This window comes from Rhinichthys klamathensis, unplaced genomic scaffold (assembly GCF_029890125.1).
Source record: "Rhinichthys klamathensis goyatoka isolate OS25496 unplaced genomic scaffold, OSU_Roscu_1.1 h1tg000391l_1, whole genome shotgun sequence".
NCBI classification, from domain to species: domain Eukaryota; kingdom Metazoa; phylum Chordata; class Actinopteri; order Cypriniformes; family Leuciscidae; genus Rhinichthys; species Rhinichthys klamathensis.
The window spans coordinates 2,547,887-2,689,580 of record NW_026606894.1 but is presented as its reverse complement, the minus strand read 5'-3'; the positions used below and the strand labels follow the sequence as shown (position 1 = coordinate 2,689,580).

The 141,694-nt window shown below is 39.6% G+C and overlaps 6 protein-coding genes across 16 annotated transcripts in view; 3 read left to right on the top strand and 3 right to left on the bottom strand.

Moving 5' to 3' along the window:
• mmp23bb (matrix metallopeptidase 23bb) overlaps positions 1-4,665 on the top strand; it is an 8,726-nt gene extending 4,061 nt beyond the window's left edge. For 3 of the 4 annotated variants that reach the window (XM_056234183.1, XM_056234182.1, XM_056234184.1), the window contains 3 exons: positions 2,769-2,879; positions 3,031-3,157; positions 4,117-4,664. In XM_056234183.1, the coding sequence (XP_056090158.1) occupies positions 2,769-2,879; positions 3,031-3,157; positions 4,117-4,312 (434 nt within the window). In that variant the 3' untranslated portion in view covers positions 4,313-4,664. Of the gene's footprint in view, positions 1-2,768; positions 2,880-3,030; positions 3,158-4,116 lie in introns of all 4 variants that reach the window. The other variant, XM_056234185.1, reaches the window with a different exon arrangement.
• A 2,508-nt stretch (positions 4,666-7,173) lies between these two features.
• On the bottom strand, positions 7,174-15,573 carry pcyt1ab (phosphate cytidylyltransferase 1A, choline b). The gene is made up of 9 exons (XM_056234269.1): positions 15,369-15,573; positions 13,538-13,644; positions 13,370-13,466; positions 13,175-13,291; positions 12,651-12,802; positions 9,982-10,060; positions 9,743-9,885; positions 9,447-9,635; positions 7,174-7,359 (listed from the first exon to the last, which is right to left on the bottom strand). Exons 2-9 carry the CDS (start codon positions 13,640-13,642, stop codon positions 7,174-7,176), a joined length of 1,068 nt encoding a protein of 355 aa, XP_056090244.1. The 5' UTR covers positions 13,643-13,644; positions 15,369-15,573.
• Positions 15,574-20,320: 4,747 nt separating this feature from the next.
• Positions 20,321-120,243, bottom strand: LOC130069951 (spectrin beta chain, non-erythrocytic 4-like). 8 transcript variants are annotated; one of them, XM_056234154.1, is made up of 37 exons: positions 119,882-120,243; positions 104,492-104,659; positions 103,233-103,384; positions 100,694-100,867; positions 93,275-93,366; positions 93,073-93,153; positions 92,835-92,950; positions 90,751-90,863; positions 90,462-90,649; positions 89,384-89,501; positions 87,768-87,926; positions 87,386-87,688; positions 85,056-85,206; positions 82,954-83,824; positions 82,206-82,343; positions 76,570-77,326; positions 71,564-71,766; positions 69,356-69,446; positions 62,908-63,054; positions 42,163-42,426; positions 40,255-40,479; positions 40,071-40,160; positions 37,129-37,407; positions 34,559-34,689; positions 34,104-34,308; positions 33,184-33,429; positions 31,058-31,192; positions 30,677-30,921; positions 28,406-28,592; positions 26,208-26,292; positions 25,910-26,106; positions 23,806-24,599; positions 23,225-23,285; positions 22,889-23,148; positions 21,832-22,002; positions 21,691-21,733; positions 20,321-21,240 (listed from the first exon to the last, which is right to left on the bottom strand). In XM_056234154.1, the coding sequence occupies exons 2-37, from the start codon at positions 104,634-104,636 to the stop codon at positions 21,007-21,009; spliced, it is 7,851 nt and encodes a 2,616-aa protein (XP_056090129.1). In that variant the 5' UTR covers positions 104,637-104,659; positions 119,882-120,243; the 3' UTR covers positions 20,321-21,006. The 8 variants fall into 8 exon arrangements, 5 of the variants coding, with proteins under 5 accessions (XP_056090129.1, XP_056090130.1, XP_056090131.1 ...); XM_056234155.1 differs by having other exon boundaries at positions 21,832-21,999; XM_056234156.1 differs by having other exon boundaries at positions 28,406-28,544.
• A 7,223-nt stretch (positions 120,244-127,466) lies between these two features.
• On the top strand, positions 127,467-132,121 carry blvrb (biliverdin reductase B). Its single transcript, XM_056234187.1, has 5 exons — positions 127,467-127,667; positions 128,433-128,596; positions 129,568-129,655; positions 129,753-129,884; positions 131,576-132,121. The coding sequence occupies exons 1-5, from the start codon at positions 127,583-127,585 to the stop codon at positions 131,728-131,730; spliced, it is 624 nt and encodes a 207-aa protein (XP_056090162.1). The 5' UTR covers positions 127,467-127,582; the 3' UTR covers positions 131,731-132,121.
• A 90-nt stretch (positions 132,122-132,211) lies between these two features.
• Positions 132,212-135,249, top strand: sertad3 (SERTA domain containing 3). The gene is made up of 2 exons (XM_056234186.1): positions 132,212-132,425; positions 134,358-135,249. Exon 2 carries the CDS (start codon positions 134,366-134,368, stop codon positions 135,179-135,181), a length of 816 nt encoding a protein of 271 aa, XP_056090161.1. The 5' UTR covers positions 132,212-132,425; positions 134,358-134,365; the 3' UTR covers positions 135,182-135,249.
• A 4,148-nt stretch (positions 135,250-139,397) lies between these two features.
• kcnk6 (potassium channel, subfamily K, member 6) overlaps positions 139,398-141,694 on the bottom strand; it is a 5,336-nt gene continuing 3,039 nt past the window's right edge. Inside the window, exons 2-3 of the mRNA XM_056234188.1 lie at positions 141,445-141,694; positions 139,398-139,914 (exon numbers count right to left, since the gene is read on the bottom strand). The exon at positions 141,445-141,694 is cut by the window's right edge and continues 146 nt beyond it. Of these exons, the coding sequence (XP_056090163.1) occupies positions 139,679-139,914; positions 141,445-141,694 (486 nt within the window). The 3' untranslated portion in view covers positions 139,398-139,678. The remainder of the gene's footprint in view (positions 139,915-141,444) is intronic.

Sequence of the window (141,694 nt, the reverse complement as noted above, 5' to 3'; positions counted from 1 at the left end):
AAGTAGACTTGGTTCTATGCATCAGCTGTTGCATCAGCTGACAACACCAGGGGGTGGTGATGGCGCAGTGGATAAGACACATGCCTTTGGTGTGAGAGACCCGGGTTCGAATCCACAGTGAGACACCAATGTGTCCCTGAGCAAGACACTTAACCCCTAGTTGCTCCAGAGGCGTGCGACCTCTGACATATATAGCAATTGTAAGTCGCTTTGGATAAAAGCGTCAGCTAAATGAATAAATGTAAATGTAAAATGTAAATGATTGGTGAAGACACTGGAGACGTGACAGTGAGGACTGACTTACACCCAGGTACAAAGCATTGCATTAATCAAGAGAAAGAAGAAATAAAAGCATGATTACTTTCTACAGATCACTGAAAGATACGACAGATTTAAATGTAGCAATATTTCACAGTTGAAAGAAACTATTCTTCACAACTAAATTGATTTGTCTGTCAAACTTTAACTCTTTAACTCTCCCAGATTCTTGACATAAGTATGCAGATTGGATGACAGAGGACCTAGACTCGTTGCTATATCCTACTAGGGCCAAATATAATAATTTCTGTCTTTTTCTTATTAAACTGGAGAAAGATATTATTCATCCACATTTTACATCTTTTAGACATTCAAAAAGTGATGTAATGGATGCATTATCTCCAGACTTTATAGGCAAATACATCTGGGTGTCAGCAGCATAAAAATGATAAGAAATACTATATTTCTTAAAAACAGAACTAAGAGGAAGCAAATATAATGAAAATAACACTGGTCCCAAAATAGAACCTTGAGAGACCCCACAGGAAATAGAAGCTATAGATGACGAGAACTTTTCAATTTTAACAGAAAAAGTTTTGCCTATGTAGATTCATGATGTCTAAAACATCCAGGTAATAAAATGTTCAAACTAATTATTTATTAAAAGTCACTGGACTGCATAAAAACAAGTTAGCAAGACGTCTCGATGTTTTTCCAAACACCATCTTCAGTTGTAAAAACAGGAAGTAACAATGGCAAATACACTCACCTAAAGGATTATTAGGAACACCATACTAATACTGTGTTTGACCCCCTTTCGCCTTCAGAACTGCCTTAATTCTACATGGCATTGATTCAACAAGGTGCTGAAAGCATTCTTTAGAAATGTTGGCCCATATTGATAGGACAGCATCTTGCAGTTGATGGAGATTTGTGGGATGCACATCCAGGGCATGAAGCTCCCGTTCCACCACATCCCAAAGATGCTCTATTGGCTTGAGATCTGGTGACTGTGGGGGCCATTTTAGTACAGGGAACTCATTGTCATGTTCAAGAAACCAATTTGAAATGATTCGAGCTTTGTGACATGGTGCATTATCCTGCTGGAAGTAGCCATCAGAGGATGGGTACATGGTGGTCATAAAGGGATGGACATGGTCAGAAACAATGCTCAGGTAGGCCGTGGCATTTAAACGATGCCCAATTGGCACTAAGGGGCCTAAAGTGTGCCAAGAAAACATCCCCCACACCATTACACCACCACCACCAGCCTGCACAGTGGTAATAAGGCATGATGGATCCATGTTCTCATTCTGTTTACGCCAAATTCTGACTCTACCATCTGAATGTCTCAACAGAAATCGAGACTCATCAGACCAGGCAACATTTTTCCAGTCTTCAACTGTTCAATTTTGGTGAGCTCTTGCAAATTGTAGCCTCTTTTTCCTATTTGTAGTGGAGATGAGTGGTACCCGGTGGGGTCTTCTGCTGTTGTAGCCCATCCGCCTCAAGGTTGTGTGTGTTGTGGCTTCACAAATGCTTTGCTGCATACCTCGGTTGTAACGAGTGGTTATTTCAGTCAAAGTTGCTCTTCTATCAGCTTGAATCAGTCGGCCCATTCTCCTCTGACCTCTAGCATCAACAAGGCATTTTCGCCCACAGGACTGCCGCATACTGGAAGTTTTTCCCTTTGCACACCATTCTTTGTAAACCCTAGAAATGGTTGTGCGTGAAAATCCCAGTAACTGAGCAGATTGTGAAATACTCAGACCGGCCCGTCTGGCACCAACAACCATGCCACGCTCAAAATTGCTTAAATCACCTTTCTTTCCCATTCTGACATTCAGTTTGGAGTTCAGGAGATTGTCTTGACCAGGACCACACCCCTAAATGCATTGAAGCAACTGCCATGTGATTGGTTGATTAGATAATTGCATTAATGAGAAATTGAACAGGTGTTCCTAATATTCCTTTAGGTGAGTGTAGACACCTACTTGTGTAGTAGAAGTCACATGACTTAAGTTAAACAGGGCATGCTACAGTATATTAACCACATAGTATGCTTGCCATAGTGCCTTAGACGTTCAATAAGGATAAAAGGTATGGTAAATCGTGTCAAATGCTGCGCTAAGATCCAGCAAAACTACCAGAGTCAGTTTTCAATAAAATGTCATTAGCTACTCTAAAGAAGAGCTGATTCTGTGCTATGACCTGATCTAAAACTAGATTGTAATGTATCAAAAAACAAATTTTTTCATTAAAAATGAAGTTGATTAAAAACAATCTTTTCTAATATTTTAGATAAAAATGGTAGCTTAGATATAGGCCGAAACATTATTTGGATCTGTAGGATCTAAGCCGGCCTTTTTAAGAAGAGGCTGTGCAACCGCATGCTTGAGGCTCGAAGGAACACAACTTCTAGTCAGACTGCAATTTATAATAGAGAAAATGCTTGGTCCACAATGCTCAAATCTCTTCAAGCTGAAGCTTGTTTCTATCATCTGCCTCAGGATGCTTGGACAAGAAGCGTGTGTGTGATCCTTGGGCCCGGTTGGGTTTCTGTGAGAGGAGACGGAGCTTCATGAAGAAAAACTGCCCACAGCGGTGCGACCTGTGCTTCGGTGAGACACTCAAAACATCCTCCTCCAACATTAACTGCCCATCTATAGCCTTTCACTTACACACAATATTCTTCTTCATGCAGGTGGACAGACATTAGGTAGTGAATAATAGGAACTTACACACTCTTTAAAGTGTTTGTTTGCTCCTCAGAGCCTCTGGATGCAGTGTCTACCCCGACCCCTCCGCCTGAAAATGTTAAGATCAAAATTGTGCCTCGTGGAAAAGTTGTGGGCTTCCGCTGTGGGACAAAAAATACCAGAGTGCCTCCAAAAGTCAGGTAGAGTATCCTTAACCCTATAAAGCCCACTGCATCATTCATATTTGATACGCACAATTTGTAGGCCTCTAAATGATCAACACAATCAAAACATTGCTGAAAAACCTGTTGCACACAATCTACTACATGCCTTCTGTTGTCTGATTATACTTTTTTTAGCAAGTAAAAGGCAGGGTTTGACATGAACACCCGCCTCCACTCACTCACTCGCTTCATTTGCTCTGGATGAAAATTGTTGGTGTTACAGGGTTTGAATTTCGGCATGGGATTGCGTGTATTGCTCATAATTTTACTCATTCCCACAGATTTTGTGATCACACCCAAAGTACGTGCATAGCTGCGTCTCAGTACTAAATTGAGTTATTTTTCGCTTATTGTGCTTAAACAGTCAAATACACACAAACTAATGTCAAAATGCCGGTCTTGGCACGTAATCACCGAAACACAGTCAGTTATGTTTTAAGTGAACGTAAACAGTTGAGAAAGAACAGTATAAAAGATGAATAGATCCATGCGTCAGGTCTTAAAGTGACAGCAGCCTAATATACCTTCTGCCAAATTAAGCGATAATATAAACAAAAGTCTAAATGGTATTTTCTCCCCATAGTATCGATGTCTCAATTGTGGCCAGTGAAAATGATGAGTGGCTAGTAACTTTGGAAAACTACTAGCCACAGTGGCTGATGAGCAAAAAAGTTAATGTCAAGCCCTGGCAAAAGGCCTTGTAGTAAAATAATTGCAAACAATTCAGGTTGTGGTTCACATGTCTTTTTTGCTGTAAAATCTTTGTGAAATATTTTAAGATGAACATTCACTGTTAAATCACCAAATAGGCACCATTCATGTGCACATGTAGTCTTATGTTTGATGTAACTTAAGTTATGTTAAGTTCCAAGTTATGGAATGCATCATTTTTGAAGCTTAGTTTCAGTCGGCTTCTCTGTTTCGTCTTTCGGCAGCTGGTATAAAGACGGAGAGCAGTTGCTGACATCCATTCCTGGCTATATCGCAATTAAAGATCGGGACCTGCGGCTCTTGGCCAATGAATTCAATGAAGGCACGTACACCTGCCGCATCCATCGGCGCGGTAACGTGGTCTCTGCCAACTCCTGGGCCATCCGGCTGAAGCCAGAGCAGTCCTCCAACAACAGCTGATGGAGTGACGGACGCTGGACGTATTGACCACTTGCTCTACCTCCAGGGCTCAAGACCACTCGGCAGCGCACACACCTCTGTTTGGAGGTCAGCGTCGTAATGGACGACCTGCACAAGCAGTGGATCCTGACCTTCGTAACTCTGAGGTCCCATGTTGTCCAAGACAATGTTTGTAAGGACCACCAACTGGATTTCCTGTTGCACGTCTGCTGCAGCGACGACAAAGGTGCTCGCTTTTTTAATTAACGTAAATGCCACTTCTGAGGTATAATAAATAGTTTCATAGATGCTTAAAATCTCTGAAGGTGCGAATCTGAATTTAAACATTATAAACAATGTAGACCAATTGAGGGGAAAACAAAATTTGTTTGAAAAGGTACAATTTAATTCTCTACAGTGAAAAAAGATCAGCGGTGCATGTGAAGTCACTGATTTTTTGTGGTTTTAAGGGCTGTTCACACCAAGGACTATAACATTAATGTTTTAATAATCATAATGTTAATGCTAATAATATGTTAATATCTTCAATCTTCGTTCACATTCAGCAGATTCTCAGCTAACAGGGAATGTGCTCAGAACTTTGGCTAATGTTTGGCAAGGTTCTCTGAAAGATATGAACTAACATGATTCCAGTAATGTTAATGTTCAGTGATCTCGTATTTGATAATGATATCAAAAAAACGTTAGCACAGAAACATTTATACATCGTTCATGGAATGGTTTTTTCAACCAAAAAAAAATTGTTGGATGTTCACCCAACATTTTTTAAATGATTGGACTTGTTTCAGAATGTTGAAAGAACATTCAAAAGTTCCAATATCAATTCCATAATATTTGCATTATGATCAAAATTATTATTTTTTTTTTAAACTGGACATTTTTGAATGTTCAGAGAAGATTCAGAAATAACATTTTCATAACTTAATGGAATGCTAGTAAAACGTTTTCAGAACATTTTTGTCAGAGCTGGGTGATAATATATTTTACATTTTACGATAAAGCAAGCAATCAATCAGCTGAGATTTGCTATATTATATATCGCCCTACGCGAGTACTGTGTATGTGGATAAAGTTAGATATAATAAAATCATTTATAACTTTGTACACAGGAACATTATTATTGGAATAACTTCAGAAAGATTTTTTCCCCCCAGCTGATGAACAATAAATCTTTGACAGCCAATCAGAATCCACCTGATTTTAAAGAGCTCGAGCAAACGGCAGATGACAAAACTGCAAGCACTTATAATAAACAGAATGATGGTGTGGAGGCCAATATAGTTATTATTCTTGGTGTGAATGGGCCTTTAGCCTTTTATTTGTTATAGTTTATTTAATTAAAACGAAATGAAGTTGTGTTGCGGCCCTTGTTGAAGTCCACTCACGACGTCTATGAATCGAAGCCCTTCAAGGCAGACGTGGATCTGTGACTGGCAGATATGAGAATAGCAGCTTATTAACCTTTCCTTCTATGTCATGGACTCATTATTGTCTTTCCCCCCAAGACATGAAATAAAAGATTTCAGACACGTGTCGTGAAGGGCATGTCATCTACGGTAGGAAATACAGCCTTGTTTACACGTGCTGCGTGATTCCTACTGTACACACAGGGCAACTGCTAGAACTAGTTATAGAATTTGGAAAGCAGAAATGTAACTTGAATTATCATGCATCTGTAACCGATGTTGGCTGTATCTGCTGTTATGCCTATTTAACTATTCAGAAATGACAGGTTAATGTTAGTTGTTTTTAATCATCTTTTTTTATCTTATATTATTGGACATTAAAGGTTCATGGTGTGTCTTTTGGTCCCCATGAATGAGTAACACGACACAAGACAAATGTATTATTCTTTTAATATGGTTTAGTGGTTCACTGGCATTGTTCACAGAGTTCTTTTGATTCCCAATGATCATCTAAAATGAATCAAGTCTTAATAATATTCCTGACCACAGGAAAGCCAAAGTCATCTTTTTGTCTGCTGGCAAACATGTAATCCTTCGGACTTCTTCCTGTCCTATGCAAACATGTAAACAAACAGGTCCTCGTAGTCTTTCGTGTTAACACTGTTCCTCACTGGGCTTGGGTAATGTAAACATTCAGCAGGCAAATCCTTTCCAAAAAGGCTGGGACCCGTGCCACAGAATAGCCCAGGGTTTAAATAGAGGTGCCAGACTCCGTCACTGCCAGGCCCCAAAATTATTACTTCACATTAGAGTCTGAAAGCGAGTTCATATGAGGAGAAACAACTAGTGAACTTCAGCAGAAACAAGAAGAGTCAGAAAGACAAATTAACGTTCCAAAAGTATGAGTGAAAAATAAAAGCAGACTTTAAATTCGAGTTATAAAGCAAGACTAAACACAGTAACTATACAGAGACGACTGATCCTGGGATCCCACCCTCATCCCGGAATAAGTCTCACATTTGGCCCCTGTTCAAGTATGAAAAGATCTAGACAATAAAGGCAGGTGAGGGTGAGTTATACGCACAACGAATGAGATTATGTGCAAGCAGACCGAAAAGAAAAAAAACGAGACACACTAAAAATGCATAATTATTCAAGGTCCGGGCTGAATACGAAATGTATCCGAGGAATAGGCCAACAATATGAAGCCTTTTGGTTTAGTGATGTGTGGCAAATCTCTCTGAAGCGAGAGGGAGAAGTGGGATCAAAACCTTTAGAAAGTACGGGTGGAATAATTCGGTCACTATTGTGCATTTTGTAAACGCTGGTTCAATACATTTTCCTCATTGAAATAAATCTTCATTTATATTCTTGGCTATTCACAGTCGCTTTAAGAAAGCATATAAAACACAAACGATGTGGGAAAACACCCACAGCAGCTCGTGAGCGTGATTTCTAGTCGTCCTCATCGTCGCTGTGATGATGAGGAGGAGGAGGAGAGAAGAATGGCGGAGTGGTGAAGAAGGGAAGACGGAAGGTGGGGGACGGAGAGCGCTCCTCGCGTACGGGACTGCTGTTGGGGCTTTGTCTGGGACTGATGGCCTGTAACATTCGTCCTTTTCCCTCCTTCAACATGTGCTTCTGTTAGACACACAATACATGATATTAGAGCATTTTATCTGCGGACAGGCACATATTTTAAGAAATCGTTGGAATGAAAATGTACTCCAATTTGCTAAAAAGCTTCCCCTCCACATATTTATTTTGCGTATATTCAAATAGAGTGTGTGATGTTGCACCAGATGTGATGCAATGACGGCAAATTAATTAGTTCTTGTGGATTATCAGTACACTTTCAGCTATCGATGACTACAGAAGACTTGTGGAACACTTTATGGTGCTTCTTTGTCCTGTTTGGAGTAGTAAATAGTGCATGACAGGGCTGCAAGATTAATCGAAATAAAACCGAAATCGTGATATGGCTCAAGTGTAATTATCAAAACGCAAAAGCTGCGATTTTAATTAAACATAAGCGCAGTGTATTTCAGAGTGAAGCGCAGCACTGTGTTCTTTAGACATGGGCAGCTCCGGTGTGTTCAGTCAAAGTCCTTTTAGGCAAGTCATGCCACTCGGCCGCCATCTTGGCAACGCCTCTGGGCAGCTATTTCGGACTAACAAGACCAGGCTCCTATCTAAATGAATGGGCAGAGGTCAGAACTGCACTTTCACTGGTCACCAGGACATAAAAACTGCTTGTATAGAAACAGCAGTAAATTATGATAAAAAATCGCTGAAAAAGTTTGATGACTTTGCCCCAAAATAAGGTTTAAATCGCCCTTTTCCCCACAGGTTATACTTTTACTACGCATGCGCAAGGGTTCTCAAGTCTCACGCATTGGCCGTGAGACACACGCAATTCAACCAGTTCACACGCCACACCATGTATTTCTCACGCTGAAAAGGCAATGCCAACCAAGTTGTCCTGCAAGCTTTATATAACGTTGTATACGAGGCGCATGCACACAAAGTGAAGTTTCCTGCCGCCAGCGCGTCCGTATCTCGGCCAGATTGCGTTCGTTACTAGGCAACATAGATGCGCGAACACACGGAAGTTGACGGAACATTCTCGGTCATCGCGCGAACGCATAGATGGCGCGAACGTATACGCACACACATTCTCGGCCACCGTACGTTCGTTACTAGGTAACCAACAATATCGCGCGAACACATGTCGTGATCATAGGTCGTGATGGAGAAGGTAAGTTGGAAGAAAGCTCGTCTAAAATTTTTAGGCTAGAACATTTCATATATAGCCAATCGTATACATTATTATTGATGCAGTCAAAAACTCTACAACTACTTTGCAACCAAGCCAGAAGCTTTTGCTAAGGTAAATGTTAGTGGGTATGGGAAGGAATGAAGTTTATTGAAGAATTGAATTTTATTTTAAATTATATATTATACTGTATTAATAGTCTTTCTAGTTACATTAAGGCTGCATGTATTAAGGCAGAGTGCTCTGGGTAATATTTTATATCCTGTCAAAACATACATTAATCATTGCCATTGTATTTGTATTTTTCAAGTCAGGAAAAAATGCAAAAAGATTTGTTTTTCCAAATTGTTTGGAGCAATTTGTTATATTTTAGTAATTTTGAAATACAACATTAAAGAGTATATTTGATGTGATGAATTGCTCTGTCATTTATCAGATTTACCAATTGTTATAATTTTAATTTGTGCTGGTTAATTATGAACAATGGGTAAAATTGGGGGGCGGGGCTCCACTGGGGCTCCTCCCCTTGGGCTCCTCCCCTAACCGCATGTGATCTCACTCCAATCTTTTGATAAAACTTGAGAACCCTGGGTTCTCGTCTCCGCTGTCACAAATATCAAATGTGCGCATGTGTCAGTGGAACCAGACGATAGGCTTAAATGTTTCCCGGCTTGACTGTTAAAAGCAGACGATTGGCTTTCCAGCGGGAGGGGTGGAGCATGTGCATACAACCGCCATCTTTGGTGTTACGGGTTTTCCCTATATAGTTGTATTGAGGATTTAGGAAGTGGCATGTCTCTATATAAATTGTCTCTGGTTCAGTGTCTCAGAGTGACTCGGGTTTGCAGTAAATGCAAGTGGACCTCGAGGGCCAGAGTTGAAAAGCCATGCTTTACCAACTAAACCATCAATCCCTGAGATGTAAGTAATAGCTGCACACATCCAGACTAACCAGCGCCCCATCAGGCCCGAACATCTGCAGGAAGTTCCCGATGAACTCGCGTGACTTCTCCTCCCATTTCTGAATGAGGTCGATACCCTTCTCCTCCACCTTCTGCACAAACTCTTTACTCTTTTCCTCCACATCTCGGACCTTCTGCTTCACCTTATCCACGCGCTCCTGAAGGTGGTACTTCTTCTCCTGGGAAAAAAGGGGAACAGTCTAGTTGCTTTCAAAGGAATATTTCCTTTTTAATGGCTTTGGTAAAAGATGGAAGTGTGTAGTCCAGCACACACACACACACACACATTGATGAAGCTGACGTTCAGCTCTTTCGCAGTGTAGCCTCTCTGTAGGTTGCGGCGCACATAAACGTCATAATCACGTACGATTCGTGTGATTACGTCGGATGTGGAGATGCCTTCTGTTCTCTGAGTCGGTGCGAACATACCTTAAAGAGAATTTCAAGAGCAAATCTGGTGACAAATAAAAACACATTTTTTGGGCTACCATAACTGTATTTTGCAGAAGTTTTTAATATTTCTACCTGCATCCTTTATATGTTTGTAAACATCATCACTTCCTGCTGAGATGTATGGAATGTCGTCATGGGCAACAAAGTCTATCTAGGGAGAACATGTCATCATATCAGTGTTTATTAAGACTATGGCTGCATCCAAAATCCTATACTTCCCTACTATATAGTAGACGAAAACAGTACGTGACATAAGTAGTATATTATAATTCACAGTACTCATACAAAAGTAGGAAACAAGTACTCTACTTCCAGTGAGATTCTGAAGTGTGCATATGATGGACACTTTACTATCCCATGAGGCCACAGGAGAGAATTTATGAATGGTGGTAATGTGACACAACTGATGCTGGTATGTCATTGGATAAGGGCAACATGGCGAATGTAGTACATCCAGATTACATACTATACAGAGCGTGATTTTTAGCAGTCACAAATATTAATTAATAAGTACCTCCTTAAGCGAGTAAGTGATTTCAGACGCAGCCGATCACTTCCACTGAGTGAGACGGCAATACTGAACCACATTCAGATTAGCACGAGTTCAAAATCTGAGAAGGTACCAATATTTATCTTTATGATTTGTTGTAAAGTTTTTTTTTATGTTGTTAAAGCATAAGGTAATACTATTGTACACTGTCCAGTGTCCATGTTACAAATTGCATGAACTTACTAATAGTAGTGGCAGTAAATTATGCATAATTACAAGCAACTAACCCTAAACCCAACCCTAACTCTACCCCATAGTATGTACATGTAGTTAAATAATATTACTAAGTAATTAATTTCTTATATGTAATCACACTGTAACAAGGATACCTTCAAATAGAGTTTAACCCAGGATAACATTCACCGAAACATGAAAATTGTCATTTATTCCCCCTGATGTTGTTCCAAACTTGTATTATTTTTTCCTGTGAAATTCACACTGATTCAAATAGGTCATATGGATCATTTTTGCAGCTTAACAGTGGGGATGGGCACTTTCAAAACCATTTAAATGTTTCGAACCATTGATTCGGATTGTGTATCGCACTGCCAAAGCTGTATGATTTCAGTAAACAAGGCTTCGTAATGTGAGAATGTTTTCCAATTTTAACTGTTTGCAGCAGGGGTCGATCTCATGAACCCACGAAGTAGTGTCTTTATGGTTTTTTACCTGACCTGGATCCATTTCATGAATTCGGCGGATGAATTTGTATAATAAAATGAAGAGTTGTAGTTAAAAGGCAATTATTGGCCTGATTAACCAAGCTTAACCCATATTATACAGACACTTAGTATTTAATGATAGTAGATGACTTGATAATTGCATTTAATAGATTACACTTTCAATAAAACATTTGGAATGGTTTGTAAGGTGTTTTTATGCATGTTTGGATTTGAGTATTTGCAGCATTTACACTGTTCTAACCAGCAGGCGTCACCAGCATTTCACACAGTGTATCATTTTGTTAATAAATTGGTGTAGTTGATTCAAACTTTCTCCCATCACTACTTAACAGACGTGTTCACTATGAATTGTCGTTGAACGGAAAAGAACTGCATAGAGATTCTTCATATGGTTGTGAAGTGGTGAGTAAATAAATAATACATTTTTCACTTTTGAGTGAACTTATCCCTTTAACCACAACATGTTAAAGGTGCATTGCGCTAGTCTCTGAGTTTTTGCCGAACTATGCCCCCTCTGGCGACAAGCGAAACTGCAACCAGAGGTGTGCGCGCTCATGGACCACACGCACACTTGCACGAGCTGTTCATAACCAAAGGAGCATCAGCCGCTCAAATCTTTTGTTTACAGTCATATTGTCTTCAAAGGTAATAAAGTTATAAATCTGCAAGTCATTTTAAATATATGAAAGGAAAGGCATTTGAGTAAATTACACACTTATGTGTGAGGGGAAAACGGGGGTAGTAGAAAACTTTGGTTTTTGTTTCCATCTATCTCCATGTTGAACTGTTTTATGCGTTTACTGTATCCACTTATGATTGTATTATTATAGAAACACGTTCATGAACCGTTTTATCAAGAAAAAAGCCAACTGAGGATCCCGTTTGAGACCAAGAGCAGACCGGATATCTCTACATTTGTTGAAAGGCTTCCCGATGTTGACTCTCGTCTTACTCCGACGCCTGTCTGACTCCAATTTGGCCCTTTTGGTGGCACTAGACAAAAGTTTTCTTTTCTTTGTCTTATGTGGAGTTTGCGTTGGGGTTTGAAATGAACTACAAGCCGGTCTCTTAGAATCCATCTTCTACTTTTGTCGAAAGTTGACTAAAGTTTTGTCGCTCGAGTTGTCTTCGCTGATACGGAGAATGGCGGCGCCGGCGAATACACACAAACCTGCCAGACATAGCCAGGTGAGCGTGAACGCGCATGACGTCACGCCCAGTCTCAAATTCCGTCCCGAATCCCTCTTATTTATTCGAGGGTGATCGCAGTGATCAGAGAAGGGCTTCAGGCACTTGTTTAAGCATGTATGGGTTAGAAAAACGGGTATTTTTAACATGAAATGTTGCGCAATGCACCTTTAACAGTTACACACCTAACAGTGTCATGTGGTAGCAACTGACAAGCTATACTTTTGATCAGTACATGCATTCCCTGGGAATCGAACCCATGACCTTGGCTTTGGTTGAGCTACAGGAATGAAATATGATATTGCCCTCTGGATACTCACTCTGTGCTCGGCCAGAAATCCAGGTGTCAGTGTCCATGGGGCGTTGCGGATCACCTCATCGACATACCGACAGTGACTCACAGCGTCGTAACGCTCATCCTCGTTCATGACAGTGAAACCCTTGAATTTATGCGTCAAATCATCGCTGCACACTGAAAGACAAACACACTACTGTAACACTTTACAGTTCTGTTAACATGAACTAACAATGAAAAATACTTCTAAAGCATTTAGCAATCTTAGCTAATGTTACCTTAACATTTACGATCACATTATTAAAATCAAAAGTAATACTATTTAAGGGACCCGATCTAACAACTGAACTACCAATGAAGAGTTGTATTTTTTTAACAAAGACTAATAAATACTGTAACAAATGTATTGATCATTACTGTTAATGTAATAAATAATGTTAACAAATGGAACTTTATTATAGTGTCACCCACATTAGAGCAGATTTCCCGGCTGAATCATGATGGGTTACACTATAGCAGGAATGCACGCGACAAAAGACGGAAACTCACCGCCCACAATGAGATGTGTGTTTGGGAAAAGGCACTTGGCCTGCATTAAAGCACGAGCGTGTCCGGAATGGAACATGTCAAAGATCCCGTCAGCATAGACGCGTACCGGACGGTCCTCTAAAGAGAGGAGGATTGAAGAAGGAGAGAATGTGTATATAATGAGGGTCAGTGTGGGTAAAATTGATATTTACGCACCTGGAGTGCCAAGACGGGCTTCTTCCATGCTAACGCGAATGTATGGTGTTTTTGAGGCCACCAGTTCATCAGAGAAGGGCGCAGGTTCACTCAACCCCTGAAACATACACACACACCTCAAGACAAGAGTGTTGACACAAGAAGTGCCGACTGAAAGCCACATCTCACCAAAGTTCTCCGTTGAATTTTCCGGAAACCCTCGGCCTCCCTCATCTCGCCATTTGACTCCTCTCTCTTCCTCTTCCTGCCGAGGCCTGACCGGTGCACTTCCATCCCTGCATAGAATTTTTTTTTTTTTTTATGTATTTGATTATATTTTTCATATGACTCATGTCATACAATAGCTTTGTGTGAGGAACAGACAAACTCAAGTATTTATTAACTGAAAATCTTCCCAGCTACTTTTGTTTTAATGGAGTGATACAATCGTAGTTTTCATCTGGAAACAAAAGTAATAAATATTGTTTTCCCATGAGACAAGTGAAATATCTGTAGAGTGTGAAAAAAAAAAAAAAGGGAATTATTATTATAATACATATGCACATACATAAATGATCACTTGAGCTAGCTAGCTAGCTATTTTTTGTCATGAAATATATGTACTACTAGTATTTAGTAAGATAATAAACGTTTCATTTTAATCAATAGAAATAATAAATGTGCATCATTAAATTATGGAGTGTTTATATTAGGGTAGTGTATTGACACAGATATCACAAATCGAATCAATTTTAATTCACAAGCGCTTGATTACATTTGATTCCGATTTCAGTTCAAATTGATAATTCATTTCGATATAAATCAGATAAAGTAGTATTTTAGATGTAAAATAAAGCTGTAAACTATACAGGGAATCCTGTCTGTTGGTACATTTCTATAATATTAAACGTTCAAATTAACAACAAGGTCTTAAGTTTTTCTTATTTAAAAACGTATTTTCTTTAGCTTTTGAATACGTTTTTTTTGTTGTATGATTTTAATGTTATCATTTATGTAAAGCACTTTGGGGCTACGTCTGTTGTTTGAAAATGTGCTATATAAATAAAGTTGCTTGCTAATTCAATTGCAATTTATTTTTAGATATAATAATCAACACTCAAATAAAAACTGATTTGTATACATTTTTAAATTGCACATAATAGTTATCCTCAACTTTTGAATAATATTGTTTCTATACCAATTCATTGTTGAAATATAAACAGTGAAGTTTATAACTTGAGGAACAAGTAATATTTTCTGTGGTTATGGACAGTACAGTATGTCACAGCTGTCAAAAGCCTTTAATGATGGATCAGTAGACACACATGAAGAGTGAAGTGCTCGCCACCCTGACCCAGATCATCTCAACATGATGATGATGATGATGATGATGATGTAGGACAGCCAGGGATGTGGCACTAGAGCGGAAAACAATGTTTTCATCCCCCCTTTTTTCCTTCTAAATTGCTCTATTGTTCACTAAAATGTCCTCAATGTGTTCAGCTATAAGCTAAGAGATGAATCCAGGGTTCCCATACCTCTGACCAATATATTGTCCAGTCGATTGTGGACCATGATGAATGTATTTTTTTAATTGAAAACTTTAAAAAAAAATCATTTAAAAATTAGTTGACTATTAATTAATTAGCTGCAAATTAATCATTCTAAAATGACATTTCCATGACTTTCTAGAGATGTTTTTTTTTTTTTTTTTTTTTTCTGGACCTTTCACTGCTCTTTTAACTATGATGTTCAACTAGCTATAAATTAATTACTTTATTTTAATAAAAACAACAAACGTAGCAGAGGCAACCAACTAACAGAACTATATTCAAACAGTGTTACTCGACAAACCATCAGTTTTTTTAAGCGTATCGCCGATGAAAAGGACTTTTACCTCAATGCAGAGGAGAACAAACACAACTAACAACAGCAAATAGCTGCTACATTTTTCTCAAAAGTAAAAAAAAAATGCATTTTATTTTAAAACATGATAAGAGATGTAAAGTAGCCTACTAACCTTAATTCGGAAGCTGGTTTCCTCCTTTCCTCAGGATCATGGGTTGAAGACTACACTTGGCTTATTAGAGTCTGAACAACACATTTTTGTTTGAAATACTTTCTAGAGATGATACTCCATATGCTGCTGATATGACAGCGCTGCCTTCTCACTACATTATCATTATCATCATCATCATCATCACTGCTCAGTAACAACACGCACACTTCCGCTCATAAGTCACACTTCCGCTTTGAAATCGCTCCATCTAACGTTAGCTGTCACTTCCTGCAACAACCGCTAATAAAATATGCAGAGTCGGACCGAATTAATTGCAGTGTGTACATGGCCTAATTGTCTCAGATATCAAAAGCGACTTTAATATATATCATTTTTAATATATTAAAATAGGTCTATTTTATTAAATATGCAATACGTTAAATAAATAATAAATACATAAAGTAAATAAATATATAACTACACATACGATTAATTATTATAGGCCTATGTATTGCTAGTTCCAGTAGTTAATTTAGTGAAAAAATTAAAGATCCACAAATACTTTGATCAATGGCTGTTTCTGAAGGGAAAAAGCCTTTTAAGCAATTCAGAGCATACACAAATAGGCTATATAAACATATATATATGTAATGTCACCACACCATCTGTGTGTCCTCTCAGTGTTTGTGATTCATACAGATTTATGCAGACTAAAATGAGTAAAGGTCCCTGAATTATTTATGGTGATATTTATGAAATATTTCTCTTACTGACCCCAAAACACAGTTATACATTAGTGCAGAAAACCTTGACATATTCAGAATCCATCAAACACACACAACCTTGTCAAACCATATTCAACAACAACAAACAACAAGACTCTAAGTCATCCTCTGTTATTGCAGCTGACCACAGAATATGATTCATGATTTTGTGAGATGCCCATGATCATTCAGGATGGGGAGGCTGAGACGCTGTTCAATGTCAATAAAACAGCATAAATGACAGATTAAACAACATCAGTCTTTCAATCAAACATCAGTGCACTACGAGCATCAGGGCTTTTCACGTCTATCCAAAATGCACTCTTTCAGTTATAGAAGCTAAAAAATAATATAATATAATATAATATTTGGAACTATTTTCTTTGGCAGAAAAAAAATACAATGTAGCAATATTGTCTAAAAGGTTTATCAAACTATTGTATATTGAGACAACATCGCTGTCTACTGGTCACATCCATAGACAAAGAAAGAAAGAACAAAATAAAAGAATGTCCACATTGACAAAAATTGAATTGGAGATTATGTGTGAAAACTGCTAAGGCTAACGAGACCTAATCAAATGTTTTTGCAGTAGCCTATATCTACACTTCAACATGTTCTAACATCATTGTGATGTAGCTCTACTTCGAGTTGAAAGTAGAAGACGTCAACATGTCTACGACTACACTGTAAAAAAAAATCGTTAAATTTACAGGAAAACCCTGGCAACTGTGGTTACCAGAGTTTTCCTGTTAAAAATACGGTAGCAACGTTTTTAGGTTTTACAGACTTTTAACCGTATATAATTTTACAGCAATAAACCGTGTTTCATTATCTGACAGAATGTTAATTTACTGACCTTTTGAAGTTTTAATATCTGTTTTTTTTTTTCCATTGTAATACTCTGACAGGCAACAATCACCGCAGTGATGAGAGTCAAATGGTAAACTGTAAATTTAACGGTATTTTACAGTAAAATTACATTAAATGTACCATTATATATATCACAGTTATTTACCGTAGGCTATAGTAAGGAAACTTTCTGTTAACCAATTAACAGTTTTTCACTGTAGCATTTTTACAGTCTTTTACCGTTAAAATCACGATCATTTTTTACAGTGTAGGCTACGTTTCTAGAAACATCTGAGGCCGTAAATTGTCAAGTGCTATGTATGAACCTATATTGCAAAACAATATTTCCCTATTATTAGCCTACACATTTCATATAGGCCTAGCCTATGTTCTGTTTTCTAGAACAGATTTACAGCTATATATGGCTGATAACAAATTAAAGACAATTAGCTACATGCACAGGCTAGTAGGCCTACTTGAGCAGTAGAGCTGCACAATAGTCTTTAAACATCGAGTTTTCGATTCAAACACTCGCACGATCTTATTCCTAAATTACAACGATTCCTCTGTCAATTAAACTTATGACAAGTAGGCCTACAATGAATCACAGCGAACATTCAGATATGTGCTCGTTCTGCAGCTGAGCCATATTAAAATTAACAAAGTTGTCATGTAGCCTAGGTGTCTACAGGTATAAAACACAGCTTCACAATCAGTGTTTTTTAAACCACACAGTATTTCTATGCCAATGATCACAGAAGTACTGTACTGTTTATAGTTCGGATATATGTCTACAGTATCGATCCAAATAGAGCAACTCAAATCACGTTTTGAAAGTATCTTGACTTCAAATAATGATTGTACCAATTGCATCGTTACACCATAGGTGCCGACAAGAAGTGACTGTTTGTCATTGAATCATTCATTCAAGAGATTCGTTCAAAAATGCTGATTCTTCCAGAAATTAAACATTTTTATGATTTTTATACCCTCTTTATGAGTCGTTGAATTACTTATTTAAACAGATTTAAAAAAAAATCTAATTCATTAGATATTTTCAATAGACTGCAGTAATTAACATTTTGTCAGAACCTTTAGTAAAGAATTTTTAGTCGTCTAATTGTGATCTTTAATAAACAAAAACATGATTCTCATTTTTCCATAATCGTGCAGCTCTAACTTGTAACAAGGTCTTTACAAGAACATGAGGATGCCAATAACAGAACAAACGAAAAATGAGACGTTTGACATATCACAAGCTGTATTTATCAAGGAATTAACTGTACAGAGTCAGTCAGGATCTGAATTATACAGCATTCATTCATTCACTGTTTCCATGTGTATTAGTGTCACCCTTGTACAGTGGTTGTGAGTGAGAATGACAGTGGTTTCATCATGCACAGCAGAACCATTACAGGGACAATGTTATTCATGCAACCTGAATTGCCCAGTTTCCTTTCAATTTCTTTCCTTTGAGCTTTGGAGAAATAACCCCACTGATATTCAAAACTGATATTAAAACCCATAAAATGTTCTTATATCACAGCGGGAAAAAAGTACAGACTATTTTTGTCAGTACAGAAGCAGTTACAATTTGTACAGGTCATCGAGCTGCTGAGCTAAAACCAGTGGTGCTTAAGGGTCTGACTGACACTATCCACAGGACACGGGGTTCAGCCGTACCCACACATTTAAAGAAGATACAAATATTACTATGAGGGTTCCCACATAACATTTGTGATACTTTATATATAAAAGTAATTAAAGCACTTTAAGAATATAGACATCACAATCAAGCCCTAAAATGATCAGAGCAGGAGCTGAAGAAGACAATATTTGCTGTTGGGGTTGTGCTTGTTGATTCAATGGATCAGATCCATCTGGGATTTAACAACATTTTAAAAACGTTTCCAATTACACACTCATGTCCATCAACACGTATGTGGTAGAAGCAGCGGGTATAAATGTGTGTGGTAAGCAGAAAGTGTGAGTCGGGGGCATTAGAGCCAAATTTTCTCAAGATTTCTGTTAATAAGTAGCTGAATTAATGCGTTTGAATGCTCGTCCCAGACCCTCAAGCACCAATCCTCTGCTCACAATAGCACTGTGCAATGGGGCAGTCATTTAGTGCAAAGGAAAAGTTGCATAAATTTTCTACTTGCAAGTGTATACATTATTTCCATTCGCCACCACGTTGGATACTTTAACTGCATACCCTCTGCCTGTATAAGTTATTCTATTGCATAAAAATAGGATTTTTTTTTTTGTTGTACCAAAAATTAGACTTGGAGACAAAACCAAGGGCGTCAAAGGAAGAGAAATTCAGACCCATACACAGAAAACTCTTTAGATATATACAGTATACAATACTTTGAGATTGTATAGAGAAATGAGAGCTGACAATTGTATATTTCAAAGCAGGGACATTACAAAAGCATTTGCATGATGCTGTGTTCAGATAAAGGAACAAACATGACCTTGCAGAGAGAAAACAACTTGTTGATTGAACAAAACTTACATGAACATCATCTCCTCCCTCTTAATGATTGGTTTAGATGTCTCTTTACAGAAAGAGGACCATTGCTTCTAACACGATTTAGCCGTTTTTACATTTAAAGGACTACAGCTGACAGACTTTAGGACAGTGAGGCACAAATATGATACCTGAAACCATTACGTTTGGTTTTAACACACTATGATGACATTTAGTTTCAACCCTGTACGTTGCATGGAAAATCGTCATTATGTAGTCAACTCATTTTCAACTGCAGTTTGTGCATGTATGTGGATGGATCTCAAAAGAACAAAATTAGATTTGTGTCATGATCATTTGCTGAGCTGTCTTACCGCTTTTCTTGCAATATACCTTGCATTTTTGCTAGCTATGGGCTTTCTATACTATTACCTGCAGAACTACACGATTCAAAGACGCATTTCACCCGGTTTCAGCCAATCACATAATAACATCTACATGGCATTCAGTTATCTTACAAACATACATCACCAGTTAAGTCAAACGCCTGCATCCATTCAATCCTCAGTGCAATGCTTGGAAATAAGGTCGAGAGAAACATCAAATGTAGTTGAAGAAAAAAAACAAGAGCTTCTGGAGTTCTGTGCTTGGAAGACTTTTTTGAGTATGAATAAAATGATGTAAACCCGATCTCGCGTTCAGAATAGCTTGATGACGTATGCAATGCGTACATGCATAACCACATACACAACTGATTTGGTCATTAAAAGAGCAAATGAACTCACCCTCAACACTTAATGCATAATATGAGATTAACGTTTGAGACGTTCCTGCACATTGGGAAAAAATAGCGTAGGAAACCAACCAACCCTAGAAATCAGATCTGAGAATACACACAGCAGATGAGCTGCTTCTTTTTATTTGAAACAAACCGTTTATACCGTTCTTCATTTGAAAGTTAAACCTTGTAGGCATGCTCTGATATGTCATATGGCGTTCAAACGTGGTCTACAAAGTGGCAAGACGAGAATCAAAATCGTGTGGAAGAGCCAATGAATACAAATCAACACATTAATAGTATAAAAGAGCAAAACAACTTACAAATAAACAGACAAAACATGCTCTTCAGAAAAAAGACCAACTTTGAGAAAGAATTTGGCATATTTCCATTCTCTTCAGCGTGAGACTGTATAGAACTGATGTCGAGACGTACAATATACAAAGAGAGAGAGAGACGGGTACACATACATATGGGTCATCTTTTTCACAGACGGATTAGAAAATAATCTTCATGAGCTACTTTACTATAACATCTTTCTCTTTTATCCTCCATTTGCCTATGCTATCATCAGCTCTTTGGCCCATATGGAGCTCCTGAATTGTCACAGTCCTCGGCAGAGGGCGCTCACTGACACATGAGCTCGTGCACCTCCGCGCGGCCGGATTCCACACTCAGCTGGACAGCAAGACATACAGGGAGTTCACAGTGACGCCTTCGTTTCCTGATTCCGTCAGAGCACTTTCCAGGATTTCCGAAGTCCTGGCTCCTGTCTCACTGTTTTTGGGTGTCTCATTTCTTCTTGCCTGTCTTTTTCTCAGGCTTTTCACCCTTGTCTGAACGCACCGATCCCACGTCGGCTCGGTCGGACTTTTCGCCTCTTTCCGAACCGCCTGCCCTGCTGCCCTCCCTGCGCGTCCCCTCGTCAGTAGATGAGGTAGTTGGATTGGTCTGCCCCTGTTTGTTAATCTCTTCATGCTCACTTATACTGGCGGTTATACTTGTGATCCAGATTTTCAGATCGTCCTGCAGGCCAAAGAGAGATTGAAGACTCAGAACACGTTTTCACACAAAAACAACAGTTACCAGTCAATGTAATGACTTGTACGCGGCAGAACCATGTTTCTTTATTAAATATTTTGTTGCATTTGATTAAGCTTTCAATAAGCTTGTAATCCCTCCTGGGAAATCTAAAAGAAAGCTGCTTAGGGTGGAAACTGGTTTCACATGGATTCCAACTGGTTACTCATAGTCATTATAGCTTTTCCAAGCTGGTCTAGATGGTTGGTCAACTGGACTACTGACTGCTGAACTGGCTTGGCCAAACTGGTTTAAGCTGGTAAACCACCTTAAAACAGCAACAGACCAGCTTCTACTGTATGCTTTATACTGTATGCTTATGCTTGTCTGCAGATCTACAGTAGGCCTGGTTATGACTTAAATACACAGATGTGAAACCAACTAGGAGCAACTCACCTCATCTTTAGCATGGAACAGAAACTCACTTCCATCCTTAGTTCTAAAATTATAAAGCAAAATGAATGTTATGAAAAGTGAACACTACACACGTAGCTAATGTTTTTGGAAAAGCTAATAAAAAAAAAGCTAGTGAAGTACTTGAGCGTGAAGACATTCTTCTTCTTTTTGTAACCATTGTTGATATCACAGGCACAACGGCTCAGGTTGAGAAGCGGCTCGTTGTTGTAAGGTGTGACGGTGTTCTTCGCGTCCTTATAGAAGCCCAGCTCACCTTTATTCAGCACACAGTACAGGTTCACCCAAGATCTGCTGTAATGTGGGAAAGAAAACAGAAGATTTGGCCATCAGGGCCCATCCGATACCATGTGCCGACTAGCTACTCACCTGCTGAGTCTGGGATGACCAGCCCTTATATGACTGAGCAAGACCAAACCGCTGCAGAGATCATTACAAGACCTTTAGACATAGATAGGCAGACCATAGCTTACCTTTGTAGAGAGGGAGAAGAACAGTCATTGGCAAAGAGAGCACAAAAAAGAAGAGAGATTTGGGTTAATGAGATACACCGCAGCGTAAATGCAAGTGCTAGCATAAAAATGGCTTCAGTTGACAGGCAAACTATGCGCACATACATGCTACAAAAGAACAGAGAGCCATTCTTTCGAGTTCCTTAAACTCAATGCGATGGATAGTTTTGTGACTTAGGCTGCCGAGGTGGCGTATCCGGTCTTGTACAAAATGGCTGAATAAAGCTGTGAAAGGCGAAGGCTTCATACCTTGCTAGCCATGGCTTCAGAAACCCAGCATCTGTTGGTCTTCTGACACAGCATCATCCACCAACCAGGCTGATTTTAGTGTTACCATGCAAGTGGCAAGCAGCTAGCTATTTTCTGCCATTGCTGGATATGAAACTTGTAATCAGTAATGACAGCTGCTCCTCAGTTTAACTTCAGGAACCCTTTTAACCTTGTAAAGCATTCAAGCATAACCCAGTTTGACTTGAAACTTGGTGAAAGAAAATAAGAGCCGCCTTGTGTTAACAAATGTTAATGCTCTAAGCATTAGTACACAATGCTAATAACAACATTAGCATAGCTTTGAATAACCAATCATACTGATTGGCGTTTTTTGATTTAGCCGTTTCCATGCTAATTCCATGCCATGTGCCCATCATTTTTAGACCACAAAACCCCACCTGTTTGAACTCTTCTTTTGGCCATCAATGTCTATTTTGCGGAAGAGGAACCCTTCGTGTTGGGCCGTGTGGGTGGGTGGCAGGGGTACTGCTGGGCTGCTCTGGGCTGGCGCAGACCTCGAGCGTCGCGTTTCGCCAGCTGTTGTCTCCTTGGGTCGCGGTCTTCTTCTCGGTTTGGGTCTGTCGCGAGCCCGTGGCCTGTCCGGTCGAGAAGACTTCTCAGGAACACCATTGGGTAGACGTGGAACCTCTCCTCGGGCCTGAAATACACAGTAATGTGCATGTGGCATAAAATGTAGTTTAAAACAAAGGATAAACATTCGATTGTTTACACACCTGTGCTGCCTCTCTTTCCTGAAGCTGCTCCACAATCTCAGCTAGCGTGGACCTTTTCTCACTGCCAACAAAAAAGGGAAATCTGAGACCTGGAAATGCCGTTTTGCATAAATAGAGAAAGTACTACTTCAAAGCTTTCAAGTCAATATGGGAAGACATTTACAATCCTTTTACTTGATGTGACAAAGGAAACACTCATGTACGAAATGAGGATTTTATCTATTGTGAATTGACTGGATTAAGTGAAAAGTTAACCTCTTTTTTTGAAGCTCTATTGCTGTGAACTGACTTGGTGATTGGCATGTGGACGCCTAAAGGTGAAGTTCACCATCAACATGTCACTATTATAACACTTTTGGAATTAACTCTTAGCAATATCACTGCTGTAACTTGCATTTCAATGAGGTAAACTGGAATCAAACGACTTCTTTTTAAAACTGGCAAGTTTTTGGAAAAGCCTAAGTAGCATAAATCAACTGTTTTGGTTTGGCTAATAATGGGTAACATTAAACGATAGTCAGCGCATCCAAGGTGACGCTGAAAAGGGACGTTTGTTTGGGGTCACAAACGCAGTCACTCACCCGCCACCAGAGCGTTTGTCCGACTGCTCCTTGGCCTCGTGCTCACTGCTCTCCTGCCTTTCCAGTCGATGTCGCTCCCTACGCCGCACCTCATGACCCTCCTGTTCACTAGATGTCTGTCTCTCCAGCCTCCTCTCTGCCCTCTCAGCTCGTTCCCTCCACACCTCCTGAGGCAGCTCGTCCCTCCGTGCTTGAATCAGCTGCTCGGTAGACAGTTGTCTCTCCAACCGCGACTCCCTCGGTGGGGGATGCTGCTCCACCACCAGCTCTGAGCGACTGCTCCCGCTCCCTCCCACCACGCTGTTTAGCCGCTCCCGTCCTCCGCCTGGCTCCTGAAGCACCACCTCTGCCATCACGTTCTCATGATACCGCTCCCTCTCTCTCTCCAGTAGGGGGTGGACCACCTCATGGATGTGCTCGATCTTCTGCTGTGGAGTTTGAGCCTTGAATTCAGCTCGCAATTGGGTGACCTTATGCTCCATAGCAGTGCCCAGTCCTGCTGCCACGCCAACAATCCCAGCATTCCTGGCTTCCTGAAGGCGAAACGTAGCAGCTCCATTCATGATGGGAGTGTAGTTGGCCACAGTAGAACCAAGCCTGCGAGCCACAGAAGAGGGAGAGGGCTGAGGGGTGATGCGCTCCAACCGGGCGTCACCCTGCTCATAAATGGTCTGTCTTATGATGGAGGAAGGGCTACTGCGAGCAGGAGAAGAGTCCTGAGGGTCCAAGAAAACTTTCCGTCCCAACAAAGGAGTTGGAGGAAGCTGACTCTGCTCTGCCTTTATCTTCTCTACCTAAACCATGAAACGAGAGAATTTGTTATATTTTATACACCCACAATTCCTCCCTGTAACATAATTTAAGAAAAGGACTTTTTTGAGTGTCAGTAGGCATTATAAATATATTTTTTATACTGTGTAAAGTGAGAAGGGTCATCGCACTTGCATATTGTTGTCCTACTGTTAGTTTAACTGCTTCTATTGTTCTCATTTGTAAGTCGCTTTGGATAAAAGCGTCTGCTAAATTAATAAATGTAAATGCACACTTTCTCTTCAATTTATTAGGTAGACTATAGATGCTTTTGAACAGTCGATGCGTTATAGATTCGTGAAATTATTAAAACGTGTTTGACTTGTAAAAGTTATTTAAGTTGAAAGCGCCAACTTCTCTTGCCTGACCATCAGAATATCATGTTAAAAAACAAAATGGCAGTCGCCACATCAGTCAAAGGTAGTTAGACACAATTGCTGCTTGATATTGGTACATTTTTCTGTCATTAACAACAGAGCCCTGTGGGCCTATTTTGTGATTATGACCAGGGATGTCCAATCCAGCTCCTGCAGGACCATTATTCTTGGGGTGCTTCTCATTTCTTATTTGTGCATCCTCGTTTCCTTTCCTCACTTCCTTTCCTCGCGTCTCCGCTCCACCCACCGTAGGATGCAAGGAAAGAAAATCTTATTTGTACATTGGAATATTCTTGATCACTAGCATCACTTCACAACGTCATCAGCTGTGCTCAAGGGATCTGCCCTTGTGCTGTTGAAGTTTGGTTATTTAAGAAATTCATAATAAATAATAATAAAGCAAGATGCCCTGTTGAAATATGTGAGATGTATGGTTTATTTTAACTGCAAAGGAAAAGCATACATTAAAATTATTGTTACAGATGTAAAGGGGGAGGAGAATTCAAAGTTGTGTCAGGTTTCTCGACAAGAAAGACTTCCGCATAGGATACACCTGTGTATCCTTGCTCATAGCTCCTCTGGAAGCTTCCTCACTCCTCGTTCCTCGCGGTGCAATTAGAGAATTGAGATGTCCTTCAAGATGGCCGAGTTCGATCGGTTTCCGGGTCACAGGCTGGAGGACGGAGGAGCGAGGAAACGAGGAAGCATCAATTTGAGTATTGAGAAGCACCCTTGGAGTTCAGCTCCAATCCTAATCAAAAACACCCAAACCAGCTAATCAAGGTCTTCAGGATTATTCAAAACTTCTAGGCAAGTGTGTTTGGCCAGATTGGAAGTAAAATCAGCAGCACACTGGCCCTCCAGGAGCAGAACTGGACACCCCTGCCCCTTGGGCTAATTTGGCTGATCGCTGTTACCGTGGTAAGACGGCGTAAAGAGCTGAAGCGCTCTTCCCATGTGGCAGCAGCTTTGCGGAAGGCTTCGTGTCTGCGAATCAGCTGCTCAACCTCATCCACACTGCCGCCAAGTTCATTACTACTTAGCAAGGGTTCCTGAGCAGTGAGCCAGGCCTCTGCTACCACTGCTTCCTGAGCAAACTGATGCACCTCCAACACTGAGAAGACACAGAATGAGCGTGAGATGTTGGGAAGACCATGACACTGATTATATCATTTATGCATAATGTTTGTTCTGTATTAGTCTCGTTTAACTAACTTTGCTGCAACTCTTCCCAGTGTTTGTCCCATTTCTCAGTCAGTTCGTGCTGCTTGGCCAAAACCTTCTCCAGCTTTTCTTTAATCTGAAACATTCAACAACTTCATCATCAGGTACTGACAGAACCGGCTTTACATATTATGTAGTCATTTATCATCTCTTAGGCCAGAAACATCCTTTACACAAGTACACAAACAAATAGTTGGCCAATGTACTACATACTCGACATGCTTTTTTTAAAATTGCTGTGGTAGTAACTAACGGCAATACTCAAGGGGGAATAAACTCATTCAGGATCAGGTAGTATGGAGGGATTATTGGGTCAGATTGAAAACTAAAAGTCTAAAACTAAAAGTCTTAAACGAAAACCAAAAGTCTAAGTTTGAAACTAAAAGTCTAAGTCGAAAACTAAAAGTCTAAGTCGAAAATGAATTTGGTATTTAGGATTGGGCATTTGGTATTTAGGATTGGGCATTTGGTATTTAGGATAGGGCACTTGGTATTTAGGATTGGGCATTTGGTCATTTAGCCATTTAGGATTTAGGATTGGGCATTTAGGGATTTAGGATTGGGCATTTAATCATTTAGCCATTTAGGATTGGGCATTTGAGGATTGAGGATTGAGGAGTGTATGCAAATAAGGAGGCGTGGCCCAAATACTGGAGGCTGGGTTTGAAATGGCTGGTGCAGATGCACCTTATGGACAGCAGAGGGAGCTCCAGTCAGTCCAGTGCTAAGGAGCACACTGTAATGAAACCAAACAGAGCGAGTGAGCAGGTCTGGAGCGAGGACTGTACTTTATAATGTGATAACTTCAACTTAATGATAGCGTTGTATAGGGGTACTGGAACGGTACATGTATTCCTATTGAACCGAAACGGTAGCCTACGGGCGTCACGGTTCGGTGCACGAATTTACACGGAGAATACACGGTATAAAAATAAATAAAACTCTAAATAGCGATACATTTCGCTCTATTCGCGTTTGTTGTGAACGCAGCATAATAAACAGGCTGCGACGTCAAGATTGCAATGTTGGAGTGTGTGCTGCAAAGTTCAAACTGCAAAGTGTGTATATTTGTGTACACTCGCAATAAAATACAACATTGTGCCTTTGCCCTTTGTCACACTCTAAAATCTTGTCAGACTGTAACCTACAACTGTCACCCAACCAAAATCACACACACACTCTCTCTCTCTCTCTCTCTCTCTCTCTCTCTCTCTCTCTCTCTCTCTCTCTCACACACACACACACACACACACACACACCTAGTTTGATCGCGCCCGCGCCTCCCCCGTCTCTCTCTCTCTCGCGCGCGCACACACACACACTCCAGCATTGCAATCTTGATATCGCAGCCTGTTTATTATGCTGCGTTCACACCAAACGCGAGTAGAGCGAAATGTATCGCTATTTAGAGTTTTATTTATTTTTATACCGTGTATTCTCCGTGTAAATTCGTGCACCGAACCGTGACGCCCGTAGGCTACCGTTTCGGTTCAATAGGAATACATGTACCGTTCCAGTACCCCTATACAACGCTGTCATTAAGTTGAAGTTATCACATTATAAAGTACAGTCCTCGCTCCTGCTCACTCGCTCTGTTTGGTTTCATTACAGTGTGCTCCTTAGCACTGGACTGACTGGAGCTCCCTCTGCTGTCCATAAGGTGCATCTGCACCAGCCATTTCAAACCCAGCCTCCAGTTTTTGGACCACGCCTCCTTATTTGCATACACTCCTCAATCCTCAAATGCCCAATCCTAAATGGCTAAATGATTAACTGCCCAATCCTAAATCCCTAAATGCCCAATCCTAAATGGCTAAATGACCAAATGCCCAATCCTAAATACGAAATGCCCTATCCTAAATACCAAATGCCCAATCCTAAATACCAAATTCATTTTTGACTTAGACTTTTAGTTTTCGACTTAGACTTTTAGTTTCAAACTTAGACTTTTGGTTTTCGTTTAAGACTTTTAGTTTTAGACTTTTAGTTTTCAATCTGACCCAATAATCCCTCCATAAGGTAGCTACTTAGTATCTCAACTTTAAATATTTAAAAGAGAACTGACTGACACATTTCGGATTGCAACAATGCGTGAAATTGAACATGCATAGAGTATGTTTTGGGCCTTGCAGTGATTTAAGCATCACAATAGTTCCTGAACAGGTTGTGCTGGCTGTTTTGAGCGTCACCTCTTCTGATGCAGGGTTACGGGCGGCCAGTAAAGTCTTGCCCATCTCGATACACTGTAGGACACTCTTGTTGCGGGCCTCCACTTCACTCTTGAGGCTCTGGTGATAGTTCATCAGGACCTCCACGGATGACACATCCCTGCAAGCACCAGAGAGCCCATATCCCATTAAAGCTCTGAGGAAAGAGCTGACAGTGAGAGGAGAGAGAGTTACTCCGGCCAGAATACATGGGCCAAGTCTGCCCAAAGAAAGAAACAGCAACAGAAGGCCATTTTGACACGATGAAAAGTGTCCATGATGGCTCCTGAAGTTTTCCAGTATTATAGGCTCTTTATTAAGACTTTATAAGCACAATAGCTGTGTTCCAAAACCTAGTGAGCTGTCTAACCAAGACAGCATTTTAACAGCAAAAGCTGTTTCAGTAGGAAGAAACATTATGCTGACTTCTAAGATAAAGTCTTTTGGCAAAATACCTTCTAAGGCCACAACGCATGCGCCCTTTGCATAGAAGGCCAACCTAGAATGCATTACAACAAACTCAGTGGTTGTAACGGTGGATGAGTCAAGAAAAATGTTATTAAATATAAATATTATTCATTAAATACTGAAAAGTATCAATAAAAAGTTATTTTTATCTAATTATTGTGCATGATGTGTTAGCTTAGCAACTTGCAAAGTCAGACTCTATTGAAATCAATAGTGCTTCGTGCATTTTACATGAAAAGTGCCACTTGAAAAGCATTTCAAATTCTCTTTGGTAAGGTTGTAGCCTAAGAAGGTAGTTGCCTATGTAGGCAGTAGGGTTGCAAATTTCTGGAAAATTTCCATGGGAAGTTAAGATGGGGAATTTTGGAAAATATTCCAAGTTGGAAACTTTATGGGAATTAATTGGAAATTTAAGGGTAATTTATACAATAAAAAATAACTGTATCTTATACAAACATAAATATAACATTTTGTTTGTTTGTCGTAAGCAGACATGCATGCAAACTAATACAAATGAAAAAAATTTTTTTTTTGACTGATTTATTTGTGAGTAGAACTTTAATCGATTATTTCACTGAACAACAGAAATGCATGAATGTTGAATAAAATAAGCATGTTTGCAAATGTCCACAGTCTTTCCTTCTACACTGGCTGAGGTGAAATGTATCCACACATCAGATGGCGCACGTGGCATTGTTCTGTAGAATAAGATTAGAAAAAAACCTTGTAAAAAAAAAAACACTAATGCAATGCCATGCACAGACATATAAATAGTTAGCTAAACTATAAAAATATTTTGGAAAGGTAAAAATATTTGACAGTTGATGCAGGACAAATGAATAGAAATGGGATAGGCAACGTCGATCCTGGAGTGCCGCTGTCCTGCAGAGTTTAGCTCCAACCCTGATATAAACTCGCATGCCTTTAGCATTAGGAATCCTGAAGACATTGATTAGCTTGCTCAGGTGTGTTTGATTAGGGTTGGAGCTAAACTCTGCAGGACAGTGGCACTCCAGGATCGACGTTGCCTATCCCTGGGCTAGATGAATAGATGAACAATCAGTATGCTAAATCAAACTATAACCTAGGTTCTAGATCAGATATGTTGACCCTAGTAATATCATCAAAACTTACATGACTGGATGTAGTCCTTGGGCTCAAATGCAGTTGTGTGGCTTCAGTCCTGCTGTAGTGTGCAGGATTCTAGAAATTATCTGTGCATGTGATGGAGGAATGCACAGTGCATGCAGGGGGTGTGGCCTCAAAAATTGTAAGTGCAGGGTAGAAATTTAAATGAATTTGCATTAAATCTGGTTGCTTTAACCAAGATAATGCTGCAAGATATCAACTACATTTCATTTCCCTGTTATAGGCAATCCTGCAATTTTGCAAATTTCCATTTCATTCCCATTGGTTCCTGTTAATTCCCATGGAAAGTTTCAAATTGAGAAAATTCCAGGAATTTTGCAACCCTATTAGGCAGCAGACAGCAAAGCAGCTCACTAAATTTTGTAACAGATCTATTGTGTTCTTAACAGAAATCCTGTACAGAACTCTTGATAGATACTATTACACTTGATTGTAATATGTGTAAATACTCTTGTGGTTCATGCACTTACCAACTTATCACTTATTTGTGCCCGTGGTATGATACCTATAGTACCCTCCAGCGGCCACAGTGGCTGCTCTCCAGCTGACCTGACGCAAACCTTCATGCATTATAATGTTAAAGCACCTTAATGATTTCCTATAAGCAGAGAGCAGGTGTCCCAGCATGTGTCTTACCTTGGTTTCTCCCCAGTTCCTATCTGACAGATGATGCTCTCCATCCACATCAGCTGATCACGCACCATCCCAAAGAAACGTAACTTGTCTGTTGCGGTGGTGATCTGCATTCGGCAGTCCTCGCAGGATATGAGCAGCTCTTTCCATGCCTGCATCACTTCGTGTTCCTGCATGGCGATGGCTTCTGCTTTCTCGCCGGCATAAACTGTTCGGAGCTGGGCTGCACTCTCTTGTAACTGTCTTACCTGAGGAAAACAACCTTTTTTAATAAAAATGTTGCCACTGACTGTCATGAAACTTCTTGTAGAGATCTATCCACAAACTTTACTTATAACTATTTAATTAGTTTTCCTTGCATTCGGATGTGTTGCATTAGTTCACCTGTGCAACAAGTAGCTGAATATCATGTTCAAAAGTCTGCATGAGTCTCTGTAGAGTGCTGGTATTTGAAGTGCCTCCTTGACATGCGCGAACCTCAGGTAACCTCCGCTGCTTATCCTCAATCTGTGCGAACACCTGAAACACATACACACACAGACTTGTGTTATTCCACACATGCAGACACATTGTGGCAGCATGATGCAGCACATACACCTGCTCTTAATTATCCTGTACACACAGAAAACACACTAACATACACAAACAGAGCTCAGTCTCCCCAACACCTGCAGTGGAAGGACAAACATACCTCAGCATTCTCCCACAAATCTCACTGTAATAACACAAAACATCCCAGGACATCAAGGAGAACTAGGACTGTTACTCAACCAGTAATATAAAGTACACTGCCCATGCACATGCTTGCTCCTGGAAAAGTTGGCACCACACTAGCTATGTTTCCATCCATCTACTTCTATGCAAATTTTGGGTTACCTCGTAAAAAGACGCTGTCATCAAAATGGTTGGGTATAATGACCTTCCAGAACGGTCTCACACGATCGCATTCCCAAACTTAATGCATCTAAACGCAAGATAACATGGCGCAAGTAATTTTAGGAGCCCAAGTTGCTCTCCGGATTGCAGCAACGTCCATTTTTATTACAGATATTTTGCGCCAATTTCCAAGCAAGTGATGGTTTTGTTCTCTTGAACACGTGGGATAGAAACAGTGCTTTATTCATAAATTATTTATGCGTTATTTTAAGTTTGCGCATAAGTGATTGATATGGGCATTGATATGGTGTTCTAAGTGTTTGTTAATGCAATGCTCTGTCAGTGCTAGGGTGTTCTGGATGGATGCATGTCCATAAGAAGTGGTGCAGGATGAGTTTAATAATCAGTCATTTGAAGGCAAGGCAAGTTTATTTATATAGCACATTTCATACACAATGGTAATTCAAAGTGCCTTACATAGAATAAATTAAAATAATCAAAAGAAATAAGAATAGTTCAATAAAATACAGTACAAACAGTCGGACGAACAGTGGCACAGTGCACATTCAGTAAATGCACAGCTAAACAGAAGTGTTTTGAGTCTGGATTTGAATGCGACTGTAGGAGCACATCTGATCTCTTCTGGAAGCTGGCTCCAGCATAGTAGCTAAAAGCAGACTCTCCGTGCTTAGAGTGAACCCTTGGTATTTCTAGCTGATGTGATCTTAATGTTCTGACTGATCTGTTTATATTCAGTGAGCATATCTACAATATATTGAGGTCCTAGCCCATTGAATGATTTATATACCAGTAATAATACTTTAAAATCAATCCTAAATGTTACTGGGAGCCAGTGTAAAGACCTGAGGACTGGTGTGATGTGTTCATATTTTCTGGTTCTGCTCAGAATCCTGGTCTTTATGGTCTTTTTGGGAAGGCCAGTGATGAGTCCATTACAATAATCCACCCTGCTGGTGATGAAAGCATGCACAAGTTTCTCTAAGTCTTGATTGGAAACAAAGCATCTAATTCTTGCAATATTTTTCAGAAGAGCCCCATGAGCAATGTCATAAGCCCCTTTCACACAGAGATTCCGGAAAATACACGGATAAAGTGACCCGGGATTTGACCCGGGTTCGTTTGATTTTGCTTCGTTCACACTGCCAGTGATTTGCCGGAATCAGAGAGCGCGTTCACACACAACCCGTGTATGTTCCGGAAAGACGCTGGATGTGACGGGTCTCTACTTCAGTCCAGTTTGCAGACATTTTTTCGTTCTTTCTTGTATCGATGACGAACACAAACTTTCTTCTAGAGTAACTGAGCCGCACGATAACTACGTCATTGCAAAGGCTCGTGAATCATCACTACGACACACCCCTTATACGGCATTGGTTCTGGCTTTTGTTCACACAGCGCGCGTTCCCGGTCTGAACACGGCAATGTTACTAGGTCCCCAACCCGGCATCGATCCCGGCATCAATCCCGGGTCGTGTTTGCGTTCACACAGAAGGCACTCTGGCAATTTGCCGGGTTCAAAGCGCTGTGTGAAAGGGACTATATAGTTATGATGTCCTTTGCAAACATCACTCATTTTAGATGCTTTAATTAAGATGGTCTGCATTTCTACATACCTCTCGAGAGTCAGAGAAGAACTTGTGTAACTGGTGTGAAGCAGCGAGCATCTGTCCCCGCGTCTCCATCAGCTCCAGCAGATCTGCCCAGGCCTCGTTCACCCCATCCTTCCATTCAGCGATGGTGGCTGCATCCGCGTGGCCGTAATCTATGAGCTCATCAACCATCTGGTTAACAGCTGTGACCCTCTCGTGCCCCAGGCTCCCTGTCTCCGCTGCAAACTCTGTAAATTTCTCCTGCAGAATCTGAGGATCAGGAAAAGTGTCATCATGACAGGACAGAAGTGTTAAAGTTCCACTGAAGTGCCAAACGCGCAGCATTATTCAATGTGTTGACGTAATTTCCACAAAAACAGAAGACAGGGCGGGATATATCGAACAGCTGATTATTGAAGTGATAATCTCCTCCATATCGCTTTGAAATGTAGCATTCTGTGCAGAATTCAAATGGGTCCGAAACGTTTTGTAGTCTGCTATTTTTATAGACTGCGAAGGTTCGTGTGACACTAACGTGAAACCAGACTTCATTCACCCCAATAGAAAGCATATTTACACTGTCTGAATCGTTCCCTATCCCCTAAATGTGCCATCCACCATGTAGAAAATAGTCAATTTTAGCCGCAGCTTCAGCTTCTATTAATAATGTAGGCGGCGAGATGCTTCAGATTCTAGAGAGCATTTGATTGGACAGAAAATCTGAAGTGCAGAGTGATGCCATCAGAATCTTTGATCCATATTGGCGAAAGTGAGAGACTAAGTTTTGAATGCTAATATCTTCTAAATGCGAATTTTGTCATTGTTTTGGAGCACACTAGCTTATAGATAACAGTAGGGCTAACATAGCCAAAGAAAACTACAATTTTGATTTCATGGGGACTTTAAGAAACAGAAGAGCTACAGTTGATCTGATAAATACTGACCGTGACGTGCTCAAAGTCCTGTCCGAGTTCAGTGGAGCTGGCGATGACCTCCCTCTCTGCTATCCACTGCTCAAGCTCATCCACCTCCCTGTTGAGCTGGAAGAGCCAGTACTGCTGCTCCAGACGAGACTTCCTCTCCTCCACCAGGTCCTTCAGAGACACGTACAGCCTGTCGATCTGAGACTGACGCTTACTGATCTGCTCACTGTGGCACAAGCATACACACACATACTTGGATTTCATTCAAAGGAAAAAAAAAATCAGTGAAATCTGTTACTCTTGAAAGCTTTGGAATACAAAGAAATGTTTGATGGTAATGACATTACTCAGAAGTGAAAAGCCTCAAGAGTGTTGTGTGTTTGTCTGTGTGAACTGGTCAGTTACAGTTTTCTTTACAGTGGCAGTAAAGAGATCTGTGCTGCTCTTTGACTGTAAGGCGATTGCTGAACATTTACCAGTCCGGATGTCCGAGCTCCAGAAGCTGTCTACACTGCTGAGACAGCAGTCCGATGGTCTCAGCATAGTCCTCTATGGTCTGCTCCAGCGCCAGCTGTTTCTTCAGCAACTGCAGAGTGCTGGCTTCATCCTTAACAGAGAGAGGACACAGCTCAGATACACTCATCCTCCTCCACTGTCAGCATCGATAACATCACAGCAGCCCAGAACACTATAATCTACTGCAGGTGTCCTTGCCAGAAACTAAAGGTTCCTGTAAAACTGCTGTCTAGTGTCTACACAGGTCTCAACAATGAGGATGTTTCTTTCTAATCACCCAGTTGGACGAGTAGTCAAACTTGTGTACTTATCCTGCCAACATTTTCACTGGTCCCACCACTATATATATATATTATATAGATGATTATTATTCATGTTTCCTATTCTAGCTTTCTAATAAACCTGGCATTATATACTATGAATACTGTATATTTAAAATGCAATATTAATTAATTATTATAATTATTTTTTCAACTTTGTTTTCAACACACACACGAGTTTATATACATTGCACATTGTCCTATATATACACCATGAATATTGTTGGCTCTGTGATGATTGCTATTTTCAAGTCGTTTTGGATAAAAGCATTTGATACATGTAAAATGTAATGTAACATTTCTATGAGAAATATATACTGAATATACCGTATATGATAACATATACACTCACCGGCCACTTTATTAGGTACACCTGTCCAACTGCTCGTTAACACTTAATTTCTAAGCAGCCAATCACATGGCGGCATGTGCATTTAGGCATGTAGACATGGTCAAGACAATCTCCTGCAGTTCAAACCGAGCATCAGTATGGGGAAGAAAGGTGATTTGAGTGACTTTGAACGTGGCATGATTGTTGGTGCCAGAAGGGCTGGTCTGAGTATTTCAGAAACTGCTAATCTACTGGGATTTTCACGCACAACCATCTCTAGGGTTTACAGAGAATGGTCCGAAAAAGAAAAAACATCCAGTGAGCGGCAGTTCTGTGGGCGGAAATGCCTTGTTGATGCCAGAGGTCAGAGGAGAATGGCCAGACTGGTTCGAGCTGATAGAAGGGCAACAGTGACTGAAATAACCACTCGTTACAACCGAGGTATGCAGCAAAGCATTTGTGAAGCCACAACACGCACAACCTTGAGGCGGATGGGCTACAACAGCAGAAGACTCCACCGGGTACCACTCATCTCCACTACAAATAGGAAAAAGAGGCTACAATTTGCAAGAGCTCACCAAAATTGAACAGTTGAAGACTGGAAAAATGTTGCCTGGTCTGATGAGTCTCGATTTCTGTTGAGACATTCAGATGTTAGAGTCAGAATTTGGCGTAAACAGAATGAGAACATGGAACCATCATGCCTTGTTACCACTGTGCAGGCTGGTGGTGGTGGTGGTGTAATGGTGTGGGGGATGTTTTCCTGGCACACTTTAGGCCCCTTAGTGCCAATTGGGCATCGTTTAAATGCCACGGCCTACCTGAGCATTGTTTCTGACCATGTCCATCCCTTTATGGCCACCATGTACCCATCCTCTGATGGCTACTTCCACCATGTCACAAAGCTCTAATCATTTCAAATTGGTTTCTTGAACATGACAATGAGTTCACTGTACTAAAATGGCCTCCACAGTCACCAGATCTCAACCCAATAGAGCATCTTTGGGATGTGGTGGAACGGGAGATTCGCATCATGGATGTGCAGCCGACAAATCTGCGGCAACTGTGTGATGCCATCATGTCAATATGGACCAAACTCCCTGAGGAATGCTTCCAGCACCTTGTTGAATCTATGCCACGAAGAATTGAGGCAGTTCTGAAGGCAAAAGGGGGTCCAACCCGTTACTAGCATGGGGCACCTAATAAAGTGGCCGGTGAGTGTATAACCTAGTATTAATATAATGCATATATAAATGTAAAGAAAAAAATTGACGAGCCAAATAGATAACACTTTATTTATTAGCATTATTTATGTATTTGATACGATTTAATTTGAACAATATTTGATCTTTTTAAAGCAACACCAAGTAACTTTTCCTCTGCGGTCGCCCTACAGGTTGGAAGCGGAATTGTTCATTACCGCTGTCGTAAATTATTTAGCCTAGCGCAGCCTACAGTCGCACGCACGCTCGCTGTTTATCCGGCACCGGCTTTGGAATGAACGATGTCCACAGACAAGCTAGAGTATGTTGCATGATTTCATGAAAGTATGATGAATTGCGACATCAGAAACGAAGAAAAACTAAATAATGACTATTTAAAGCAAGTCAAATTTGTAGTTTTCTTATGTCTCATTAGAACTACAGAAACGCGACCCGATCTGGCAATCTTACAAAGCGTGGTTATAGCAGATATAGGACCGCAAAGCCAATCCAGAAGTGCCTTTCAACCCTGTTACGACTTATTGAACCACTGAAACGATTTTGGAAACATTATTTTAAGGTAAAAAATCTTACTTAGTGTTGCTTTAAGAGTTACAGAAAGTATGGCTGTCTGGAGTTTCCCACCCCCACATGACCTCTCTGTTCTCCTCTCCTACCTTTCCCGTCTCCTCATTCATCATGTGCAGTTCCTGCTCGCTGAGCCAGGCTTCCACTTCTCCCACATCAAAGTAGTACTGCTGCGCCTGGTACATGGCATCCAGCACGAGCTGCCGGCGCTCCGTCTCGACCCACAGCACCTCCCACAGCTGATGGAGCTGCTCCATGCCGTCCCTGATGCTGTCTGCCTCTGGACTGCGGATGGACGCGATCACGCCTGCGCGCTCCAGGACATCCTCCACACGCGCACGGTGACCATGAAGCTCTTTCTGCAGACTCTGAGAGGAGATGACCAGGAGAAACAGATTCAGTGTAATACACATCTCTAGATTTTTCTGTCGAGTACTCAAAGAGGGAAAAATAACATGGGATGTTGGTGTCCCTAACAGGGGTTTTAACTCTTTCCCCGCCAACGTAAAAAAAAAAAAAAAAAAAAAAAAAGTTGCCAGCACCAGCTTTTTTGATCCTTTTCACAAAAGTTTCATGGCACCCAGAAAATGTTGTTGTATGAATATCTGAACATGCAATATATGCAAACATACGCAATTTTTTCAGCTTTTTGCTTAAAATATGAAACCTTTTTTTGCAAATCAGTGAAAACCTGGAAAGTCGGAAAATACAGTCAATGATGGGGAAATGGATGTCCTCATGGATTTCCTAACCACCAGGATATCATTGGTCAACCTGTTTCACTAGAAAGATTATGCTTATTGACTAAAGGCTGGAATATACTACACATCGGAACAGATTTGAAAACATACACCTGCCGACTTCATATATGGTTCAGAGAAAAACTATGCATCATAACACTAAACGACAGAGGATAACGCACTAGCAGACTTTCAAGAAGTTCCGAAGATAACAAAGGCCCTGTTTACACCTGACATTAAGATGCATTTTGGTTGATCTGATCACAAGTATGCGATCAAGTATGTAGATGTGTGCGTAATATGTGCATGAGAACAGTTTCACGCAAAGTGTGGGATCTACCAACTTGCACTTATACATAGGAATGTGTGTAAATATCAGCACAACTCTGAGCATGCTTACACAGAGAATCTAGTTGTAGAATGATGATCCTACAAAAAGAAAGTGCCGCCGCGTGTTTCTTGTGTCCTTTAATTACAAATACTCAATTAGTAATTTCATAGTTCAAGCTAGACATTTGCATAATTGGTGTACAAAGCTATAAAAGACAGTTGAGAAGACATTTGGAATATAGCTATAGTGTCATGGCTGATCTCGCTTTGCTGGAAGATTTGGCAAACGGTGTGATTTGTCCTCCTCCAGTAGCAGATTCTTTTTTTTTTGGCAGTGATTTTAATGTCAAACCCTTTCTTTTTTATTTCTGGCGTTGTTCTTTCCTCTGACCCAACAGAATTAACAGCAGCTGTTATTTTCTCCCATGTACAATTTTTTCTTTTGTTAGTTATGCCTCAAGTGAGTGACCCGAATAACACTTTGGTTTTCGTCCACTTGGCTCACCAGTACTTTCAGAGAAGTTTCTCGTTTTCGCCCTCTTTGCCATGATTTCAGTGAGGACATATACATTCATGTGATTTATAAAGGTGTTGTAACTATATATGGTTCATTGGCGGTGTTTTTGAATCCAAATGACCATGAACGTGAACGAGCGTGATGCTTAAGAGCATGTGGGATTTATCAAAAATGATTACTTACTGGTGCGCACGTTTGATAAATATGATTTTTTACAATATAAATTTCATTCGTAAGACTTAATATACTAAATATATCATTCGTAGGACTAAATATAGAATCTTTTAAGGCACTGTTGATGAGGGCCCTGGTGTTTTAATCCGTCTCTTTTGTCCACTTTCAACCACTTCTTTCCTGATTTCTTCGAGGGGAGGGTCTATGGGCAGGTAAATGTATGGACTTCTTCAGATCTCTGTTCTGACCAGCCGAACACTGTGAGTGTGTAGTAGAATGTGTTTTCATCTACCTCTGGAAGTGGTCTAAAGCAGTGGTTCCCAACGTTTTTTTGTCTGAGACCCCCTTTTTCCCAAGAAAATATTTTAGGGCCCCCCTTCACATTTAATGATATTATCGCTCTTGTAAGCTTGCAGCAAGGATGACGAAATATGTTTTCAAACAAACAGTATGTTTACTATAACCAGATATGTTTATTCACAAATAATAGCCTCTAATATTGAAAATACAATAACAAAAACATCAGTAGGCCCTTTGTAATTTAAAAACGTAAGCCTAGGAGAAGCCTATATATTGGCCCTATTTGAAATGTAAAAACAAAAATATTGCGAACAGTATTTATATCGTTTTTACCTCTTGTAACCACAGCCACGTCCAAGTGATCTGAGGGCGCGGGCGCTTCGGTCTGTGCGTTACAAGAGGTAAAAACGATATAAATACTGTTCGTTTTCTCACACAAACCGCTCGTTTCGTGTCTTAGGCCATCAATGTGTACTTACATTTACGAGTCATTAAATCATGTTTAATTTGGACTTCTCTGTGCATGCTCTTTGAGGTGGTGACCATAGACCTGCATTATATGACTGACAGACAAGAACGGTTTGACCTAAAAATATCAAAATTGAAACTACTGCGGAAACAAAGACACCTACATCTTGGATGCCCTTGAGGTAAGGTAAAACATATCAAAAATGTATTTCAAAGTGAACTATCCCTTTAAAATCACATCTCCTCCGACTGGATGGAATCATAGTTGGAAGCTAAAAAAATCAGTCTGTGGACATCATACACTATACGATTTTCTGTGAAATCTGCCAAAAAAACTGACTTTTGATAACTACTATTGAGACCAGACTGAAAATTGGGGCAACAATCTGGCCAAAAGTTATATAGTGTTTTCTAGCCTCAACCTCAAGTCAAGACCAGCACCAGACTAGCCCAAACCAGCATCATCTAAGCTGTTCTCAGTAAGATTTTGAGGTTGTCTTACTTGGTTCTTCTTCATGAGTTGCTGTACAGCTTGTAAACTTGTCCCATGTTCCTGAGAAGTGGCCATTGGAAGATGCTCTTGTATCCACAACTGCGGACAAACACGTACACAATATGTTGCGAGGCACATTAAAAATACCAAAATATATTAAAGCTAATGGTTGTAATGAGGTTGTTAAACTCACAATTTCATCCTCAAGGTCACGGCCAACTTGGTGCACTTCTTTAGAGGCCAGCAGGATACGACGTCTCTCTTTCAGAGGCTCAATCAGTCGAACGATTCGTGTTTCCACACCCACTTGTTTCTCGGACACCTTTTCCATCACCTCCCCCTGTTGAGGGATGGAAGCCGCATGGACCTGCAGGTCTCCAACCTCTTTATACCACTCCTCCATATGACACTCCATCGTCTGTAAGCAAGAGAGTGGTGGAAGTGGAGTGAACATGATGAACGAGCAACGGTTGAGGTGTAGAACAGGAGAGAAAGTCAGGAGAACATAGTGGACATCCAAGAGAGCGGGACAAAGAAATACACAGTTCAGCACAGTTATGACAATATAGATAGTGGGGAAAGAGGAGAGGAAGAACACCAGAAAGACAAGAGGAGACAGGAAGTGAGTTATGACATCATCATAAACCTTTCAAACTTCCAAAGAAAACGTGTCGGCTTATTAAAGTATAATACCAAAGATATCTTCAGCTCATATACTACCGTTCAAAGGTTTGGGTTCAGTATGTTTTCTTTTTCTGGGGATTCTTTTAAATAATTTTAATGGATTAAATTGATCAAACGTCACAGAAAAGACATTTATAATGTACCAAACGATTTCTATTTCAAATAAACGCTGTTCTTTTGTACCTTATAAAAAAAATGATCACGGTTTCCACAAAAATAATAAGCAGCACAACTGTTTTTAACATAATATTAATAAGAGCACCAAATTACCATATTGTAATAATTTCTGAAAGATCATGTGAAACTGAAGATTGGAGTAATGATGCTGAAAATTCAGCTTTACTTAAAAATGTATAAAAATAGTAATAATATTTGACAATATTACAGTTTTACTTCATTTTTGATCAAATAAATGCAGCCTTTGTGAGTATAAGACACTTCTTTTTTTAAAAACATTAACAAATCTTTCCAATTTCTAACTTCTGAGTGAGATCCACACGACCCATTCGGGTAAGATGTTACATAAAGTGAACTAGAGTAAATGACCAATCCAAACTTGTATATCAAGGGCAGTTCTCATAATTACAATAATGAGATTTAAACTTGTGACCTATTATTATGTCGTTCTGAAATGAGAAGCAGCAATTCATTGAGTTAAGCCACAGTTAACATCAAACTAAAAGAGACTATAACTGTAAGTTATTGCTAGCATTATAAAATATGCAACTGAAACTTAAAAAGAAAATAGAATTATAATGAGTTATACTCAAAATGTTTAATTCTGACCTGCACACCTAGTGTATATAGAGAGCAAACAAACTACAAGAGCTACATTTTTAATTACACGAAATGTTACTGAAGGCAAATGTTTCTTTAGTGACAATTTGAAATATGCTGATGTATAAAAGGATAGGAAATATAACCACACACTCCCATATACACATAGGACCCCATATGATGCACATATGATATATAATTATTCTGGTGAAGATTGATGGGAATTTAAAGAGAGTAAAAGCAAACTGAAAGAATGAGAGGGTGTGTGCAAATAAAGAAAGCGAAATGAAGATGCTACAATACCGCTGATGGTGATGTGGATGGAGTGACGTGGGGACAGAGCTGAAACTGAACTCAGATCAGCTGAGAGCCATGGCATGCTGTCAGAGAGGAGAGCCACACCAGCGACATGAAACACACTCATACGGTGGACAGTGATGAGGCTCATATTACCAGTAAATGCAGCAGTGGAAAATAAAATAAAAGTCTTCAGCACAGGAATCGGAAAGAAATAAAGAGCAAATTAAAGGCATGTTGGAAACCAGCAATCTGATCAAAGCAAGTTCTGGAGGAAACATCATCTTGACGCTAAACACTGAAAGCTGCTGACACGCGTGACTGTAGAAGAAAGAGTCTAGACCTGTAGTTTCTTCAGCTGCTTGTTGACAGTGGTGAGGTCCTGGCCGTAGTCCACGTGTGCCAGCTGTCCCTCGAGCTGCTGGAGTCGCTGGTCCAGACTGGAGTAGCTCTGCACCAGCAGGTCGGCCCGGTTGGCCTCAAACAGCTGCCGGGCTTTGGCTTGTGTGGTGCTCTCCAGGTCCTGCCAGCACTCACGGATCTCCTCCAGCTTCTTCTTCACCAGCGCGCTCAGCTCCGGCTTCTCCTGCATTAACCGCTGGCCCTCCTGAGAACACAGAGAGGAAGAGAGAACAGCATCAGTATTTAAGGGTTAAAAAACGGCCAATCTTCCAAACAAGATTCCCAAATACTACTGCCCTTGTGAAAAGAAGTGCACTCTTTTTGCATTCTTTTAAAACGGATATTACTTTAAATTAAAAGAATACAGTTGTGCAAAGTGAATATGTTTTCTGACACTTAATTGCATGTTATTTACAATTACATGAAAATTTATCAGTTTAAATGTATATTAAATGTAATGAGTGCTTTTTTGACCCACTTGAGTAGGATTTAAGTACATTTTTAATATGTAATTTTTACATAATTACTTTGAAATTTGAATGTACTGACAAGCATTTACAGTGAATTTAATGTCAATTCTATTAAAACTCGTATGGCATGTATTTAAATATATTTGTAAGGAAGTTGCGATTTAGTATATTTTAAATACACTAAAGTTAAAATTATAATCAAGTACTGTACTTTACATGTGCTTTAGTATCTTAGTCAGCACATCAAAATAAGTGTACTTCATTAAAGCACGACAAAAGATGATTTAAAATGTACTTTAAACATGTAATTTCACATTATTACAAAGTGCACTTTTTTAAAAGTGTACTTAAGTGTGTTAAGAAACAGTCATGATAATGTATACTCTTCTTAAGCACAATTAAGTGGCCTTTTATTTCATTAATATTTTATTATCTTCGAGTACAGATTTTTTAAAAATTTTATACAATTAAGCACACTTCTTTTTTACAAGGGTGTGGTCATTTTGCACTATAATAAAAACACTTGCACACATGATGACATCATTTTTGCAGAACTGCTTTATAGATGAAATGAACTAATTTAATAATTCATTATCTTTACAACGGAACCGAATCAAAACTGAACTGAACAACAGCCGAAATGCATAATTTTCCTGTTATCACTGTAAAGCTGCTTTGAAACAATCTGTATTGTATAATGCGTTATGTAATTAAAGGTGACTTGACTTGACACACCTTTATATTTATGGACATGTACAGTAAATTCGGTGAGTCATGAAGCAAATCAATGAATCATTTTTTAACCAGTTCAATTAAACTGAAAGATTCAAATCACTCGGCTCACAGCTTATGAAAGCCAACATGTTCTAACAAAGGAAACATCTGTAAAAAAAAAGAAAAAAGAAAGCACTGGCTAATTCTGAGAGATTAACTAGTCATTAGCACATCACAGTAATCACAGCTCAGTTCAACAGAGCGCTGAAGACTGTGATTCACACATGTACAGACAGCCAGGTCTGGACTTCATCCTATCTAAAAGAAAACTGCACCTGCGTCACTTCAGTTCAGCTCAGGACAGAGAGAGCCAATATAACACTGAGAGCAGATGCTCCATCACAGACACACACAGATTATAAAACTGCTGATATCATTTTGTTCTTAGACGCTCATCTGTGCTCCACATTTAGCTTTAAAAGTTAGAACTATACAAACAGATTAGAAAGACACATCTGGCATTATGGCCTGTTACTGCCACTATTACTACCCTTGTGAAAAAGAAGTGTGCTTCATTGTCTTGAATGTGCACTTATTGTGTGCTTAAAAAAGTTCAACTTTATTTTAAGGTGTCCTCGTTACAGTGTAATTATACATTTAAAGGGATACTTCACCTCTGGAGAGATGAATGTGTATTTAAAATGGGTCATTTATGTAGAAGAAATGTGAAATTATTTTTGAATTTGGAGCTTTCTAGACTGAGAAAAGACAAAAAATTTATTTTTGGCTTATGTGGATGAAAGACAACAACTCCCAGAATGCACTTGCTTCGCTGCCCTAGGAGGCCACGCCTACCGGTAACAGAGCGCAGTAGTTAAACAACAAGTCTAGGCTACTAGTGAGTCTCCGTGATGAGTCTGCCCGAAAATGTGTTTCGAGATCGCCCAAAATGTCCGGGATTCGGCTTTTGCGTTCTACAGTCGCCATTCATCATGTTTACTGTGGCGAGCAGGACGAGTGAGGGCCGCGGGAGAACGACACGAGTCATGTTTACTGAGGCGAGCAGGACGAGTGAGGGCCGCGGGAGAACGGCACGAGTCATGTTTACTGTGGCGAGCAGGACGAGTGAGGGCCGCGGGAGAACGACACGAGTCATGTTTACTGTGGCGAGCAGGACGAGTGAGGGCCGCGGGAGAACGACACGAGTCATGTTTACTGTGGCGAGCAGGACGAGTGAGGGCCGCGGGAGAACGACACGAGTCATGTTTACTGTGGCGAGCAGGACGAGTGAGGGCCGCGGGAGAACGACACGAGTCATGTTTACTGTGGCGAGCAGGACGAGTGAGGGCCGCGGGAGAACGACACGAGTCATGTTTACTGTGGCGAGCAGGACGAGTGAGGGCCGCGGGAGAACGACACGAGTCATGTTTACTGTGGCGAGCAGGACGAGTGAGGGCCGCGGGAGAACGGCACGAGTCATGTTTACTGTGGCGAGCAGGACGAGTGAGGGCCGCGGGAGAACGGCACGAGTCATGTTTACTGTGGCGAGCAGGACGAGTGAGGGCCGCGGGAGAACGGCACGAGTCATGTTTACTGTGGCGAGCAGGACGAGTGAGGGCCGCGGGAGAACGACACGAGTCATGTTTACTGTGGCGAGCAGGACGAGTGAGGGCCGCGGGAGAACGACACGAGTCATGTTTACTGTGGCGAGCAGGACGAGTGAGGGCCGCGGGAGAACGACACGAGTCATGTTTACTGTGGCGAGCAGGACGAGTGAGGGCCGCGGGAGAACGACACGAGTCATCTTTACTGTGGCGAGCAGGACGAGTGAGGGCCGCGGGAGAACGACACGAGTCATCTTTACTGTGGCGAGCAGGACGAGTGAGGGCCGCGGGAGAACGACACGAGTCATGTTTACTGTGGCGAGCAGGACGAGTGAGGGCCGCGGGAGAACGACACGAGTCATGTTTACTGTGGCGAGCAGGACGAGTGAGGGCCGCGGGAGAACGACACGAGTCATGTTTACTGTGGCGAGCAGGACGAGTGAGGGCCGCGGGAGAACGACACGAGTCATGTTTACTGTGGCGAGCAGGACGAGTGAGGGCCGCGGGAGAACGACACGAGTCATGTTTACTGTGGCGAGCAGGACGAGTGAGGGCCGCGGGAGAACGGCACGAGTCATGTTTACTGTGGCGAGCAGGACGAGTGAGGGCCGCGGGAGAACGGCACGAGTCATGTTTACTGTGGCGAGCAGGACGAGTGAGGGCCGCGGGAGAACGACACGAGTCATGTTTACTGTGGCGAGCAGGACGAGTGAGGGCCGCGGGAGAACGACACGAGTCATGTTTACTGTGGCGACCAGGACGAGTGAGGGCCGCGGGAGAACGACACGAGTCATGTTTACTGTGGCGAGCAGGACGAGTGAGGGCCGCGGGAGAACGACACGAGTCATGTTTACTGTGGCGAGCAGGACGAGTGAGGGCCGCGGGAGAACGACACGAGTCATGTTTACTGTGGCGAGCAGGACGAGTGAGGGCCGCGGGAGAACGACACGAGTCATGTTTACTGTGGCGAGCAGGACGAGTGAGGGCCGCGGGAGAACGACACGAGTCATGTTTACTGTGGCGAGCAGGACGAGTGAGGGCCGCGGGAGAACGACACGAGTCATGTTTACTGTGGCGAGCAGGACGAGTGAGGGCCGCGGGAGAATGGCACGAGTCATGTTTACTGTGGCGAGCAGGACGAGTGAGGGCCGCGGGAGAACGGCACGAGTCATGTTTACTGTGGCGAGCAGGACGAGTGAGGGCCGCGGGAGAACGGCACGAGTCATGTTTACTGTGGCGAGCAGGACGAGTGAGGGCCGCGGGAGAACGGCACGAGTCATGTTTACTGTGGCGAGCAGGACGAGTGAGGGCCGCGGGAGAACGACACGAGTCATGTTTACTGTGGCGAGCAGGACGAGTGAGGGCCGCGGGAGAACGGCACGAGTCATGTTTACTGTGGCGAGCAGGACGAGTGAGGGCCGCGGGAGAACGGCACGAGTCATGTTTACTGTGGCGAGCAGGACGAGTGAGGGCCGCGGGAGAACGGCGCGAGTCATGTTTACTGTGGCGAGCAGGACGAGTGAGGGCCGCGGGAGAACGACACAAGTCATGTTTACTGTGGCGAGCAGGAGGAGTGAGGGCCGCGGGAGAACGGCGCGAGTCATGTTTACTGTGGCGAGCAGGACGAGTGAGGGCCGCGGGAGAACGGCACGAGTCATGTTTACTGTGGCGAGCAGGACGAGTGAGGGCCGCGGGAGAACGGCGCGAGTCATGTTTACTGTGGCGAGCAGGACGAGTGAGGGCCGCGGGAGAACGACGCGAGTCATGTTTACTGTGGCGAGCAGGACGAGTGAGGGCCGCGGGAGAACGGCGCGAGTCATGTTTACTGTGGCGAGCAGGACGAGTGAGGGCCGCGGGAGAACGGCGCGAGTCATGTTTACTGTGGCGAGCAGGACGAGTGAGGGCCGCGGGAGAACGACACGAGTCATGTTTACTGTGGCGAGCAGGACGAGTGAGGGCCGCGGGAGAACGACGCGAGTCATGTTTACTGTGGCGAGCAGGACGAGTGAGGGCCGCGGGAGAACGACACGAGTCATGTTTACTGTGGCGAGCAGGACGAGTGAGGGCCGCGGGAGAACGACGCGAGTCATGTTTACTGTGGCGAGCAGGACGAGTGAGGGCCGCGGGAGAACGGCACGAGTCATGTTTACTGTGGCGAGCAGGACGAGTGAGGGCCGCGGGAGAACGGCACGAGTCATGTTTACTGTGGCGAGCAGGACGAGTGAGGGCCGCGGGAGAACGGCGCGAGTCATGTTTACTGTGGCGAGCAGGACGAGTGAGGGCCGCGGGAGAACGGCACGAGTCATGTTTACTGTGGCGAGCAGGACGAGTGAGGGCCGCGGGAGAACGGCGCGAGTCATGTTTACTGTGGCGAGCAGGACGAGTGAGGGCCGCGGGAGAACGACGCGAGTCATGTTTACTGTGGCGAGCAGGACGAGTGAGGGCCGCGGGAGAACGACGCGAGTCATGTTTACTGTGGCGAGCAGGACGAGTGAGGGCCGCGGGAGAACGACGCGAGTCATGTTTACTGTGGCGAGCAGGACGAGTGAGGGCCGCGGGAGAACGACACGAGTCATGTTTACTGTGGCGAGCAGGACGAGTGAGGGCCGCGGGAGAACGACATGAGTCATGTTTACTGTGGCGAGCAGGACGAGTGAGGGCCGCGGGAGAACGACACGAGTCATGTTTACTGTGGCGAGCAGGACGAGTGAGGGCCGCGGGAGAACGGCGCGAGTCATGTTTACTGTGGCGAGCAGGACGAGTGAGGGCCGCGGGAGAACGGCACGAGTCATGTTTACTGTGGCGAGCAGGACGAGTGAGGGCCGCGGGAGAACGGCACGAGTCATGTTTACTGTGGCGAGCAGGACGAGTGAGGGCCGCGGGAGAACGGCACGAGTCATGTTTACTGTGGCGAGCAGGACGAGTGAGGGCCGCGGGAGAACGACACGAGTCATGTTTACTGTGGCGAGCAGGACGAGTGAGGGCCGCGGGAGAACGGCGCGAGTCATGTTTACTGTGGCGAGCAGGACGAGTGAGGGCCGCGGGAGAACGGCGCGAGTCATGTTTACTGTGGCGAGCAGGACGAGTGAGGGCCGCGGGAGAACGACACGAGTCATGTTTACTGTGGCGAGCAGGACGAGTGAGGGCCGCGGGAGAACGGCACGAGTCATGTTTACTGTGGCGAGCAGGACGAGTGAGGGCCACGGGAGAACGACGCGAGTCATGTTTACTGTGGCGAGCAGGACGAGTGAGGGCCGTGGGAGAACGACACGAGTCATGTTTACTGTGGCGAGCAGGACGAGTGAGGGCCGCGGGAGAACGGCACGAGTCATGTTTACTGTGGCGAGCAGGACGAGTGAGGGCCGCGGGAGAACGGCACGAGTCATGTTTACTGTGGCGAGCAGGACGAGTGAGGGCCGCGGGAGAACGGCACGAGTCATGTTTACTGTGGCGAGCAGGACGAGTGAGGGCCGCGGGAGAACGACACGAGTCATGTTTACTGTGGCGAGCAGGACGAGTGAGGGCCGCGGGAGAACGGCACGAGTCATGTTTACTGTGGCGAGCAGGACGAGTGAGGGCCGCGGGAGAACGGCACGAGTCATGTTTACTGTGGCGAGCAGGACGAGTGAGGGCCGCGGGAGAACGGCGCGAGTCATGTTTACTGTGGCGAGCAGGACGAGTGAGGGCCGCGGGAGAACGACACAAGTCATGTTTACTGTGGCGAGCAGGAGGAGTGAGGGCCGCGGGAGAACGGCGCGAGTCATGTTTACTGTGGCGAGCAGGACGAGTGAGGGCCGCGGGAGAACGGCACGAGTCATGTTTACTGTGGCGAGCAGGACGAGTGAGGGCCGCGGGAGAACGGCACGAGTCATGTTTACTGTGGCGAGCAGGACGAGTGAGGGCCGCGGGAGAACGACACGAGTCATGTTTACTGTGGCGAGCAGGAGGAGTGAGGGCCGCGGGAGAACGGCGCGAGTCATGTTTACTGTGGCGAGCAGGACGAGTGAGGGCCGCGGGAGAACGGCACGAGTCATGTTTACTGTGGCGAGCAGGACGAGTGAGGGCCGCGGGAGAACGGCGCGAGTCATGTTTACTGTGGCGAGCAGGACGAGTGAGGGCCGCGGGAGAACGACGCGAGTCATGTTTACTGTGGCGAGCAGGACGAGTGAGGGCCGCGGGAGAACGACGCGAGTCATGTTTACTGTGGCGAGCAGGACGAGTGAGGGCCGCGGGAGAACGACGCGAGTCATGTTTACTGTGGCGAGCAGGACGAGTGAGGGCCGCGGGAGAACGACACGAGTCATGTTTACTGTGGCGAGCAGGACGAGTGAGGGCCGCGGGAGAACGACATGAGTCATGTTTACTGTGGCGAGCAGGACGAGTGAGGGCCGCGGGAGAACGACACGAGTCATGTTTACTGTGGCGAGCAGGACGAGTGAGGGCCGCGGGAGAACGGCGCGAGTCATGTTTACTGTGGCGAGCAGGACGAGTGAGGGCCGCGGGAGAACGGCACGAGTCATGTTTACTGTGGCGAGCAGGACGAGTGAGGGCCGCGGGAGAACGGCACGAGTCATGTTTACTGTGGCGAGCAGGACGAGTGAGGGCCGCGGGAGAACGGCACGAGTCATGTTTACTGTGGCGAGCAGGACGAGTGAGGGCCGCGGGAGAACGGCGCGAGTCATGTTTACTGTGGCGAGCAGGACGAGTGAGGGCCGCGGGAGAACGACACGAGTCATGTTTACTGTGGCGAGCAGGACGAGTGAGGGCCGCGGGAGAACGGCACGAGTCATGTTTACTGTGGCGAGCAGGACGAGTGAGGGCCACGGGAGAACGACGCGAGTCATGTTTACTGTGGCGAGCAGGACGAGTGAGGGCCGTGGGAGAACGACACGAGTCATGTTTACTGTGGCGAGCAGGACGAGTGAGGGCCGCGGGAGAACGGCGCGAGTCATGTTTACTGTGGCGAGCAGGACGAGTGAGGGCCGCGGGAGAACGACACGAGTCATGTTTACTGTGGCGAGCAGGACGAGTGAGGGCCACGGGAGAACGACACGAGTCATGTTTACTGTGGCGAGCAGGACGAGTGAGGGCCGCGGGAGAACGACACAAGTCATGTTTACTGTGGCGAGCAGGAGGAGTGAGGGCCGCGGGAGAACGGCGCGAGTCATGTTTACTGTGGCGAGCAGGACGAGTGAGGGCCGCGGGAGAACGACACGAGTCATGTTTACTGTGGCGAGCAGGACGAGTGAGGGCCGCGGGAGAACGGCGCGAGTCATGTTTACTGTGGCGAGCAGGACGAGTGAGGGCCGCGGGAGAACGACACAAGTCATGTTTACTGTGGCGAGCAGGACGAGTGAGGGCCGCGGGAGAACGACACGAGTCATGTTTACTGTGGCGAGCAGGACGAGTGAGGGCCGCGGGAGAACGGCGCGAGTCATGTTTACTGTGGCGAGCAGGACGAGTGAGGGCCGCGGGAGAACGACACAAGTCATGTTTACTGTGGCGAGCAGGACGAGTGAGGGCCGCGGGAGAACGACACAAGGCCTGTGGTGTGATTACCGATGAGCGACACCTGTGAGAGGCACCGGTCTCGTATCTCTCACGGAGGAGCGGGAATTTTCTTAGCAATGTTAAAACGCACATCAACGGATCACTTGTTTAGCGTTCATGTAAACACTACATTCAGATTCACCAATCGGAATGAATTCAGTTAGATTGAAACAAAAGGTGTGCATGTAAACAATGAATGGCGACTGCAGAAAGCAGAAGCTGAATCCCGGACATCGACAGACGGACATGTCCAGGAAAAAGAGGATGGTAACCCCTACTACTCAGCTTTCTCCACAGAACAAGAGCCTGCTAGCTTAGCTTGTCTGATGTCTGACACTATGTGTACATTCTGTGAGTGAGATCCCAGCCTCTATGGGCGGGTTGAGAACATGCGGGACAGCCCCTACTACTGACTGTAGTCTATAGCCTCTGGCCAAAAAATCCTCCGATGACGCAAAATGACGATTTCACAGAACCAAGATATGCTGTTGTTGTAAATGTTAGTTATAGTAACAGGACAGTTTTGAGCCTTATTTTGCTTAGCTTCAGCTATTGTAAAGAGACATCCACTCTTGCATTGCATGTTCGTGCATTTTGAGGGCGGAGCAATGAAGGAAGGCGTGTGTATCAAACAGTTTTTCTCAGAAATCACTTACTGCACCTTTAACGTCACATTTATTATAAAATAAAATTTAATTATATTTTCATTTAATTGCAAATAGCATGAATTTAAGTGTCTAAAACATTACATTAATTTCACACTAAAGTATATTTAATAACACTTTATTTTAAGGCGACGTAGTTGCATGTTACAACATATACTTTATTAGTAAATTATGCATAATTACGAGTACTTATTTGAGTAAGTACAATGTAACTACGTCACCTTAAAATAAATTGTTTCCATATATTCTTTTAAAGTATATTATTTCTGTAATAAGTAATCTTGTTAAAAATATGCTAAAGTGTACTTCTTTTTCACAAAGATAGTGATCATACTCTGTTCAAATCTCTAACCCTAATTATTAAGATCTGGCTTGTAATACACACCAAACACCCTAGCAATCGCACAGCAACATGCTAAAAACCACTCAAAACATCAAACCAAACCACATAGCAATACCCTGGCAACACCCTCGCACAATGATGACAACTTTTGCATGGGCATTTTCTGTAGAAAATATAAAAACCTATTTATATCTTATTGTTTCTTTGTTTTTTGTCCGCCTCGTTCATTACGAATACTCTTGTGCACAGGGAGTTTTTAGAAAAAATTTCCATATTACAGACAGTGCCAATGTCTACAGAAGCTGGCATGAGCGCAGACTCTCACACACACACACACACAGTCCCTCCCCCACCTGATCACCACACAGACCATGGGATCCTAAAACGCACATGCACATACACATGCACACACACACACACACATGCAGCGTCCCTCCCCCAACACAGCGAACCATTATAATTCATCCTCTCTGTCAGGACTGGGTGAGGGGGAAGGGGTTGTACAGCGATACAGCAGTGACCATGGAAATGATGCCCATGAGCACAGGAATCAGACCGGCTGCTTCCCACACACACACACGCCGTCAGCCAATCAACAACATCACAGGCTATCTGAGGTGTATGTCTGCAAAAAACAAAGATGAAACTGAAGTATGTAGCTGTGCACAATGAAGTGAAGGTGTAGGTGAAATTATTTACAATTTTTTAATCAGGATTTGCTAGTAAATTTCACATTACATAAAGAAACGGCGAGTAAAAACATTGAATTGAGCGAAACATTTTGACCTAGCAAGACTAAAACTGTATTTTCTTGTAAAACACTCCAATAATCTGTTTTATGTAACAACTTTGAAAAGCACTTTTTACAGTGTATGTACAGCGTACTGTGAATATGTCATCTAATTAAAGCATAATTACATAATATACAGAAAAATGAGCTAATTAAACCCTTGACCTTTTTTAAACCCTGGGTTCCGACAGTTTCATTACTGGATTAAGCAACGTTTCGCATTTGTAATTTTAAAAGAGGTTAGCACCTTTAGCAGTCCTGCCCGAATTGCAGTGCTAAATAAAAATAAAAAATGCTTATTTCATTAAATATTCGTGCGTTTTTTAAATATTTAAATGACAGCTTAACCCAGAATGACGGCAAAGGACAGAATTTAGCTCACAGGGTTATATAATGAAAATAAATGATTAGTACTGCATTAAATTATTACATCATTTAAATTAATAAATTTTTAGCTAACTGTGTGATTTGTATATGTACATTTCTGAAATACATAACTTAGACAGTTACCTCTAAAAACAGATCACTCTAAATTGCAATACAGACGCATGCATTTTCTGTAAAGCTGCTTTGAAATGATGTGTATTGTGAAAAGCGCTATACAAATAAATGTAAGTTGAATTAAATTACAACAAATTATTTATGTTATCAACATGGACCCTTATGAGTCTGAGGTGATCACGTGAGATTTGCATCCAGTATAGATGCATGTAACGGCACATTATAAGTGGTCTTATCAGTGATGTTGCACATGTGTAACCTGATGGGAGTCTGTCCCAGTCATGCGTCACGCCGCAAACTATTTTATTAATTTATTTTTCCGATGTGAGAAGAGAGCTGTGAAATAGGACAAGTGATCTCTAAAGGTTACATTAGCTGTGGTATTAGAAATGGCTTCACAGACATATTTATTGTTCTGTACGCCTGAAGGTGAGGACAGAACACAGGCTGAGCAAGGCTAAATCACATGTCCAGTTACATTACACAGAATAAGACGTTTTCTTTAAACATGAAGCCTCCTGTTTGCATTTTGCCTTTAATTTCCTGACAATTAAGAATTCCCATGATTGCAAAGCATCCAAACATTTTATTTTAAATTTCCTTTCATTTCCAGATCCAGCTTTTTGGGTGTTTTTGGAGCATGGGAAAGCAGCACTGCATCTGCACTATAAAAATAAAGGTTATTTATTGGCATTAATGGTTCCATGAAGAAACTTTAACATCCATGGAACATTTCTACAGCACAAAAGGTTCTCTATAGTGGGAAAAAGTCCTTTAGGGTGAGTAAATGCTGACAGAATTTTCATTTTTGGGTGAACTATCCCTTTAAGAGTGTGCAAGCTACAGAGACGAGAACTGTAGAGGTTTGGGTCTGCAGCAGAGCAGCTTCACGCAACAGAACTGGGTTAAAAATGCTGCTGCGTGAGGCTTTATGTAACATCTCTCTCTTGATGACAGCATTTCTCGTTCTCTGCCTCCAGAATCTGGCCTAGACTCTTTCAGCATGCACTGGATGAGCACAAAGGCACATCGTTGACTTCTGTGGCGGTGACAAAACACTAAAGAGTGAACACTTGAGAGAAGAGTTGGTGTGGGAGGAATAAGACATAATCTGCGTCTGAGTGTGTAATGAGTCACAATGAAGGACTCTTGAAGTTTCATCAAAGCGATATTGTCACTGCGATTTTGCATGTCCTTTCAAGATGGCGGCGAACTAAAATCCTATTATTCAAATGTTGTCAATTAATATGCAGAATATACCAGCAAATCACGTGTATGTGAGCACACAAGGTGCCAAAGATACACAACGTTGAACTAGCGAGGAACCATATTGCTCTGGGAATTAGTTACCCCAGGCCCAGCTGTTAGCACGATTCCCAGAGGAGCAAAACATAATAAATACCCTCCAGGAAACTGCGTTTTGGCAGAGGGCTGGAGATAAATTATGCTAATATCAAAAAAGTCCTTAAAAACAATAATTTAAAGCCAAGTTTCAGTAATGGAGTAGCACTAATTGAAGCTAGATTAAGGGCTGGTTCACACAAAATGCGTTTTAGCTTTGAAAAACGTGAGACGCGGGAAGTGGAATGGGGAAAAAACACAAGGTCTCGAGATGCGTCTTTTAAAAACCAAAAAAAAAAAAAAATCATATTTGGGTGAATTCCTCTGTTTTTAATTTATAACCTCTGTAGTAGTAAGTTCCAGGCCTAGTTATGTTAATTTTAAGGGCAATACATTATTAATTTAGATGGACAGTTTGTCTTTACGAATTACTTAAATGGAAGTATTTAATATAGAAGGACAACACTGTATATAGTTTATATTGTTTAGAGCTGTCACTAATGGTTATTTTGGTAATCGAGTAATCGGTCGATTATTTTGATGAGTAATTGAGTAGTCGGATATTTTTTCTGGTAATAAAAATAGACCTAAGCAAAATTTTAAATGACTTAAAATACATATGAGGCAATAATATTTGGTTCAAAGTAAGTATCAAAAGCAAATAATGGTTTTATAAAACAAAACTGTTTATATTATGTATATTAACAATCACCTTGTGTACATTATGTATTATAACAAATGCCTGCAGAGGGCGCCAATGGCCTGGAGTTGTTACACTTCACAGCAGATCAAATCCTTGTTTAATATTGGCCAAACGGCATTTAATTCAAATGTTTACCTAATCTTTAATATTTGGCCACTTCTTTACGATAGAAGTGCTACAGCCACTGTAATTTCTTGAACGAGAATATGTGCACATGGTTTTTAAATGGTTTTAATACATTGTGCAGCTTTATAAAACGGTCTAATAATGCGTTCATGGATTCTCATCTGTGGAATGCTCCACTTCCGGTATTTTGCCCAGTGCTCGACGCTGTTATTAAGGATTTTTTTTTTAAAATTGAGGAATCGCGACAGCCCTAATATTGTTTAAAAAAATATTGCCGTCATAAATGTTAAAAATGCATCTGCCAATCAAATGGGGGCCAATGCATCATCCCTTAACAGAGAAGGTAATTTCCGGAAATATATGTGCATTTATCTACATATAACAGTATATTATATACAGTATAACAATATATCTGTATATTCTCAATATAACAAACTGCATGGAGGAGAAGGCTGTAAACAGAGAGACAGATCAGATCACACACAGATCTTCCCTCAGGCTTTACAACAAACATGTCCAGGAAATTGTGTGGTTAATTGGACATGCTTACTAGATAAATCACAATTATATAAGGAGATCGTTTCATTATCTGCCATCATAAACACACCATGTGGTTTGAGTAAAGAAAAAAACGTTTTCGTAACAAATCGACTTGAAAACATAATTATTACAATATTACTTCATATATTTCCTTGCTTTTTGAAGAACCATTTCTGTAAAGAGGATTTCTGGTAACACTTTAAAATAAGGTTCCATTTGTTAACATTAGTTAACTGTATTAGTTAAGATGAACTAACTATGAAAAACACTTTATTGATTTCAACATTTACTAATACATTATTAATTAAAAGTTAATATTATGTAATGGACCTGACCAATAACATGAACTAACATTGAATATTTCTATTAAGTAATGTTAACAAAGATGAATAAATACTGTTAACTAATGGGACCTTATTGTAAAGCGTTACCAGATATCTTTATTGCACAAAATTGCAAAAAATAAAATGTATCAGTTTTTTTTTCTGGCACCAGCATTAATCCGGTTCATTCTGACCTGGAAGTGCATCTCATCACTTCCTGTGAGCTGCGAGGACGAGGCAGTACAGATGACCTTCACACATGGGAGCTCTGGGGTGTGTGTGTGTGTGTGTGTGTGTGTGTGTGTGTGAGGAAACTGTTACCTAGCAACAGATACTCCCCTTCCCTTCACTTCACTTGGCAATGACTGCTCCATCTGACAGCTGCCGGGTTAGTGACACTGGAGCAGAACTAAACAGCATGTTGTAATAATAACGCATGTGTCCACTGCAAGGGTGAATCACTGCACAACACTGTTTACAGGAAAATACAGACTAATGAGCAGAAGCTCTGACTAGGAGTATGTAAAGAAGACATTGCTTCAGAAAGGGATAGTGAAACTTAAAGGCACAATATGTAAGTTTTTTTTTCGCCACAAGAGGGCGCAGTTTCCAACAATAACAAAGGCGTAGGTTGATGACGCAGTGATGAGCTGAATGATGGGACTTGCTGTCAAGCTGATGGATCTAATAATGTTTATGGATGAATGCAAACATTCATGTTTTTTAACATTACAGTGGTATGAAGCAGGTCGCGATTGCTAAAGAGAGAGATATCACACGCGAGTCCTGCGGATATAAAGGAATAAGGACATTTAATTCTCCCGAACTACCCGCGAGTGCTGGATTAGGCCATCCTTAAAAATATTTTGGTTTGCAGTAACAGCAAAAAAAAAAAAAAAAAGGGTCGGTAGGTAGGTCTATATTTTTCCCCCCAAAATTCAATGAAAAAAAAAAATTACAATTTTGGTCATGGTGATTACGTCGGTATGAATTTAAACAAATTTGCATATCGTGACGCCACTGACTGTGTCTTCAACCCATGCCTTTGGGCGCACCATTGCGAACCTCATTCTGATACAGGTTATAGACCACAAACAATTTGAAATCTTTGTCAAAAAACATGTTTATTGCATTAATTCCAGCTGCATTCATTTGGGGAAAAAGAGAGGATTTTCAGAGGGAAACAAATAAATTAAAATGACTAATCTCACCAGCGCCGCGCCGACCAATAAAACAGCGCATTTGGCACTATTCGTTTAAATTGGACCCATAAACATCTGCTATTATTAACGGAAATCAGTGAGGTCAAATGGCTAGGCGCATTGTAGAAACTATATTAAGTAGTCCTGACATATTATGGAATGGTCGATTTTCTTTAGTGCAATTTAGTACATTTCGGTATGGGATGTGCTGTTTTATTGGTCAGCGCGGCGCTGGTGAGATTAGGTCGCGCAAGCAAACACTTCTCCTGCGCTGTCGAGTCTGTCGCGCTCGCGCGTCTCGGTCCATTGAGCCGCACAGATTACATGTCAGCGCAGCGCGAACTCTGTAACACACCGCGCCGTTTCGTCCCACTTTCGGTGTGTTTGGCTTCCCACACTTATGTGTGTTTGTTTGTCAGAGCCTGCCGTTGCTGTGTGACGCACGTTCGCGGCGGCCATACCGTGACGAGCTGGACGCGCTCCGAGAAAAGGCCGTTAACATCTATTCCCTATTTGACCATTAAGAATTTCGAATAATGAGCGCCTAAATGTAGGCTCATACAGACGTATTTCACAAGCAGCCGCGCCGCAGCCATCATCACCGAGCGCGAACCATTGACCGTGAATGAAACGAAGCGAACGCACAGACCATAGTGTGACATGCGTAAACCAATGGTGTAAACATAATCATCATAGATGACGCCACGGGTTTTTATTTAAAAGAAAAAACGTAGCCTATGCAATATTCACAATACTTACTATAATATAATTGATATTTTATTGGATTTGTATTAGTTGTTTGAAGAGTAAAAAAAAAATTGGTCGGTCTTAATGCAAGTTTACAACCGGCAAGTCGGTCGGACTCAAAGGGAAAAAAAAAAAAAAATTGGGTCGGTCCTAAATTGACAGGGTCGGTCGGGTTACGGCAAACAAGAATATTTTTAAGGATGGCCTTACTTACACAGGTCAGTTTATTAGACGAATTAAACTTGTGAGGTAACGCAGCGCTGCTTCACTTGGTCTAACGTTACACTATCACACTAAACGGCATTTAAACGGTGTTGAAAGTTATAATGTTATACTACGTGTTAATTCGTTTGCTATACGAAACTAGCAGTAAGCTAGATCAACATTAGAATAACATACTGACCATATTCTAACATTTCATCATGTTCAGCTAACGTTATATAACATTGATTTGTTTTACCGGTATGTACATTTGCTCACCTGTCTAATAAAGCTGTCAAGTCGTGACTCGTGAAGCTCTGTCAAGTCCAAGTTAGTCGCGGACGCTAGCTCTCGGCATCTCAAAAACGCCACGTGATCCTTATTTTAGTTCTCCTAGTTTGTCCTAAAGTCTGCTTGCCATGGTCTGTTTGAAAGAAACAAGAACCGCGTGCCACTAAACGTTACGCACTACGCAGTTGTCCACGTCTGTCGCCATGGTTACGTCATGGCTATGGCAGTATGAACGGAAACCGAGGATAGCCCGGATATTGCGTCATTGACAGGCGACATTTTTTTCCGGGACGGCCACTTATTTAAAATTGGAATTTCTCTGAAATAAAAAATCTTTGGAGACTTTTGGGATATTGTGAGTACACAACTGCAGGAAATATATCACACTGTGCAAGTGATTTTTGGATATTTTATTACAAAATTCTTACATATTGTACCTTTAAGTCCTCATTTACTCTATCTACCTCTGTCACGAAACTATCTATGGTAGCCCATAAGGCGCCTGGTGTTGGTCTAATGCCGTATGCCCTTCTTTCTTTTATGGACCACAAAAGGATTTTTTTTTTTAGCTTTTTAAAAAAAGACACAAAATTATTACAGAATGATCCCATGCGACACATGCTGTATATTCCAAGTGTTCTGGTGGTATACGATATTAAATTGAATGTATCATTTAATGAAAATCCTGACTTTGGCCGTTGGTCTTCTGTGCTCGACTGCACATTTGTGAGACTCTATTAGCGCCACAGTTCACTCCGACTCACCCAGAAAAAGTTGTGAGAAGTTGTAAGAAATCAAGATTTAACAAAAGCATGAAATGCAACGCCTAGAAATCCTCAAAAAAGTATCCGTGTACTTTCTTCACTGAGTCAAATATCACTGGACCGGAACTGGTGTCAGTTCACAGATGTGAACGCGATAACTATGACGAACACAACGGATATATTCACCTCAGAGAAGAAGGTACATGGATTGTATTTCATGTGTTTTTGTCAATCTTGATTTCTCACAAGCTTTTTCTGGGCGATCGTGATGAACGCGTTAATAGTCTCATGAAGGTGCAGTCGGGCACAGAAGACCAACGGCCAAGGTCAGGATTTTTATTAAATACATTAAATGTAATATTGTATACCCCCAGAACACTTGGAATATACGGCATGTGTCACATGGGATCATACTGTGATACTTTTGTGTCTTTTTTTAAAAGCTTGATGCTGGTCGCTATTCACTGCCATTATATGTACAGGCGTGAGTGTGACATTTTTTTAAAAGTCTCCTTTTGAGGTCCATTAAAGAAAGAAGGGCATACGGCATTAGAACAACACCAGGGTGAGTAAATAATGATTTGACTTTCATTTTAGGGTGAACTATCCCTTTCATAACAGTTATTCTTATACGCACATTCTTTGTAAAAAAAAACAGTTTTCCCAACATAATAGCAATTTCATAAAAACCTCAAGAAGTTTCTCAAAGATAATGAACACTGTCCTAAAGTGAAGGTCAGATAAATACACACTATCACTCAAAATTGTGTATGAATATGAAATGAATTGCAGATAATGGAGACTCAACCAAAGCCACTTCTCTGAGTATCCTAATTCAGAGGCATTCATATTACCGACCATGAATTTGACATTTCTGCATAACTGAATGTCAAACACCATGAGGATATGGTAGACCATATTCTAATTTAATGTGTTATTTTAATATTACTAAATTGGAGAAAGTAGGGATAACTGTAACGCTCAAAACATTTGACATTTCAGGGCTACCTTTCAGTGCACTGAGCAGTTGTTTTGCTTTGCAATTGATGTCCTAAAAAAAAGGGCCTAAAAATGCTGTCGTACAATACAATAGGTTTAGGAGAGGTAAGCTGTGTTTCCCTTAACAGAGCAAACTTCATTTTTGTCATGTGACCACATATTTAGAAAGAGCCTGTCATATACAGTGTGATGGACATGAGAAACGTTTTTTTTATTTTAATGCTAGGTCAAATTTATTTTATATCAAAGGTAATTTATCCGATATTATACATGTTGGTAAATTTGTAATGTTTAATTATTCTGGCTAAAGCGTAGCCATGAATTGTTCAAATATGACACTGGATATGACCAGAGCAAATGAACACTTCTGGCTGAACAATAGGACCAACCAAGTTTGGACAGTTTTTCACTTTTCATAACCGCAAACAAAAGATTAATTTGATGTTTGAGAATACACGTGTGAACACTGTGAATGTGTGATTCATTTAGAAAGCAGATAAAGCAAGGTAAACCTGTCCAAACAGGCCAGATTCAGCAGAAAATAAGAGTGTGGTACATGAATCCAGGGCGCTCTTATAAATATGTAGGCAGCACAGTTCAACATATTTCTATTCCTGGTAACTAGTTTAAGGTTATATGACAGAGAAATGAGCCTCAGCGTTCAGCTGTCTACAGGAAATACTAGGTCAAGAAGACAGAACAGAGAGAAATCTTCACACACACAAACCTCACATACTATCACACACTGTGGCTGGGCAATATCAAATATCTACAAAACATATTCTTGATCATTTCACTGGCAATATCTATATCAAAGTCCACGTACACACTGCAAGGTTTCAGGAGTGAATCCCCCAAATTATCATTCCTTGTGTGTACGTAACACAACTCACTCCCTGAATTACGATGATCGACAGCATGGTAGCAAAGATCTTTGCTATTTTTGACTAAATAATATTGCAGTGACCAAAGACTCGTTATGTTCTGTGATTTTAATTTAACCAACGTCTACTGAGATGTCATGTGATGTTTACTGTATGTTCGTAAGGCTGCTTTTTGGCATATCAGCTTTATTAACATTTTTGGGCTTATTGTTTGGGGTTGGTTCACAAAGCGATCAAGCTAGTGACATTTTGGTCTTGTTTTCAATATAAAGCGCTTGGATTTATTGTTTTTTTTTATGGGCTTGTTCTTGTTTGCTGTATTTTCTAGCAAGATCTGGCAACATGAATGAGTCAAGGCTTGAACATTTCCCCGCACATGCAGAAGAGAGACAAATCTCTGATGTGCGTTTAAACACACCATTAACAACTTGTTCGGTTCGGTTCCGTACACGCTGCGTGTAATTTTTGTAAATGCAGTTGTCACTCCAGTAAAACATTTAAAATTCACAAATACTTTGCTTCAATGGCTGTTTCTGAGAAAAAAAGGAGCCTTTTAAGCAATTTCAGAGCATATACACAAATATTCAAATTAGGGCTGTCAAACGATTAATCGCGATTAATCACATCCAAAATAAAAGTTTGTGTTTACATAATATATGTGTGTGTACTGTGTATAATTATTTTTAATACATAAATACTCACACATGCATGTGTATTTAAAAAATATTTGCATGTATATACACTGAATGTAGCCTATATATAATGTATATTTTATATAAATATAAACATTTTATATATAAATAACATATTTTTCTTAAATATATACATGTGTGCATTTATATACAAAATAATTATACACAGTACACACACATATATTATGTAAACAGAAACTTTTATTTTGGATGCGATTAATCGTGATTAATCGTTTGACAGCCCTAATTCAAATATATTACACTTTTTTTTTTTTTGTAATGTCACCAAGCCCATCACACACCCATATCATCTGTGTCCGATGCATACAGATTTATGCAGACTAAAAGGAGTAAAGGTTCCTGAATTATTTCTGGTATCTCACCCTCACTGACCCCAAAACACATGTTATACATTAGTGCAGAAAACCATGACATATTCAGAATCCATCAAACACACACAACCTTGTCAAACCATATTCAACAACAACAAACAACAAGACTCTCATCCTCTGTTATTGCAGCTGACCACAGAATATAATGATTCATGATTTTGTGAGATGCCCATGATCATTCAGGATGGGGAGGCTGAGACGCTGTTCAATGTCAATAAAACAGCATAAATGACAGATTAAACAACATCAGTCTTTCAATCAAACATCAGTGCACTACGAGCATCAGGGCTTTTCACATCAATCCAAAATGCACTCTTTCAGTTATAGAAGATATAATATAATTAATATAATATCATTTTACCATCTGAAAGCTTCACAATCCGCAGCACAAATAGTGCTGGATTAGGACATTTATTGGCATCTAAAGGCATAATGTGTATACTCCATATCCATACAAACTAATGACTAATAATTACTAATCAAAGTGTGTGTGTACCACTAAATATAACACTAAGTGGATTTGCCCTTGCTAAATGCTATGCCGCCTCTGATTACTGGCTCTGTATCACAGTCGTTGACTAGAATGGGATATGAGCAAAGACTACAGATATAGAAAGACGGTTCATTCCCATTACTTATTAATGGGACAAACTGCAACACGCAATATGACAGAATACGTCCCGCCTTCTAAGTAAAAGAGCCAATCACTGACTGGTGAAGTCATTGTGTCACTGCAGCTCCAGTTCACATAGAAACCTGAGACTCGCGCTTAGGACTGCACATATATATTAACAGTATTAGCAAAGATAGTGAGCATAGCTCAAACCTTGTGAGCCGAACTTACTTTCTCGATCTTGTCCAGCCACTCCTTGTTCTGAGCCAGTTCTGCCATGAAGGTCTGATGTTTCAGCCACTTTTTATGAAGCTTCTGAGTCTCGTCGCGAGAAGTGTCGCGAGCCATTAGCATCTTCTCTGCCACCCAATCACCAATCTATGAAACACACAAAACCATAAACACATCATGTTAGGAATCACAATCATAACTCATAAAAAAAGTGATCCTCTGGTTTATGATCTGATCCTCATTTTTCACATCTATTCAATTTATTTAAAAACATTACAAATGGATTTCAGACATATACTAACTCGAATACACCTCTTCTATAATAAATACACAGTATATATATTGAAATGACCTTATTGAAATGCAAACATGCACAGTATATGATCAGCACACAGATCATATAATTTTTAAAATGACAACATACAGAAAACAACACAAAAAATGTAACCCAGTAAAACACTGTTAAACTAATTTGACAAATACTAATAAAAGCATCCTCAAAGTTTCACGCACAAGTGATCCCAAACAACGTACCACATTATCATTCCTGTACAAACCACAGTAAATCATATATGTTTTTACTACATTAAATAGTAGTTGATTTCCCCGAGTAAATGTCAAGCAGTCCTGCTGTGTGAGATGCATAACTAAATCTAAAACTATTTTAAACAAAATTGAATTATCATATTTGTACTAAAAATGAATTGCAGGACTATTTAAGCGAACTGCAAAACAACAACAACAACAACTAAGATTATTAAAAAAGTGAAAAACAAAATGATCACAAGTCACAGTACCTAAAATATACACTTATTCACATATTTCATAACGCTATATATATTAAAAATTGCAATATAAAAATAACGCTTTGGAAAAAAAGTTCATGAACAATATTCGTGAACTAGAGATACAGTATTATGTCATGTTATAATTACCACCTGAATCGGGCTGTGGAGAATCTGTCAGTCAAGTTCCCAAATCCACATTGTTCATTATTCACAGAACACACACGAGCAGTCCACAAACTGTGCTGGATGAAATATTCAAGACATGTGCAGACAACTCAGCGTGCACTATTTCTGGACCAAACTAAATCCTCAAATGACTGTATTAAATCCAGCGAACACAAGAAGTGGTTTACATCTTAGTAAAACAAAACAAAGAGAATCCCAAAAAAGGTACAAATGACTTGCAGTCTTGAGCCCGTGCAGAGGCCTGACTGAGTTACAGCGAGGAGAGAAATGAGCCCAGTAGAAGTGATTATTGATGTTACAAACGCTAGCCACGGACAGAGAGAGAGAGAGAGAGAGAGAGAGAGAGAGAGAGAGAGAGAGAGAGAGAGAGAGAGAGTGTGGGAGTTGGAGAGTGTCAAGAGGGAGGACGAGGGGAGCGTTTCCCCTCCCCTTCTCGGAGCGACCCAGACACACTCTTCACCCCGCTTGTGCAGCGCCTTGCATCTCAAACAAATGCATATTGTCTTCTTTCAGTCCGTGCTGCCCTCTTTTCTCTCCTCCTCCTGTTTTGTAATATAAGCTTGACTCAATACTGAGGTGCTTGAAAGACCCAATTTCTCCCGCTGCAGCATCCACGATGAGAGAAAAGCATACGGAGAGACAGATAGACGGAAAGAGAGGAAGAGAGACGACGAGGGAGGGGGAGAGAATCACATAGTGGGAAAGAGAGAGAGAAAGGGAGCCTACGTAGTTCTAAGCGTCACAAGGACAACATCAGGCTCTTTAAGCGGGCAGGGAAGCGAATACGAACGATTGATCGAAAGGGAGAGAAACAGAAACAGAGGTCAAAAAATAAGGGAGCGAGTGGCAAAAGCTCATAATCTGACAGAGGTTGCAAAAGGGGATTTTCGTAGTGATGCCATAGAAGAACCATTTTTGGTTCCCCAAAGTAACCAGCTTTTAAAAGAAGCATTTTTAACAGTGTGAGGAACATTTCAATAATCTAAAGAACAGTTTTCCACGATAAAGAACCTTTTGTGGAATGCAAAGGTTTCATCTTTTACACTGCAGGTCTTGATGCCCAAATCCGATTTTCTGACTATATCCGATTTTTTGGACGACCCGCTTACATCATCTTTTAAAAGTGACCCGTATCCGATTTTTGCATTTACACTATACACTGCTGGAACTACCAAATGTAGACGTTCTGACCCGGAAAAGGAAGTAAAACAGCACAAAATACAATGGATGCAGATGCGAATAAAATTATCCAGTGTTTTGCTTTCCACAATATTTTTAAAAGTCATTACATTTACATTACATTTACATTTACATTTACATTTAGTCATTTAGCAGACGCTTTTATCCAAAGCGACTTACAACTGAGGACTAAACCAAGCGAGTCATCGTGAAGAGGCAAAAGCAACGCAAGAAGTGCTCAAAATACAAAGTTCAGCCATAGCTCGGAGTAGCATAAGGCAGGCAAGCGAGGATTTAGAGGAAAGGATTTTTTTTTTTTTTTTTTTTTTTTTTTTTTAAGTTAAGTGCTCCCGGAAGAGATGAGTTTTCAGTTGTCTTTTGAATGTTGTCAGGGATTCTGCATTCCGGATGAGGGTCATTAAGCTTTTTATCTTACGGTGGCACTGTAGCCACGAGTGCTTAAAACCGTGCCTCCCCATATCTCGTGAAATGTTTTCAAACACGGATTTATTTCTGTAATAACTCTGCATTTTTGCTTGCACTGTCACTGTCTCTTCGCCCCAAACACTCAAAAGACATGAAACCTCCGCATTGCTCCACTGTGTGTATCCTTCGTCCTCGATCGCGCCTATAATAAGTCATGTGATCTCAGTTGGTGGTGTCCACCTGAGTTGACGTCACTTTTTTAATGACGCACGACTCGCATTTACTGGGGAATATCCGATTTGTCTGCTCACATGGCACACGCAAATGCACGTATCCGATTCATATCCGATTTATTACCACATATGAGTGAGGCCTGAATCCGATCTGAGAAAATCAGAATCCATGCGTTTTTTTCCTGCTTACACGTTCATGGGTCATATCCGATCTGTGCCACATGAGAGGAAAAAATCGGATTTGGGTCACTTGAACCATGCAGTGTAAATGGGGCCTATGTTTCCACGAAGAACCTTTAACATCCATGTAACTTTTCAATTGATTTTTTTCTAGCTGGTAGATGACAGGTTTAAAATCATACATACTTTAGAAGTAACTGTGCTTTTAACCTCTCTCTAGTCCCTACTAAACACTACAGTGACCTCTGCCCTCACGGGGCACCCGGAGCTCTCACCCATAAAGACATTTAGGTCAATCATGGTTATTCCTCAAAGAGACCCTGGAGGGAAAGAAGCAATAGATCCAAGGAAGAGCGAATGACCATTCAGGGACACGAGAATTAATTATCCAGAAAACTGATGGTTAACTACACCTCCACCACCAACAACACCAACACCACAGAGACATTTAAACTACCAAAGACAATAATGTGATACTTCAGATCAGACTAAGGAACAACAACAGACATCCAATAAGAGAAAAGTGTCACATAAGCTGTTTATAATAGCATTCAATCATACTAGTATATTGCACAGTATGCACATATTTGGAGTGTATGAAATGCTGAAGACATATTTTGTAGACCAAAACCTGGAAACTAGTTTCCATTTTCCTGAAATCAATGGGGTTTTTTAAAGGGTTTTTAGTTAAATGCCTGAAATAAGGTCTGTGGTGAACACACATTTAAGATATTTTCATCAGTTGTAGCCCCTTTTGAATTTTTTGTCTTGTAAAAAGCGGTTGCTAACAAGTGGCTAAATCAATTTTCAACGTCAACTTTTATTTATTTATATAGCACATTTAAACAACTTTGTTGCTCAACAAAGTGGAACTACAGATGTTGTCTGAGACATTAAAAGCCATCAGCCGAACAGGTAAACTCATCAACTAGTCCGCATTTACAGCCTCGATGTGAACTTTCAGGGAAAATGTTTTCTGAATAAAGACTAAAAGAGCTGACAAAAGTTTAGAAGTTGTGGTATAGTTCGTTTATAGCCTACGTTTAGCTTTTTACTTCTAGTGATTGTATTTAAGCCTCAAAAATTCATAAAAGTGTTTGTGAAGATTATCATAATGAACAAAACATGTAAGAATCATAACTTTTTTGTTTGACACAGAGCTTATTTTCTTCAATAATTCAAAAGCCAATGGAAAGATCCTACAGCGTTTCAGTCGAGGGAACGAGGCTGGTGCTAATTTCTAGGTTGGCCAGCAAAATTACATCATGCCAGCTGTGATATTGTGACTTTTTAAAATTAATATTTTGATTGGACTGCAAAGGATTAAAGACGTTGTTACACAAAACTGGATTAATAATGCAAAACAACAGTTTTATATCTAGATGCCACTTGCTCAATTAAACATGCAGTGCAGTCTGGTTACAAGAAAACAATGTAGTCCTGTTTAAAATGCTCACCGTTGCATAGCATGTTCTGTTTCAGATACTATTTAAAAAAAAAAAAATCATATTCAGTGTATTACTGCATAGACTCTAGTAGTATGCGTACCCAGTTGATACCCAGCATAGCCAAAATCTGCCATAATGTTCAAAGCGTTTAATGCATAATATGCAGGATACTGCCTACTATATGATATATATTATGCAAAGATACACGTTTCAAACAGTATGCTGTTATCCAGGAAACAAACGGTCACACGATCTTGCTACGTTGCATGTTTCAGGGCTCATTTACACTAGTATTTACAAAGAATCAGAGAATGCTACAAATCCATTGATTTTGATGGGGATATCAGAAAAAAATGCATTACAATATTCAATAGCATATGCTCTGGTCGTATACGATTTTAGCAAGCATTTGGTTATTCAGGTTTTCCATGCACACAGAAGATGACACTATGCTGTCCATAAACAATATGGCATTGCATATACTGGATGTATTTCCACAGTGGATTAGAGAAACTGATTCAATGCACTCTGATCATGCTGTTCTCAGTCTCCACACGTGTTTGACGGCTCTTAGTGAAGGCAGAGATCCGTCCTCATCCCTGCAGTGAACACAAACACACACACTCACCCACACACTGGTGAAGTTCTCTCTCTCTCTCCACTGAAAGACCAGCTAAATAATTGAACGTGAGAAGGGAAGAACAAGCAAAGCCCAAATAAACCTGCAGGTTTGGGCCACACCGGGAGCCTCCTACTGTACAACTGCTTTCACACAGCATTTACCCACAATGCTCAGCTATTCAGAATCATTCAAAGACACAAACAAGATGCCACTCGTTAGGGCTGTGCTATTAATTGAATGAAATACACACAAAAATATGTCAAGATGCCAGGTATTCATGTAAACGCGCTCAGTTATGTCTTCAGTGAATGTAAACAGTTGGCGAAGAAATGTATTTATTTATTATTATTATTATTTTGTAAAACAGCACATGACTTAAGTACATATGTAAGTGTATGTCTATAAGTACACATATGCCATTTCATATTTACTTCTATTGTCTTTGAAATAAGATGAATGTTCTCACAAGAATTTATGATATAAAAACTAAAATATACTTTGCCATTTATATTGAAACTTGTGTCGTGATTCATACGCATATAAAAATATATATATGTGATTAATTACACTTGTAATGATGAAGTTACACTTTTAAAATATATACATTTGAAATGTAATATGAAACAATACCGTTAAAGTGATCCAGTACTTTACATGTGCCTTAGTGTGTTAGTCAGCACATCCAAATAAGTGTACTTATTAAAAATATGTACACTACAATTAAAAATATGTACACTACAAACAATGTTATAAAATGTATTTTAAAGTAAAACGTTTTTATCTGACATTATTACAAAGTGCACTTTTTAAAAGTGTACATAAATGTGTTAAGAAACAGTCATGAAAGCGTTTTTTTAATATTCTTTTCAGATTTTAAACACACTCCAAGTGCACACTCAATAGAATTAAGCACACTTCTTTTTCAGCAACTTGACAATTTGTCCACGCTGAAGTCTGTGTCAATCACAGTCAATCAAATATATCTGATGCTTAATATGCAAACATATGGAGCAGGATTTTCGACCAATGAAATTTCACTGTGGGCGGGATTACACAGATTGACACCAAAGTAGTTAAAACCCAGTGAACAATAAAATGTCATGTGGCTTGACTATATTGACCAGTTAGGGGGAAAACGCCCCAAAACATATCACTATCACATCACATTTGGTTAGGACACTCTGTTATAGCAATATATTTCTATCTCCGCTACAAAAACCTGCACTGTGGTGTACCAACACATGCATCTGTGCAAACTGATCATTCACTTACAGAGGCAAACATCTTTTGGTTCAAAAATCATATCTCACACAAGCTTCACACATTTTCCAAAGACAAAGTATGGCACAGTTTTTATTGTTTGTGCTCAGTTGGCACTCGTCCTACCTCATGGCAGTCTTGTAGAAACCTCTGGAGCTCCCACTGGTCATTGAGTTTATGAAGCCACTGCTGAGCGTGTTCACGGTTCTGGTTCCCTCTGTGAGGAACACACAAATACAGAAACTCTTGTATTATTTGCGCTAAAAGAATAATAAACTATTATCAATTCATCGCAACAGTGTTTTTTTTTTTAGTGGAGTCTCTGTTTAAAACAGTGCCATAACAGATTCCACACACAAATGCGCTTCGAAATCCAATTTCACGCTCTTCACTGAGACTGCATTCAGATCAGTGACTGTGGATTCTCAGCGAGTTCCTTTGTTATGCCTCTATGGAAAAACACATTTTAAATTCAACGCTGTCTATAGGAGCAGGTGCCCGTTCTATAACGGAGGGCAGATACAGTGTCAGGTGGGAGGTCGTCTTAGAAGAACAACAGCACTGCTTTTACAATGAAAGTGCAACACATTTGTCTTACAAATGCTAAGTGATCACAGAATAGAGGTTTTGATATAAAGAAGAATGAAAAACAGTTGAACACAATACAACAACTAGGTCATTTTTTTAAGAAATGGTGCCATTCCTGAATCATTTATGACCCTATGACTACTACAGAAAATTAACATAATAACATACATAATTAACTGTATACTAAGCTTGGTTATCATATTTGATAAAGTCAGAGAACAATGTTTTTATATGTCAGTTAAAATATTTTTTTGGGGGGGGGGGGGGGGGATTTTTGCATTATTAATACCTTTAATAATGCATTACATCTTTTTATAAATAATTTTAACCAAAGTTAAAATGCATTATAATACTGTATACAGCACAGATTCCTTGTTAAATCTGAAATTGGTTGTTTGTCATGTTTTAATGCATTATACTTTCTAAAGGTGTATTATAATGTACTATAAATGTGATAACAATTATTCATTAAACCATACAATGCATAATAAGGTGCATTACAAGGCATAATAAATGCATAAAAAATACTTTTAGAATGCATTATACATAAAGGTTTTACCAAATTTGAAAATTCCACCATTTTTTCTCACTCATCACCATTTCATTTTAATAAAAAAAATCTAAATTTAGATTAGAATAAAAAAAGAAATTGAATGTGAATGTTTTCAGACATGTACTTTAAAGAAAAACGTTTAATTTGACATTATTACAAAGTGCACTTTTAAAAGGTGTACTTAAAAGTGTTAAAGAGTCATGAAAGTGGACTCCTTTTAAGTGCACTAAAGTGGCCTTTTATTTAATTAACATTATAGTATCTGCAAGTACAGCTTTTAAAAACTACAAGAGCACATTCAATATAATTAAGCACACTTCTTTTTCACAAGGGCCGTTTAACCCCAAAACATTTAAATGTAACAGGGTTGACATATCTTTTGAAATAGAAATGTCATGGATTATTAATACATATGCTTATACTTGGTAACTAATAACTTTTGTTACTTTGTAAGGCTATAACCACAGATTTAGGATTGCGGTAATAGTTAAAGATTCGGCCATTGAAAAACATATTTGTTGACCACTAATTCTAATATTGGAGGTTAATGTACTTGATAAAGCCGTTTTTTCCGCCAAATAAAATCCTGGAATATACAGCTACAAATCGCACTGTTTCCTGAGAATGATCCAGCTTTACAGGCTCAAAGGGATAGTTCACCCAAAAATGAAAATTAACCCTTGATTTACTCACCCTCAAGTCATCCTAGGTGTATATGACTTCTTCTTTCAGACGAATACAATCTGAGTTATATTAAAAAATGCGTAGCTATAGCATAAAAATCAGCAGTCCGTTGCATTACTCGCATAAGTTGCGCTTAGACTTAAGTCGAATCCGTATGTTCGTTTGACCGGAAGCTAGTTATTTTACTTTATTAAGTTTAAAATATGGATATTTTCTCTCACAATCACATCGCTTCGCTTCAGAAGGCCTTTATTAACCCCCCGGAGCCGTGTGGAGAACTTTTATCATGGATAGATGCACTTTTATGGACTTCAAAACAGAAACAGCAATTCACTGCCATTATAAAGCTTGGAAGAGCCAGGAAATGTTTTAATAAACTCCGATTGTATTCGTCTGAAAGAAGAAGTCATATACACCTAGGATGACTTGAGGGTGTGTAAATCATGGGCTAATTTTCATTTTTGGGTGAACTATCCCTTTAAATATCATTATAGGGCTTTAAATTTTACCTGTTAGAGAGTAGATCCACTCTCTCTCTAATGCGCTCTGAGTAGATGTTGTTCTGACTGATGAGGCTCTCTCCCGCCTCTATGACAGCTTTAATGCGGTGCAGGTTGAGCTCCATGGTGGTGGTAAAGTCCTTGTGCTTTTTGATGGCTGCCTCCACGGTCTCCACTGTGGTGGGAAGCTCCACATGGGCCAACGCTGACTCCTGAGGAGAGGAGAGAAGCATAGGCTCAAATACACAGAAGGCATTAAAAATGAGGCCAGATCAATTACACTAAAAGCAAATCCATAATCATGGCAAATGGCAAACTGTTGGTGGTAGCGCAATAATAAACTCTTTGAAAAAATATCTATGCTCCAATATCCTTCAAGGGTTAGTTCACCCAAAAATGAAAATGATGTCATTAATGACTCCCCCTCATGTCGTCCCAAGCCCGAACTAACCCTTTCAGTAGCTATGTTTCCATCCTAGGCTGCGAATTGAACTTATGTGCAAAACATTTCATAAAACATTTGCGAATAAAGCAGTGTTTCCATTCCATGCGTTCAAGAGAACAAAAATCGTCACTTCCTGGGAAATTGGCACAAAATCTCTGTAATAAAAAGGGAAATTGCTGCAATCGGGTGAGAAAGTATCGCTCTTTTTTCCTACATCATAAATGACTTGCATCTCGGCGCGCACAGACGAAATGCGATAAACGCTGTCATGTTATCTTGTGTTCAGATGCCTGATGTTCGTGAACGCAATCGTGTGAGACAGTTCTGGAAGGTCATTACACCAAATCATTTTGAGGACAGATTTTGGCTCAGGCATTTCAGAATGACCAAAACAACATTTGAGATGCTGTACGATGCAGTTGGTCCACTGGTCAGTCCAGTTATCCAATTACATCCCATGTTGAGGAAAAGTCACGCAAGTTTTTTGTTGCGCATTGAGGAATATATTCTTCATATTTTATCAACGTCTTCTAAAAGGATAAAAAATATATCCGCCTTAATTGAGCACAAGCGTTTTTGATGCACGTTTTTAGAATTTATGCACAACTTAGCATTTCCATCCAGTGTTTTTTTTTAATGCGATATTCCAAAATGTGCATAAAAATAGGTGGGTGGAAACATAACTTGATGACTCTACGAATGTGTTCTAACTCTGTCAATTTTACAGATTGAAGATGCATTTAAAACAAAGCTGGTAATTAAATATTACTATGGTCACACTTTAGTTTAGGGTCCAATTCTCACTATTAACTCACTATTACCCAGGACCTCAATAATCTCCCTAATTTACTGCTTATTAATGTAGTTGTTAAGTTTAGGAATTGGGGTAGGATTAAGGAATGTAGAATAAGGTCATGCAGAATAAGGCATTAATATGTGCTTTATTAGTACTAATAAACAGCCAATATCATATATGCATGCTAATAAAAAACTAGTTTAATAGTGAGAACTGTATCTCTAAACTAAAGAGTTACCATAACTATATATTAAATATAACTGTATTTAACTATATTTTACCTGTCTTTTTTTTTTTTTTTTGTAATTTGTTTAATATACACTACCGGTCAAAAGTTTGGTATAATAAAAAATAAATTAAAAAAAATTTGTTTTTAAAAGAAGTCTCTTCTGCTCACCAAGGCTGTATTAATGTGATCAATTTTGTGAAATATTATTATAATTTAAATACTATTTAAATAAATTTTTCTTACAAATACCTTTTATAATATAATCATCTATTTCAGCTATTAAATTATTATTATTATTATTCTTTATTTCAGACCCATGGGTCCATATAAAAAAAAAAGAAGAAAATACACACAAATATAATTTTACAAACAACAGACACATTTTTTTTTTTAAACGTACAAGCTTTCATTCCACTGCTTCCAAAAACAGGAAAAATACCTTGTATCACTTAAATGTAATATTATTTAAGACCATTATGGTACTATTTTGTGAATGAAGCAAAACAATATTGATGATGATGGTCTTAAAACCATAACTGCCAACTGTTTAGTTGTTCTTACAATGTTCTCGCGCAGAAAGGTGAAGCTCAAACATTCTTGAGGAAAAGAAAAGAGGCTAATGAATGTCACTGCCATGTGTGTTTAGCACAAACCCGTTCATGCTCGATGACATGTATTAAAGTGTGATTCAGAGGGCTCTTACTCTGTGCCCGCAGGCATCAGAAAGCGACTCTGGGCTTTTAGAAAACCAGAATAGACACAGCTTCTAACATACACTCAGACAGGGTGAGGAAATACATGTCCTCTGACATTTAAACTGCATTTAAGATATTTTTATGAAGTGATGACCTAACATAAAAGCAGCAAATGTCTCAGAATAAGAACTGAGCAATGACCTTAAACTGCCCTGATGCCCCTGACATTTACAAATGTGACCCCAAAAAAATCAGTCAGATCAATTCTAGTCTCCTAATTGTCAGCTTAAGTCATACATGAAGTCCTTTATTGTATCAATTGTTTCTTATGAGATCTAAAGGAGATCAAATGCAAACTTTTTCAATGATTTTATTTCCAATTTATCATGCATTTCACATTCTTCCTTATTTGCATTTGACTTTTCCCTCAGTTTTCCCTCATGTCCGAGGGTGAACTGGTTTACACGAAGCACACACGGCGTTATTCAAACTTGCTATGCTGTGATCGCAAACTGTGCTCGGATTTGCCAAGATACCAAATTCTGTAGTTAAAAGTAAGTATCTTCAATATGATCCTAAACATTTCTAATTAGATTCTTTCAAATCTGAACCATTATTTTAATAAATATTTTTAATTTTGAGACAAATCTGGAAATTAAATGTAACTATTTATAAAAATCTAAACTCTCATCTGTCCTGTCACTTTTCTAGCCATTTGTTTAAAAGTTTGGAATAATTCAGATTTTTAAGATGTTTTTGAAAGAAGTGTCTTCTGCTCACCAAGGTTGCATTTATTTGGTCAAAAATAGAGAAACAGTAATACTGAGTAATGGATTTTATTATAAATTAAAATAACCATTTCCTATTTTAATGTATTTTTTTTCTGTGATCAAATCTGAATTTTCAGCATCATTACTTTGGTCAAAAATAGAGAAACAGTAATACTGAGTAATGGATTTTATTACAAATTAATTTTCAGCATCATTACTTTGGTCAAAAATAGAGAAACAGTAATACTGAGTAATGGATTTTATTACAAATTAAAATAACCATTTCCTATTTTAATGTATTTTTTTTCTGTGATCAAATCTGAATTTTCAGCATCATTACTCCAGTCTTCAATATCCATGTCTCCATCCACTTGTCAATCGAATTATCTGAAGTTCGGTAAAAAACCTCATGCGAATAAAGCTGGTGAAAGTGTGTTTCCATCCATCGGCTTTAAAGCGGATAAAAACCTTTGCGTAATGACGTCACATGCTGTTTTGCGATCAAATTGGTATATCAAATTGATTTGAGACATGTTAAGGTGTTTCCATTCATTTTCTCACCGAATTGCACAACATTCAAGCCAACATTTGCGAACAAAGTTTTACTAGGCAAAATGGATCGCGCCATAATAACGTTTCCATCCACGTTTATCGCATAAGCCGTATATCGATCAAGATAAAATCCGATGAGACCGATCATATTTCATTTGAGTCGATATTCATGAAATTCAATCGAATTTTACTGTTTCCATAAGGCATTTTTCATTCGATATCACCTAATGCGGATAAAAACGTGTGGATGGAAACATAGCTAGAGTCACATGATCGTTCAGAAATCATTCTAATATGATGATTTGCTGCTCAACTACTATTATCAGTGTTTTTACCACTTAATAATTTTGTAGAAACTGTAATACAGTACAATTCAAAAGAGGTCATTATGATTTAAAAAAAGAAAAGAAATTAAGACATTTATTCAGCAAGTACACATTAAACTGATCGACTGTTTGTACTGTATTTTATTTTTCATTCTAAACTGTTTTAATTATTCTTAATTCTTTTGATTATTTTAATTTCTTCTATGTAAAGCACTTTGAATTACCATTGTGTATGAAATGTGCTATATAAATAAACTTGCCTTGCCTATTTCAAATAAATGCTCTTTTCAACTATCAAAGAATCCTGTTAAAAAATATTTTATCATGATTTCCAAAAAAAAGTGTGTTATGAAGGGAATATGAGACCTATGCAAGAGCAAACTCTTAAAAATAACGGTAACACTTTACTTGAAGGGGTGTACATAAGACTGACATGACACCTTCATAACCATGACATGACATATGTCATGAATATGAAGTAGGGTTTATGCATGTTTATGACAACTGTCATTAAGTGTCTTTCGCTCAATAATGACATTTTGAATGTAAATATGACATTGTTTGAGATGTCTTTGTTATGACACCTTGACATAAACCATAACATCATAACCTGTCAGTGTCTTTGTCATGACAACTTGACATTAAAGTTAAACTGTCATGTGGTTGGTTTTGACATTGGCTGTCATAAGGCCATTATAACTGTGTCATGAATATTTTTCGTGACCTCAACTACAGTGGTACAAATTGAACTTGTCATTAAACAGTTATAATGGCTTCATGACAGCCAATGTCAAAACCAACCACCTGACAGTTTAATGTAATGTTAACCTGTAATGTTAACCAATAAAGCTAAGTGGTTTCTTAAGTTTGATAATTAATCTGCTATGTCATGTTTATGACAGGTTGTGTTGTCTTAGTAGTGTCAAGTTGTCATGACAAAGACACTGACAGGTTATGATGTATTGGTTTATGTCAAGGTGTCATAACAAAGACATCTCAAACAATGTCATATTTGCATAAAAAATGTCATAATTGAGCGAATGACACTTAATGACAGTTGTCACAAACATGCATAAAACTTCCTTCATATTCATAACATGTGTCATGTCATGATTATGAAGGTGTCATGTTAGTCTTATGCACACCCCTTCAAGTAAATTGTTACCAAAATGACTAATATAAAGAGGTGTGAGGGGCTTCACCTGGTTATTGAGGAAAGCTTCAGCCTGCTTGACATCCCTCAGGAAGAGATGGAAGATGTGAGCTTGCACCAGCACCTCCCTCCTGCTCTCCCACATCTCCAGAAGTTTATTCCAGCCCACATCCAGCTTGTGGAGCCACTGCTGCAGAGCACCATGAGGCAACGGCGCTTCCTCGGACTCCAAGAGCTCATTCACAGACTGGAGGCGCTCGTAGTCCTCCTCGTACCTTCCGATCTCCTCCTTCAGCGCGGCGTGTTGGTTTATCAGCCGTTCCGCGTCCTCTAAAACATTGGGAAGCTCATCGGAAGCAGCCGATGTCTGAGTCTGAACCAGCCAGGTGAGAAAAGAATCCAAGTCTTGGATGAACTGTTGCAATCGACCAGCGACGGTTAAAGAGTCCTCACAGCCTTGCAATGTACGCTTTAGTTCCTCCCACTCCACGCTGATGCCCTCGAAGGGAACCAGGATTTCCACGGCCTTGTCAGGATGTGACGTGGCGAGCTCTTCCGCGTCCTCCTGAAGGTGAAGGAGCTTAGGTTCGAGAACGGCCAGAGCTCCCTCCATGGTGGAGAGACGCCTCTGCAGGGCCAGGACGCTGCCCAGGTCACTGCCCACATACTGCGTGGCATCTATGGCTTTCCGCTTGTCCTGAATCTGGGACTTGATTTCCGTACATTCCAGCAAGTAGTTCTGGATGCGCAGGATCGAGTCCAGGTGATCTTTCTTCTGCTCGACCAGCTCGACGATGCGGTTCCACCTGTGATGCGCAAAAATAAGACAATTGAGCCTATTGTTGGATTGATCATTGCGTTTAAAGACTCTTTAAAGGGGTCATATAATGGTACATGCACTTTTACAAGTTGATTGTACTGAAATGTGTGTTGGCAGTGCCTGTACACAACCATCATAAAATGATAAAAATCCATCCAGTGTTTTTGTTTTAATCTCCTTATGTTTTCCCGCCTCAAATTAAGCCGTTCGATTTTGTGACGTCACACGCTCGGAAGCCCCTCCCACGATTGTTGATTGACAGCATCGTTTCAACACAGACCCGCCCTCGCTCGTGAGAGCTGTCAATCATAGTCTGCGCGGCGCGGACCGGCGCGGTCATTGTTGATATGCTGGAGCACTGTCTATGAGCAGAATGGCGTCTAAGCGATTGTGGTGTTCTGTTCTTGGGTGTAATAACGAACACAGTCATTATAATGTTCCTAAATCCGAACCGCTGAAGACGCAGTGGCTGAGTTTGTTTTCGAAGGGAATATTCCCAACGAGCAACGTCAATGCTCTCATGTTTGCGCGAATCATTTCTCAGCAGACTGCTTTATAAACGAGGATAAGCTGGTTTTGCTAAGAAGCTGCTCATAAAAAAAAGGATCGGTTCCAGCTATTCGTGTTCCTGCTGAACCTTCAGAAGAACTGAAGTGAGTGTAACGTTTTATTAAACTTTATATTAATATTTATATTAATCTTTGCAAATCGCTAGCTGCACGCTTCACAATGAATGCGGGTAAGGTTTACACTCAGGGTACATTACGGCATGTTTTCTATGTATGATGTTCTCAATATAATTCATAATCCCACGTTTATACTGAACAACGCGTTATGGTTATTGTGTTACAAACGTGTACGCACAGAACAGAGAGGCGGAGTCAGCAAAGCTCATTATCATTTAAAGTCATATACACTGAAACGGCGTTCTGAAAACAGAGCTGTTTTTGACCGGGTAAAATAAGTGTTTTCTTACAATACTAATGAGAATTTTTAATTAAAGTATATTACAAACTTTTAATTTAGACCCTAAAGAATCATACTAGCTTGTACAAAAATGGCATTATATGACCCCTTTAAACACTGATCTCTGATACATTTCAGGTCTAGTAAACATTGCAAACAATAGCTTTTTTCATACATAAGTGCTCTTCTCTTCTGGGAAAATGGCCCCAAAATATTGATGAGTCATTGTTTACTGCTGGGTTATTATAGTTCACTAAAAATAAAACCATAAAACTTTCCAATTTTCATTACTTGAAATAAAATAAATGTTAACTGAAAAATAAATGAAATGATAATACTACTAATAATTATATTTATATATATATATATATTATTTTATTTCAGCTTGTTGCCAAAGGATTTACATTCTCATTTAGTTTAAGTTTATGTACTAAAATAACTGTTAACACTTTAGTTTAGGTCCAAGTCTCACTATTAACTAGTTGCTTATTAGCCTGCATATTACTAGGATATTGGCTATTTATTACTACTTATAAAGCACATATTAATGCCTTATTCTGCATGACCATTTGTACATCCCTTAATCCTACCCAATACCTAAACTTAACAACTACCGTGCTAATTATTAATAAGCAGTAATTAGGAGTTTATTGAAGAAAAAGTCGTAGTTAATAATTAGTTAATAGTGAGAATTTGACCCTAATCTAAAGTGTGACTGAATAACTAAAACTAAAAATGAAATAAAAAATACCAACTATATAGACATTAAAAATCTTCAACTGCATTTAATATAAATTTAAACTGTAATACATTTTATTCAATTGTCAGTAACATGCAATTAAGTGTTCGAAAACATTATATTCAGTTCACACTTAATTATATTCTTTTAAAGTGTATTATTTTGTAATAAGTACTTGTTTTAAAAGTAACAAGGCAATGTATTAATTCAGAATAACTTTGCAGACAAAATTTGTCCCAACATCCCATTAAAGGTTGGGTAGGTCGTTTTTGGTCTAAAAAACTTTTTCCCAAATTTGTTTAAACTTTCTATATATATCAATGCATAATTAAAATGTAAGTACTCTGATAAAAAGAGTATAAAAATCGAGTGACTCTAGACCGTTTAATCTGCACTAAACACAGCTCATTATTTCCTTCCGGGACGAAACAAAGGATTGGCTTAGGCGACTGTCACTCTCTCGCAACCATGGCAACACCCCCGCTGCTACATGCGCTGCCCACATGCGCGCACTCGTTTGACTCGAGGAGGGTAAGAGACTAGTAAGAGACACAATTACATGCAAAACACGGCGTATATGTTATGAATCTTACACAAAATTCACCTTCATCACAGTGTAACTGATTGTAATGGGAAAACGTGTATCAATGCAACCTGTTTTTAGCTTTGCTTTATGTTACTAGCTCGTTAACGAATCAAACTCAATATATTTTAAACTTTAACAGTATCGATATGCTAGCTTGATAGTGAGTATTAACAGCCATGTTAGTTGTTTATATTCATAATGATAAAGTTAGGTATTTTATTACATGTGAGTCTGACATGATGTCACTACATGCACTGCTCCTCTCCGCTCGGCGCTAGTAAGCGCGTCCTCCAGCTGTGAGCTGTCGGCATCGCGCGTTCATGTGTTTTGGGGGCGTGGTTTTGGAAGGAGCCCAGAATGGAGGGGGTGGAAGTGAATGGAGATAAGTAGCTGTGTTTATTACAGCCCTGAGAGGACTACAGACACTCGATTTTTATACTCTCTTTTCCAGAGTACTTACATTTTAATTATGCATTGATATATATAGAAAGTTTAAACAAATTTGGCAAAAAGTTTTTAAAAAAAATTCTACCTACAATACCTTTAAGTTCATATATATCATACTATTTAATTCCACAATCTAGAGTATGGCTTGAATGATAGATAATAAAAATAACTTGTTTCCAGAAAACATGAGTCAAGTCTGAATCATTCTCAGTTCATGGATCACACACACACACACACACACACACAAAGGGCGCACAGGTGGGCCATAGCTCAAGGTCTGAGACACAATATCACAAATCAAACACAGGGCATGTATTAACGGAAAAAATTATTTTAAATACACAGTGGCATTATATATTGAAGAACACAATAGCTGTGAATGTGTTTGGGTACGGCCCACAGGGCTCTGTTTTGATCCGGGTCAGGCGCGCCCTGTGTGTGGCAGCCACAGCAGATGCCAGCACGCTGAGAAAAGCTATTTATGCCAAGGTCGGTCTAAAACGGATCACTGGAGTTTTTCACACATACGTCACAGCTTGCCAGTTTCAGTGAAAGCTTGTGAAAGCAGCAGCCCGTTTTCTAAAGACGCCCATGTAGAGCTGTGTGTTAAAAGTGATGAACAACAGCAGTATCACAAACGTACAGGGCTTTCTGGATGAAACCATTTCAGAATTAAAAATAAATGGGATCAAACGAAAGCAAATGCATATCAGGATAAGGAAAGTCTAGTAAAAAAAAAAAAAATTATTATACAGAGATATTTGAACAGACAATTATGATGTTTAATAATTAATTATGGATGGATGGATGGATGGATAGTGCATTTTTGGTTTGAGTGCAACAACGCCCACCCACTTTTTAGCAGCCTTGGTTATGGATGTATTTTTTTTCCATTCATTTCTCCGTAGAAAATGCAATGATATTTTAAAATGTAAAGAATTTTAAGCAATGAACCAAAACAACGAGCTCCAAAACCACAACATTACAAACTTTTTTTGAAGCAAAAAAACGGATATTAAAATTAGGAAGAAAAGAAGCAGAACTGTCTTAATTCTTCATGGCAGAGATTCAACAAGGTGCTGGAAACATTCCTCAGAGATTCTGGTCCATATTGACACGATAGCATCATGAAGTTGCTGCAGGTTTTGTCGGCTGCACATCCATAATGCGAATCTCCAGTTCCAGCACATCCCAATGGAGCTCTATCGGATTGAGTGTCCCCGGTGTGTCTTCTGCTGCTGTAGTCCGTCTGCTTCGAGGTTCAACGTGTTGAGCATTCAGAGATGCTCTTCTGCAGACCACGGTTGTAACTAGTGCTTATTCAGCTCAAACCAGTCTGGCCATTCTCTTCTGACATCAACGAGGCATTTTCCTGCACAGAACTGCCGCTCACTGGATATTTCCTCTTTTTCAGACCATTTTCTGTAAACCCTAGAGATGGTTGTGCGTGAAAATCCCAGTAGATCAGCAGTTTCTGAAATACTCAGACCAACAACCGTGCCAAGTTCCAAGTCACATTCCCACTGTCAAGTCCAAATCAACAAATCAGCGACTTTCAGCATGTTTCCTGGCGTTTTACGTGGCGTGAGAAAGTCACATAAACCACGCAAAATCTAGGTTTGATTTTATGATTTTGATTTTTTTTGCTGTTCACATTAGCTAATTCTGATCGCATTTCAATCGGATATGCACAAAATTGGATTTGGACTGACAGTCTGAAAGTAGCCTTAAATCACCTTTCTTCCCCATTCTGATGCTGAGTTTGAACTTCAGCAGATCATCTTGACCATGTCTACATGCCTAAATGCAGTGAGTTGCTGCCATATGATTGGCCGATTCGATATTTGCATTAACGAGCAGTTTAACAGGTGGACCTAATAAAGTGGCCGGTGAGTGTATATGAATTAGGTTTTCAGTGCTTCATGCGAATTGGATCGTTGAAATAACACTAACCAACGGGTCAACAGAAACCTATACCATTGATTAAGCTCATGTTAAGTTTCAGCGCAATGTTTAAAAATCTCTATGGAGAAAATAAAAGGCTTTTATACTTCCTGCTCTACTGTATTTGCCATTAAATACATAGCCTATTGTTATACACAAACTATACACATGATGTGGAGTTACCTGCTGTTTAAATGATCTTGACACCCCCTGACTTCAGTGGAACTGGGGTGACCGCTGTCTAAAAGCTGCTGGACGATCTGATTAACATCTAGTATCCTTCCCATCAGGCTGTTCATCTCCTGGTCCAAGCTCTCAAACCTAAAATGCAGAGAACTTACTTTACAGATATAGCTGCTTGATTAATAAAGACTTATTTAAACAAGGTTCAATGCACAAAACTATGTTATGACCACAGAACACTTTTACCATAGTGCATGATTTGTAAACTATTACATGTTGATGTTTGCATCACATATCCTTTTCCAGTGTAGTAAACCTGCTTGTTAGCTCACCTGGTACATTTGGGTACGACTGCGAGTCATGATAAAAGAGCTTAAAGACAATGTAGAAGCCTGATAACATCCCATGGTGCCTTTATATGTTTTATATTCCACATTTGCTTGTGTTAGCACTATCAGTTCAATTTAGGACAGAGTTCTGATACGATAGCTGATGCGTTATTTTCAAACGCGGTAGAGCATTCATCTTTTAGCGCCACACATTTATTTTCTGAACTGCTGAGATACGAATATAAAACGTTGCCAGATTCCCATTACGGAACTGAATGCATTTTAGTGACACTCACTGGACATTTCACTCAAGAAACGTGCAAGATTAGCAAAAATGGCTCAGAGAAGTTTGTTATCTAATGCAGTAACCTTCATAAATATTTTCGGGGTCGATGTAGACAAGCAACACCCGCTCCTACCTGTGTGCGATCACCTCCACGTCCTCTAGTCTCTCGGCAACCTCCATATTGTTCAGCCACTGCTCTTTCTCATCGATCCACACCTCACAGGCGTTCACCTCACTAAACATGCGATACACAGCCAGCGCGTCGTGGAGCCACTGCTGACGCAACACGGCAACTTCCGCCACCTCTGTGTAGAGCTGCTCCGTCTCTGACATCCGTGCTCGCACTTCATCCAGCTCCCGATAATACAACGGCAGCGCAACCATGTGTTTCCGAAGCCCCACCACTTGCACACGGTGTTTGTCAATACTCTCTCGGACACCCCTGTGCTTTTTAAGAAGAGACTGCGTCGAGTACTCATCATGCCCGAAGTCCTCGCTAGAAACAAGCCGGTAAGTGTCCTGTAGCCAAGCTAGTAGATCATCCGTCTCTGTGCTAAACTGAAAAAAGTCCAGTGCCTCTTGTAGGTTACACAGCCTCTGTGTGGCCTGGTCCTCCAGTCTCTTCCACTCGGCCTTGGCCTCCATCAGTCTCTCTTGTATTCCTGCTGTGCCGAAGCTCTTCTGGGTGAGGATCTCCTTGCCCTTCATCATGGTCTGCTGAAGTAGCGCACGCCGCGCCAACAGCTCTCCGGCTAAAGTTTTGTGCTTCTGCAGCAATCGCAGGACGCTGCTCAGGTCTTTTCCGCAGCTCTGCGTGGCCAAGATGGATGTTTTCTCCCGGATCCAAGCCTCCGATTCCTCCACCTCCTGGAAAAAGGCCCATAGCTCGCGTGAATCCTCCAGCTCCATGCGCCGCTTTGCAGCCAGCTGCATTAATTCTTCTAGGCAGGTGTTGACGTGGTTGACCCGGTTACAAATGACCTGAGGGTCACACGGCTGGTAACCTGAGAGAGACAGACAGAAGAGCGGGAGCATTTCACTGTATGAAATCAAAATGCTCATTTGATACCAAGATGATGTTATTTAGCTGGCTAACATAGATGAGGTTTTGTCTAATTTGAGGAAATTACTTTCTGTGAGCACCAATAAGAAAGTGTTGAAAACTACAAATCAATCAGCATGTTCTGCATCATACGCTGAGTTTTTATGAATTTATAGATTTACATTATACATTTCCAGCTATGTAATACTTTTAAAGACATTTATAATGTTACAAAACACTTTTATTTCAAATAAATGCTGTTCTTTTGAACGTTCTGTTCATCAAAGAATCCTGGAAAACATTGTATCATGGTTTCCACTAAAATATTAATTAGCACAACTGTTTTCAACATTGGTAATCATCAGAAATGTTTCAGCATACTAGAATGATTTCTGAGGGATCATGTGACACTAAAGACTGGAGTAATGATGCTGAAAATTCAGCTTTCCATCACAGGAATAAAGTATATTTTCAAATATATTCAAATAGAAAACAGTTATTTCAAATTGTAATAATATTTCACACTTTTACTGTATTTTGATCAAATAAATAAAAAGCAACATTTTGTTGAAATATATCACTATTAATTTGAGCAAATAAGAAATTACATTGCGAAAAACCTTATTGTTGAGCCCTGAATCACAAGTAGTGTAATAGTTTAGTTTAGTTTATTTATTTATATAACACTGTTAAAACACAACCAAAGTTGAACCAAAGTGCTTTACATAGAAATTCTATAAAAAGATAAAAATAAAAGGACACACATAGACCAATAAATAGACAACATTTAAAACATCACATCTAACCATTATAGGCTACGGACATTAAATGCACTTTCAACAAATTCTTAAACAACGACAGCGATTTCGCAGACCTGATAGATAGCGGCAGCTCATTCCACTGTCTCGGCCCTGTTACTGCAAAGGCCCGGTCGCCTTTATGTAGGCGATCTGTTCTAGGTACTATAAGTAGTTTATGACTCTCTGAATGGAATAGAGAGCAAACCAGCAGCCCTCTTGTGGAGCATTTTCTTCCTGATGTCATACTATTTTACACACTCTACCCTGCAGAGGTCTCTGGACATCTCAGATCCAATAACCTTTATTTCACAATCTTCCATCACATCACATCTTGACCCCAGACAGAGTCTCTGAATCTATATTCATCACGCTACTGGTCTAAGATACACTCACCTTCAACAGTAGTGAACTTGAGAGCTGCAGTGTTGAGGGTTTGAACTCTCTCTGCCTGTATAGAGATGTCAGCCTCCTGTAAACTTTGTTTCTGGAGCATGTCCTCCACCTCAAGGAGATGTTTACCGTAGTCCTTAGACAGCAGCTTAATCTGGAGTGAGAACATAACACTTTGGTCAAGAAAAGTGTTTGATTGTGTCACCTTCACAACAGCTGTTTGTTTTAATAAAGGACAGTGGCATAATAAAGTAATAAAGTAAGTAAGTATAAAAATAGAAGTAGATTTTACTGTCTTGATGTAAAAAGACCAGCTGGGCAACGATTAATCGTGTTTAATCGTGATTAATCGCATCCAAAATAAAAGTTTGTGTATACATAATATGTGTGTGAACTGTGTATACTTATTTATTTTGTATATATATACAGGTCCTTCTCAAAAAATTAGCATATTGTGATAAAGTTCATTATTTTCCATAATGTAATGATAAAAATTAAACTTTTATATATTTTAGATTCATTGCACACCAACTGAAATATATCAGGTCTTTTATTGTTTTAATACTGATTAATTTGGCATACAGCTCATGAAAACCCAAAATTCCTATCTCAAAAAATTAGCATATCATGAAAAGGGTCTCTAAACGAGCTATTAACCTAATCGTCTGAATCAACTTATTAACTCTAAACACCTGCAAAAGATTCCTGAGGCTTTTAAAAACTCCCAGCCTGTTTCATTACTCAAAACCGCAATCATGGGTAAGAGAGCCGACCTGACTGCTGTCCAGAAGGCCATCATTGACACCCTCAAGCAAGAGGTTAAGACAGAAAGAAATTTCTGAACAAATAGGCGGTTCCCAGAGTGCTGCATCAAGGCACATCAGTGGGAAGTCTGTGGGAAGGAAAAAGTGTGGAAAAAAACGCTGCACAACGAGAAGAGGTGACCGGACCCTGAGGAAGATTGTGGAGAAGGACCGATTCCAGACCTTGGGGGACCTGCGGAAGCAGTGGACTGAGTCTGGAGTAGAAACATCCAGAGCCACCGTGCACAGGCGTGTGCAGGAAATGGGCTACAGGTGCCGCATTCCCCAGGTCAAGCCACTTTGAACCAGAAACAGCGGCAGAAGCGCCTGACCTGGGCTACAGAGAAGCAGCACTGGACTGTTGCTCAGTTTTGCATGTCATTTGGAAATCAAGGTGCCAGAGTCTGGAGGAAGACTGGGGAGAAGGAAATGCCAAAATGCCTGAAGTCCAGTGTCAAGTACCCACAGTCAGTGATGGTCTGGGGTGCCATGTCAGCTGCTGGTGTTGGTGCACTGTGTTTTATCAAGGGCAGGGTCAATGCAGCTAGCTATCAGGAGATTTTGGAGCACTTCATGCTTCCATCTGCTGAAAAGCTTTATGGAGAAGATTTCATTTTTCAGCACGACCTGGCACCTGCTCACAGTGCCAAAACCACTGGTAAATGGTTTACTGACCATGGTATTACTGTGCTCAATTGGCCTGCCAACTCTCCTGACCTGAACCCCATAGAGAATCTGTGGGATATTGTGAAGAGAAAGTTGAGAGACGCAAGACCCAACACTCTGGATGAGCTTAAGGCCGCTATCGAAGCATCCTGGGCCTCCATAACACCTCAGCAGTGCCACAGGCTGATTGCCTCCATGCCACGCCGCATTGAAGCAGTCATTTCTGCAAAAGGATTCCCGACCAAGTATTGACTATTGAGTGCATAGCTGAACATAATTATTTGAAGGTTGACTTTTTTTTTTTGTATTAAAAACACTTCTTTTATTGGTCGGATGAAATATGCTAATTTTTTGAGACAGGAATTTGGGGTTTTCATGAGCTGTATGCCAAAATCATCAGTATTAAAACAATAAAAGACCTGAAATATTTAAGTTGGTGTGCAATGAATCTAAAATATATGAAAGTTTAATTTTTATCATTACATTATGGAAAATAATGAACTTTATCACAATATACTAATTTTTTTTTTTAAAGGACCTGTATATATATATATATATATATATATATATAAATACACACACATGCATGTACGTATATATTTAAGAAATATTTGCATGTATATACAATTTATATTATATATAAATATTTTATATATAAATAACATATTTTTCTTAAATATATACATGCATATGTGTGTATTTATATATACAAAATAGGTATACACAGTTCACACACATATATTATGTAAACACAAACTTTTATTTTGGATGCGATTAATCGTTGTCCAGCACTAAACAAGACAAAGTTTGTTTTTTATGGGGGGGTTAATCACAGATCAAATAAAACTGATGCAGTCAACCCACTTGCATCTCCTCCATCCAATCGATCATGTAGACCATCTCTTGGAAGGTCTTCTGCAGGGCGAGGTTCTTCTCCAGACGGGATTTACGTCCCACCACCAGCTCCTTCAGAAGGATCCACTGGCCGAGGATGTTTTCTTTGCGTGCCGAGATGCGACGGATGTCATAGTATCCTTCAGACTCCATCTCCGTCGCCAGCTCCACCACGACACTGATGCGCTCCTCGTATGACAAGATGTCTGCTTCGATCGCCTCGTGTTTCTTCATGGCAGCTTCTACCGCTGGCAGGTCATAGCCAAAGTTATCCTGAGAAAACCGCAGCTCTGATTAAGTCAAAATTTTATCTTACACAGTACACAACATTTATTTTTCCCGTTCTCCACACCTGTGAGACGAGGCGCTGGTTTTCATTCAGCCAAGCCTGCCTCATGGTGGTCTTATGATCGAACCGTTGAGCAAGAAGTTCTAGCTTTTCCTGACGAATCAGCTCTTTTCTAAGAGCCACGCCCCTGTCGTGCTCCGCCTTCTCTAGTCTCTCCCACGCCTTTCATGGGACAAACAAAATATAAGGATTATTCTGTGGGACAATGTCAATAACCATATCATAATTTTCATTATGAAAAATTCAGAATTAAAAATCTAAAATGTGAATATCTAGCAATAATATAACAATAAGTTACATTAATAATATTAACAAAAAATGTATTATTATACTCTAGAGGTAAAATCAAATCAAATAATTAAGATGTTTTTGGAAGAAGTCTTTTATGCTCACCAAGGCTGCATTTATTTGATTAAAATACAGTAAAACAAAAGAAAGTAATACTTTAATTCAGCAAGATTTAAAGGGAAGAAAAAGGCATTTATAATGTTACAAAATATTTAATGCTGTTCTTTTTTAAATTTCTATTCATTAGAGAAAAAAATATGTATCACAGTTTCCAGAAAAATATTAAAGGCACAGTACGTAAGTTTCGCAGCTACAGGACGCTTTTACAAAACAATAACAAAGGAGCAGCTTGATGACGCCGTAAATGAGCGTGGGATCATGGGAGCCTCCACAGCCGATGGAAAGCTATCCGATGGGACTCATGGATGAGCTAGTTAAAGTTTTATTAACGTTACTGTGGTATGAATTAGTGCGGGTCCGAGAGCCTGGGACATTTTAAGTTGCTGTTTTTATTATGCTTATATTCAGCACTCGGCCCCTGCCGCTCCTTTAGCTTTGTTGTTTATGCATATTTTATAATTAAAAATACAATTAAAGTTACGTTTAACATTCGCCTCCTTCTTCCCTAAACTTGAACTTTGTTACAGTTAAGTTTGATCACTTAAATTCACATTATTTGAATCAATTTATCTGACAAATTCAAATTGTGGGGTAACGCAGCGCTGATTTACTTTTACTATCATATTAATAATAGCTGGATGACGTATGTTGCTAAATGGCATGTAATTCATTTTATACTGTATGGTGGGGAAAATGCTGTATTACTGTTACTACAAATAAAGCTAGTTCTGATTCTGCTATGTTAGCCACTTGACAAAATAGTGTTGTCTCTGAGGCATGGTACAAACATGTTACTCGCGGTAAATTAAGAAAACATGAGATTCAAACAGTTGCTCACCTGTCTAATAAAACGCATACTGCAATAAAGTGTCTTTGGTGTTTCTATGGTTTCTTTGCAAGTAAAACCGGAAATCGAGGATATGACGTCATTGACAGGTGAAGCAATGACACAGGCCGTTACACTGGTTAAAATTTCTCTGGATTTAAACACTATTGGAAACATCTGTGGTAAAGCAAGTACGCAAGTCATCAAAATATATAACATTGTTTTAGTGGGTTTTTTTATATATTTTAATCAAAAAATCTTACATATTGTGCCTTTAAGCAGCAAAAAATAAGCTTTTTTTCTGAAAGCTAATCAGCTAGTTTTAGTTATACACAATGTAAATATTGTAACCAGCTGAAAATCATTGTAACTAAGCAATACATACCTTATTGATGTCTGAGATAAGTTTCCCGTCATGAGGCACATATGGCTTCTGATTGTTAGCTCTGAGCTTACTTTGGATGGTGAAAAGCAGCACCTCCAGGTTCCCTTTCTCCTGGAATCTGGAAAAACAACAACCCACACCATAAATAACCACACAAACTGCACTACATCTGTCGTACAAATCCCTTTCCTAAGACTCCCTGTGTGTTTCTATTAAAAACAGCACAGATACTTTCCACATATCATGTGACTATAATGTACGGCAACTTCGTTCAGTAGGTGTTAAACAAGCTGCATTACTCGCGGTGAGAGTTGCATCTCTCTCAAGTTTCAGCACATTCCCTGATTGCCATATTTGATGAATGCAACAGTATGAGCAGGTCTTTATGCCAATAACGGACTAATGTAATTAACTCAGAGCATTAGAAACATGATGACGCACAGAGTAAAGGCATCCAATTCACATTAGCACATCCGTTGAAGGAAGTTATGATACAATGCAAAAGGCTGATTCTAAAAGGGAGTTCAGACTGACAGTCTGCGACCAGAAATCTTTCATTTTCAACAAGACTTGGTGACTTTGTTGGTTGACGATTTGAATATGCAAGCACTTCCTCGACAGAATGTTAAGCGGCAAGAAAAATGACAGTAATACAGACTATGTGTGGTCAGACATTGGATAACTATGGTTAACTGCCAATAACCAGCAGTGCCCTTGTGAAAAAGAAGTCTACATTAGCATAATTTATTTCAGAAGAGTATTTAAAAAAGCATTTTTAAATGTGTTAAGGCCTTTTATTTGATTAATATTATATGAGCTGCAAATCCAGTTTTTTAATAAATATACTTTTAAGATTTAAAGTGCGCTACAAGTGCAAATTCAATGCAATTAAGCACACTTCTTTTCCACGAGGGTAGGCACACCTTTGACCAACAACACAGTAACTAGTACCCTTAAATGGTAGCATAGGAAAAGGCTGAAAGAACCAGATGATTTACAGTCATAGTTTGAGTATTTTCCTGGCAGTCATGGATCATCTGCCAACACTCAGACCTCTGTTTCAATTATTCTCTCTTACTTGATAGGCTTCTCAATGGTGCAGTAGGTGGTAAAGGCTTGAAGCTGTTGCTGAACACCCGATAGCGAGTTTGCAAACTTCTGGTTGCTAATGATGCTTATGGTTCTCTCAATCCACTCTAACAGGTCGGACGCTAAAGCCTCGTAGCGACGAATTATCTTCTCAGCTTCTATAGCATTGTCCAGCACCTACAAAATGTAAAAAGTTTTCAGAGAAAAATGTGTGCATGTATCCAATAAAACAGCTAATTGAAATGAGGTAAAAACAAAAGTTCACAAAAACCTCTTACCTTTCCAATTCTCTTCCCTTCTACAATAAGTGCCTTCATTTTGGAGAAGTAATGATAGTAGGATACTACATAAGTGATGATGGACTTCTCATCTGGATTCTCTGTGTTTACATCTGGATGAGAGAAAATGCTTATTGTCTTGAGTGATCAAATCAGGCATAAAATGTGCAGCTGTTCAGCTGAATTAATAGCAACAGATATCAAATCTCTGTCTAAACTAGGGCATTTAAAGGGTCACATTGTATTAATGGGATAGTTCACCCAAAGAATCCCCAATGTATGTGACTGTCTTTCTTCAGATAAACACAAATGAAACATATTTTATTAGTAAAATAATCATCTGAAAACCAGGCGTCTAAAAGTGCAATTTTGACAAAACATTGATTTTTCATAGATGCTGAAATATCTGAAATGCTTCCAATGCTTAATTTCTGCAGAATAGATACACGATACAAGCAGCGCTTTCGCGTATTCTCGCTTTCTCATCTCTGCGACAGCGAGTCGACACACAAACCCGCCTCCTCTCACTCAATCATTTCATTTGCTCTGGATGAATATTATTGGTGTTACAGGCCTTAAGTTTCGGCGTGGGATTGTGAGTATTGCGCAAAATTTGACTCATTCCCGCAGATTGTGTGACTGCACATAAAGCTGCCTCTCAGTACTAAATTGAGTTATTTTTCCTCTGCTTATTGTGCTTAAACAGTTAAATATACACAAAATAATGTCAAAATGCCAGTCTTGGCAAGTATTCACGTAAACACAGTGTTATGTTTTAAGTGAACATAAACAGTTGAGAAAGAAAACTACAGTATAATGGATCCATGCTTCATGTCTTAAAGTGACAGCAGCCTAATATACCTGCTGCCAAATTATGAGATATTAGAGATAATATTAAAAATATCTATATGGCAGTTTTACCCCATGGTATCGATGTCCAAATTGTGGCCAGTGAAAATGATGAGCGGCTAGTAACTTTGTGAAACCACTAGCCATAGAGTTTAAAGGGTAACTAAACACTAAACCAACTTTTTTTAGTTAATGATCTGTAAGACTGGGGCTTTATTAGTGCTGTTCATTGATTCGAGTAACTTTTTTGACATTTGGGTATAAAGTGTTTTAATTCTACAATATATGGTGTAAAAACGTCTGAGTGCTGCCCTCTTCAGGTTGAACGGTGGCTACTGCAGTTGAATTTTCCTATTGGATGTTTGCGGTAGTTCGTGACGGTAGCAGTGAGAGCTGACGCAAGCAGGTTTCAGCTTACCACGCCCTTGGTACGAGCTACCACGTCCATGGCAGTATAAAAACCATCTTGTTTCGTCAAAACCACTGTAGCGAGTCAGGAGTTGGAATTGCGAGTATTGAAAACGATCAGGATAGAGTATCCGTTCATCCCCTCTATCTCCGCTGGGCTCCGCCCACTTTTATTCAGCATTTTTCAAATATTGCCAGTGGGTGGAGTCAGGCTCTGACCAGGGGTTTAGTTACCCTTTAAAAGAGTTTAAAATATTAGTCATTTTCTAACACACATCTATCGTTTCACAAAGTTACTAGCCGCTCATCATTTTCACTAGCCACAATTTTGACATCGATACCATGGGGTAAAACTGCCATATAGATATTTTTAATATTTTCTCATAGTTTGGCAGCAGGTATATCAGGCTGCTGTCACTTTAGGACATGACGCATGGATCCATTATACTGTAGTTTTCTTTCTAGTATTTTTTCAAGCATCATCTGAGCGGCAGCCATTCACTAGCATTATATGGACTCACAGAAATATTTACATTTATGCATTTATCCAAAGCGACTTACATTGCATTTCAAGGTACACATTTACATCCTTATCAGTTCTTGCTTTCCCTGGAAATCGAACCCATGACCTTAGCGTTGCAAGCGCCAACGCTCTACTGTTTGAGCTACAGGAAAGCTTTACTCGTTGTTTGTGTTTATCTGAATAAATAAAGTCATACAGTATAAATTGGGGATGACATAAGGGTGAGTAACAGATGAGAGGACTTAAATGTATGTTTAAACCATCCCTTAACTGTATTTAGTGAGAGTAAAATGCTGTTTGTTACCCTCAGGGTCTAGTAGTTTGGTGAGTCCGAGACTCTGTTCAGCTATGTTAAAGGCTTGCTGGAGGTTGTGTGTTGCATTTGATCTGGTCAACTTGTGGAATTCAATTAAATCAGGCCTGTGAAACATACAAGCAGAAATCAGCTCACAGAACAGGCTCTATCAATGACGTGAATGGCATAAATGAAAGCAAAGTCAGTATGATGTACGAGGCGAGTGTGAGTCTGCCTGACCGCTAACCTGTGCCTGTGAATAAGCGCGTTGAAAGCCAGGCCATCCCTCCAGCAGGTGGTGAAGTTGTGAATGTTGACCTCAGGGTACCTGGAGAAACAGGAAACAAATAACAGCATCATGAAAAACTTCTCATGTGTGAGAAAATAATGTCTTTTTCTATAAAGGCTATATGAAATGATTGTGTCTGGGTTGTTGGTGAGATAGTTACCCTGCTGTTTTCATCTGACACCACAAAAGTAGGGCATCTTTAGCTGAGCGTGTCTCTCTGTTGTCCTCGGTCTCAATCTTAATCACCTGAATCTGTATGAGAAACAACAATGAAACGTTACTGTAATATGAAATGCACAGACATCAAACGATTGTGTGCTCTTTAAGAGACCAATCACTGGCTTTCCTTCTCAACTAGCCTTATAATAAATGTCTTTAACATGTCTGCTGGGATCATGAAGCCATTTGCAGCATTTTTTGTGTTGTTTTTCAGTGATCATAACGTATTTATGTAATTAGTATTGACAGTTAGCGAGTATAATTACGGTAAATATTTGGCAACACTTTATTTCGATGGTCCACTTTAGACATTCTACTAAACATAAGCAACTTTGCAATGACACGTGAACAACCAGTCATTAGAGTATTAATAGACTGTCTGTTTAAATCTGCTAACGCTTTATTTTGATGCTCCCAAACAGACATTCTACTGACTATAAGTATCTTTGCAACTACATGTCAACTTATTCTACTAACCTGAGCCCTAACAGTCTAATACAGTCTACTAATATTCTAATGAGAGTTATGTAGTTGCAAAGTTACTTATAATTAGAAGAATGTCTAAAGTGGACAATCGAAATAAAGTAACAAAATATTTTTGTTCAAAATTAATGATATCATCTGTACTGTAGTCATCAAAATTAGTGGTTAGTACAAATCCCTAACCCTACAGAATACTTTACATGATCAAAATATTTAGTATGTTTTGTTTTATACTGTAAGCTGTGTTGCTCATGGGACCAAAAAAAAAAGTCCCCACAAGGTCAAAATTTCTGGTATATCCTTGTGGGGACATTTGATCCGCAATGTAGGGTTTACCAGGAAAACACACACACACACACACCGCTTGGCGGTCCCCTGTTGGTGAGTGTGTAACGACACCAAGGTCCCCACTTAGATAGGTAGACGAGTACACACACACACACACACACACACTCTTATGTAAGCACATTACAAAACTTAAGTGTCTCCTGAGTGTCCCAAGATCATTCGTCATATTGAATTTCTCGCATCATGCAGTCAATACATGATCAATATCTACAACCTCAAAGAACAGCACTGCAAAAGTATGTATTTTAGTCTTGTTTTCCAGTAAAAACGTCAAACAATCCTTAAAGCAAGATACATTTACTTGAGAAGCAACATTAGGTTAGATAAGAAGACTTTTCCTCACAGAATATATCTTAAATTAAGTTTATTTTTCTTGCACTGTGGGGTGAGACTGTTTTTCTTTCCTCAAGCATAAATTTAACAAAATTTACAGAGCTTTATGCTTAAAACAAGAGTAGTTAAGAAGCAAAATACAAAGGGAAGAAAGGAAATGTAAACAGAACACTAAATTATAATGTTTGCCTTACTGCTTTCCCATCTGCCCTCTTTCTAATTCCCTCTCTCTCTCTCTCTCTCTCTCTCTCTCTCTCTCTCTCTCTCTCTCTCTCTCTCTCTCTCTCTCTCTCTCTCTCTTTCCTCAAGCATAAATTTAACAAAATTTACAGAGCTTTATGCTTAAAACAAGAGTAGTTAAGAAGCAAAATACAAAGGGAAGAAAGGAAATGTAAACAGAACACTAAATTATAATGTTTGCCTTACTGCTTTCCCATCTGCCCTCTTTCTAATTCCCTCTCTCTCTCTCTCTCTCTCTCTCTCTCTCTCTCTCTCTCTCTCTCTCTCTCTCTCTCTCTCTCTCTCTCTCTCTCTCTCTCTCTCTCTCTCTCTCTCTCTCTCTCTCTCTCTCTCTCTCTCTCTCTCTCTCTCTCTCTCTCTCTCTCTCTCTCTCTCTCTCTCTCTCTCGGCTGCTGCAGTGTTAGGCCTTACCTGCTGACTGAGCAGAGTGAACTCCAACAGAGATGGGGAGGGTAAAAAATTAGATAAATAGGGGAGCGGAGAGATGTTCCGGCATATATGGAGACAGGATAATAAAGAGGAATATCAAGGAGGGAGGCGGGAGAATGAACGAGAGAGAGAGAGAGAGAAAGAGAGAGGAAGAGGAAGAATCAAGAAAGGACAAGAGGTGAACGAAAGCCCCACCCCGTGATCTCTCGGCACGCTTGGTGGATCAGGTGACACTCCACCTCTCTCAGTCCCTGCATCTAGAATCACCACAGCATCAACTTACTGGGCTGCAGTCGAACGGCATTCTGGGTAACCTCCCACTGCTTTACTGACAGAACCAAGAGTCTACACACAATGCAAACCTGGAGCACTTTGTAGTTACATGGACACAGCGCTCTTTAAAAATATTCAGAGAGATGATGGGAGCAAGATAAGAAGATCCTTGTATATCTTGTGAAAAGGATACTTTAGCATACTTATTACGGAAATAATATACTTTAAAAGAATATACTTAAGTGTGAACTGGATGCAATGTTTTCATACACTTGCATGTTATTTACAATTAAATAAAAATGTATTATAGTTTAAATTTATATTAAATGTAAGTGCTTTTTTGACCCACTTAAATAGGGCTTAAGTACATCTTTATATGCTATTTCATAATTACTTCTGTTGCCTTAGAAACAGGGTTAAAATATGATTAATGCATAATGATTTAAAACGTATTAAAAAAGTAAACCTTTTAATTAGACATTATTACCAAGTTTACATGTTGCACTTTTTAAAAGTGTACTTAACCCCCAGTTTCAACAAATAAGGCTTAAAACGTAAAATGTGTTTTGTTATAAAGACATGTTCTGCACACCAGTAATGTTTTTTTCTAAGGTATTTTCTTTTAATCTACTAAAATGTTCTAATTGAGCTAAGACTTAATCATGGCTTAATCTAAGCCCTGTCTGTAAAACCAGGCCTAAGTGTGTTAAATGTGTTAAGTTTTTAAAAATATATCATTTATTTCACTACAATTCAGTGCACATTTTCCCAGGGTCACCCTTGGGCCCTTTTTACAACTGCGTTTTGGGATCGGATCACAAGTAGACGAGGGAGACACATACCCGCATACACCTGGTGTTTTAATCCGTCTCTTTTGTCCAGAGTCCGTCTTATTTCTTCGAGGGGAGGGTCTATGGGCGGGTAAATATAAGGGCTTTTTCAAAACTTTTGATCTAATGGACGAAATAAGCTCACGCAATTTACACATGAACATAACTGGAGAAAACAGAAAAACATATGGAGAGCGGCAGCTTTCGTTAATGCTTTGACAGTCGCAAGACTGGCCGAATGCTGTGAGTGTGTGTTAGAAATCAGGAGTGGTGAGAGAACATTGTGCTTGGTATGTTTTTCAGCTTCATACCAAACTTGGATCATCAGCCAACAAAGTTTACATCCCGTCTGGCTAGTGTGCTTCCCATAATGTTAACGCATTAGGTCAGTAGGCGGAGAGTAGCGTCTTTTGTGGCTGTTCGAACGCATCCGATCACATGAGTGTTTACCAGAGATGGGAGTAAGTCACACATGTTCAAGTCTCAAGTCCCTACCATCAAGCAGAGGTGGAAAGTCCGGGGGTCAGAAAGTAAAAGTCCTGCCATATTTTTATTTCACCCATGAACTCATTTTAACACTTTAACACTCTTGAGTCTGGAGCCAAATTAACTCCTAGGAAAGTTCATTTAAAGGGGTCATATAATGCCATTTTTGTACAAGCTAATATGATTCTTTAGGGTCTAAATTAAAAGTTTGTAATATACTTTAATTACAAATTCTCATTAGTATTGTAATAAAACACCTTATTTTACTTGGTCAAAAACAGCTCTGTTTTCAGCATGCCGTTTCAGTGCATATGACTTTAAATGATAATGAGCTTTGCTGACTCCGCCTCTCTGTTCTGTGTGTACACCGTTTGTAACACAATAACCATAACGCATTGTTCAGTATAAACGTGGGATTATGAATTATATTGAGAACATCATACATAGAAAACATGCCGTAATCTACCCTAAGTGTAAACCTTGGACGCATTCATTGTGAAGCGTGCAGCTAGCAATTTGCAAAGATTAATTTAAATATTAATATAAAGTTTAATAAAACGTTACACTCACTTCAGTTGTTCTAGAGGTTCAGCAGGAACACGAATAGCTGGTATCCTTTTTTCATGAGCAGCTTCTTAGCAAAACCAGCTTTATACTGACCCTCGTTTATAAGCAGTCTGCTGAGAAATGATTCGCGCAAACATGAAAGCATTGACGTTGCTCGTGGGGAATATTCCCTTCGAAAACAAACTCAGCCACTGTGTCTTCAGCGGTTCGGATTTAGGAAGATTAAAATGACTGCTGTGTTCCTTATTACACCCAAGAACAGAACACCACAATCACTTAGACGCCATTCTGCTCATAGACAGTGCTCCAGCATGTCAACAATGACCGTGCCGGTCCGCGCAGACTATGATTGACAGCTGGCTCACGAGCGAGGGCGGGTCTGTGTTGAAACGATGCTGTCAATCAACAATCGTGGGAGGGGCTTCCGACCGTGTGACGTCACAAAATCGAACGGCTCAATTTGAGGCAGGGGAAAACATATAAGGAGATTAAAACAAAAACACTGGATGGATTTTTATCATTTTATGATGGTTGTGTACAGGCACTGCCAACACACATTTCAGTACAATCAACTTGTAAAAGTGCATGTACCATTATATGACCCCTTTAACATTGGAGTTTTTGCTGTGTGAGTTCATGGGTGGAATAAAAATATGGCAGGACTTTTACTTTCTGACCCCTGGACTGCTTGATGGTAGGGACTTGAGACTTGAACATGTGTGACTTACTCCCATCTTTGGTGTTTACACTATGAAAGCAATCCGGTCGAATGCGTTTTCCACTACCTCTGGAAGTGGTCGAAAGTGGAGAAGCTAAAAAACGCTTTAGACCCGTTTACACCTGTAGTTAGCGTTGTCCACTTGTGATCCGATCGACCAAAAAGCATCTCAATAACAGGTGTAAACTGGGCCTTAGTTGAAGTCAGGTCACATCATGGCAGTGTAAAGGGATAGTTCAACTATCATTTATAAACTTTCATGCCAAACCACAAAACTTTGGCAGACTGCCTAAGCTCTTTTTTAACCTCTTAAGCCCCCTTTTTTTAATAAAAATGAAAATGCACAATCCGAACTTAAATGGTTGTAATTCAAGAATGCTTTGGAATATAGATGTAAGATTGGTCTTGTTTTAACGAGAAGACATTTGGCAGATCTTTGTAGAAGTTAAATCAATTAAGAAAGTGAAACAGAAAAATGTAGTTTATGAAAATGTAAAATGTACAAATTTAATTATTCATATTTTATATAAAATATATTTTTTTCAAAACCTGGTGGACTCTAAAACTGCAAGAAAATCAAAGCCAAAACTCAAAACTCTGAACAAGTTGGGTTTCAAATTTTAGGTTGATATCTAAAAAAAATGAGCTTTCAGTAAGAGTTTGTTTGGGCGCAGTACCAAACTTTTCACTAGATCACAACCAGACTCCATTACTGCCTATAAGGGCGCCTCCATTTCCAAATGTGTTTTGAGTGATCTGAACCATTATTTCACAATGACAGCATAGACACCAAGGGCTGCAAACCTCAGAAAAATCACAGAAAAACATTATAAAAGTAGCTCATGTGACTTATGTGCCATATATACGCGTTTGCAGCTGCAAAGAGGGCACTTGCAAGCACCCATTTGAAATTTGAAAAGAGAAATTGGTCACCCTATGGTCTTTTGAAGTTCACAATCAAGCGTCCACTGCAGCCATTGTAAGTAGGGCTGGGTATCGTAACAAAATGTTCGATACCGATACCAATACCGATACCTTGACTTCGATACCGGTTCCTGAACGATACTTTTTTCGATACCAATTTTATGTAACCAGTTTTAACAATATAACATTACCTAATTTTTTTTCTTTTTCAGTTTGTTTACTTTTTTACACTCATATTTTGAATTTGTAAAAAAGGACCAATGCTAAAGTTTCATCATTTCATCATTTAACAACATGTATTCTTTACTTCAATGAGCTCATTGTTTCTGCCTTAATGCATTGTTTAACAATGAAACTGAATGAAAATTAATTGAAATGCATTACACTGTCACCTCTGATAACAGATCACTCTAAATTGTAATTTAGACACATGCATTTTCTGTAAAGCTGCTTTGAAACGATATCTATTGTGAAAAATGCTATACAAATAAATGTGAATTAAATTAAATATAGGCTACTGGGGGGCGGGATACTGTATATGCCTCGCGCTCAGCACGTGAAGCTTGCCGCAAAGCACTGGCAAAAGTAGCCTAATGATTATGGATGTGGAAACAATAGCAAGGAGATATTTTAATTATTTATTAATGAACAAGTGTTTACTAATGGTTTGTTCACACCGAAAGCGAATTTAATTATTTGTGCGAGTAGATTACATACAAAGTCAATGCAAAGACGTGAATAGATGCATCATTCGCGCCGGGCGTCGCGAATGATGCGTTTGCCGCGAACGTCTTCCGCGCAAGTTGAAAAATTTGAACTCGAGCGGAAGATTTAAGCGTCTGACTAGACGCGATATACGCGTATTTGACGCTCTATTCGCGTTCGGTGTGAACACACCATTACTCTCAAGTGTATTCTGTGCGCTTCTAACACACGCACACACACTACAGCCTCACGTGCGACGAGCCGCGTCTCTGGGCAGCCGCGTACACTAGTGTTTTTCCGCCACAGCCAATCATACTGAATGCTTATTGTTTCACTGACGTTGACGAGATTAACCACTTAGGTACCGAAATTTGGTACCGAAAAACAAGACATGTTTCGATACTCGGTAGTATCGAGGCAATTCGGTCGGTACCTAAAAAGTACCGAACTCGGTACCCAGCCCTAATTGTAAGTACACATGAAGTGTGTTATTTGGGACTCTACAGCAGGGATGGGCAACTTCGGTCCTGGAGGGCCACTGTCCTGCAGAGTTCAGCTCCAACCCCAATCAAACACACCTGAACAAGCTAATCAATGTCTTCAGGTTTGCTAGAAATCTACAGGCATTTTTTTTTTATATTAGGATTGGAGCTGAACTCTGCAGGACAGTGGCCCCCCAAGACTGAAGTTGCCCATCCCTGCTCTTCGGTGTTTTGCCAACTCCACTGCTATCTATCAGTACCCAATGCATGTATTGACAATCGGCTATACAGCCACACAGGCACCACACAGACAGTGATCACACACTCAACAGGAGCCGTAAAGGGCAGACAGGGATCACACACACCCACAGATCAAAAGATGCCCACCTCTTTACAGATCAGATCACATAAATCCAGCGCTAGCATACTGGAAACGATGGCCCAGAGTTCAGTACACAGAGCTTTCCCTTAAAGTCAAATGATATGGCGGCGGCAGTCTCAAAACTCCCAGAGGAGTCTCGAGAAATCCAAGCAACTCTTACCTGGAAGCGAAGGATGATGGTCCAGAGGAGGCCGAGAGTGAGGCGGTGGTTTCCATCAACTATATCATGAGAACCAACATTTTCTAGATGAACCCTCTGCTCTTTGAGGAACTGAAGAGCCTTGTCCACATTCTCCAAACAGTGAATCCTCATCCTGCCTCTCGTGGGCCGAGGCTTAAAACAAGAACATGTCAAACACGTGAGCATATTAATCCCTCCAAAGACAATTCATAAAGCATAGCATGGATGCTAAATCAGGGATATTTTCGTTAACTAAAACTAAACCATTATAAACATAACTAAACAAAAATTTTAAATGTTGTCACTGCAACTAAGTGAATGAAGCTGAATTAAAAATAAAAACAAATTACAAAAGCACCACAAAATTACAAAAAATTCAAATAAAATATAATAGTACGGTAATATAAATTAGGGCTGTCACTAACAATTATTTTAGTAATCGATTAATCAGTCGATTATTTTGACGATTAATCGAGTAATTGATCTTTTTTGTGGTGATAAAAATAAACCTAAATGTACAATAGCCTTTAAAATAAGTTAAAATACATACAGTATATAATAACAATGAGGCAATAATAATTTGTTCAAATAAGGTATCAAACGCAAGTAATCACATGGTTTTATTGAACAACACTGTTAAAATACATAATGTGATATACATGACATAAACAGTCACCTCTTGTACATTATGTATTATAACAAACTAATCAACCGAGAGTTATATGTGGGTGTATGTGACGGATGATTTGAGCTTTATGGTATCCATCAGAAGATGGCACATTGTAGTTATGTAAGGGTTAATGCCCGACGAGGTGTCCATTGTCAGGTTTTAATGGACGACGGCGAAGTCCATTAAAACCTGACAATGGACACCTCGGAGGGCATTAACCCGCTTATACCATGGTCACTTGCCAAATAAAACATTTTTAAAACATGTTTATATTTTAATTAGGCTAAATCTAGTTTTTATAAATAATAACTTGCCTGACGGTTTATTTAGCAACCGGAGATATTTATAGTCCGCTCAGCTTGTAGAACCCTTCAGGTTCAAAAATGCATTTTTTTTTTCATGAAACACAAAGGTAGGCATAGTTATTGTTTTATTACACATAAAACAATTAATCAAACAACAATCAAACAAAACAAACTATTAGTTCTGCGCTCCAGCGATTTGCGCTTATAGAGGGCAATAAATTAATCAGATCAATCTCCGTTTTATTTACATTTTTTGTTTCTTCAGCAGCATCCCAGTCGTCAAAGTTGTCATATTCTCCATAAATATTAAAAGAAATAACGAAGTCGCTCATTGTTGTATTAGTAGGCTATGTAATATCTAACTAACGTTAGATGTTTGTTTTGATAGAGCAAATTGTTAACGGATACTTTGACTGCCTGTTGCTATGGTTACTCACAGCTGTTGTAGGCAGCGCATTTATTTATTAATTTCGAACGGTAAACAGTCAGTTTCACCAGAACTACTTTACTAGGTGTCCTCTATCACTTTTTAACGGACACCCAGCAGCCAATCAGAATCGAGTATTCACCCAGACCATGGTATAAAAAGGGATAAACACGGTCAGCAACAATACTCAGGTGTGCCGTGGCGTTTAAACGATGCTCAATTGGTACTAGAGTGTGCCAAGAAAATATCCTCCACACCATTACACCACCAGCAGCCTGAACCGTTGAGACAAGGCAGGATCGATTCATGCTATCGTGTTGTTTACGCCAAATTCTGACCCTTCCATCTGTAGTTGCAGCAGAAATCGAGACTCATCAGACCAGGAAACGTTTTTCAAATCTTCTATTGTCCAGTTTTGGCGAGTCCGTGTGAATTGTAGCCTCAGTTTCTTGTTCTCAGCTGACAGGAGTGTCCCCGGTGTGTCTTCTGCTGCTGTATCTGCTTCAAGGTTGGACGTGTTGTGCGTTCAGAGATGCTCTTCTGCAGACTTTGGTTGTAACGAGTGCTTATTTGAGTTACTGTTGCCTTTCTATCAGCTCAAACCAGTCTGGCCATTGATTCTCCTCTGACCTCTGGCATCAACAAGGCATTTTCCTCCACAGAACTGCCGCTCACTGGATATTTCCTCTTTTTCAGACCATTTTCTGTAAATCCTAGAGATTGTGCGTGAAAATCCCAGTAGATCAGCAGTTTCTGAAATACTCAGACCAGCCCGTCTGGCCCCAACAACCAAGTTTAAAGTCACTTAAATCACCTTTCTTCCCCATTCTGATGCTGAGTTTGAACTTCAGCAGATCACCTTGACCATGTCTACATGCCTAAATGCCTTGAGTTGCTGCCATATGATTGGCTGATTAGATATTTGCATTAACGAGCAGTTTAACAGGTGGATTTAATAAAGTGGCCGGTGAGAGTACGTCAAAATAGGGAAGAAAAGACTATAGCAGCGTCTGTTTCATGCCAACTTTAGAAAGTCAAAACCTTTGGATGGAGAAAAGTCATTGAACTGGTGTTTTCTGTGGCAGTGCTTTTATGATTATTAAACCGAGAACTCACCAGCATCTCTCCTGACAGCACCTCCAGCAGTCTGATGAGCATGTAGCCGTCTCTCAGGTCATTATACAAGTCAGAGATACGACAGGACACACGGGACAAGTGAGAGTTCACCCACTTAGTAAAGGTCTTCTTCTGTACTGCGTCCCTCTCATCTGGTAGCATGACAGAGAGACACAAACAAAAATTTACATATTTATATTAAGGATACACAATATCATTATCAGAGCTTTTAGTTTATCAATATTGTATATAGTCAATTTATTTTTATATTTGGATTATCTTTGCCGTTGCCACTTATTATTAATAATTAAATATACTGTAAGCTATTAGGCTTTTTTACATGTAAATCTCAAACTTAATATTTATTTATCCTACTATTAATAACTTGTCAGCCGTAACAAGAAAATAATGATCAGGTACACTTTAAAATAAATTATATGATCATTAAGTTATAACAACATATATTTTACATTGGTTCAACTCATCAAAATAAGTTAAGCAATTTTCAACTTTTATAAGTTGCACAAGATTCAACTCATTTTTTTAAAGACAGTTTAATGCAATTTAAGTTGAAATGACTTAAACAGTCAAGTTGATTGTACTTTTTAAAAAGTTTTAAGGCAGCAACTTTACAGTGTAGCATAAGCATTACAGTTTGTATAAACCAGAATTGTAATATGTATAAGGGATCATCCCTAATATATATGCTACCATTCTAGATTTTTTTCATGTTTCATGTCTCTTCTGCTCACCAAGGCTGGATTTATTTGACCAAAAACACATAAAACAGAAATATTGTGAAATATTATTAAAATGTTTAAATTACTAGTATAATTTAGTATAATAAATATCATTTATTCCTGTGATGTAAAGCAGTAATTTTCAGCATCATTACTCCAGTCTTCAGTGTCACATGATCCTTCAGAAATCATTCTAATATGCAGATTTGCTGCTCAGGAAACATTTTTTTATATATATAAATATCAATGATAAACAATTGTTCTGCTTAATCTTTTACTAGAAACTGTGATCATTTTTTCAGGATTCTTTGGTGACTAGAAAGTTTTTAAAAAAACAGGAGTTATTGGAAATAGAGATTTTTGTAACATTAGAAATGCCTTTACTTCTGATTAATTTAATGTATCCTTGCTGAATGAAAGTATTAATTTCTAACAAAACTCTTGCTGACCCCAAACGTTTGAATGGTAGTATATGTATGCTCAAAATATAGACACAGAACTAGCAGATCTTCCACGTACCTGCTAGTGCTTTGATGCGGGAGCACTCAAATAGTTTGGCACTGGTGGTCTCTGTTTCCCAGAATCCTGTGCTTGCAGGCCTGTTGTTGTTATTGAGCTGTCTCTGGGCCTCAGCATTGTCCAGGTCTGTTGAGGCATTGGCCATCGCGCCTGCTTCCTCAAGCAGCCCTGCAAATAGAGTAGTGAAAGTCAGCATCCACAGTACCAGCTAAACAAAAAAGCTGTAAAGCCAAACACACACACACACAAACCTAATAGAATCCAATTGATGAAATGCACACATACACCGACCTACACACAGATATAGTTTTAAAGGGATAGTTCACCCAACAATGAAAATTCTGTCATAATTTACTCACACTCAAGTTGTTCCAAACCTGTATGAGTTTCTTTCTTCTGCTGAACACACAAAAAAAGATATTTTGAAGAATATGGGTAACCAACCTAACAGTTGACATTAACTTCTATAGTATGGAGACAAAAATCAATGAGGCCCATCAACTGTTTGGTTACAGACATTCTGCAAAATATCTTCTTTTGGTTTGGAGCAACATGAGGGTGAGTAAATGATTTTTGGGTGAACCATCCCTTTAAGATACACATTTAGATACACACCAGACACAGTAAAAGGAGGCAGGGCACTCGCAGGCAAATAAATGGGAGAAATGGCAACTCAACATTGCAGCTAACCTCAGAAACTTCCGCTTTAGCCAAATGCATTTTTGACATTTTGCTGTCATATTGTATTGCTGATTAGTCATGTGTTGTTTAAAGCAGCACTTAGGAATTCCGTTTTTGTCAAACAGCGACCCCTAGAGTCGCTGTGGAGTACTTGTACTGTCGTGAATAGCACTCACGCAGAGATGGCTCGCACTCACGGCCGGATCCCCTCCCCCTGTACACCGGTACCTGTTCAGTAGGATGGACGCTGTAACGAGTGGAAATAAGGTGTGGCCCCTTTAAGAGCTGCGCGTGCCCAACACCACATGTATACGGCGCCGGGTTATTTCTGTTAGATGCTCATTTTATCAGAATTTTATCAGATCTGTTTTTTGCCGTAAAGCAATTCGTTACCTCGCAAGACCTGATATCACACGATACTTCCTAACACTGAGGCCGGCGGCTCGCCGGCCCAAAGTTGCAAGGGTGGTTTTGCGGCTCACAGGCACCAGGGGGGTGCGAGACGACCACCACTCAACACGAAATCAGTAATATAAACATTACAATGATTCCAAAGCTGTTCGGTTAAGGTAAAAAAGTTACTTAGTACACCTTTAAATGTAATTTTGGAAGGCAGTTTTGGAGATTTCACTATTTTCCCTTTTAAGTAGAAAAGAGCTGTGGTAGCATAACTAGGAAGAAGGCCGCTGCCCATTGGGCATTACCAAGATAGCCGCTGGCTGAACTAACTTGCCTTAAAAGGGACATTCACCCAAAAAATTTAATTCTGACATCATTTACTCATTTACACGACTTGTACCTGAACGCTCCACATCAAACGTGAAATACTGTACCAGGTGAGCTACCGGGAATGTAGCCTGGTTAAAACCAGACCATTCTCAGTTGTAACTGAGTTATGGTCTGGCAAAGCGTCATAGACAAATCATTTCCAGAGGGGCGTCACCAATGGACGTCGCGGATAGACCTAAACCCAATCAGAGCGATGAAGGAGATGACGTATGCAGAGCGGCGGAGAAACATCTCCGAGTGTTGTTCTTTGCTCGGTTTTTAACAAAAAGGAAACGTTCAAATCGCTTAAAACAGACGTGATAGCTGATTCGAACGAGTGATGTTCGACGGCGGCATCCATCTTTGTAATGTAGGCTACAAAATCTGCTTCAAAATCCCAGCGCTGTCGTCATCGTGTAAAGCCCGCCCCAACGTTTCTGATTGGTGCCTCGATTTCGGCGGATTGGAAATGAGCTCTTTGCCAGACTAACTTTCAGAGCAAATCTAAATTTGCCGGAAGTTGTCTGGGTTTTCCCAGGCTACCGGGAATGTTTTCTCTTAGAAAATTCATACATAAATGTATCAAGCTGTTTATGTGATGCATTGCAAACATGCAAATCACGCACAATGGTAAAAGTGTTTTGAGGTCAATATAGCATTGTGTAAAGCACCACGTGAAAATAAGTCTTTAATTATCAATAATCTTGTGAAATCCGTGTGAATAATATGTGAATAAAGAGCTAAATTAGTTCAATTATCTTATAAAGCAATTGTGTCTCTTCAAAAAGACTGTATGAAACCCCTCAATTCATATGGTCAGTTTTACTCACCCTTTAAAGGGACTTTGCACTCATAAAGATGCACAAAGTTAAATTTTTACAAAAGTACGTATGAAAATAAATGTGATTTTATAACGTGTCAGCTGTTGGGTTATGATAATTGTGTTGTAAAGGTCACATCTTGTGCACTTTATACTCGCACAAAAGTATCTAGTAAACAAATTTAAATGAATAAAAATGCTCATTTTTGTGTTATTTTAGTCACTTCAAGTAGTAGTGAGGTAGTGCGCAATGACGATGGATAAATAGAAGATAAAAGATCTTATAATTTGAAGTCTCACTTCAGATGGCTCAATACCCTGACAGTGTGACATCCACTTTTCAAGGCATATGGAGCAACTGGAACGTAGCCATGGTTTCTGACATGTAAACTAAGGTAAGGCCTGGGTGTTTTGAGTCACATTTGTTAGCCTAGCATTTGTTAGCCTAGCATGTTTATGTATTGACTATTCAGCATCCAGGATTGGAATGATTTGTTGTATGAAATGAAATTCCTTTGAAACCACAACAAATAGGCTAACTGTTACAATTCCCCTCAAGCTGATGTACAGTAGCTTCACGAGAGGATGACGACAAGTGACCTTTTTACAGGAATACAGAACAACTGGGTCAATTCACCTACTTTTCACTACAAATACGAGAGAGCAGATCTTTTTTTCTTCAGCATCTTGATAAGTGAATTTAGTATGAATGAATTTCTAATAGATTTAGGAGGCTAATCCTTCACCCCATCCCCCTTCCAGAACCCTTTCCACTGCCTGCTGGTGAACAACCAGACCATCACTGGTGTGCTGTGTGTCATATGTGCCATTTCATGAATTTCTATCCATACGGTCAATGTTTTGATGGTTATAAACAAACACAGAGACTCTTTTGACAGGTGTGATCTGCTCTTTTTCCTCATATGTTCATTGAGATGTCAGTCATTATTGTCTTGAGTGAATGCAGCACAAAAATGCAGAGCGCTCCCCTCCCCCATTTTTCATAAACCCAAAATCTCGCTGGCCCCATCCCCCTTAAAGGGATAGTTCGGCCAAAAATGATATTTAACACATGCATTACTCACCCTCAAGCCGTTCGAGATGCATATGTCAATCTTGTTTCAGACGAACACATTTTCAGTTATTTTAGAAAATGTCTTAGACCCTTCAGTGGATATAATGTGAAGCAATGGGGTCCACCTCCTTCAAGTCCCAAAATGTGCATACATCCTTCACAAAAGTAATCCATCCGGCTCCAGGGGGATAAACGAAGGCCTTCTGAGGGTAATCCGTGCGGTTTTGTCGTAAAAATATACATATTTAAAACTTTATAAATGAAAATATCTGACTTCCGGCAACGATCGACGCGCGTTCACGGGTGAACTGAGTGTAGTTTTGTTTTGCTCTGCTCTCTGGCTGCGCAGGCGCGTTCGTTCTACGTCACGACGGTTCCTACGCTACGTCATACCTCGTACGCCGACTTCCATCACCCGTGAACGCGCGTCGATCGTTGCCGGAAGTCAGATATTTTCATTTATAAAGTTTTAAATATGTATATTTTTACGACAAAACCGCACGGATTACCCTCAGAAGGCCTTCGTTTATCCCCCTGGAGCCGGATGGATTACTTTTGTGAAGGATGTATGCACATTTTGGGACTTGAAGGAGGTGGACCCCATTGCTTCACATTATATCCACTGAAGGGTCTAAGACATTTTCTAAAATAACTGAAAATGTGTTCGTCTGAAACAAGATTGACATATGCATCTCGAACGGCTTGAGGGTGAGTAATGCATGTGTTAAATATCATTTTTGGCCGAACTATCCCTTTAATAACGCACACACACACACACACACACACACACACACACACACACACACACACACACACACACACATCCAATGTGGGTTGTTTTCAACACCCTCCTGACAGATATTCCAAATGGCACATCAAGAGATAAAAAGATACAAGTAGAATTGGTTTTGTGTGATGAATTTATGCCTTTTTTTTTGTTTAAATATATATTTGCATTATTTATATATGATTTTTTTAAACCCTCCTGATGTTTAAATAGACACAAGTGTTTCAGATGTTTCACAGATGGCCTAATTTCTTAGATTCTTCACAAATCGTGAGATTTAATGGGAAGGTACAGTATAAAGGCTATGTGTTTTATGCAAAAAGCAATTCATCTCTTTTAGGCATGTTGACATTTTCCCTTTTTGTCAAAAAGAAAAATTCACAAAAACAATCCACTCAACCCATTCTTTTGAAATGTCATTTGATTTATGAATGTATAACACAAATATACCCAAAATAGACACTAAAGATCATTTTTAGAACAAACAATAAAAAAAATGAAAATTCTCAAATACTCTCTTCTACCAAAAAGCAAACAGCAGAAGGGGGCATTGAGATATCACCCAAGAGACAGTACAAGTTATTTCAAAAGGAATGATAGATACCCAAGATAGTTTCAAAGGAATGGGTAAGAGACGTATGGAAGTTTTCTTATCACATTGAACAAATTCTTTGTGAATTTGGTCAATCACCGCAGTATCACGTGTCTCAGAGTTGTCAGTAGATAATCCGAGAGAGACGTGTGACGCGAGAAGACGATCAAACTAACTTTTAATGAATACCAGGAACACCGAAGCATTACATGCTTGAACATAACGCTAACACTAGACAAGGAGCTAAAGAACACACAGGGCTTAAATACACAAGGGAAGTTAAAGGCACAATATGTAGGTTTTTTTCGCCACAAGAGTGCGCAGTTTCCAACAATAACAAAGGCGTAGGTTGATGACGCAGTGATGAGCTGAATGATGAGACTTGCTGTCAAGCTGATGGATCTAATAATGTTTATGGATGAGTGCAAACATTCATGTTTATTAACATTACAGTGGTATGAAGCAGGTCGCGATTGCTAAAGAGAGAGATATCACACGCGAGTCCCGCGGATATAAAGGAATAAGGACATTTAATTCTCCCGAACTACCCACAAGTGCTGGATTACTCACACAGGTCAGTTTATTAGACGAATTAAACTTGTGAGGTAACGCAGCGCTGCTTCACTTGGTCTAACGTTACACTATCACACTAAACAGCATTTAAATGTGTGTTGAAAGTTATAATGTTATACTACGTGTTAGTTCGTTAATACGAGACTAGCAGTAAGCTAGATCAACATTAGAATAACATACTGACCATATTCTAACATTTCATCATGTTGAGCTAACGTTATATAACATTGATTTGTTTTATGTACATTTGCTCACCTGTCTAATAAAGCTGTCAAGTCATGACTCGTGAAGCTCTGTCAAGTCCAAGTTAGTCGCAAACGCTAGCTCTCGGCATCTCAAAAACGCCACGCTGATATTGATCCTCATCTTAGTTCTCCTTGTTTGTCCCAAAGTCTGCTTGCCATGGTCTATGTTTGAAAGAAACAAGAACTGCGTGCCGCTAAGCATTACGCACTACGCAGTTGTCCACGTCTGTCGCCATGGTTACGTCATGGCTATGGCGGTATGAACGGAAACCGAGGATAGCGCGGATATTGCCTCATTGACAGGCGACATTTTTTCCGGGACGGCCACTTATTTAAAATTGGAATTTCTCTGAAATAAAAAATCTTTGGAGACTTTTGGGATATTGTAAGTACACAACTGCAGGAAATATATCACACTGTGCAAGTGATTTTTGGATATTTTATTACAAAATTCTTACATATTGTACCTTTAATCAACACACAGGGAACAGGAGTGCAACTCATTAACATCCTTGAAAACTAACAATGACAGAGAACTCACTGGGCATTTAAACGAAAACACCATTTTCAACTAAAAACTGAATTTTTTGACACGTTCATGACTAGGGCATTGTGGGGGCATGAAAACGCAAGCTTTTGAAAACAGGTTTCAAAGTGCAAGTTTTTGAAAACAATAACGCTATCGTACTAGACAACAAAAACGCAAATTTGTGAAAACGGTGACGTTGCGTATGCGTATTACATGTTCAGTCTAGGCGCGTAGTGTTTCTTTACAAAGTGATATCGCCAACTACTGGCCTGGCAGCAGAATACAGCGTTTTTAGTTGTTTTTGCGGATCCGTGCAAGGGGAATGTTTTGAGAACGTTGTCGTCTGTACGTGAAAAACGCACTTTAGTACCGTCTTTAGTACATCGTTGTCATATAAACGTACACTCATGCAAAGAGAAACAGAAAAAAAACAACCTAAAACACAATTAAACTTATGGTACGTTTACACGACAACGATACACTAAAAACAGAAATGATTTTCCTTCGCATTTTTCGTGTACAGACGACAACGTTCTCAAAAGGATCCCAGTTCACATGGTCTCCTTCTTTATTTAAAGTGTTAGATCACATCTCCACGTCAGAAATATCGGATGCGGCCCCGGACGTTGAATTCCTGCCAGAAGATATCCTGTTTTGTCTGTTATCCAAAACCAGTCGGAAGCCTTTAGAGTTTTGTCTAATACCCCAAACCTGTTCAAAGCAAGCCTGGTCTGGTACCCAATATGAATGTTTTGTCTGGTACCCAAAACTATATTAACAGTCTTCTATCAGCCAAGAATTTGACTGAGAAAAGCCAAGAATAGCAGAAATCAGGAGACGAAGTGATGGTTGTAAAATGAGCAGAGTTGGTTTATTGAATAATATTCGCTGCGTATGTTTCAATGCTTTGTCTGACCAGCACAAATACAACAAGGGTGGTGCAATCTCTTAAATACACACATTCGACCTTCTGAAACCACACAATCAAGATTAAACAACAGAAAGGAAATAAGTAATATAAAATATAAAATGACAAATTAATAATACTAATAATAATAAAATGATGAAATGATAAATGAAGTAATCAAATATGAATAAATGATAAATCAAATGACAACTAAGTAATATAAAATATCAAATGACAAATGGAAAAGGAAATAATAAGTAATATAAAATATCAAATGACAAATTAATAATAATAATAATAATAATAATAAAATTATGAATAAATGATACAATTATAGTAATCAAATATGAATAATATGAATAAATGATAAATCAAATGAAAACTACATAAATGACTACTAATTATAAATGATTATAAAATGAAATCATAAAAAGCAAATAAAATAGATGTATGGTTGCTCTCTTAAAGCAACACACACACACACACACACACACACACACACACACACACACACACACACACACACACACACACACACACACACACACACACACACACACACACACACACACACACACACACACACACACACACACACCTTGAGAATCCTTAGATCCTTCAGCAGCCTCATTTGATTAAATGTGGAATGACGGACAACCAAGCACACCAGAGAGAAACCCTGTCTATAAGAGACAACTTCTGCCCATATATCCATGTTATGGCACAAGAGTTATTCCATCAGTTCCATCAGCAATTTCCAAATGGTTTGACAAAAATAATTCTGCTTCCTTCTATGTTGACATATTGACGAAACAAGAAGCTGGAGCGGGGATTATCAAAATAGCTAATAGTGTTTAGTTTACATTATATCCTGTCAAAACCACGATCAGATATGATCTTGTTGCCCTTTTTTATACAGCCAGCCAAGTAGCTTTTAGTTTACATCACAACCTACCAAACCTCACTTGACAGCTTGAGCTCAGCATGAAAGCAATGAAGACACTTTTAGAGTAAAAAAATTCCAGCCTTTTCCTTTTGCAATCAGTTGATGGCTGAGAGACAAAGTATTGTTGGAGAATTGACCAATTGTAGACTGATTTCCATTCTATGACACATAAAATGAATGCTTATACAATGTTCAGGATAATGCCGAAAGAGCTATTCTGTAATGTCAATGTGTCTACTATAGAACTATAGTCTCACATAGCCAGATCTACACTCACCTAAAGGATTATTAGGAACACCTGTTCAATTTCTCATTAATGCAATTATCTAATCAACCAATCACATGGCAGTTGCTTCAATGCATTTAGGGGTGTGGTCCTGGTCAAGACAATCTCCTGAACTCCAAACTGAATGTCAGAATGGGAAAGAAAAGTGATTTAAGCAATTTTGAGCGTGGCATGGTTGTTGGTGCCAGACGGGCCGGTCTGAGTATTTCACAATCTGCTCAATTACTGGGATTTTAATACACAACCATTTCTAGGGTTTACAAAGAATGGTGTGAAAAGGGAAAAACATCCAGTATGCGGCAGTCCTGTGGGCAAAAATGCCTCGTTGATGCTAGAGGTCAGAGGAGAATGGGCCGACTGATTCAAGCTGATAGAAGAGCAACTTTGACTGAAATAACCACTCGTTACAACCGAGGTATGCAGCAAAGCATTTGTGAAGCCACAACACACACAACCTTGAGGCGGACGGGCTACAACAGCAGAAGACCCCACCGGGTACCACTCATCTCCACTACAAATAGGAAAAAGAGGCTACAATTTACAAGAGCTCACCAAAATTGGACAGTTGAAGACTGGAAAAATGTTGCCTGGTCTGATGAGTCTCGATTTCTGTTGAGACATTCAGATGGTAGAGTCAGAATTTGGCGTAAACAGAATGAGAACATGGAACCATCATGCCTTGTTACCACTGTGCAGGCTGGTGGTGGTGGTGTAATGGTGTGGGGGATGTTTTCTTGGCACACTTAGTATGTGTTCCTAATAATCCTTTAGGTGAGTGTGTATAGTCTAGATGAGACAAACTTATTTTATAGTTAAACTAACATAAAAGTGTAATTTTAATGACCTCATTAATTGGTGAATTGCAGAGCTTGTGCAAACATATCCACAGTGCTATGATGAGATGATTTCTTCACTGCTGGTTTCTCACCGTTGTTATTTTTGTTGTGTGTTTATTTTGTTATTGAAGAAAACGCACAGCACATATTTACATATTCATCTAAATGTCGCTCTCAGCAGCGTGGAGGGAGTGGGGATGTTCGTTAATAGTGTATCGCTGCAAAGGTATTTCCAACTTTTTTTTAATTATAAGCAAAGAACAAAAAATAACCATGAGTATATCGTGCATTGAATCACATTCAGTCTCTAGTGCGTTACGTGTGCACGAGTGCAGTTCACTTATTGGCCACTGGTGTCGCTAATAACAAGGCAATCTGTATTCTACATATAGCCCCTTTAAGTGTTTTTAATAAACAGTCATAAAACTATACTTTCTTAAGGGGCATTTATTTAATTAGTATTATATTATCTTATCTTAAAATTATACTATTAATATTTGAAGTGCACTACATGTGCATATTCGATACAATTAAGTGCACATCTTTTCACAAGGTTTCACATATTAATAATTGACTAAAACACACATATTAAGGTACACTCTCAGAAAAAAAAAAGGTACAAAAGCTGTCACTAGGGCGCTACCCTTTCAAAAGGTACTAATGTACTCTTTAGGTACAAATATGGGTTTCACTTTATTTTGTTGACCAACACATTCTGTTGACTATAAGTAACGTTGCACCATGTCTATTAACTCTCATTAGAGTGTTAGTTGACTATTAGTAGATTTTAGAAGTGGATAAACTAATTACGGTACTGCAAAACAAAATTTAAATGTGCGACCTGTGTGTTCTGACATACAATTGAAAGCATCCTTACTTTTTCCATGCTTGTCTGGTTCGGTCACACAACCGCTCAGGACAAAACTAGGTTGGAAAGAGTAGTACGCAGAGCATCAAAAATCATAGGCTGTAGCCTCCCTTCACTTTCTTCACTCTTCTCCACTAGAATTATCAGAAAGGCTAAAAACATCATAGCGGACCACTCTCATCCTGCTCACCATCTCTTTAAACTACTCCCATCAGGAAGAAGATATAGGAGCATTAAAACTTCTACATCACGTTTTAGAGACAGCACTTTCCCTCTGGCTATCAGATATCTGAATTTGCACTGACGGCTAGCAGCACCTCATTAACTGTATGCATTGTGCACTTTCTCTGCCATAGGGTATTGTCCTTTTTAATGTCTGCAGGGTTTTGGTCCTATGTCCTATGGTTGCTGGGGATTGTTGGGTTCATTGTTGGTGTACTTATGATGTCTGTTTTTTGGTTATTTATGTCTGAGAGTTGTACCAAGACAAATTCCTATCAACTTAGTTGACATGGCAATAAATTATTGATTATTATTGATCTCACAATTTGAGTCACGCGCACTGACCCTCGCGTACACGTAAAAACTGAAATATACTTTGACCTTTAGGGTTAGAATAAGTTGACATAGTTGCAAAGTTACTTATAGTCATAGGAATGTCTGTTGGAGGAGCATCACAATAAAGAGTTATCAGATATTAAGCAGACAGTCTATTAATACTCTAATGAGAGTTAGTTGACATGTTGCAAAGTTACTTTTAGTCAACAGAATGTTCAAAAGGGACGATCAAAATAAAGTGTTACCCAAATATGTACTAAATATGCACCCTCAGGAGGTAAATAAGGTACAAAGGTGTACCTTTTGAAAGGGTACCACCACCCAAGTGACAGCTTTTGTATCTTTTTTTTCTGAGAGTGAATGAAACAAATTTGCAATGTATCTTTTACACAACCTCTGTATCAGATAGCATTCAGTATAATGTACCCAGGGTTTCCTTTCCCACTTCTCTGATACCAGTAGTAACGGTTTGACCTCGTGTCAGGCTCTCTTGTCCTTCCTGGGCCAATCAGGGCTTTCTTCCTCCCCAGCACCTGATGTCCACCAACATGACAGACCGCAGGATCTAACTGGCATGTGTTTCTCTCTGACGAACAAACACATCTGTGAGAGAAGCACGAGACTTCAGGCGTTCTCACATTCACAATTAACTCCACTCCTCGCAAGCATCAGAATCAGACACAACCGCACCACACACACACACACACACACACACACACACGTGAGTACATTTGATTTAGGTCACTTATCTTCTGAGGTTTAAGGCAAAATCAGTAGTTCTGGTTGATGGACTGCAGATGTGTCGAAAAGGCCTGTTTGTCTTTGGAGGCGTGTAAATCAAGGAGCTGAAGCCTTTATTCTTCTGCTGTCCCTTGCAGAGCATTGCTCATTATTATACAGCTTTGGCTGTGCTCTGGACCTTCCTCGGTGTAGTAGACCGTTTTTTGGTGTGTTTTTTTTGTACATAAGTAAGAGAAAATATGATGCATATTTTAAAAAGACATCACATTAACCATTAAGTTCCTTCGAAGTCTTTATTTATATATTTACGTATATTATATTAAGTAAACCCTAATCTCAACTCGTTATATTTAGTTTTTTGTTATATTTGAGTTTAACTTCCATCCCCAAGGTTGAAATACCTTTTACCAAATCAGTTGGATAAACAAGTTTAGTTTACTAAAATAAAAAAATAAAAGTTTTATCTTTAGTGAAAATATTTTTTTTTTATTTTTTTTATTATAGCTAATTTAGATTTTGTATATGTGAAATTAAGGCAAAAATATTATTAAGCAACATTTTGGCTTATAATAAATAATCTTACTTTTCATTTATGTATTTGTCTTAGGGAAAATAAATATTTTTGATTAATATTAAAGGGGTCTTGACATGAGAAATCAAATTTGCCTTCATCTTTTGACAGAGAACAGATCCCACTAAAACTTTCTGCAAGTTTCATAGCTTCAAACCTAGTTTTGATATTGAGGAATTTGTGATGTCACACGGGCAGACTGTGACATCACATATGGAAATGTATTTGCATATGACTGCCTCCAGAGCAAGACGTCGATGAATAGTTATACATCATCACACCATAGGCCCCGCCCACTGGCATTCAGTCGCTTCACGGCTGACATATGTCTACACTGGATGCGAGCGTTGCGTCTAAAGCCAAAAGAATCCATTATAATCACTGACGCTGTCTACACTGGATATAGTACAGATGCCCACACCTGAGTCTGCCGACAAGAGAACAAATGAAAGAGTAAAATTGTACGGCTGTTGATACAATTTCCTATGCAATGACGTTAGCCAATCATAACAGCGGCCGTTTACTGACAAGCCTTAAAGGAGCCGCCCCTTTAAAACGGATCATTTCAGTCACAGGGTCAGAATGAGGGTTGAAAATTAGATATATATTTTAAAGTTGGTCCAAACAAAGTATAATTTTTTGCTGACAACAAGCGCTGCAGATTCTGTCTGGGCGTGCTTAATTAGCTCTTTTTAATTTATCAAAGCAGCAGGTATCATCCACCCTGTCTCCTCACTGTCAATACATAAGCATAACAGGATAAATCTGCATTGATATAGCCTAATCATGACATCATGTTCCTAAATCACTTTCCATCTTCAAGACAATGTGATGGGCTGGACGAGGATAATCTGACGGAAGAATCTGCCTCAACAAGAACAGCAATTGCCCTTTAAAAAGGACATTCTACATTTAAACTCAAATAGGTCAGATATAGATCTATAGGAGCTGGTGCTTCTTCCCAGACTGTAAGGTTGCTTTCAGGGGAATAAAAAAGTGATCCAGTCCTCGAAGAGACGAGAAGGACCTGAGGGAGATCATGCCATGCTGCATTAACATGAAGGCCGTCACTCCCTGGGCAGAGGACTTCTCTCTCTCTCTATGCTTGCTGCCACCTTCTTTCATTTCTTGATTACATTGAGTAAATATAGACATCTTGTTGAATTTATTCAACTGAAAAATCTGCTTGGGGATCAATGACATCAGTAGAACTGGACTACACTGGACATATTCACATATACACATTTGATTGATTTTAAAAGACAACAAATTAGTATGTGCAACAGTAAACGTAAGCGCACTATAGAGAGCGCTATGACATCACACTATGTTCTCACAGGTCAAGCATTTGTTGTTACAACATCCATTGCTAATAAACCTAGCCTTCAATCTCGTCACTGTGAAAGACACATATAGGCCCAAAAAAAATGCATTTGCAAAGTTGTGCATCAACTAATTTATATTAAATAACTATTTGAAATTCACAGACAAAACAAACAACATATAATGACATGTATATGTCCTGACACTTGGTTTCCTATAACTGAGATATTGTGCCTTTAGACAGTCCAAAATATTTTAAAAAGTACAAATAATAATTTCAAAATTGTATTTGTAAAACTATTGATTATTAATTTAGTGTATGCATTTTTATTGTCATCATTTTTTGCATTATTTTATATTTTCATTAACCATTTTCCAATAATCATAAAACATAATTATTGCTATTATAATTCCATTTATTTCACCTACTGTATGTGCAGCATTTAAAGGCCTACTGAAGTGCCTCGAAACTCACAGGCTGCATCCTAATTTGCATACTTCCTAACTACATAGTAGGCAAAAACAAAAGAAGAGTATTGTGACAAAAGAAGTTTGTCCGAATTCTGAGTACTCATAAAAGACAGAGTAGGTCAAAAGTACCCGGATGAACTAGCCTACTTCTTCTGGTGAGATTCAGAAGTGTGCATATGGACACTTTACTATCCCATGAGGCCACAGGACAGGATTTGTGAATGGCAGTGAAGCGATGCAACTGACCCTGGTAGGTCATGTGATAAGGGCATTAGGGCAACAAGGTGAATGTAGTACATTCATACTACACAGATTCATACTATATAGAACATACTTTTTTAGCGGCCGTGAAGTAATTACTTATTCAAAATAAGTACCTACTCAAGAAAAATTTGCGATTTTGGACGCAGCTATTGCCACTAAAACAGGAAGACAGGGCGGGGCATATCGAACAGCTCCTTTTTTTTAAATAGCCAATAGCGTTTAGCGTCGGCCAGAGCTGTTGAGCTCAGTAAAGCCGCAGTTCCTCATTGGACCGGAGCAGATTCTGTGCACTGTGACGGTTCGCGAGACGCTAACGTGGAACCAGACTTCATTCGCCCCAATGTAAAGCATATTTACACTGTCTGAATCGTTCCCTATCCTCTATATAGTGCACTATGTGCCATTCACCATGTAGAAAATAGTAAATGTGGGAAGAGTGTATATCAGTGAAATATCCGATTTTAGCTGCAGCTTCAGCGTCTATTTATAATGTAGGGGGTGGAGCTTCAGATTGCAGAGAGCATTTGATTGGACAGAAAATCTGATGAAAAGCAGAAGTGCAGAGTGATATCATCAAAATCATTGATCCATAACGGCAGAAGTGAGAGACTGTAAGTTTTGAATGCTAATATCTCCTAAATGTGAATTGTGTCATTGTTTCGGCGCACACTAGCTTACAGATAACAGTAGGGCTAACACAGTCATACTAAAAGCCCAATTTTGATTTCATGGGGACTTTCACAATCTGAATGAATTGACCTTTTTGTGGCATGTGCTGCTTTGGGTGCAGCTTCTGTGCCTCCTTTGCAGTCTAAATATACAGTACATCAATTTCAAAGACAATACAACCCGGAGCAATGCATGGTCAATGCAGGCACCAACATAACCTACTGTTTGCATTTAACCTTAATATGACTCAAATGCCCTGCCCCTAATAGCACTGTAAATCACCTCAGACTATTCCTTGTATGCTGCAGAACAGGTCATGCATGACAGCAAGTGTTTCATGTTTTACACTAAAAGTACACTGCTGCTTTATTACGGACACATACTATGATTGGAGCTGTTGTGCAGCTTTAACATGGATGATGTATTTCTTTAATGCCTTTACCGCATTGTTGACCAATATTCCCATCACCGTTAACACCCAGCGCTGTTTATTCGCATCACCTTACATATCTAATGTTCATGCCGCCTATTTAATGTTTTCTTCCATTCAGGCCTGACACTTTATTTGAGCTTACAAGCAACTTTCCTCAGTGTGGTCCAATGTGCAGTGTGTTGGAAAATGCAGCACCGTGCAAATATAAATATCAGGCCTTTCTTAAACACAAAACAAACGCAGCTGACATTTAAAATAAGCACTCCACCACCACTGACACTCGACAGTGAAATATCGGCTCAAGACACGGCCCAGAAATGACTGCAGTGTGTGTCCAGCACAGGCCGGTCGCTGCATTCAACATACAGGAATCAACGGACGTTACAACAATGTATGTGTGAATCACTGTTCACCAGTACAGACATATGCGATTCACTGCGTCCTTACCTGCACACCCACTCCTAAGGATGAATGATTATTCCACAGATCAATGCAGTAAGATGCTTCTCACGCGGTGTATGAATAATCCCGGGTGGATTCAGCGCTGTGTGTTTTCTCTGGCATACTTCAGTCAGGTACACGGCGCGCGGATGCGATGAGAAGGGGATGCGTGGCGCAAAACGACACTCGGTACATTCGATGACACCGGTCAGTACGCGGCTTCTTCAAGGGTGATGTCACGCGCATCACATTCAAAACGTGTCTGAGGCCAGATTTGCTTGCTCGGTCAGATTGCCGGTGTGCTCGGATATCCCGTGCACCGGATACACGCGCGCGCTCCCTATCTCTCTCTCTCTCTCTCTCTCTCTCTGCGCTCTCAATAACGCGGAGGATACAGCAGTGGGAAGCCACGTGTGCGCGCGCGCATACACACACACACACACACATTGAGAGACACACACTAGTACACTTATCTTTGTGAGGACTTCCCATAGCCTTCTTTCAAATTAAGCTTATTACAAGTATAGACTACAACCCTCTCGTGAAAATATCGGTCTACAATTAGCCTATGAACTAGTCTAATGTGGTTTGCTGGGTTATACTGGTTTTACAGACTGGTTAGATAAAAAAAAGTGATCCCACTAAAATTAGCCCATGCATGGACTTCGATATTCGATATCGATATAATTTCCGCTGTCTTTGAAACATGGTTAAAGTATAAATGGATGTACTGATAGGGTGAATTAAAATATACTTTAATGTCATTTCTATTGATCTTTTATGCTATGTATTTGCTGTCATATATTTGTAGCTATTTGATATATTTAGAAACATAGTCATGAAAGTCTAATTATATTATAGGCTACACCTTTTATTCCATTAATATTATAATATTTGAAAGAACAGTTTTTTAAACATACTTTTAAGATTTGAAGTAGCGTACACTACAAGTGCATCAGTCATCTTGACATGTGGTCCTCTGTTTTATCATACTTTATTATGGGGTAAATAGTAGGCTATATTTAAGGTATAAAGCAGATTCTAGTAGTTCGGTATAGGCTATATTAATATATCATATCAACATATTCATCAAATAGCCTATGACTATGAACTGTATAGAAGAACCAAAACATGATTTTTAACCCAGATTTGTAAAGCCATCCTCTCTAGTATGTGGATGGTACAACAGTTGACTTTACTCTCCTTGAACCACTAGATGGCACAAACGTTCACCTTTTCTTAAAGGGTTAGTTCAACCAAAAATGAAAATTCTGTCATTAATTGTCATTCCAAACCCGTAAAAAATTTTTTTTTAAAGTTCATAAAGAGATTGTAAAGCGAATCCATTTGAGCGATTTAGTTCAAATTTTCTGAAGAGACACGATCACTTTATATGATGAACAGATTGAATTTAGACTTTTATTCACAAATAAACATTCATCAACGCACACATCAGTTGTGGTAAAGGAAGCTCAATGTTCTCTTGACGTGCGAGAACCAATGAGGTTCATTCTCGTGTTACGCAGCACGTTTGAGCTTCTGCAAGAACCAATGAGGTTCATTCTCGTAAGTCAAGCAGGTTCAGTTGAGCTCATTGGTTGAGCTTCTGTTATTGTCAAGGGGGTAATCCATCGACCGGAAGTTGAAGCCGGCCGGGTGCCGCCATGTTGTAGCAGAACTTCACTTGCGTTAGCATTTCCATTGACTCCCATTCATTTTGGCGTCACTTTGACAGCGAATAACTTTACATCTGAGGCGTTTAAAGACTCCATTTGTCCATTATTTATTTCTAAAGTAACACGACAATGTATAAAGTGCTCCATTACCTTCTATGTTACATTATGGCCCCGTAGAAACAGTTTTAGTAAAAATAGGCTAACGATTGCGTCATAACCACTCGACTCTCTGTCGCGCTGTACAGAAATTACCGTACAGACAGGAGGAGAAGCTCGCAGGCAATCGGGGGGACGCCCCGTCAAGGGAGAAGCCCATAGATAATGAGTCCATAAAAGCAACGGAATACTTACTCCTGCTCACTCACGCCAAAGAACTCTTTGCTCAAGTTCCCCGTCTCTGCAAGATTAACGTTGGCAATTTTCACGCACAGTTATTAGAAGATTAACGTCTGTCAGACAGGTTGCTCACGTCATCAAGCTTAGTTTGAGTCGGTTTGAGTCTGCGCGTCAGGAACGGAAGTGCTCAGAAATCGCTAAAAATGGGCTTCAACTGTCTCAACTGAGTTCCAATGAGATGGCTCTGTCCATTTCTTATACTGTCTATGGTTATTGTTCACTGATCAATGTTTAAATGTCAATAAAAGCCTAAATTAAATCATATAAAATTATCGTGTCTCTTTATAAAATTTGGACTAAACCGCTCAATTCATATGGATTAGTTTAACAATCTCTTTATGAACTTTTTGAAGCATCAAAGTGCGTATCTGTCTATGGAGGGACAGAAAGTTCTCAGATTTCATCAAAAATATCTTCATTTGTGTTCTGAAGATGAACGAAAGTCTTACAGGTTTGGAACAACATGAGGGAGAGTTAATGACAGAATATTCATTTTTGGGTGAACACTCTTTAAGGTGCGCCATTATGAAGGTAAAAGAGTAGCAATACTCGAGAGCACGTAGATGTGAATTTGAGAACTTGTACAATAAATATTCGTACTTGTATGTAAACATTTACACTCACAGCTCCAATGTGAAACCCTGTAAAATAAAAATCTGAAGTTGAATGTTGAAATTTGCACTCGCAGACTATAGTCACAAACCTGTATTCTGAATTTGAAGCTGCAGACAAGCAGTCACAAATGTGTAAATGGAGCCGTTTTATTGGTTGGCGCCTAGCCAATGAAATTGGACTTCTATTGTACGCGATGATGTCACAAAACCCGCCTCCTCGTGGATGTTCTGAAACGCTAACATGACTTAATGCATTAGACTGATTTAAAAGACATGAATGATATTATCAAACTTAGTAAACACAATAATGCATACTACAGAAAAGCAGATGAGCACAGAATATGAACGCAACATGTTAAAGGGATAGTTCACCCAAAAATTAAAATGCTGTCAGTAATTACTCACCCTCATGTTGTTCCAAGCCCGTAAGACCTTCGTTCATCTTCGGAACACGAATTAAGATATTTTTGATGAAATCTGAGAGCTGGATCACTCCTCCATACTAGTCCATTCTTCAGGGATTGAACTTGCCGGCCTCGAAAAGTTATTAAAGACATCATTAAAATAGTCCAAGTGACTACAGTGGCTCAATCTTAAGTTTATTAAAGGACAACTCCGGCGCAAAATGAACCTCGGGTGTAATAACACATTGGTACAGACTAAATCGTTCCCTGAGATTTGTTTTCATGATAATCGAATGTAAAGAGTTTTATCTCTAAAAACAGTTTAGCTTATAACGCTAGTATATTGGGCATCGAGTAAGCAAAAAGAGATCGCTAGTTAATACCATTAACAAGGCTCAAATTAGCCCCACACTAACACGGCAGCATAATGAGTGTCCTTACATGCAAACCGAAGCATTGAGAACTTTGTAAGTGTATAGACAGTTTAATAAGAAGATACTTTACACAGACAGTACCGTTAGCGCATACAGACAGCAGCCATCTTGGAAAACAGTCTCGATCAATCGAACCGGAGGTGAGCGAACAGTACGTGTAGCAATAGAAGATAAGATAAATTATATTTATTTTTTTATTTTTTCTGTTGCGTTCAGTGCTTCTCTTATGCGCTCAGTGCTTTCTTCCGGAAACAACGGACCATATGAGATTCCAAGTCACAGTTCAGCTCACGTATCACCGTGTTCGTGGTTTGACTGATCGAGGCTGTTTTCCAAGATGGCTGCTGTCTGTATGCGCTAACTGTACTGTCTGTGTAAAGTATCTTCTTATTAAACTGTCTATACACTTACAAAGTTCTCAATGCTTCGGTTTGCATGTAAGGACACTCATTATGCTGCCGTGTTAGTGTGGGGCTAATTTGAGCCTTGTTAATGGTATTAACTAGCGATCTCTTTTTGCTTACTCGATGCCCAATATAGCGTTATAAGCTAAACTGTTTTTAGAGATAAAACTCTTTACATTCGATCATCATGAAAACAAATCTCAGGGAACGATTTAGTCTGTACCAATGTGTTATTACACCCGAGGTTCATTTTGCACCGGAGTTGTCCTTTAAGCGACGAGAATACTTTTTGTGCGCAAAAACAAATAACGACTTTATTTCAACTATTCATGTCCTTCTCTTTGGGCCTCTAGTCAGTTAACGTAGTGTGATTCCGTATAGAGCTACGTCACACGTAGGCTCACTATTGGCCGACGCTGGTCATGTACGTGATGCGTGTGACGTACAACAACAGAAGCGTACGCTGTTACACTGAACTGACTCGAGGCCCACAGAGAAGGCCAAACTCAGGAAACCCCATAAATAAAGCATACAGAAAAGCAATTGAGCAGAATATGAACGCAACTCGTTTAATTGTACGTTAAGCATTTTCCTCTCATAGAAAACCAAGAAAACGCTTAATGAGGCTTAATGGACCAACAGTTATAAAAAAAAACACACACACACAATTCGTTATACATTATTAATAAAACACAGGCAGCTGGTATATTTGCACTGAACACAAATTTGCTTTCTTTCGTCATATTCTGTGCTCATCTGTTTTTCTGTAGTAGGCTATACATTATTAGTATGGTGTTTACTAAGTTTGATAATATCATTTATGTCTTTTAAATTAGTCTAATGCATTAAGCCATGTTAGCGTTTCAGAACATCCACGAGGAGGCGGGTTTCGTGACATCACCGAGTACAATAGAAGTCCCATTTCATTGGCTAGGCGCCAACCAATAAAACGGCTTCATTGAACACCCCCCCCCTCTCTCTCTCTCTCTCTCTCTCTCTCTCTCTCTCTACTACTGAGTTACAGGTGCACAAAATCAGTTTTGCACCTCATATATCGCGAAAAGAGTAGCAAAAGTCAAGGCGCGAAATTTGAACTTGCAGTGACAGATTTGAGAAGTTGCAAGTGCCAATTTGAGGTTGTACTGCGAATTTGAATGTTAGAAGAAGTGCAAATTTGTATTACAAGTTTGTGTCTGTCGTTGTATCTTTGTGAATGGCATTTTACACATTTGTGACCGCTTGTCTGCAGCTTCAAATTCAGAATACAGCTTTGTGACTATTGTCTGCGAGTGCAAATCTCAGCGTTCAAGTTAAGATTTTTATTTTACAGGTTTTCACATCGGAGCTGTGATTGTAAATGTTCGCGTACACATACGAATATTTATTGTACAAGTTCTCAAATTCATATCTACGTGCTCTCGAGTTTTGCTACTAATTTACCTTCATACCGCCTTTTGCCCCGTTGTACATTGTAATTTACTAACCCATCCTAGACATTAGACAGTATGAACAGTAGGAACAAGACAACACAAAATGATGCTAATCTATAGCTAGTTATAAATCATGGTAAATGAACTAAAAGTGTGAAAAGTCTAAAAACAATGACTGATTATAAATAACCCATTATATTCTGAAAGGTAGTCAAAAATTGGTCCAAAATACTAAGTCATGTTTTGGGTGATTCTCTGAGATGGGTGCCTTTTGGGTCATACCTTTTTTTTTTTTTATACCTCAAATAGTTGTATTTCTGATCATTTCATGTGATAGTGGATTAGTCAAACCTTTAAGAAAATGCATTTTCCCACCTCAGGCATGAAATTCTAATCGATATTGAGTGTTTTTTCTTACTGAAAGTTGTTTTGAAGTTCAACCCCGTCACAGACCACTTGGACCCTGTTTAAATATGGTTTAAAAAGATTTTCAAGTAAATTCTTGTAGAAGCTTTTCAATGAGATGTCCCTTGTTTGATATCATTTATTGCCTGTAGAATTTTATTTTTAAATACTCACCATTTGAATACCAAATCAGCTCATGAAAACTGTATCTAACATTGGTCTTCATATCTTATCACAAAATATGCATTAACATTAGGATTTAATCAGGCTTTCGTATTTTTTCCGACTGTCCGGTAAATTCTACACACAGCAAAACAAACATTGACCTAATTTGTCTTCTTATCACGAAAATATTAATAAAAACTATCAAATAACAGGGTTGAACTCAGCATAACGGGGTTGAAAATGATAACAGGGTTGAAGTGATCATCATTATTTCAATATAGAATGGATTTATTTATTATATATTACGACTTATTCTTTCTTTTTCCCTGCCTCTGTGTCCCTTTTCCACCTTTCACGCTCACTCCTGAGATATTTTTCCCTTCTCTCTGCGTCTGCATCCCTTCTTGCTCTGTACTGTCTTTGCCTCTCTGCTGCTGTTTTTGCCATTGCGATGTCTGAAAATAAAACGGCATAATCAATTATTTCTGACAGTTCACATCACAATACAACAAGTCTACAATTGAATAATCTACTAAGAAGTGTCAAACATTCAACCCTGTCACAACGATTCAACCCTGTTATACTAAAAATGTGACGGGGTTGAAGTTTTTGGCTAATAGTAACCATAACTCCTTACTTAGCAAAGACAGTAGCACCACATGGCATTTAGGACATCATAAAATTGTAATGTTTTGCAAAACTATTATTTAATTCTTCTCAAACCGTTGTTTACTATCATTTAGTCATACAACAGAGTTGAAATGTTGAGCCTGACAATCTTAATCTGACAGCGAAAAACATGAAATATAGGTAAGAAAAGATACTGACACTTGCCTTTCTTTGCAGCATGTTCTTTAAGAGACTTGTGTGATGTCACTTCCTGGATGAGATGCCACAGGGATTGATCCATTATTTTTATAGGGGGGTAAATAGTATGGCGTGACGGGGTTGAAAACAAACTGGAGGACGTGTATAAATATTGTAATTTCATATATAATTAATTATTTTTTTTATATATATGTATATTTTAGTTAAAGTAGACCAACATATGATTATATTAGCAGCAACATTTTGGTATTAATTGTACTTTTTATTTGTTTAATATGCAACGAAAATGTAATGATGGTTAGTGAGGACATGCAAACTTGCTTGTTGTCTACTACTTAGGCAACCTTATCTTTAAATTAAATTTTTTTTTTAAAGAAATTGTGTTGCATTATAATGCAAAGGCACCTGGTTCTATTAATTGACAGCATTAAAATGCATTTTGTGATTTCCTTCAATTGAAAATCTTTGTAGCAAGTTTGGGGGACTTGAAGGGCACCCAATTCAGAGAATCACCCTTTTAGTGAGCTATCATTTCACCTTTAAAAACGTTTTAAAAGGGTTACATCAGATATGATTTGGTTACGTTCATTCACCCACCCACCCATCGACAAGTCCCGCCCTTAACCTGGTCATTCTTTGCTATGATTGGTCAGCACTAGTTATAAGCATTCAACGATTGGACAGATCAGAAGTCAGTTTATGTAGCCGTAGAAACAACACCAAACAGCAAATCAAGGGCGTGGCTTATCAGAATTCTAGTGGGGACAAAAAAACGCCCCTTTAGTTTTTAAGACCTCTAGAGGAGTTACGTAGCCTACATGACAGCAGCACTGACATAACATTGAAGATAAGGATTTCAGCTAGACATACTGCTAGTGCCTGAGCGTGGGGTTATACAGTAAAATCTCTGTTTCCAAGTGGTATCGACCAAGAGCTTTTCTACTCGCCGAAATGTCTGATGCTATAAAAAATGTGGCAATATTCGGCTGCACGGGGATGACAGGGTCAGCGACCTTACCTATCGCAGTGACCGCAGGTAAAGTTAAACTCTTAAACAATGACATCTGGGACAGAGCTGATATTTTAAAATGATCCTGTGCTTCTCAATATTTCAGTGCAGCAGCTGTCTTTGACCTAGCAAAGACGTTGTAAAACAGAAACTGTTGTGTCGAAAGTTGTAAAATTGAATGAAAATAGGATTAACACAGTCTTTATGAGTTGTATATTAACAATTGTTGAACTTGGATTTTCTGTGGATTGGCATTTTGTTGTTAAATTATGTATTTGTTTTATTTGTTTTGCTAACAGCTACTTTATGCATTGAGATCACGAGACTTTTGCGAAACTTCTTAGTCATGCATAATAACTAATCTGCTGAGTCACAAGAGTATGCATTTTAAAGATAAGAAGGTTACACCTTCTTGTCTGTTTTTATCTGGACATTGCATGGGTCTGAATCCGTTTGCCTCGACTTTAGCTGGATTATTGTCATTTTTGTTTAGAGTAAATAACTATAGATGAAAATGTAAAGATATGCCGTTTTCATGAATATGATACAAATTGGTGCCAAAATAGTGTTCAATTTGTGTTTCTTTTCAAATAAATTTTCAGTGAACATATCTACCTTTTGAAAATATGATAATCTCAATTTCATAAGAGCGTTTTTTAAAATTATTATTGGTTTTACTTCACAAAATTTGATTGATAGTTGGGAAATCTTATGGTCATCCTGACCAAACAGACATCTTGCATGATCTATTTTGCCGATTCTTCTCACGTCTTTGATTATTTGCGCTTCCAGGTTACAGTGTGACTGTGCTGGTGAGAGACGCTGCAAGGCTTCCTTCAGACCACAAGGCCTCCAGAGTGGTAGTGGGAGATGTTCTGAACAAAGAAGATGTGAAGAAGACCCTGGAGGGTCAGGATGCAGTCATCATCATTCTGGGGACAAGAAATGATCTCAGTGAGTTTACTTAACCTAAAAACAAATTCACTTAGTAATGTAGCTATTTTTGTCCTTGGTCATATACACGCCATTATAAGATACGAATGAATTTTACTCAAAATTTTAAGTAACGTCAGCATGAAAACCCTATTTTATTTACGTAATTCGATGTTATTTTGGGTGTGTTCACACTTGTAGTTCGGTTCGCTTGGTTCGTTTGGTCTGGACCAAAAAAAATTAGTCTTGATCCCGCTTAGCATTCACATTGGCATTTTAACACCGAACCCTAAAGGCATAGGGTTATGTTCACAACCTGATTGGTCGAATTTTATCACGTACGGTATATTTTGCAACACAGACCTTACCGAACATCCAAAACAATGCTGTGTGCTGGGCTAAATGCCCTCGTTGTATGTGCGTAGCTACATATGATGGTATTTTGACCAACTGAGAACTCGTGAAGAGCTTATAAAATGTGTAAAGGAGTCAAAACAGCGACAGGAATCCCTCCGTCACACACACACACGAAGATCTGCTGCTGGGAGACGCAGTTCTGATGGCTTTACTGAACTGTAATGGGCAACATCATTGTGACTATGATGAGAAAAAAACAGGTGTGCTTGAGCATTCTGTCCTTTTTAGGGTCGCATCTTATGACATCATGTCCCGTGTTGCGTTCATATATCATCCGAACCGCACCAGAGTTTGTTTGGAAGTGGACCGAGACCCATCTTTTCAGGAGTCTCGGTCCGCTTGTTTGGTGCGCACCAGGGTTCAGATGGCAGCGCTCACACATGTTCAAATGAAACGCACTAACAGAGCAATCACAGCAGGGTTCGTTTTAATCGATTTAAAACATGCCAAGTGTGAACAAACCCTTTAGAGTAAAAAAGTAGGACGGGACTTGATTTTATCCATTAGGAATTGATTGCGTTTACCGGTGAACTAATTGCACATTATTAACTTGTTCTATGAAATTTTGTTTGCTGGTCCCACAACAATGATGTCTGAGGGAACACGGAACATTCTGGAGGTCATGAAAGCTCGTGGAATCCGCAAAGTTGTTGCATGCATGTCAGGTATCAATGTTTCGATCCATATTTCTCCTTCATTAGTGTGTAAGTGCATACTTGCATATGAAGAATTTGTCATCGCTCTCTCTTTCTCTTTTCACAGCGTTCCTCCTGTGGGATCGTGCCAGAGTTCCTCCTCGTCTTGTGCCGGTCACTGAAGATCATGACAGAATGAACACTGTCCTGAAGCAGTCAGGACTGGACTATATCGCAGTCATGCCTCCACATATTGCTGGTAATTAACATTAAGTGACCTACATCCCTAAAATATGAATTTCAGTTAAGTCATGAAACGCTAGATGGCGCAGGCTGATAGGTCCTTACATGAAATTTTGAAAGCAATCACATCATTGCCACAAGCTGATTGGCTTCTGCTGATCCTGGAGCCAATGAGATTGCTTTCTCAACATTTAAATAGACTGGTTCATTGTTTGCTGTAAGCCAGTCCTGCAGTGCGCTATCATACCCCTTTTCCACCAAAGCATTTTGAGAGCCGGTTCGGAGCCGGTGCCTACTCGAGAACCAGTTCTTTGTGTTTCGAAAGCCAAAGAACCGGTTCTCGGCCAGGAAAACTGGTTCCAAAGCGGCACCAACTCTTTACTGGACTAGAACCGTTCTTTTACCACGTTATGCTTACGGCGGGGGCTGGAGGCGGGTTTAGATGTGTTCTAAACATCTTTTCTGACCCCAATATAGGATCGCCAGGAGAAACATTTGCAGAAACACAATGTAGTCCGCCATTGTAATTGTTATGCTTGAAGTTGGTGCAAGCGTTTCTATTTTTTTTTTTTTGAAAACATTATGTAAGGAAAGAAGAAAACAGTCACAATATAGAACAAATAAATGGAAAGAAAAAAAAGACACAAGACAGGGGTACATAACTAATCAGAAAAGATTACATATCAAAGGAAAAGATTAAAAGACTTACATATTTCAATTGTTTTTAAAGCCTTCTTGGTTCACGAGTTAGAGATAATCCCAAAGTAATGTTGTACTTGCAAGCGTTTCTAGCTAAGACGTATGGCGACATACACAGTGACGTAACGACGTCGTTCGCTGCTGGGCGCTCTAGTCAGTGGAATAACAAACAGGTTCTGAGAAGGTTCGCAAGTTGAACCAACTCTGAACCAACTTTGAACCAGCACCAGAACCACTTCTTTTTGGGTGGAAACGAGGTATCTGAGTTCTTCTGAACCCCTTCACCTCCCCAGCTCCACCTGCCTAAGGGTACGTTTACAACGATATGTTAAAACGGAGAAGTTTTTTCTTTTGAGTTTTCCACGTACAGACGACACCATAGTCAAAACGATCCCCATTCGCACGGATCCGCGAAAATGACTAAAAACGCTGTATTCTGCAGCCAAGGCCATTAGATGGGGATGAAACACTATAGACTGAACATGTAATACGCATGTGCACGACGTCATTGTCTTCAGGGATTCACGTTTTTGATGTTTACATGTTTTGATCGTTTTCAAAATCTTGCACTTCGAAACCCGTTTTCAAAAGTTTGCGTTTTCAGGCACCCAAAACGCCGTTGTCGTGTAAACGAACGTCCAAAACGCGTAAAAGGTTGTACGTTTTTAGTTGAAAACGGTGTTGTGTAAATTTTGTGTAAGATTTATGTCTATTTGTGCAGCAGCAGCAGCATATCTTACATGCTCACAGCAGTGTGTCTGTGTATCTGTGTATCAAGTCCAAACTTGCTTCTTCTAATACAGCAGCAGCAGCGTAGCAGATCTAGTCCGCCAAGACCAAATACACTAACATCGCCTTATTCAATAACATACCAAAACTATTCTGAGAGTTGTCATGGTTGAATTGTGTTTACAATTGCTGTTTTGGTTAATTATATTTTGCTGCCAGGACCTTCAACGCCAACACTTGATCAAGAAATACTTTGATTCATTTTTGTTGTCTTTCCAGATGACAAGCCTCTGACAGAAAAATACACCGTGACTGAGAACATGTTAAAAGGAAGAGTCATCTCCAAATATGACCTGGGCCATTTCTTTGTCAAGTGCCTTTCCACTTCTGAATGGGATGGAAAGACAGTCGGAGTTAGTGGAGAATATAGTTAATCTACTCAGGGCTTTGTTTAAGTGCTCTCAGTAATTTCTCTTTAGTGGTACTAAAAGCTCTCAGTCCAGACAGGGGGAGCTGGACATCATTTGGCTCTGCAGTGAGCAACATATGTTAACAGAGAAAGTTTTTTGATTCTGATTTTTTTTTTTTTTTCATGAACACATATGCTGCCCAGCAATAATTGTACTTTTAGTTAATCATCGCTTAAAAATGTATTTAAATTTTATTTTGTACTTACTGAAAAACAGATGGTTGGATGGAAAAAATCTCTCTGTTTTTGTTTTGCCTTATAAAACATTGAATTAAAATACATGTTATGTAATTTGCCTAATAATGTAGATTTCTTTTTAATTTTCTGTTTTTAAAATAAAGATGTTCCTGCTTGTTTTTCGTTTTACTTATGTGTATTATTCATAGTATTATTATGTGGCGAAAAAAAGTATTTTGTATCACATTTTTAGGTGTTTGTACCTTTAAGAACTAGTAAGTACTTACACAACTACAATACCCAGCATTCCTGACTCGCGCGTGACGTCAGAACTGATTGAATCACTGGCGGGACAAAAAAAAAATTCCAGCAGAGCAAACGAGTCCGACTCTTCAGCAGCGTTATACAATTTAAAGGGGTCAAATTACTGTATAAACTTACAATAGTTACATCGAGTTTGGAGTTGGTTTACATACTTTACAGGTGAGTTAAACATGCGATACAGACAGTAGGATAGTTACCATGCTAAGCTAGCGCACTGATTTCTGCTTACACAAACTTCTGGAAATGGGCAGATGTAACTTAGTGATTAACGTTATGCCTAACGGTTATAACTTAGTTTTTTTTTCGAACGAATTAAGTTACTGTTTATATACGATTAAAAACGATTCTTGGGTTATCGCAAAATATACAGGCATATGTCGTCTTCGAAATACAGTTCGAAAGAAGTCTTAAGTTAATTAAATTAAACATGATACGTTACATTCTTTTTTTTAACATGATGACATTCTGTCCTACACGTCTAGAGTTTGCAAAAACTGACTCTCGTTTCATCAGTTAGAAGTTTAGGTTCGTTTTAGGTCATTGTATTAAATATTAGGCTATAACTTAGGTCAAAAAAAAAAAAAAAAAAACCCAAATATTTTTTCTCTTGGCACGCAATCTCATCTCAACTCTTTATTATTGTAATTTTATCTGAATTTACAACATTCGTGTGATTTAGTCAGTCAAAATAGTTTTTAGGTTAATTGATCTAATTTTGTGCCTGTGGAAAATGGTGATCTGTGACATTATGTTGTTGAATATCAAAGTTTGTGTGTGTGTGTGTGAGAATTTGTCAATGAAGGATTGTAAAGATAACTGGCACAGAAGGCCCCAAGTGGCATGTTGTTAATACTATTATGTAATTATTTTTTAAATGTATTACTTATTGTAAATCATTGGGTTGTTATTGAAAATTTCCATGAGTTAGATGTACATTTCATACATCATTGCTATTCATTAAATCCTATAGGCTAATTGAGTGAAACCTTTCAATTAGAATTCACAATTCATTATATTATATTATATTATTTTATAAAATATGGGCAATTAAATATTTATATATTCATATACCTGTAAGTTATAGAAAATAATTACCTTTTAGATGAATCTTTTTAACTCTGTCAATTAAATTGCCAAAACACAATTTTAAATAGAATAGTTAATGCAGTATTTTATGTTAATGATATCAAAAGTCATGTATAAGTGGGCTTCAGCTTCTCCCCAGTGTTATTTTTAATATAATTTATAGTTTTTCTTAATATTTTTTTAATTCAGTTTTTATTTTATTTTCCGTTTTAACTTGAATATTTTTGTAATTCTGGTGTGTTTTTGTCATTTTTATTAGTTTTTTTTATTAAATCTATTTCAGTTTGAGTTATTGTAGTACATTTGTTAAACTAAATTAAAGAGAAATGTTGCTTTGGCAACTTGCTGAAATAAAATGAGTTTAACTTTTATATATTTTCTTTTTAGTTCAAATTTATTTGATTTCAGTTAACAACAAATTCAGTTTTTTTTTTAAAGTTTTAGTTTTAATAACCCTGCTAAAATAGAAAAAAGTTTTTATTTATTTCTCCTCATTAACACATTAACTGCTGTATCATCATCCAACCTGCACATGCTAAACTAAATCTGTTTCTAAATCTGTTACAATTTTAAAGTAAATGCACGTTGTTCTTAAGCTGGGCATTTTACTCTACTGCACGAAGTGTCTATTTTGCACGATACGATATTATTGCGATACTCCAAGACATTTGGTAAAAGGTAAACAAAAAAAGTACTGTTACTGTTGTAAATTAATAGGCTCATTATTTTAGACGAATATGCTTAATGCACTCTGTCACTGACTAGATATATTTAATATAATGTAGGCCACTTTTTACTGGTAACACTAAACTGACACTAAAACTCTGTAAACTTGAATTTTTTCTCACACAGTAATTTTTATTTTGGGTGAATTAATCACAATACATATTGTCATTATCCACGATACATATTGTTGCATTTTTGTATTGCGATATATTGTGACACGATATATTGTTACACCCCTAATATTTGCACTCTAAACTCAAACTCGCTGTTGTTTTGCAGAGTGTGAAATGGTGGCCAAAGGACAGAAGCGTAAGCTCCTCCACCGGGAGGGCGAGGGAAGAGGAGGAGCGTGGGAGAGTCAGCTGCAGTCTGTGCTGGACATCTCCATGGAGAAGTTCCACCGTGACCAGGCCCTCGTGGAGCCCAGCTTGTTACGCTCGGTTCTGATCAACAACACACTGCGGCAGGTTCAGTCCGAGGTCCGGGCGCAGGTAGAATCTCTGTCCGCTGTAAAAATCCCTACTAGATCACAAACTCACTCCGGGTTGGAGCCCGATTTCCCCAGTGGGTCCCCTTCGACAGAGCATAACGCGCCTCTGTTCTCGCTGAATGATGAAAATATGCAGGAGGAGGAAGTCATGGCCTGGACTTCAGAGGAGGATTTCTCTTTATCTTCAGCCATCTCTGTTATTCTCAAAGATCTAGATACAGTCATAGATGGCGGTCAAGGGCCTTCAAGGGCTCCGCTCGGCTCCGTAGAGAATCTAACAGGAGATGCCAGGCTCGCGCAGTGTCCTCTGTCGAGTTCGAGGACTGAAAGAACGTCCATCAAATCAGAGGCGGCGTGTCTAGGTTGTCCTCAGGATGTAGCTTTAGATAAACTTCTCCTGGACATCGACACGTCTGTGTTTGAACCGGAGGTGAATCTTCTGCAAGGTTTCTCCGTCACGGCCGACGATCTAGTGAAGTATCTACCATCCCTGTCCAAATCTCCATCGGCATCCTCTTCCTCATCTTTAGACTCTCATGGTCAGGCCACATGGGAAATCCAGGAGATCGAGCATGTTATGGACATCCTAATGCGGACGTACCCGCAAAGCTGATTATGATATCATGTTTCTGATATTGAAGTGATAGCTGGAGTTATTTGATAAAAACAGTTTTTTAGAGGTGTACTGAAGACATTTCCATTGAATAAGACTGTTCTCTACCGGATTATGATTCGCTACCTCATGTTTTGTCGTGCAAAGTAGTCGATCTCAATGTCAGCTGATGGTTAATAGCAGTCATTAGTCCTCTTGATGAACTATAGATATGCACATCTCTAGTTCTGTTGCGAGAAATGAAAAGATTCATTCCTGAACGTGTCAATTAACAAAGTGCAGAAAAACTCCAGATGACTTTTAAACCGTTGTTTTGAAGTCCTTACAAATGTCTCTCTCTATATATATTTTTTACTTTTAGAAATGATATTGTTCTCAAAGAGATGCACTTTCCATTAAGTCAAATCCCTAAATTTTAGAATGGATGCTTTGATATGTCGTTCTGTCCTGAAGATTGGATTTAGATGGACTAAGGTCATTAAAATATGAGATTGTGTGGATTTTTACTTTAAAGATATATGTATTATTATTATTATATGCAGTAATTGTCTTACATGAGCATTATGAATATACTGGTGCTGTTTCAGCCGGCAAAACATGTAGTTGCCTATGCAAAATATTTACTATTGACAGTATGAAATTATAATGTTATCTCTCTTTGTATTCTATTGTTATAGGTCAAATAAAGTGATACTTGGTGACATCAGGTGGCTAAATGAGGAAGTATGTTTATGAAAGTGAATCACAAGAGTGAAATGACCTTTTGAACCAAATGCCATGCAGATGACTTAATATTTTAATGAGAATTATGATTTCATGTATGAAAGGCGATTAGACAAACTTGCTTAAGAAATTACAAAACAAGACATCCCATTTTCAAGTCTACAGGAAAAGGATTAGCCTGTAGAGTCTGTATGAAATATATTAGTGGTGGAAAAATTACACTTTTAAAAACAATCTTGAATATACATTTTTGATAAAGAAAAACTATTGCTTTATTTCATATATAACTATTAGAATTGCTATTATTAGTCTTAAGCAAAAACATGAACAAGAACTACATGTGTGACAGGAAGGAAACTTGTTTATTCTGTTTATAGGAGAGATAAGGATTTTTTTAGATTGAGTAAACGTATCTACCAACTGTCATGTTTATTACAGCTGCTTTCCAAACCTAGGGGTTGGACAATAAAACTCAAACTCATGGTTTCAGACCACAGTCATTTATTAGGGCCTCTTTTAGCGGCCAATACAGAATCAGTTCATCTTGGGAATGACAGATATAAGTCCTTCACAGTGGCTAGAAGGATTTTGAGCCATTCCTCTTCCAGAACGGTGATACTAAATGATGCTGGTGGAGGAAAACACTTGCTGACTCACTCCTCCAAAATATCCTAAAGGGGCTCGATAATATTCAGATCTGGTGACTGTGAAGGCCATGGGAGATGTGCAACTTCACTTTCATGTTCATTAAACCATTCTGTCACAAGTCACGCTGTGTTTATTGGTGCATTATTCCTTCAGGGTATAATGTTGGAACCATTTTTTGCACTGTAAAAAAATACGGTACAATGTACAATATAAATTTGAAGGATTTTTCCATATTTGTCTTTTACAGGTCTTTTACCCGTATTTTGAATTACACGTTGCATTGTGGGAACAATATATATACACTCACCTAAAGGATTATTAGGAACACCTGTTCAATTTCTCATTAATGCTAGGGTTCTACTAATTATAGGGTTTACAAAGAATGGTGTGAAAAGGGAAAAACATCCAGTATGCGGCAGTCATGTAGGCGAAAATGCCTTGTTGATTGATGCTAGAGGTCAGAGGAGAATGGGCCGACTGATTCAAGCTGATAGAAGAGCAACTTTGACTGAAATAACCACTTGTTACAACCGAGGTATGCAGCAAAGCATTTGTGAAGCCACAACACGCACAACCTTGAGGCGGATGGGCTACAACAGCAGAAGACCCCACCGGAAACCACTCATCTCCACTACAAATAGGAAAAAGAGGCTACAATTAGCAAGAGCTCACCAAAATTGGACAGTTGAAGACTGGAAAAATGTTGCCTGGTCTGATGAGTCTCGATTTCTGTTGAGACATTCAGATGGTAGAGTCAGAATTTGGCGTAAACAGAATGAGAACATGGATGCATCATGCCTTGTTACCACTGTGCAGGCTGGTGGTGGTGGTGTAATGGTGTGGGGGATGTTTTCTTGGCACACTTTAGGCCCCTTAGTGCCAATTGGGCATCGTTTAAATGCCACGGCCTACCTGAGCATTGTTTCTGACCATGTCCATCCCTTTATGGCCACCATGTACCCATCCTCTGATGGCTACTTCCAGCAGGATAATGCACCATGTCACAAAGCTCGAATCATTTCAAATTGGTTTCTTGAACATGACAATGAGTTCACTGTACTAAAATGGCCCCCACAGTCACCAGATCTCAACCCAATAGAGCATCTTTGGGATGTGGTGGAACCTTCGTGCCCTGGATGTGCATCCCACAAATCTCCATCAACTGCAAGATGCTATCCTATCAATATGGGCCAACATTTCTAAAGAATGCTTTCAGCACCTTGTTGAATCAATGCCACGTAGAATTAAGGCAGTTCTGAAGGCAAAGGGGGTCAAACACAGTATTAGTATGGTGTTCCTAATAATCCTTTAGGTGAGTGTATATAATATTTATATATATAAATAAATCTTTACCCATTGAATGCATTTAAGAATGTTTACATGAAAATTTTTACAAAAATAAACCATGTTCAATTTGAATATATCGTTCTTTAATTATTTGCTACCAAAGCTGTATTATGAAGGATTATCCGTGAATAGTACAGAAAATGTACCGTTAATATACAGAATTTTCCGTTTTAGAGTTGAAGGAACTGTCCGTCATTTAAAGGTAAATGTCCTGGTAATTTTCTGCCAGTACATTATCCGTTTTTTTACGGAATAATTTTTTACCGTGTGTACATGGTCCTCCAGAATGGTTTGGTAGTCCTTGGCACTGTGACGTGTCCATAGAATACCATGATTTTGCAGCTCAAACCATCACTGATCCACCCTGTGCGTCACTCTGGGCACGCAACAGAGTTTTAAGTTTCTTTGGGGTTTCTCCACACCGTGACCAAAAGACAGTGAAGGTGGACTCATCAGAGAGCAATACATTTTTCACATTGTCCACAGCCCAAGATTTGCACTGTTGGCATTGGCATGAGTGACCAATTGTTTGGTTATACTAAGCAACCTGACCATGAATATAGACTCTGTGGAGCTCCCGACGAACAGTTTTGGTGGAAACAGTGTTGAGTTGGGCAGCTGTGTGTGTTTTTTGGATACAATCCGGGTTAGTCTCTGGACATCCCTTTCAGACTGCTTCCTCTTGCATTGATAGTTACTCCTGTTGGACATTATCCTAGATACCATAGCTCTCAATACACCACAAAGACTAGTCACAGATGACAAAAACAATGCGTCTCCCATCATGTTGTGTGGATTGCAATAGTTGTGTACAGTTGTGCTATTGCAACCTTCACACTCAAACGCACATATATTGGTGTGAAACCTCCAACACTATATTGTCCAGCCCCTGTATTTAAAGTGTTTAAGAAATAATACAGGATGTGTGAAGTGAAACCTTCCTGTAACTCCACAGCTACACAGACTCATGATAAATTTCATCACACAGTCACAAAGTACAAAGTTTTTATTTTTTTTCTGTGCATGCATTTCTTAAAACACCGTTTGTTCTGACATGAATATCAGGCACCTTTTTTGTTCCCTACCATCCAACATTTACTATACAATGATACAAAGAATAATCAATGAATGTACAATACTACAATAAAGACAAAAAGACAGCATAACAGTCATTGGCTGTCAATTATAAAGTGTAAAAAGCCAGTTATAAAGTGCATCTGAAGTTCTACACATCTCAGGACATCAAAAACCACCATCAACTAGCTCTGAAAACAATGATTCATTTCATACTCCTCGATGAACAATGCAATACTGGACGGGATTGTCTTCCTGTTTCTTTTGTCCAGACTGAGAGGTCTTGGTCAAAAAAAAAAAAAAAAAAAAAGAACAAAAAAAGTTATTTAATAGTCTGGAAATATATCTGAATATGAAAATAGCAAACAGTTACAAATCCTACACAAAACAACGCTAGAGAACATTCACACGTAGGACACAATTTCCTAAAAGAATGGCAACATTACTAAAGTCTTGAAGATCAAATTTGAAAACTCCAAACAGGGGAAAAAAATCATTTGGTTCATGAAAATGTTACAATCCACTCAGATGCTTCGTTCCAAGATGTTCTGCCCAACAGTGAGGTGTATTGCACTGCACGTGTTCATCCTCGACCGCCTTGACCTCGGAGGTGCTGCCGCGGCGAGCTGCTGCTAAAGACGATTTACAAGTGCAGGACACTGCGGAAAGAAGTGATCTTATGTGAATGAGGAAAGATCTAGCATTTTATCCATTTATGGAGTTGTAGGACACTTGAGAGCTGGGATCCCGCTGCTTTATTGAGGCCTTCTCAGCCTCGGGCGATTCGTCACCAGGCTCGCGATCGATTATCGGCTCTTTATCCTCATCTTCCTCCTCGCAACTTGGCAGCTGGAAGAAAGCGGTCCACCCGTACACATCTGCAAGCTTGTGGAATGTGCGAAGGACCAGGAACATGACCATCAAGCCCACAAACAGGTACACTGGAAGAGAAAAGAACGACAACTCATGTAACCAAACAACTTTAGATAACCATTTCAAGTACTTACAAGGGAAGCTGAAATATTTCAGAGCTTTGAAGAAAGGAAAAATTATTTATATTTATAATATTAAATGCCAGCCCACTGGCACTTGGTATGATATATATAAGTTTCCAATGGCACTAATAACATTGACAAGCACATGGATAAAATATTAGGGGTAAAAGGTCAATTTCACAATTGCATCTAAGTTTCCTCGGATAGATTATATTATATTAGCAAGTTTGTGGAATGTACGAAGGACCAAAAACAGATGCGCTGTAAGAGAAAAGAAAGAATTTTAGCAATCTGTAGGCAAAAACTTATAGTAAATTGTTACAATATTGTTTAAGACCTTTGCCGAAGATTGAAACACACACACACACAGTAAATGTATGAGATCACATTCTAAATACAGGCATTTATGTGAAGTTTGCCACTATAACAGCTTTCCACAAGATTTTGGAGTGTTCCTGTGGGACTATATGCCCAGTCGTCCAGTAGGGCATTTGTGAGGTCAGGCACTAACCATAAAACCTCAATATTAAATAAGCAAAGCATAAAATTAAATTGTACAGATGAATTAGTATGAATGTATCATATTTAATAATCATTCAGAGGAGACTTGCTTGGATACAAAGGTGAAATTCACTTTTTACACCTAATATTTTTCCTTCTACCTAGCCATTTTTTTTATAGCCATGAGCCGCTTATATGAACCATAAACTAAATGCCTGCAGCCTGGGTTGGACATCGGACATTTGTGGCCCTCATGCTTTCTTTTACAGCACTCGGTTTCAGCCTTAGAAGACACAATATCAGTCCATGGGATTCTGACATTATCGCATAATACTGTGCATCACTTTTATTCTTTTTTGTGTGTTGATTTTCATATAACTATGAATGACATAACCACAAAAGGGATCACTGCATGACTGTAAGTCATAAAAAAAGACCTTAATGACTACAACTCTAACCCTCTAAAGAGATGAAAATTACTGTTCAGGTCATACTGACTGACTCTAGAAGCTAAATATATATGTATTTATTTAAAAAAAAAAAAAAATATATATATATATATATATATAAAAAAAACTAATTCAATAAAAAAAAATATATATATATATGTATTTATTTTAATTTAATTAGTTTTATATATATATATATATATATATATATATTTTTTTTTAAATAAATAAATACACATATATATATATATATATATATATATATATATATATATACACACACACACACTCTATATACATTATATTAATAATAAATTATTTATTAATTTATACTACTTATATATAACTTAAATATAGTACATTTTAAAGTTTATTTTCGATGTTTTGTTAAATGAGGGAACTTTTGCCTTATCTGTTGAAACCTTTAAAGCCCTATCTTGGTTAAAGCCTTTCACACCCCTCACCTGTCTTTGAGCTCAACCAAAAGGTCTCTGAAAGGAAACTCGAGGAGATTCGAGTCTCTTACCCATGACTGATATCTTGTACAAAGCTCTGAGTCTCTGTCCTGGCTTTTCTGCTGGCACAAAGTCCCCCAGTCCTATAGTGCAGAGGGAGATGAAACAAAAGTAGAAGGCGTCCAAGAAAGACCAGGATTCTTCTATGGCGCTGAACACCAGCGCAGGAATCACGAAGAAGCCGAGCACCACCAGGACCATCAGTACGATGAAGTGCACAACACTGGCTGCGCGGGGGTGCAGGCCGGCCCGCTGCTGGCA

Coding starts and splice junctions, on each gene's coding strand:
- pcyt1ab (XM_056234269.1), bottom strand. CDS start 13,642: ATGGAAGTGCACCGGTCAGGCCTCGGCAGGAAGAGGAAGAGAGAGGAG. Junction 12,803..13,174: donor CACACATCTCATTGTGGGCG/GTGAGTTTCCGT, acceptor TTTGTCTTTCAG/TGTGCAGCGATGATTTGACG. Junction 10,061..12,650: donor GATTTCTGGCCGAGCACAGA/GTGAGTATCCAG, acceptor TGTTCTCCCTAG/ATAGACTTTGTTGCCCATGA.
- LOC130069951 (XM_056234154.1), bottom strand. CDS start 104,636: ATGGCCAATGCCTCAACAGACCTGGACAATGCTGAGGCCCAGAGACAG. Junction 26,293..28,405: donor GTAACCCTGCATCAGAAGAG/GTGACGCTCAAA, acceptor TGAATGTTTCAG/ATTAAAGAAAAGCTGGAGAA. Junction 23,286..23,805: donor GACAAACGCTCTGGTGGCGG/GTGAGTGACTGC, acceptor TTTTGTTGGCAG/TGAGAAAAGGTCCACGCTAG.
- blvrb (XM_056234187.1), top strand. CDS start 127,583: ATGTCTGATGCTATAAAAAATGTGGCAATATTCGGCTGCACGGGGATG. Junction 127,668..128,432: donor ACCTATCGCAGTGACCGCAG/GTAAAGTTAAAC, acceptor TTGCGCTTCCAG/GTTACAGTGTGACTGTGCTG. Junction 129,656..129,752: donor AGTTGTTGCATGCATGTCAG/GTATCAATGTTT, acceptor CTCTTTTCACAG/CGTTCCTCCTGTGGGATCGT.
- sertad3 (XM_056234186.1), top strand. CDS start 134,366: ATGGTGGCCAAAGGACAGAAGCGTAAGCTCCTCCACCGGGAGGGCGAG.